This window comes from Columba livia, chromosome 3 (genome assembly GCF_036013475.1).
Source record: "Columba livia isolate bColLiv1 breed racing homer chromosome 3, bColLiv1.pat.W.v2, whole genome shotgun sequence".
NCBI classification, from domain to species: domain Eukaryota; kingdom Metazoa; phylum Chordata; class Aves; order Columbiformes; family Columbidae; genus Columba; species Columba livia.
In genome coordinates, this window is record NC_088604.1 from 49,772,505 (window position 1) to 49,916,683 (window position 144,179).

The 144,179-nt window shown below is 38.2% G+C and overlaps 1 long non-coding RNA gene across 2 annotated transcripts; it reads left to right on the forward strand.

Moving 5' to 3' along the window:
• Positions 1 to 2,187: 2,187 nt before the first annotated feature.
• On the forward strand, positions 2,188 to 118,680 carry LOC135579034 (uncharacterized). 2 transcript variants are annotated; one of them, XR_010471298.1, is made up of 4 exons: positions 2,188 to 2,487; positions 41,584 to 41,704; positions 92,726 to 92,951; positions 110,298 to 118,680. It is a non-coding gene; the product is annotated as an uncharacterized LOC135579034 (long non-coding RNA). The 2 variants fall into 2 exon arrangements; XR_010471297.1 differs by lacking the exon at positions 110,298 to 118,680 and having other exon boundaries at positions 92,726 to 97,671.
• Positions 118,681 to 144,179: the final 25,499 nt, after the last annotated feature.

Below are 144,179 nucleotides of genomic sequence, written 5' to 3' on the forward strand. Positions count from 1 at the left end.
CATAAATCAGTTCTGACACAACACTGCCTGAAGCTTAGGAGCTATGAATGCAACAAGCTTGAGCCTTCTTCTGGACACCCCAGAGCAGGAACCCCAAGCAACGGTGATTCTGTGCCGTGCTGACTGAGCTGGGCTGTCTGTGGAGTGCAGAGCAATGATCTTCTGGGATGTGAAGCTGGGCTGGGAGTAGCAGAGCAGTATCGGGTTGATGCTAATGAGCCTCCTCTGCCCTGGCAGCAGGCCAAGCTCTATGCTGTGCTGTTTTGCACAGTGGAGGCAAGATTTTATTGGCGCTCTTGAAGCCAATAGGAAAACACACATATAAATTAGCTGAGTAAGAGACTTTCCGGGGTTGTAATTATATGAGAGGTAAAGCTTTCAAGCAGCTGCAATGCAATCACATCATAAGCAGGGCAAATTAGGATGTCATAAATATCAGTGTAAGTTACCTGCTGGGCTCCTGGTTATATCCATCTGACCCCATGAATGTGCAGGTAAATTTGATCCACTCTTTAGAAAAGTAGTAAAATAAATTAGACCTCAATCAGCTCTGACTAGGATGAATCTAATTGGTCTTTATTTTACATACATAATGGAGAAAAGATAAATGAAATATTTCTATAATCTTGGCCTTGTCCTTGATGACAGAAAAAATAATCTAAGTCTCATACTTCATCAACTGTTTGACAGCCACACAAACCTGGAATAATTACACTGTCTTTAGCCAAATTATTTCAGATTTATTTCAAATTAGCTGTGAACACAGATTTGATTCACATTAATAAATCGTTGAACTAAGGATTATTTTGCTATACACAAAGCTGTCTGCACTATCTATATTGTGAAAATAGTGCGCTGGGCAGTAACTTCAGGTGAATTCCCTGTTGTAAAGGCTAACATGCTGCCCTGTCAAAAATATTTACAGCAGTATTGCAAATATGTTTGCCTTTCTAGCCATGTGCACTCTCTGCTTTGTCCTCCAGCTCTTTTCTTACAATATGATTATTTTCTCCTGTTTCTGATGTTGCTGTCATTTTGTTTTTAATTGTTTTCATAGCTGTTGGAACAAAACTATGTCAACTCCGAAGCCCAATGTATTTAGTTCACTGCATTAAAATAGATTTTTTTGTGTATCATTAGCACCTGGCTTCATTTTGTCAGCTTGTTACAGTGTTAGCATCACTTTGCAGCTGGCTTCACAATGCAGCTGAATCCAAAGCTTAGAGTCAGTAATTTAACATAGGACTATAGTGATGGCAGCTGGATGGCAGGCAGCTCCCCTTGCTGGGTGCATGTTGAGAACCCGTGTGCATGCTGAAGTTGTTCTGTGGGCATTCTCCCCTTTGCTATAAATACTTACACTCTGTTACTGTATTCACTGAGATTTGTGTTTGTGTTTTTCCTGGTTTTGCCTGTATCCCAAAGATACAGGAGTTGGAGTCCTTAGGGTTTGAGTCTCCTTACACCAGCCTGGGCATTAGTAGTTATTTAACTTCTGTCAAGCTTTGTGGACAATCCCACGTATTTGCTCAGTCTTAGGGCTGCTATATCTTTAACCCTTTCTCTGGACAATATAGCCATATTTTTTGCTCAGAGACATTTTTTCAAATTATCTATGTCTTCATCTCTCATAGAAGCTAAAATTACACATCCCATCATCCTAGTAGGAATCTCATAGATTTTCTGAGTTCCAGAGTTTCTAGCTGTACTATTATCAATTTCTTTTTTTTTTTTATCTTGTGAATAATATTTATCTTGTTTAAAATGAAATGCACAAGAACTTAGTATATCAGCAACAGCTTCACTCTCTCTAATGCTGTCCTGAGAATTGTTTCATTAGACATCCCTCTGGCAAAATCTTCCCTGTAATACATGTTCCTGAAAATACATTTTACTCCCTTGTCATCCTTTTCCTCTCAATATGATAGTGAAAACAAGAAAGCAAAAATCCCTTTGCAAAACAGTGCAACAACTATAATACAAAATAGCCCATGTTTCTTATCTCATCATTACCTCTCATGGTCAGCTCTGTGTTTAGAATTAAGACTTTCTTTCACTTCTATTTTGCTGTAATACACATGCAGATTCCCCAGGAATCAGTCTCTGCAGGTTTGTTTGCTCTGGTTCTGCTGTGTTTACACTTTTAATCCCTTCAGTGTGAGTCACCCTAGTCTAACTGTTCATATCACGTTTGAGATATTGCAGGTACTTTCACGCTGGGCAACAGCAGAGGACATCATGTTTATAAATATTTACTCTTTATTAAAAGGTGTTTCAGCAAATGTTTGTAGCACTGTACACAGCCTGACTTCAGGGATCCTTCTTAAAAGCAGACCCCTGCTGCAACCTGTGTTCTCTTTTGAGTACTATAGATGTTGTAAGATGCAGCTAGAATTCAGCCAAATGGAAAGCTTTCTGGGAAGGAATGCCAATATATAAAAGAGGAGAGAAAGTGAGAAGAATTAGACATAAAGGCTCCAGGTTAAGGTAAGTACTATTCATACTTGCAGAGTTAGCCCACTCAATATTATAACTGGACTATGGATTTTACTTAGGAATTGCTGTATTTGTCTTGGGAAATGGAAATGCTTTCATGGTATTTAGATGTTCTAATGTTTGCATGCAAGTTTCTGTAAGATCAGAGAAGGTATCAAAGAAACCATAGTCAATGTTTGGTTATTGTATTTCTAAACATCTTTTGCGATTGTAGCTTACCTAATGATTTAATTGAAAAGTCACTGCTAGGTAAGTTATAGTTTCTGTAGATACTGCAAATTCCCTGCTGTCCTTATATGGGAGGCTATTCATGCTATTGTTCCCTGTAAAAGCACATAAGAAACAGAAGGCACTGACATGGGAAATGCATCTTTTTTTTCTTGCATTCTTTTTATAGATTGTGATGTGGAAATTAAATAGATAGTTGTATCATTGATTACTGCTGCAAAAACTGAATTTGAGAAACTTTGTGCTGGTCAACTCTCCCCCAAAATGGGAGCAGCTTTGGAGTTGCTACAACAACAACAAATTTGATCTATGGTCCTATGACCATGATCAAAGTTTCAAAACACAATATCTCTGTACAGGGAGCCCTTGAACCTGTGTCCAAGGCTCAGTCATCAGAGCCTGAATGTGCTAATGCCACAGTCTCTGTATAAGAGAGGGAAATTCTTAATCGACCAGGGCCAAACCTGAGAAAATATATCAAAGGTGAAGCCTTTAGAGATTTTCTCTTTCTAGCTTCTCTGGAAACTGCCTTACAGGAAGATCAATAGCCTCTAGGTTCTCATTTTCAGGAGGAGGAATGATCTCTGATGCAGCGTCTTGCATGTCACTAGCAGACTAAAACAGTCTATGGCTTTGAAAATTCCCTTAGCCTTGTGGCCTGACTTCTGCATATTGTAAGCATTTCTGTCTTCCAGTTCGTTGTCAAAATGTTTCTCATGATGCATAATTTTTTTCTGAGTTGGGCTGTGTAAATGAGAGTTATAAAGCGAACTGCTCTAAAGAACAGATTTGTCAGTCTCTGAAGTTCCCCATCATAATAATCTCTTTGCTGGCTCAGACATGGTGGCAGAATTGCTCTGTGATTGCTCCTACAGCCTAACGATATGTCTGATCTGCTTGTCTGACTGTGTCTTATCACCTTGTGGGGAACAGCTGAGGGCTTAGTCATAAATAATTTATCAGCAGTCCTGGTTAACCGGGGAAGTCCCAGTTTACTGGAGGTTAAGAAAAGTGATATTCCAGTCTACAGAAAGGTCCGGAAGGAGGATGCAGGGAACTATGGGCCTGTCAGTCTGACCTCAGTGCTGAGGGAAGTTATGGAGCAGATCATCTCACGTGCTATCAGAAAGCCCATACAAGACAATCAGGTGATCAGGCCCAGTTGGCCTGGGTTTATGAAAGGCAGGTCCTGCTTGAACAGCCTGATCTCCTTGTGTGACAAGGTGACCTGCTTAGAGGATGAGGGAAAGGCTGTGGATGTTGTCTACCTAGACTTAAATAAAGCCTTTGACACTGTTTTCCACAGCATTCTCCTGGAGAAGCTGGCAGCTCATGGCTTGGATGGATGAATACTTTTCTGGGTAAAGAACTGTCTGATGGCTATGCCCAAAGAGTTGTGGTGAATGGAGTCAAATCCAGTTGGTGGCCTGTCACGAGTGGTGCTCCCCAGGGCTCAGTATTGGGGCCAGTTCTGTTTAATCTCTTTATCAATGGTCTGGATGGAGGGATTGAGTATATTCTCATTGGGAGTGTTGATCTGGTTGAGGGTAAAAAGGCTCTATATAGGGATCTGGACCAGCTGGATTGATGGGCTGAGGCCAGTTGTATGAGTTTTAACAAGGCCAAGTGCTGGCTCCTGCACTTTGGTCTTAACAACCCCAGACAGTGCTACAGGCTCGGGGAAGAGTGGCTGGAAAGCTGCCTGGTGGAAAAGGATTTCGGGGTGTCGGCTGACAGCTGGATGAGCATGAGCCAGCAGTGTGTCCAGGTGGTCAAGAAGGCCAAGAGCATCCTGACTTCTATCAGAACTAGTGTAGCTAGCAGGAGTAAGGAAGTGATTGTCCCCTGTACTCAGTACTAGTGAGGCTGCATTTGAATACTGTGTTCAGTTTTGGGCCCCTCGCTACAAGAAAGACATTGAGGTATGGGAGCATGTTCACGGACAATGAAGTTGGTAAAGGGTCTGGAGCACAAGTCTTATAAGGATGTAAACTGATGTTGTTTAGCCTGGAGAAAAGGAGTCTGAGGGGAGACCTTATCACTCTCTACAACTACCTGAAAGGAAGTTGTAGCGAGGTGGGTGTTGGTCTCTTGTCCCAGGTAACAAGTGATACAATGAGAGAAAATAGCCTCAAGTTACTCCAGAGGAGGTTTAGGCTGGGTATCAGGGAAAATTTCTTCATTAAAAGGGCTGTCAAGCATTGGAACAGGCTGCCCAGGCAAGTAATTGAGTCACCATCCCTGGAGGTGTTTAAAAGACATTTAGATGTGGCACTTAGGGACATGGTTTAGTGGTGGACTTGCCAGTGTTAGATTTAGAGTTGGACTCAATTATCTTAAAAGTTTTTTCCAACCTAAATGATTCTGTGATTCTATGATTCTATAAATCCTGCTCTGGTTCAGATCCAGGTCTCCCTCAGGACAGGACAGGAACCACCAGCAGAACCTCATCCTCTGTAGAGCGAAGGGATTGTGGACTCCTGTGTACACTTCTGAGATTCCCAGAAAAACTGAAAGCATCCTATTAAGGCACTCCAGAGACCCAAAAGTGGTGGGATTGGCTTCAGTTGTTGTAGTTGACGGCTGTGACCAGACAGTCCCCAAGCACTTCCTGAGCCACCAGAGGAATTTAGCAAATGCCTAATTAAATGTGTCTATAGCCTTCTTTCTGTATGTTTATTTAGATTACTGAAATACTCTCTGTGATCATAACTGGTAACTGTTACATTATGGTTTCAGATAATATAATGAAAGAAATCAACGGTTCAATTGTTTGTATATATTGTAATTAAATTTAGTGTGTGGATGACATCAATGGCTATGAACAAGTCTCCTGCGGTTACCATAGAAACAAAATTTCCTCAAGTAGCACAGCAGAGTGTGATGTTGAGTGGGGAGTTCTAACATTTAATTTTTAAATTAAACTGTACAGATAACCAGCAGGAAACAACACAACCACTAATTTAGTATTAAAATAATGATGATCTCTCTTTTTCTGTATTGAACATTACCTCAGCAATAACTGACCTAGCAGCTCACAAGATCTATGTTGTGAGTTCTCAAGGCTGCAAAGATGAAGGGTAACAAATCCTTTTCATACTTGCAAAGCAGCTTATAGATAGATACCTGTGAGAAAGAGACCAGCTTCCTACATAGCAGTACATTAACACTGCACATTTTGACATGGGCTTATTTCCATATTAAAAAAAAGTTTAATATGTTAGTAGCCAAAGTATTTTCAATTAACACCAAAATATATTCTGTAATTCAATATGAAGTATTTCTGAAAGCTGATGTTAAAGCATATATCATGTGAATGACAATTACTTTCAGGGCAAATGGAAGCTGCTTAGTGGATCACCATGGTAACTGTGATTATAGTATATACTTGACTACAGCATTAGTTTTCAAAATCTGATGTACAGGGTGGCTTGAAGAATTATTGCATAATCATTTATTCTTTTAATGAGGAAATAAAATTGATTGGTTTGGCACCTTTCCAGCACTGTATTGAGCTTTTGCACTGTATCAGATATGTTACCAAAAATTTATACCAGGAATCTTTATCTGAATTCAGAATCTTGAAGAACTGAAAGCAAATGTCATGGAGGAGTTTTTCTTTCTCCTGAGTTCTTCTAGGGAGTCTCTACTCCTTTAATCACAAATATAAGATGTGATTAATGTAAGAATAAATCTGGAGAGGATTACATCACACAGAACTACCTTTCTTTTTTTTTTCAGATCTGGCTTTTTTTCCCCTGTGATGGGAATTCTTTCAAGAATGTTATTCAATTCAGAACTTAATCATGCAGTCCTTATTCTTTCTAATAGCTATATTAGCCATTGTCCATGTTTATTTACTTCTGGGACTTAAATGCATCCTCAAAATGAAGTCTGTATAAGGGGGCAGGAGGTAATTTGCTGTCCCAGAAACACTGCAGGGGCTGAGTTGTCACCAAATGATGACTTGGAGTTCTTCCTTCATGTGACAAGTAGGTAGGAACAACTTTTTCTCAGGTATAGACTCACATTTGAATGCAAAATAACCTCTAAACCTCTGTAATACAGCAGGATGTTGACAGCCATAGAGTGAAAATTCAGTCTTGCTCAAACTGTTTAATGTTTATAGAAAAAACAGTGGGTGGAAGACAAACTGTAAGTTAAATAGGGAAGTCTAAGCTGCAAACACTGCTTTATGGGGATACTGTCCTTCACTGTAGCTGCTCTGCACAAGAAGAACTTGCTTGTTAGGAAATTGATCCCACCATGAGGAGGCATCCTCTAATTAAATAGTTGCAGGAACCATATTGTTTATTTCTCTGATCCTTTTGGTGGTGAGGAGAGAACATTTCCTCCAAGACAACCATCTGACTTTTACATCGTTGCATATCCCCCTTAAAAGCGTACATTTGCAATCAATCATCCCTTCCCTCTGAAACCCCCAAGGAGACAGCTAGCTGCTGTACTGTCTTCAGTTCACTTATGAGCAACCTGATTTTACAATATATCACACACCTTAAGCTCCCACACAATGCAGGCTCCTGCGCCTGGGAAGGCAGATAACCCAACAAAGATGTGGGCTGGGGAGCAGCTCTGTGGGAGGGACTGGTGCCCTGGAGCTCCACGAGCCACGCAGGAGCCAGCAGTGCCCAGGTAGCAGAAGCACAGCCCATCATTCAAGGGGCTGACTGCTTAGCCATCCTAGTCTTCAACGAGTACCCAGGCTCTCACCTCAGAAACCAGAGCATGTTATTGTTATATACCATATAAGATTTACTGCTTTATTGTCTGAGCTAAGCATTTTGATGGCTAGCTTCCTCTTAAAGTTGCCTAGGATTAATAAATTAGGCCTGTGCCTACAGGCCATGACTAGCAGGCATGCATGTCCTGACAAGCGTTGCTGAGCTGCAGAGAAGAAGTGCAGCCACTTCCACAGGGGCCCTGCCAGATCCAGCAGTTCCCTGGGAAGTGAAAGCCGAGGTACCATCCTCCTCAGTATGTGGCCAGGCCGGAGGGGATGCTGACAAGAGGAGGATAATGAGACAAAGAGAAAGTGCTCTTTGTCACACAGTTTTTGATTACAAGAAGCAATCATGTGGCTTCTGAGGAAACAAGTGTGAGGCAACATGAGGGGACATGTCACTAGTGCTTGCTACGAGCTCCAGGCAGCATCTGAGACATAGCCAATAAAAAGAAGCGGCTGCAATACTTCAGTGTATGAAGAGAGCTTTTAAACTTCAAAGTGGTTTAGGAAAACACAAATTAAAAAGTAATATCACTTTTGCAAACCCTATCCCTTTCTTTTGTTATTTGACCAGCTCTAAGACAAATTTTAATTTTGACAAATGGAAGAAAAACAATTTTATAGAAGATTTCACATTCTTTCCACATATTCAAACAGATCTAAGGTTACATAAAATTTTTACTTTAAGGAATGAAGTTTAGTTCAAGGAGAATAAAGAATGTGAAAATCAGGATTCCAGAATAAATCAAAATATAGGTGTGTTCAAACTGAAGTTCTCTCCTTTTATATTTTTAAAAACACCACACTTGAGTCAGAATTTCGTTTCAACTCCCTATACTATTTATCTCAGAGGAATAACAATGAAGTACTTACCATGAATTTTAATTAGTAGTTGTTGAAAGAAATTGTACAGGTGCAGTCAGAATGCTATTTCTATATCATTGGCAATGCTTGCATTTAAATATCTTCTCCAAATTATCTCTCTTCCATTACACTGGGGACTGAAAAAGCACTCAGAAGGAAGGACAGGTGGCAGTCATCATTAGAAAGTGAATCAGGTGAAGTCATTGCAAGATTCTTATTCATACCCTCCTGTTGGTGCCTTGCACATTCTGTTATGGGTTTCAGCTGATTTGCAGATGGGCTGGCTTTGTCTCATTCAGAAATCACACCTGATCCAGCTCTCATTCACCTTTGAGACCTTGAGAAGCTTTTTTTTGCAGCTTCTTACGTAGCTAGAGAGGGGAAATGTGCATAGCAGTGAATTCCGTCCAGGAAAAACACTCTGAAGCGTAAGTTTTGGTACAGACTTGGTTCATCTGAGGCTGCTAAGCTTGTTGAGACAGCATAGTGGGTTTGTCATCAATAATGATTCAGGGAAAAGAAAGAAGTAGCACATGGGAAAGCATTGATTGCCAGATGTTTGTGTCTTACAGAGGTCAGCAAAGCCTGGGACAGGGGTGGAGGGGAAAAGATAATCTCGCAAACAGGGAAGGTCTGTCTGGTTTGCAAGGCCATTTCTGCCAGCCTCCTTTAAGGGCAATCAAAAGGTCCCCAGTACACTCTGAAGCACACCCAGTCTATAAATGAGTGGAAGGAGAACAAAGGATAGAGTGACTATCTGAACTTCTGACTCTTTGACCATTGTACATATTTTGAGGCATTTCAAGAATTCCTTTGGCTGATAATGAATGTCTGAAGATATGGACAGTATGCTGAACACAGTACTGTGAGTTGTAGGAAATTTAATAAGTCAAATAAAATTGTTGCTAGTCTTTCAAGAAATGTAAGCAAAATTCAGTTTTGAAAAAGAATTTAACTTTATTATTTTTTTATCTCCTTTTAACAATATTATTGGTAGGCAGAAATATCTAATAATCTTTGGACATTATAAAAAGATAAACTGGGCCTTCTAATTATGTCTGAAATAATTAAATAGTACAAAATATATTAAAAACCCATGGAATAATAATGTAAATCTTGATTCTTGAGCAAGCAACAAAGAAACTACTCTTGTTGATGTATCAATAATCCCTATTTTGTGCTGCTGCAGTTTAAAATGTCAAATGTGTATGAATGACACCATTTATATTACAGGGCTCATCTATTTCAGTCCTTCCAAACAAGTTTAAAACAAGGTTTTCATCACTTTAAATAGCTCTGTATTTCATAACTCCTCTGCTACATTCAATTGCCCACTCTTTAATCAGAAATTTAGTGCTGTTTTTGGTCACTTCCAGTGTTCACTCAGTTCTTGTACTGCTCTTCCTTTAGTGTACATAAAGGCAGAGATGCCTGTAATTCCCACTCCTGTGTATCTACGGGCATTGCTTTCTGTGTGCTGTAGAACTGAATTTCTTCTTGAAGAAAAAATATTAATATATTTTTTGATTGCTACCATTAAATTATGCTTTTTAAATTTTCTTGGTGAAACAGATTTTTTTTTTTTGGCTTGTCCTGTTAAAAATGTCTGAAGATAGATACTACAGCAGAAGATTTTTTTTTTTTTTTTTTTAATTTATATAATGAATTATCATGTTGCTTTTTATAACTGCTTTGTTTTATTGCATTTTAAAAGATTAAACTATGATCTGGCACTGAATGCTCCTGTAATATGTGTCTGATCCAGGCTAAGGTCTTTCTATCTCATGCCTGAAGACATTCACCTCTTCAGTTTGCTTCCTATAAGTAATATATTTAAGGATCATGTGACTTATTCAGTGTCTAGAGACAACTGTTTTACCAGCTACTTATTTGAAGATTGAATTTTAAAAGACGATAGATAAGAATACTAAAGACTTTCATTGTAAGTCATCTTCTTCAGATAATCATGGCAAGAACTGAGAGTATATGGTTCAGGAATACTCAGATTTGAATTGAGTTTCCTTTGCATAATTCTATGATCTTTTTCATTTCTGACAAAAAGTATTCTAGATAATGGCCCATCTAATAGCAGGCTCTAATAATTGACAATAATGACTACAATATTTTCTGAAAGTATCTGACTAAGAAAATTTTAAGTTAAGAATTAAGACTGTCTAGTAAGGCAGAAAACCTGCAAGATGACCCAAATGGGGTCACCTAATCAAATCAGATTAGATTCAAAATCTGTAGTTTTTGTTATAGAATTTTGACAGCTGAAGCCTTAAACCAATAAAAATATATTTAGCAGAAAATTTCAGAAAGGGGAATGTTTTTAAACTGACTGCATGGTAGATACCTCCTAAATTGAAGAGGAGGTAAAATACAATAAGCAAATCACAGAATCACAGAATCGACTGGGTTGGAAAAGACCTCAGAGATCATTGAGTCCAACCCTTGGTCCAACTCTAGTCCGTTTACTAGATCATGGCACTAAGTGCCATGTCCAATCTCAGTTTAAAAACCTCCGGGGACTGTGAGTCCACTACCTCCCTGGGCAGGCCATTCCAATGCCTGACCACTCTCTCTGTAAAGAATTTCTTTCTAATATCCAGCCTAAATTTCCCCTGGTAGAGTTTAAGCCCATGCCCCCTTGTCCTGTTGCTAACTGCCTGGGAGAAGAGACCAATCCCCACCTGGCTATAACTTCCCTTCAGGTAGTTATAGAGAGTGATGAGGTCACCTCTAAGCCTCCTCTTCTCCAGACTAAACAACCTCAGCTCCCTCAGCCTCTCCTCATAGGTCTTACGTTCAAGTCCCTTCACCAGTCGTGTTGCTCTTCTCTGGACCCGCTCCAGCACTTCAATGTCTTTCCTGAACTGAGGGGCCCAGAACTGAACACAATACTCCAGGTGTGGCCTCACCAATGCAGAGTACAGGGGAAGGATCACTTCCCTTGTCCTGCTGACCACGCTATTCTTGATACAGGACAGGATACCGTTGGCCTTCTTGGCCACCTGGGCACACTGTTGGCTCATGTTGAGCTTTCTGTCAATTAGTACCCCCAGGTCCCTTTCTGTCTGACTGCTCTCCAGCCACTCTGCGCCCAGCCTGTAGCGCTGCAGGGGGTTGTTGTGACCAAAGTGCAGCACCCGGCATTTGGCCTTATTGAACTTCATCCCATTGGAGTCAGCCCATTTTTCCAGTCTATCCAGATCCCTCTGCAGAGCCCTCCTGCCTTCCAGCAGGTCGACACTCCCTCCCAACTTGGTGTCATCAGCAAATTTGCTGATGATGGTCTCAATCCCCTCATCTAAATCATCAATAAAGATGTTAAACAGGACTGGACCCAACACTGACCCCTGAGGAACACCACTAGTGACTGGCCGCCAGCTGGATGCAGCCCCATTCACCAGCACTCTCTGGGCCCGGCCCTCCAGCCAGTTCTTAACCCAGCGTAGAGTACACTTGTCCAAGCCATGGGCTACCAGCTTTTGCAAGAGTATATTATGGGAGACAGTGTCAAAGGCCTTGCTGAAGTCCAGATAGACCACGTCCACGGCCTTCCCCTCATCCACCAGCTGGGTCACCTGATCATAGAAGGAGATCAGGTTGGTCAGACAGGACCTGCCCCTCCTAAACCCATGCTGGCTGGGTCTGATCCCTTGTCCATCCTGAAGGTGCTGTGTGATTCCATTCAGGATGATCTGCTCCATAACCCTGCCAGGCACCGAGGTCAGGCTGACAGGCCTGTAGTTGCCAGGGTCAGCTCTGCAGCCCTTTTTGTGGACTGGGGTAACATTGGCCAATTTCCAATCACATGGGACCTCCTCAGTGAGCCAGGACTGTTGGAAGATGATGGAGAGCGGCTTGGCAAGTTCTTCTGCTAGCTCCCTCATCACCCTAGGATGGATCTCATCTGGTCCCATAGACTTGTGAGGATCCAGATGGCTCAGTAAATCACCAACTATTTCCTCCTGGAATACAAGGGGCCTGTTTGTCTTCCTATCTCTGTCAACCACCTCCAGAGATGAGTTGTCCTGAGGGCCACCTGTCTTACTGGTAAAAACTGAGGCAAAGTAGGTATTAAGTACCTCAGCTTTCTCCTCATCTTTGTTAACTATATTTCCCTCAGAGTCCAACAGAGAATGGAGGTTTTTCTTGGCCCTCCTTTTGTTATTAACATATTTGAAGAAGGACTTTTTATTATCCCTGACAGAACTGGCCAAGCTAACTTCAAATTGCACTTTTGTTTCCCTGATCTTTTTTCTGCATGATCTAGCTATTTCCATAAATTCTTCATAAGTAGCCAGCCCTTTTTTCCACAGTCGGTAAAGTCTCTTTTTATTTCTGATTTCATTCAGAATCTCCCTGTTTAGCCAAGCTGGTTGTCTTCCCCGCCGGCTAGCCTTTCGGCACACTGGTATAGCCTGTTCCTGTGCACTCAAAACCACCTGCTTGAAGCATGTCCAACGCTCCTGGGCCCCCTTGTTTTTAAGCATTGTTTCCCAGGGTATGCTCTGAACTAGACTTCTGAATAGGCAAAAATCTGCCCTCCGGAAGTCCAGCGTAGAGGTTTTGTTAATGGTTCTCCCTGCATCTCTGAGTATTGAAAACTCTGTTATTTCATGGTCGCTATGCCCCAGGCGGCCTCCAACCACTACACCTCCCACCAGCCCTTCTCTGTTTGTAAACAGTAGGTCTAGCGGGGTCTTGCCCCTGGTGGGCTCATTTACCAGCTGATGAAGGAAATTGTCCTCTATACACTCTAGGAACTTCCTAGACTGCCTCTTCTGTGCAGTATTGAGCTCCCAGCAGATATCCGACAGGTTAAAGTCACCCACAAGAACAAGGGCCATCGATTTTGAGACATCTGCCAGCTGCTTGTAGAATAATTCATCTCCTTCATCGTCCTGGTTGGGCGGTCTATAACAGACACCCACGAGGATGTCAGCCTTGTTGGACTTCCCCCTGATTCTGGTCCACAGGCACTCAACCTTGTCACTGCTGACCTCAAGTTTAACAGAGTTGAGTGACTCTCTAACGTATAAAGCCACCTCTCCACCTCTCCTACCCTGCCTGTCTTTTCTGAAGAGCTTGTAGCCACACATAGCAGCACTCCAGTCATATGAGTCATCCCACCATGTTTTTGTGATGGCAACTATCTCATAGCTTTCCTGCTGCACGATGGCTTCCAGCTCCTCTTGTTTGTTGCCCATACTGCGTGCATTAGTGTACATGCACTTCAAGTGGGCTGCTGATTTCACTCTTAATTCGGGCTTTCCATCCTTAGGCTGATGACTATAGATAATTCACTCTGCAGTTCTCCTTAATTTGTGAAAAGAATACAGCTTTTGGATTGAAATTAAACATGTTTGCTTTCAACAGAGCACCAGACTAGCCAACTAATCTTTTTTAAGAAAAATCACCGACATCCATTTTTCTCTCAGATCTTCAGCAAATCTCTGGGGACATGTTTTTCACATAAAAACCTACATGAAGTGCTGCATACAAGATGCAATATAATATGACAGATGTCTATGAGGAAAATGCTAATGAAATATGATTTTGTCATGGACAGTGAAAACCTGGACATCAACTGCAGTGCCAGAATAGATGCTGGTGTCCAGTGGACAGAATGAGTGGATAAGCATCTGAAATGCAATATAATAACAAAGAGGGGCAGTCAAACTTTGGTTTATATATGCAAAGAGATTCTTAAATTCTTAAATATGCAAATTCATTCTTAAAATGAATTCATAAACGCTAAGTTTCTCTAGGCAGGATTTTTCTGTCTAGTGTTTAGATATCTAGTTTAAACTAGTTTAAACTAATAATCTATTCCTTCTCTGTGCTTCAGTGAGAGAATAGGTGTTTTAAAGTGTAGGTGTCTTACAAGCCTATTGAAATATCCTTTTCTCAAAACTGGAGAAGACCAGAAAATTAACATAATCTGTGCCCTTACCTGTCTGAATGTCTAAAATTAAAATTAAACTCGTTTTTGAATTTGTGTGTCTCCAGGCTCAAGCCTGGGATAGTATGGTCAGCCACTGTGAACCTGAATTTACCTTCATATTTGGAAAAGTCACCTTATTTAGGCACCTAGATGTAGATGTAAACACTCATGTTTGAGTATTTAGCATTTGGAAATGTGACAATTTATCTGTGCACTTCTTCAGCTTTACTAAGCAAATCCTATCATCTCCTGCATCTTCAGGGTACGTCTCCATTCCACAAGGAGCTGTCAAGGTGGCAGCTGAAGTATTTTACTTAAGGGCAGTATTTTATGTATATAACTTCCATTGTTGTCGAGTTTTCTCACAAGCGTAGCTTCCTAGATGCAGTTTTCTATGTAGTTTCATAGAGTCAATAGCAAGGCAGAGATCCTGGACAAAACAGAAATTAATCCTGGCCTTTTATTCTAAAGGAAATTCCTGATATTTTTTTTAACTTCCTGATCTTTTCTTTAAAATGTATTAAGTTCTGCAATTTCTGTTCTCCATTGTGTATCTGAAGATAGATCAATGGTTGACTAATACATAAAATTAGGTCTTAACATATATATGGCATACTAAAGAATAATACTTTTTTAAAAAAGACCTCGAAATGCAGTTCTGAGCAGCAGAAAAATGTTTGTACCATTTCTAGACTAACATGAGGCTAGTAGTTAGTATTTTAAGCTTAGCTATGTCAAGGATCAGTCTTAGGTGTGATATTGTTTGCCTAATATTTCAGTGAAAATTGACACCAACACTAAAATGAGAAGAGGCTTAATAAGCAGAAAAACTGTGTGTATCACTTAGAATTCCAATTTATAGAAAGAGAAATAATTTATTATTGTCAAAAAAGACATGTCTTCATGTCATCCTGATTTACCCTAAATGTTTATTTCTTTAAAATATGCTCTGTGGATCCCATGCATCTCATCAGAAATACTCAAATTCAGTGATAATGTGGATCATTTCTTCATAACTGAATTGTTAGTCAGCACCCTTCATTACCTCCGTATGATTTCAGATGATCTGGAAACAATATCAGCAAAGGAAATAATGAAAATGATTCAACAGATTGCATAGACAGGACTGCACCACTGAGCTGTTGCTGACCTATAGCTAAACCCAACTAGTATACTCAATTTTACTCTGTCAGAAGAAAATGTAGCTAAAAGTCACTGAGTGAAAACATAGTTCAGTATCAGGACTGTGAATTTTAATACTGTGACACAGAAGGGCCATAGTTGGAACTATTACTGCAAGAATATTTGGGCAAAGTAATACAATCTATTGACATATTTCAGCAGTATTTTTTCAGCTGGCCTGGTAAGTCTTCTGATTTTGCACATGTGGCAGTTTGACCAGATGTGACTACATTGCTATACACAATTATGTCTTTGTTGTCTTCAAAATTGCAACTTATCATTACATCATTTCTTTTGTAAAGCCAATGTAGATATGCTTACAGATTGTTTATGATCCGTGTCATTGTATAGATTTTATGTGACAAAACACAGCCTGGACCTACATAGTTTTCTGCAGAATAATTACCAGTTGGCATAACAGAATGAGTGGTGGGAGGCCATCAAACAGCTCGTCCAAGCCTTCCACCCATCTGTCCACTTGCTGTTTGTGGAACGTGTAGTTTTTATCTGTAATGATTAAATAGTTTTCTGTATATGAGATTTTCATTTTTCCCAAGCAATGTTTGTATGCAGCATTTAGTGTTCATTTAGTGTTCATTTCCCAGTGTGGTAACCTTCTGTCTAACTTCTGTCTAACTTGTTGGAAAAAAAAAAAAAAAAGATATTTGCCAGCTCTTTTTGTCCTAATTTCTATCTTCAGTGCACTATCCTTCCCTAAAAGCGACTGTGGTTTATATATGTAGGATTTTTTTTTTTTTTAATCTCAAGAGAAAAATGTTGGGTTAAACATTTTTAAGAGAATCCTGCTTTGTCTGCATTGCTAATAATTTAGCTGAGTAACAACAATTTTAATAGTACTTTCAGGAAATTTTTTAAAGAAGTTTATTTCATTAGTAACAGGTGACTCAAGAATTAACCCCTGAGAGGAAAATGTATTTAAACTGTTAGACATGTGGTAATGGGATACATTAAAAACAGAGTAACATGTATCAGTGTCTTTCTCTGACAGATGTATCTCCAGCTGGTTTTGAAAAATGTCAACCTACTTGAGTATTTATCTACTTTTAGAAAGGAGCTTCCTTTTTTCTTTCAAAAGTACAACTTTAAATGTATAGGTACAACAAATTATTCTTGTCTTGGTGGACACAGAAAGTATTTATTCCCTTCTAATTTGTACTCCTCCTTGTAATTTTTGATAACAGTTGTCCTTTAGTCATCTTAAAAACAACCCTACTCCTTTCAGTCCTGCATCATAGTTTGCTTTGTAGACTTTGGACTCTTCCTTTTCTCCATGTAGTCTCTTAAACTCGTTCAGGTCTTCCTTGAAGTGTGGTGCTTCAAACTGGATGATGTATTTCAGAGAAGAGCTGTCTGAGAATACTGTTCAAGACCCGAAAGGATTACTGCAATGACCTAGATTTCTCCATCACCAGCTCCTTCCAGAGCACCATTGTGTTATGTCAGCATCTGTGTGGTGACATGCTGGCTTATGAAAGCCTGGCTGAACTTAAGCTGAAGATGAGAGATTGGCAGCTCATATACAGTGGCACCAAACAGTGAACTGAGATATGAAATACCTACAAGCCAACAGTACTAAGACACCATCTCTACCTACAGAACTGAAAGTAATCGAGGTCTCTGCAAAAAAAATGGTTGTCACAGGGGTAAAAAGGACAGCAAAATTTCACCTGTCTCACTGTTTTTGAGGCTGCAGGAAGCAAATATTGCAGTCCTTTCCCCTTTTTTTACCTGTGCTTGCTATAGACTCTGGTAAATTTATAGATTTCCTGGTACAGGAAAGTATATTTACATGCACAGATATGATAACACACTTAAGAGAGCAGTTTTTATTAGGCATAATTCTTACATAGTCTACATAGGATAAAGATGGATTTGGCATCATGAAAGCCTGTAAAATTAGCATGAAATGAACAAAATATAGATGCTTTATTTCTAATCATCTCAGTAATTGTAAGCTAATGAGAGCCTATGAAAAGGAGGGGGGTGGGGGGGAGGGAAAGAAAAAAAGCAAAAAACCACCCAGACTCCTTTGGTGGGTGAGAAAATAGCATTACTTGGTGAAGTTTTCTGGTACAGTAAGTAGGAAAGAATTTTTACAGATAATTCCTTGACTGAGGTTTCCTGGCTGACTTACAGATAGAAGGTGACACATGCAGCTAGGATTTGCCTTTTAGTCTTAGTATGAAAGTAGAGCTCCTCCCAAATTCCACATGGCACTGCTGAAAGCTTCTGGGACTTAGGTCCAGCTCTACTATTGTGGGGGGGCATAATTTTGTGCTAGTAGGTGCATACTGACTGTTCACTTTAATTTTTCATTACATCTGACCAATTGTTGGTGATACTGTAATATACAGTGAAATTATACTTGAATGCTTAATTTGAGCTTTATATTGAAGTTTACAGCAGAGAGAAGCTACACATGACTCAGGCATTCTTGATCAAATAAATCAGTAAAACAAAAAGTAGCTTGTCTTTCATTCTGTGAGCAAGCTCTTCTGGGATTTAAAGGTTCTTTGTCTTATCTGACACTTCAACAAGGCGAATCATTTAGTGAATTAAAGAAAGCATGCATTTCCCTTGCAGATTACTTTTAAGTAATGAAGTCAGTGTTTGGGCAAAACAATCAGCTTCACTTAGTGGTGCTTTGAAATCAAGTCTCTAAGAAGAAGCTGAGTGATTTCTGCATGACTACGTTCCATGTCATCATCTGGTATGAAAAATGCATTATACTCTGACTTCCTTCCTCTTTAAGCAAACCCAATTTCCAACACCTGTGATCTGAATAAACTGTACACAGACTGTCGTAAAAGATTTCAACTGTAAAAGGGTTATGGATTTTTAGAACGGCATTTTGAAGTCTGATATACCCAAGTTACCCAAAGGGAGCATGCAAGGCCAGCAAGCTGTAGGAAGGAAATCTCTCTGCCCATGTTATACAAGTAACAGTGAGTAAAAATGCTGCTTTGTGAGGCAAGGCAGTGAACCAGAGAAGAAAGTGGTCCTAGGCAGGGCTAGCATCTTTGCCCAGCTGAAAGGAAGCCTGGTCTGGAGGCATGGTGACAGCTTTGCTGTCATTCTTATCCCAGGCTGGCAGTAGGTGAGCAGTCACCTCCTCCAAAGAGACACTGGAGTGTGAGAGATACCTACAGGTCACTTCTCTCAATAGTGAAGAAAAACCATTTGCTTGGTTTGACGTTGAGCTGCCTCATGTCCAGGCACTGTGTGATTCTCACATTAACTCACTTGGGCTGGGAACAATATTAAAAAGGAAGGAAATATGACTTCTTGTTTGCTGTCCAGATCTTCCTATTATACAGAATTTTTCAATTGCATGCCTACTTTCAGTCAGCTAGGTTCTAAGAATTTTTTTTTCATTACTAAGTGATTCAGAAAACACGTTCTTATCTAAATATTATTATAATCTAGAAGGTGGCACTACTAACCTCTGTGTATGTCTAACTCAGGATAGAATTAGGGACAAAACCAAAGAGGCAAAGCAGAAATAGAAGCTAAAATAGAAAGCAAAGTGTTCAGTTCTTAAAAAAAAAGTGCTTGCACACTGATAAGAAATTTCTAATAAAAAAAATCAGGCTCATGAAGGAAAGTTCTATGAGTAGATGTATTCTAACATGCAAATCGAAAATGTCCAAAAGCACAGAAATACTTTCAAAAATGTATTCTACTTGACAACCTTTTATGTTGTGTGAGCATTTGCTTTACATTTCTCTTATTACTAGCAGTAACTGTCAGACTGCCATTTATTGGAGATTACTAGCTGCTCATGATCAGTTCACCAGGCTTGTCTGATCAGTGGTTTGGCTGGACAACCTATTCACTTCAAAGAGTTTACTTTAGATCAAAAGGTCATCACCTGTTAAGGGAGAAATTTTGTTTCTTAAATTTATAGCAAAGGACTACCAGCAACATTAAGCTTGACAATCATGAGTATTTCAGATTCTTAGACATTTTAAGTGTGGCAAAGCTAGATAACTAGGTAATAAAACTTTTATTTCTGTCAGTAAAGTAGGAAAAATGTCTTAGGCTTCCTTTACACAAACCAAAAGGACCCAAGAGACCTTGAATGTAATACAGTCTCAGCTTGGGAGGAAATGTGCTGTACCCTAACTATGGCTCATAAAGAAGATTTTATTTCCACGACTTTGCAATCTGGTTGCTTAATAGAAATCTTGTACGTGGAATTAATTTTACTCAGTAAAATTCTTTAAATGATTGTTATGCAAAATATTCTAGTTTGCAAACAACAAATGAAGAATTAGATGAGCATTTATGATTTATTGTTTGATAATTTCTACATATCTACTGTGTATATATATATATATATATATATTTTTTTTTTTAAACTATGACTGTTTGCTTACATTTCCATACAAAGTGTTGGACAAATACAGTGGCCTCAGCAAACTTTTACTAAGCTAACAATATTGTACATTTCATGATCGGGGTTATTACTCTTTTGAGATTGGATATTTTCAATATTAGACTGCAAAAGTTTTAAGGAAAACTTAATGCACTGGTCTTTCACATCACTATGTGTTTCTAGCCATCAGAACACCTCTAATGTTCACCTTTTTTCTCTTCTTTTTAATCTGTCCAGTAATTCATGATAATGTTATGTATGGATCTCTGAGTGTTATGAAAACTTGAAATCATTATTTTCTATCAGTGAGGAAAGAATAGGTGTCTTGGTGCTGCAGGACAATTAGCTAAGATTTTAATTATCAGCTGATTAAAATTAACATGCCTTTAACAGTAATAGAAGTGCTGATCGAATTTTGTTAAAAATCCAGTTATTTGAATTGTGTATAAATTATAAGGATGGTTTGAAAGTTGTTGTAGTGATTTTACAAACCAGAGTGGCATCTTACACTTATCATTAAATAGTTTTTCTGCTTTTGAATGTTCTTCATGGTCTGTATTTTTAGCATGAATCTCCAAAATGTCCACTGACATTTCATTCTGTAAACCAGAATTATTTAATCAATTTCATTAGTTAATTAAACTAAACATATCACTTCAAGAAGAGAAAATGGATGTGTTTTCTGCATTTTTGCTGCTTTCAATTGCAGCAAATATTTGAGCAGTACCCTGTTCAGGAATACTAGTAAATTAATTCCAGAGTATACTCCACCAATGCCATTGTTATTTCCAGAACTAAAATTTGATTCCCTCTCATTGCTGGTGTGCTGACTTTTTCAGATATTGTACATGCTCAACTTACCCATTACACTGTAGGCAGAATGACACATCTTTCCAATCTCCTTCTATACCTGCCAACAATAAACCCTGCATACCCTGTAATTCCTTTCCTCTCACAGATCGAGACAAGCTTCAGAAACTGAATGTCTTATGGCCTCTGGAGCTTGTCATGTTCAAAACAGGCAGTATATCTGAAATAACACCAACAGGGCAATATTCCTTTCAAATTGGAGTAGACATTGCTTATTTTAAGATATGAATACCTGTGTGAAAGGAACAGCTACCTTCTGTTCATGCAACAATCTGGTAGTTGGAACTCATGCTAGAATCAAGAGTATGGTGTTTCAATGTTCTCGCTGTGAAGGAATTAAGTGTTTTGAAGTGAAAAATAAGAAGGAGAATCCAAGGGACACTAAATCAGTCAGTCTCACTTCGATAGCCAGCAGGACACCAGGACACACTGTACAGAACACATTTATAACTACTTAGAAGATAATGAGGCAATAAATAAATAAATCAATGAACAAACCAACTGACCAGCAGGTGCAGATTTGGCAAGCATTTCACAAGACTGGATCACAATTAAAAATGGTCTTGACAAATGGGAAGAATAATCAGAAAACAGCAGTGGGTCAGAGAACAAAGAACAGTTAGTTTAATGCTGATGAAGAAAGGCAAAGCTTGTTCTGTCATGTATTGCTAGGAATTTATTAAAGGAGGTGGTGGAATTGATTAGTCAATGTGACACTTCGAAAGCTTCACTTGGGTACTGCTTCCTGGAAGTGCTACCACTGCAGGTTGAAGATGATCTACAGAATAGTAGTGAGAATGAGAAGAGCTCTGGATAAAACAATTTAGAAGGACTAACTGAATTAATTAGTTTTTCTAAAGTCTAGGAAACAGAAGTCTAAATAATAAGGGGGAGATGTGGTAACAGTTGTCTACTGTGTAAAAAGTAATAATGAATAGGGTAGTAGATGTATTTCTTCTCTGTTGACAGAGGAACAAGCAGTAACTGTCAGCCAGGAAGAGTTAGCTAAGGTGACACCTGTAAGAGTTATGAAACTTCATTGGAAGCTTATGGAGTTTCCTTCCTAGAAGTGCTGCAAAACAGGTTAAACAAACTTCTGTCAGAGATATTTGTTCCTACAAGCTTGACATCCCTATGGTCTGTATGTTGCTGAAAAGGTTGTGGATTGCACGTGGAGAAGAGTTCCAGCACTGTAACTCCATCAGGTCTTGTAGTTAGCAGTGAGTGACTCTGATACTGGATGAACGTCTGTCTGGTGTATTTCTGTTAAGAATGCATAGGCCTTCTTAACAGAAATGCATTCACCTTTTTCCTTTTTGTGTAAAATACTGTCTGCAGTTTTAAAAGGGTATTCCTTCATTGTATCTTGACCTTAACATGCTGGGAGTCTGTGATTTCCAGATTCTTTTTTCTTAGTTCTTTATGTGATTTCTTCCTTTCCAAGTTTCTCTGAATTACTCTAATTAAATGGAAAGAAAATAAATTTAGGCTGAAGGATCCTGAACAGAAGGAAAAGGTGTCCTCATCCGTCAGATAAAAACATTCCTTGTAAACTGTGAACACTATCGCTAAGTTCAAATAAGTCTTAATTTACTCACGAGCTCAGAAAAGGCAAATGTAGATTGTCTTTTCAGAAGCACATACTTGCATGTTGACAGTGGAGAAGATCACATCTTGTATATTTTGCTATTGTTCACAAAAGGTTTTGACTATTTATCACAACAGATGAGCAAAGGCTCCCATATTTCTGCCAGATATTACCTTGAAGACGTATGTGTATAGTTTGCGCCATATTTATTGCATGAGAACTTTACACATGTATAATTTGTATGATATGTTCTAAGTCTGTTTGATTTACTGCACTGGCAAGAGGTACAGGTGCAGGAAAACTTGCATATCTGTGGGTGTAGGAACTAATTATGTAAGTACTACCTTGTGAACAAAACAAATTCAACCTCATTGAGACATATCATGTTTGTTTCCTTGGTGCAGAGCGTTGGTACCTCCCATCAGTGATGGAGTTCATGAATAAGTCATAGACACTTTTTTGGACATACCCAAGTACTGATATCATAGACAGGGTCAGTGGATGAGCAGAAAGATATCCTATACAGGTATCTGTCAAATAGTACATCATATGACTGTTTTTTTGTAGTAATAATTTTGCCTTCCTGGTCCACCATAAATCTGTGTCTGTAGGTTATTTACAAGTCACAGCTGGAACTAATATCCTGTTATTTAAGAGTAATAAGCAAAACAGGAAAATCGGGGAATGAGTGAACATCATTTGAAGTGAGTGAATTCACAACTCTGCCTATAGCAGACCTTCTGCTTAGGGGAGCATGTTTAAGTTCTGTTGAAGAAACTTCCCAAGATAAAAAAGCTTGGTCTTCAAACACATGTGTAGTATAATAAAAACTAACTGGAAAACACTCAGTGATGTTATTTGCACAAAGAAATCCACTGATCTTGTAAATTAACCTATGTGGAAATGAATGAGAATTCTCCCCATAACTCTCCATAGCCAATACACCTATGTGAACTAGACTGTTGAACAATTTTCTGCTGGGATATGGAACCACTGTGTTCAGAAGCCTGTGCTTGTGACCACACACAGTTCAACATCTCTGCTTACTATAATTAGCAGTTTCCAGCATCCACTGTACCAGCTTGTGATCTGCAACCATTTGAAAATATGTACATATCATTAGCAAAACTCTTTCAACTCCCCTGCAACTCTTAGTTCCTTTCAAGTGGAAAGTACCAGATGAGACTTTGTTTCCATTCATTAACTTAAAAAGGTATATACATCTCCCCAAGATGAGAAGATTTTGCCTTATTTATTTGTCAAATTAAAAACAGTGGGTTTGGGGTACAAGCAAAGCATAAGGGTTTTAAAAATAATGAGATAGATGTCCCAAATTGCTGAAGTGTGAGAGTCTTCTGTACTAAAAAACTTGCAATTTCTTCAAACACACGTGATAGAATAGGCAGACAGTGCTTTCAAAGCTTTTCCTTAGCAACTACAGATGTTCCTGAAATAATTTGATCAAGTAATCAACAGTGCACAGCTTTCAAGTGATGACTTTTGTAGAAGACAGAAACAAATGAATGTTTTGTGCTGCAGTGTAGCCTCCAGATTTCAAAACAGGAAGGCAGGAAGATCCAGCTGAAGTGCAGACTAAACTGCAGCGAAGACAGAAAACTTTCATAATCACAAACACTGAATTGTGTATCCATGTGTAGGGGGGCGTCCTCCAGTTTGTTATAAGTAATGAACAAATATTGGCATTATGTAAATGAGATGTAGTCACTATCACTGAACATACGTCAGGCCAACCAGCATCTCCCAACCTGTGTGTGACTTTTATGGTTGAACTGTGGTTCTAAGAACATAAGCAAACAAAATACTGAATAAATACAACTTCTGCACTAGTTGAACTGGACTCTGGTACATGAATGTAAGGCAATAGTTATTGCCTCTTGTTGTTTTCTGCTATTAGTCAAAAAAAAAAAGTACTGGGAAGTACAGAAGTCTGTTAATACTGTTAATACTTATTTTCATCTGTCCAAATCTTTCTAGACAAGAAAATAGTTTTAATTGCTGCATTTCATTAAGTTTAATAATACTGAATAAACTATATATTTAGAAATATCACACAAAAAGCAAGTGAACATTAAAAATAATTTGATGCTCTAATAAGACTAATAGGGCATACAGAGATTCCTTAGAGAATCACTTTATACAGTGCCTGTACAAAAACAATATATACATATACTTATTTTTCATCTTTCTGACCCTCTACTTGTCTATTTCATTTTTGTTACGTTCCACAAATAATGCTGCAACTATTAAGGTTGTTTGTGCTTTTATTCAAAACTTAAATTCATGTCAACTTTGTTTTAATTTAACCAACCATTGGTGTCCCATTTTCCTATTAAATTCAGAGTCTTCAGGTCAGATTTTCCAAATATATTTTAGTTGAATTTTGAAAGAAAGGTAAGTGGTCATGAAAACTTCCCAATGTTCAGTCTTCAGAACCTATATTGAAATCGAGATTCGTGTCAAATGAACAGAAGAAAATTCCAGTTGATGGGAACCTTTTTAGTAACATTATAATGGCAAGATGTAGAGATAAACATTTTGGAGCAGGCCTCACCATTTCGAGATTCTGAGGCTGAAAAGGTGAAATATAATCCACACAACTGAAAACCTTTTACAAATGAAGAAAAATGACAAAGAAATTTGCTATACAGAGAAGGATTAAACTATGGCATTTTGCTATATTCAACATTTGATACAGGAAATTAAATGGATGTAAATATTTGTTACCATTTTCTGTTTGCTTTTAAACATACCCTCCATGGCAGTGAATATTACAAATACTTCTCATAAGCCTTTTTTCTGGTTTAACTCTTCATGTTTCAAACAGTACTGAAGGAATCTCCATCTGTGGCAAGAGCCATGGAAATCAAGTTGAAAGTAAGATGTAATGATAAAATTCAATTGCTGGAGACACCTGTCACTAACCAGATAGAGACTGTCCATCCCATTTCAGAGATTTGACTTAACTCCCTACAGGAGCATTAGTTTTGGAATACTAAGGAAGTTGCAGGTCTCCTTTGAAACTCTTACCATGTCTTAAGCTCAAAAGGACCCCAGGTTTTTTTCTGTGTTTCCTGACTTGGTGTTCAGTCTTTCCATATCCTTGAGTGATAGGTGAGTGAGGTTTAATGAAAATTGCCTGAGGGGTTTGTGAAGGCATCTCATTAAAAACTTCCAAATTTATTGAATGAACTACCTTTTTTTGACATGATTTAAAGACCTAACCCTTGTTTAAAAAACAAAGAACAAACAAACCAACCCAAAACCAAACCAATGCTTTTTATATAGCAAGGTTTATAGCAGTGCTTTTTAGGAGTTTTCTTTCTTGTATGCTTCTTTTGAGTGAGGAAAAAAAAAAAAAAAGAGCAGGGGTCAGCTAATATTTTAGTTAGAGAGCCTCAAGTATGAAGCCACATTTCCGATTTTCATTGAAGTTGTATAATTTAGAACAATCTTTGGATAAGACAAAAGGAAACTTTTAACTTTGAACTTGATAGATTTTGCTGAACAACTAGTTTTCTTCAGGCTGAATTCTGTTGTGAAAAAACAATTCAGTCAATAATTTTCCTGCTTATTGATGCTTTCCTGTGAGAAATTAAAGAGAAAGATTACATACCCCCCCAAAAAAAAATAATGATCACTTGTTGCATAAAAAGCACTTCTCTCTTAAAATAAAGCAATACCAGTTACTTTAGATGAACAGGATGGGGGGAGCTGTCAATACTGAGAGTTTAGAGCAGTTAGACACTATATGTTTTATTACTCTTGCTTCTAAACCATGAAATGTTGGCTGAAGTATTTAGCAGTGATTAGATTGTTTGCAGTATCTGCAAAGGTAAGACCTCCCATCTCATGTGAAGTAAACCAATCCTTTCTTGAGCACTAATATTGTTTATGTAACTCAAAAAAAACCCTTCAGTTCCAGAGATGATGTGTGACAACAGAGACAGTCTTTTAGTGTAACTATTCTTTGTTTGAATCTAGAACTATTTTGAGGTGTCGTGATTGAACTCCAGCTGACAGCTAAACACTACTTGGCTGCTTGCTTACTAACCCCCTGGTGGGATGGGGAAGAGCATCACAGAATCACAGAAACACAGAATGTTAAGGATTGTAAGGGACCTTGAAAGATCATCTAGTCCTATCTCTCTGCCGGAGCAGGAACACCTAGATGAGGTTACAGAGGAAGGCGTCCAGGTGGATTTTGAATGTCTCCAGAGAGGGATACTCCACCACCTCCCTGGGCAGCCTGTTCCAGTGCTCTGTCACCTTCACTGCGAAGAAGTTTCTTCTCATATTTAAGTGGAATCTCCTGTGTTCCAGTTTGCACCCATTGCCCAATTATCATTGGTTGTCACTGAGAAGAGCCTGGCTGCACCTTCATGATGCTCATCTTTTGCATATTTATAAGCATTAATGAGGTCACCCCTCAATCTCCTTTTCTCCAAGCTAAAGAGACCGAGTTCCCTCAGCCTTTCCTCGTAAGGGAGATGCTCCACTCCCTTAGTCATCTTCGTGGCTCTGTGCTGGACTCTCTCAAGCAAGAAGAATCAGAAGTGTAAAAGTAAGAAAACTTGTGGGCTGAGATAAAGATAGTTTAATAGGTAAAGCAAAAGCTGTGCCCACAAGCAACACAAACCAAGGAATTCGTTCACTACTTCCCATGTGCAGGCAGGTGTTCAGCCATCTCCAGGAAAGCCGGGTTCCATCACGTGTAACAGTTACTTGAGAAGACAAAAGCCACCACTCTGAATGTCAGCCCCATCCTTCTTCTTCCCCCAGCTTTATATACTGAGCATGACATCATATGGTGTGGAATATCTCTTTGGTCAGTTAGGGACAGCTGTTCCAGCTGTGTCCTCTCTCAGCTCTTTGTGCAGATCCAGCTCACTCACTGGTGGGGTTGTCTGAGAAGCAGAAAAGACCTTGACTCTGTGTAAAGCCTGCTCAGTAGTAATTAAAACACCCCTGTATTATCAACACCGTTTCCAGCAAAAAGACAAAACGTAGCTACTATGAAGAAATTTAACTCTATCCTAGCCAAAACCACCACAGGAGACAATAAGGCTGTTGTGGTGTTTGTTTTTTTGCTTTGTTTTGTTTGTTTTTTGCTTTCTGTGTTGTTTTTTTTTTTTGTGTGTGTGTGTGTTTTTGTTGTTGTTGTTGTTGTTGTTTTTCTTCCCTGAATATCAAGGAAAAAATGACAGATTTGGCTCTAAAATGTCTATTTTGTCTGAACAAGCCAACATTTAAGTCCAAACAGGCTTAACTAATTTATATAGACTTAGTTCTTACTTGAGATGTTTCTTAAAACAGGATGGAGACTTTTTAGATTGGGAGCCTTCATTTAGAAGAGGATAGAAGCCCTTTTCAAGATTGATGTAGTGTAGAGCCATGGATGTAACAATAGTATTACGACTAAGATGTATTTTCTTTTCCTTTCAGCTTTTGTACACAGACAAAGTAGTCTCTTGTGATAGTGAAGTGGTGAAGCCACCACTACTCTAGTAGGTTTTGTATCAGAGCTTCTAAAACCCTCGTAGACAGCTTCATATTCAAAAAAAAATTAAAGTGAACATCCTTTGCTCCTGTCAGTGGGACTAACAAGAATGAGAATTATTACAAACAAAAGCATATTTCTACAGTGTGTTTGATAACAAATGAAAATATGAACCTGGTAGATGATATTTTCTATTTTAATTTCAAGCAGCATTTTCAGATTACTGTAGTGAAGAATACATTTCTGCTTGCAGGCCTGGGGCACTGCCTAAGCCCGTTCCTTGCTGAACATTTCTTATACTTTTCTAATTTGTTGCTCTGCTGCATATTACCTTGGAAACTCAAGAGAAGCTTTTACATTGCTATAGAAACAAATCAATATATATATATATCTACATTTTATTTATAGACCAGGTAGTGCAAAGGCTAAAACACATGTCTGCATTGGCAGAACATGATATACAGTAGGGTTTTTTTTTAATGTCTTTTTAATTAATAGAAATATTAGGTAATGCTGAAATAAATGTCTGTTTTGTTCTGCTGCGAGAGATAAGGAAACTGTTCTCACTTTCAGTTGTGTTGTTTTAATTCACAGGTTTTGAAGCCAGTCTTTCAAGGATTATAACAGTAGTCTAAGATTAGCATTGACTTAGGTTTGGCAAGTGCTTTAATTGGTATTGTACCAAACCTAAATTATATGCTCCTCTAAATTGCAAGAATGTAACTCTGTTTTGCTACAAATATTGGAGCATTACTATTTTTATCAGACAACAAAAAGAGCCTTTCAACCTCCATTAAACTACAAGCCTGTGTGGCCTTGTTCTTTGCTACCATCTTTCTGTGCCAGTATTGCTACCAAAATAATTTATGCTCATTTGACTCATGAAAGCCCCACAAAACCTCTCCTGAGATTTACAAAGACCTTATTCAAACTATAGAGCTTTAATCCCTGTTTAAACTATGCAGCAAAAGGCTACATTTTTTACTTTATCTTTTACTTTTTTTTGTTTTCTCTGACTCATCTCTCTATATAAAGTAATAAAGAAAATAAACCGTCTAATACAAAATTCTTCTCTATGTCACTATACACACCTCTGTATAACTACAGAATCGTGCATGAAGACCTGGCTTTGACTTATGCCAAATCCACTTTACAGTGAAGTGGCAATTTGCTTTTTCTCAATAGCTTTTTTTTTTTACTTGTGACCAAGTGGAATTTCAAATGATTGTAGAAAAATACACATTGACCATCTTATAATTCCTATTCAAGTAACCTCAGTGATGTGGGAATGTTAAACTAAAGTAGTAATGTATCGATTTATAATTAATAAGTAATTCAGCCTACCTTTTAATTGGTCTTAAATTCATACACTGAAAGGCTGAAAATAGTGGTCATAGTATTCAGCCCTATCGCTCCATTTCTGCCCTTGTATCCACACAGATGGATCCCAGGTCTTCTGTGAAGCTCTGCTGGCTTGAAGAAACAAAGGTAGAAGTCACTGGGGCATCAGATAAGTTTCAGGGTCTGTCCGAAGGAATATAATTACATATACAATATACAGCAGTTTTTGTCTTACCTCAAGCTGAAACTTGGTTTATACATAGGCCTCTGACGTAAGACATAACATGTAAGGCAGACACAGAGATTAATGTCAGTCAGGTCAAGCTGGCAGAATATTTTCTAATGAAACATTTTCCCCATATCAGTCTGTTTACATGGAAACTTTCAATTTTATCGGCACTCCACTTTTTGATGGTGGAAAACTGCTCCATTGAAAATGCTTTGAGCCCCATACCATAATTTGTTGTTAAACCGAAGCCTAGACTGAAAGAGGAAAACAATATGGATGTGTATGGACATAAGTATTTTATTACAGGGATTACTGTACTTGCCCCTGTAATAGCCAGAAGCAAATATGAGTTGCATCTGTTAGGAATCTGTCAGCTTTCAAAACATTTGCGAAAAGAAGCACATGTTGGCATTATCCAGATATAGGGCCATTTCAGGAGTAAATAAAGTGATAAATGGTCAAGCAGATGGTGCTTCCTATCCCATTAGTCCTGCTGGAGCCCAGAAGTTATGGAAGAGATGAGTGCATTGCCCATGTATTATACTAGACATACCTGTTCCAGAAAATTCACCTATGGGATTATAGAAGGAATTATCCTCAAAGTTTGGGAAACAAGGAACAGAAATCACTGAGAACTCTGTATCAGGTCTGAGGAAATGGAATCCACATAACAGAAGTCCATAGTGAGTTGTTCAGCTTCTCCTTCCTTCACTTTGTGCTCCTGCTCACATTTTGCATCATCTAACAGTTTCATTTTCCTAACTCATTTAGTTAATGCTTTCGTAAGCACCAGACTTGATCACCCATGGAAAGATGCAGTTGTTTGTCTCTGGCATTTGCTGGATCAAAGTTAAAGCAGATGTATCCCAAATCAGTGGAAAAAGATTAAAACATTCCCAGTTTCCCATTCTGTAAGCATATGCTCCATTTCAGAAAAAATAAGTCTCTCTATTGAAGCTGCTGAACTGCTCACCTGGACAAGTTCTCAGGAGTAGGGTTTCTGTTATTCACTCGGAATATATTCTCTTGGGAATGAGTGTAAGTTTATATGACTCAAATTTAATGTGAAATTGTGACTTAATATTAGTCTAATACTTATAATTATCTTTCACTACTTGGTTTTCCTGTGTGTTTTCTGTTTTCATGGAATTTCCTTAGACTTTCCAAAGGTTAATCTTTTTTTCTTATGTTCTTGCTGCTGGCTGTCAGAGGAAAAGGAAAAGAATTACTGAAATTACCCCTGGCAAAGATCTATGGTATGAAATGTCATTTGTCAGTCACAAACAAACAGGGGCATTTTATTTCCAGTGACCCTTAAAACTAAAACACAACACTCCTGGATGTATAAGACACATCCTCCCAAATACTGAAATTCCTCTAATCAGATAAATTTAATTCAGTGATGGTGATGTGAGATGCTTAGTGGTATTGGCTATTATCAGATAGACAAAAGGAGAGATGAAAATAAGCCAGCAATACTTTTAGGATCTGCCTTTTTTCTGATCCCTTGATTGCATGTAATTTACTTTGATTTTCAGTCTTAGTTAATTTGTGTTCATTTGCTGTGTAAAGTGGTTAGTTATGTCTCTGTTTGGCTTGCTATATTTGTCTTTCTCTGGGTGGTCTTTATTTATAGGGTAGTTTGTTCTGTGATCTTCATCTCATTTAGTTGTCTTGTGAAGTGTGATTTGATATTTAGGGCTACAAAGTCTTTGACGAGCTCTCTTTTTTTTTTTTTTTTTTCTCCCCATCTAAGGAACATGGGGTGACAAATTATATTCTTCTACTTGCATTTTCCTAGCAAACAGGATTTCCTGACAGTGTTTACTTCCGTCATTTAAGTGGCTAGATATAGTGAAGTTCAATCACTCATCTTGTAAAAGGTGTTAGTATGAATGAAAGAAAGATGTGATCCTGCATACTGAGGTTGTCTAAAACTTGTGGGTCTTCCCAGATGGGGTTTTAGTTTGGCTGGGCCTTGAGTATAGCCACATATGGAAAGTACATTGATGGATAATTCCTGTGAATTACACATCAGTAAAAGAGATCAGAATGTTAAAAATGGGAAAAGTCCTACTGCCTAGCGCAGGTTAAACTATTAATGTATCTTACTTGTTGTTTTCCTGCAGGCAAGGGTCAAATAGTTCCACTTAAAATGAAGAGCACAAGTCTTTTATTGTCAGTATGTTTTAGAGAGAACTAAATGTCAGATGACTGGGCAAATCCATGCAGCCTTCTCATCAGATTGCTGTCAAACAGAGAGTTTGAAACATGTCTTTGACATGTGTCCACAGCAATGGCTCCCTGCATGTTTTATGTGGAAAGTGGCAATGAAGTACTAAATGTATTCTTTATTACGGAAAAAAAAAAAATCACATACTTCCATTTTTTGTCTTTCTATGCACTGGAAATAAAAACCCAAGAAATCGGAACATGAAAGCTTCGATGAAAGCCTGACTATCCTGTTCTTAGCTATCAAAATATCTGAAATGCCATTTTAGAAGTAGACAGAGAAAACTATAAAATTTGAGCAAATATTAAGAAATTAAAACTGATGTTGTAGCCAAAAATAACAGATGCTTCTCTCTTATAGAATGGTCTTTTTAGGGGTTATTTGAAAACAGTAATACCGTGAAATGATATGCAACCTGAAGTGAGTTGGAGTAATATAAAAAAATACAAGCAATAATATGACAAAGTGACTATAAAAGAAACAGTCATGCTGGAAGAATCAAGCACAAAAGAGCAAAAACGTAATATTATTTCAGTGTATAACTGTGAACATAGTATTTGTTATAGTAGAAATAACAAGATACAATAAGGATCTGTGATTTTCAAGGTGATATAGAGTCTTTACATAAAAAAAATCTTTCACAACCACTTTCTTGTGCCTTGTTTTTCTCACAAACTGAAACAGTCTGACACTGAATTTTTTGCATTAGAGCTGTTGCTTCAGGTCACATACTGCGTCTTAATTGATGCAGCATGGCACAGTAGGGCTCATTTTCAGCACAGCTTGCAGGAGAGTTTAACAACTTAGAAGACTATTAATGGGAGTCCTGCCCCCTATCCCTGCTCAGTGTATGCTGAAGATTTGCCCTAGTGTCAGGACATATTTGCAACAGTAACAAAAGCCTTTTAGAAAAAAGCAGTGTTTTGTGTAGTCTTGGAGGGCAAAGGTGGGGGGTGAGTGGGAGAGGAAAGGAGAAAGTTTCTATTTGTAAAGGTCAAATCTGAGGTATTTTTGAACTCCATAGTGTTGTAGATAATCAGGTGAGACAACTCTTGTGTCCACTGATGATTCAGCCTGACCTGTGTCTGCTTGAATAAGAAGTAGGAACTGCGTGTCTGGCATGACATCAATGTATTGTTCTTATTTTTGCACACAGGGACCTTAGTGAACAATGTTTCACTGTAAGACAAGTTCTACTCTGCCAGAAGTCTGAAAAACAGCTATCTTATGGCAGGACTAGTTGATTAGCAATGGAAAAGTATCCTTCAGGAGCTGGTAGGAAGACATGAAGAATTTGACCTAAGACGTAATTCAGGTTGAGACTGTAGTACAAAAAGTACCTCATAAAGTCTGGAGAAAATATATTTATGGGACAGTGAGCGACAACATTCATATGAACAAACAAGTCTTTGGTGGTCTAAGGCAGGAGTGTTGGACACAGACACACCCAAAGTATTGCTGATAGTCACTGGAATGTGTAAGCCAGACAATATTTTTCATTGAGGATCAAGCTCACTAGTATTTTACCTCTGTATTCACTTCTTTCAATTGTTATTAAACCAGAACTAGAGAGCCTAGTAGAGTAACTCATGTAGCTGATTTGTATTATCATTGGCCAAGAAAACCCAAAAAGAGACTATTTTTCATCTCTGGCTCCCCCTCCTTTTTTCCCCCTTATCTTGGGGGTTTGTACATTTGTATTATATAACTTGTATGGCATGTTCCTTTATTCTCTGATTTGTACTCTGACAGGGGCAAATCAAACAAAGAACTATCCTCACCATCAAAGCAATTGCAGAGATCATCTGTACTATGTTTGATCATCATTTCTACTCCTGTCCTCTACCAACATCAAGTGCTCAGATGGAGTCACATTGGGGACAAAATGACATGGAAATTGGATGTCAGTCATCCAATGGGCTTTAATGATCTCTAAGGAAGAACTGAAATTTTTGTGTTGTTGTAAGGAAGAGTGTTGAACTGGCATGTTTACTGGAAAATAAAAAAGAACCATGGCACAGAAACATCCCTACAGTACAGCTACCAGAGAAACTAACAGAGGGTCAGAAGATGCCCTTATTTTTAAGCTGAACGAACCTTTTGATTACAGAATTTGGCACCAAGTCTGTGTCTTGTCACATGTCACTAAGAAATTTGCTGTACCTGAAACATTAACTTTTTTTTTCTTTTTTCCTGAATCTCTGAAGCATAGTTTTATTCTAATTTCTGTCAGAAAATATAATATTTGCCTTGTATTAAGTATGGGAAACTGCCATAATTTTTATTTCATCATGCAAACTCCTGTCATAGCTGGACATCTTTATTGTCCCTGCTTACCTGAGGGTTCTATCACACACTGGTAGCTTAAAGAATGTGACTTAAACCCATATAAAATTGGAAAGAAAATTAATCAAGTGCATTGGGCAGGCTACACAACTGACATGCATCCACTTGCTACTCTAAGGTTCTTTCTCTTCTTCTCCACCTCTCTGAAATTGCCATGATGGAATCCTATTTCATGTGAAAACTTAAGGTTCAACTGCTTGTTTTGCCTTTTGCTCACACCAAGCCTTTATTTTATTTTATTTTATTTTATTTTATTTTATTTTATTTTATTTTATTTTAATTTTTATTTCGGGGGGAGGGGGGCACCTGGAACCTAGAATCTCTAAATGTTTCTTATTTTTCAGTACTTTATCCAGGGACTTTTGGCCTTCAAAGCTTTCACACCATTGTAGCCTTAAAAGTGCAAGTGCCCGAAGCTTCTGTGTAAACACAAACAGAGCTGACTCCTGCACCAATCTTTCTTACACTGCCTCAAGAAAAAATCTTTTAGTCCCAGTCTGTTCCCCTGCCAGCATGGCTGCAAAAAGAATTGCATGACATTTTTTTCAGTTAGGTATTTTTTACTGAAAAGATACAGATGTGTACAGATTTCTGAAGAGACAGATGTTTATAGTTGAAGCAGCTCCAAATACTGGATGCTTTTTTAAAAGCTGAGCTACTTTATACCAGCAGGTGTGTTGTTATGTCCTAAAAGAAGCTTTTCAACTTTTTCTTCAAATTATTTTAGTTCTGCTCAACTGTTGATTGAAAATAGGAGCCCATGTAGATCAAGCGAAAAGGTTAAATAACCCAAAGCTCAGCCCCTCTTTCCAGATGTTGCCGGCTGGTCTCCAACATTCTTTCTGCTTATTCATTTCTCCGAAAATCCCTCCTCAAATCCCTTCCCTTTCAACCTAACTGCAGAGCTCCAAGTGGGACAGAGTAGGCAGTATGCCTTTTGTTTTGCTTGGAAAACCATCACACCACTGCTTCTTTGAAGAAATGGCTGCGTTATAACTGACAGTTTTCAGGTTTCAGTGGAATGCTGCACCTTTGCACTCTGGCAGGCCCAAGAACAAGGGTCTTTGCATGAGGAAGGAGTCGCACCTCAGTGTTGTGCCCATGGTTGCTGATGTTGTCACAGACATGATGAACTCCTGCTCTCAGGTATGGGCTGAGTGGAGTGCCTTCTCTTCCACTTCTGATTTATTGACTGGTCACTGATATGAAACACATCTCTGGTACCCCTGGCACCCCTCAGGTCTCACAAATCTACTTCATCTACAAGCTGAAAGAGGATCTGGCACTGCTGGATGCCACAGAGCACCAGAGCACTCTCCCTATACTCACTGACAACTCCAGTCCAAGTTTAATATTGACTGTTTTATTTGCTGCATTTTTTTCCTCACATTTCTTTCAGTTATTTTGTGGTTATGCACAGTAAATGGAAACTGCTGTGTGCAGAGAGCTCTGTTTTGCTATCAGTTAAATATACATAGCTTGGCTGGCTTCTGAAAGAAGCCAGAAGTGGTGGCAGTGATTAACTTTGTGCTGGAAAATTTTCCTTTCCCTCAGGGAAGTGTGCAGTGAAATACGTTGGTATGCATCCATGCATTCACCATGTAACTCGCTGCTGCAAGTCAGTTCTTGCTGCCTCTGACTGCTCACAGCAGCTTACCCAGGTGGTTCAGCACGGTCTGTCAGCTACAGGAGACGTGCATATGTCTCTGAAACTACCTTCCCTTTTTGATATAAATATCAAATCAGAGTCACCCATCTTTAAGATGTCTAAAAACTCCAGATCCTAAATATGAAAGACCTAGAATTCCAGTTTGGAGATAAACTTTCTTCAAGTTGGAGCAGCTGTGAGATGGGCACAAGTAGCAAATGCAAATGTGAAGCCTGAATGCCAGTTTTTTCTCAGACACTTTGTGAGTCCCTGAACTGTGCTGTAGTTTGTCATCTGTCATACTAAAACTGTCTAACCCCGACAGCTTTCTCTTCATTTTCTCTCTGGCCTTGCTCCCACTCTGTTACAGCCAAAGGCAGGATTACACTGCATCACAGTTATTGTTCAATTTAACTAGTACTAGGGGTGAAACATTAGCATTGCAGAATAAAAATCCATTAGTTCCCTCACTTTCTCTGTCTCTGTGTTTCATTAGGGATCCAAAGAGTTAAAGATCCATGAGAGAAAACTGGATCTGGTGCTTCTTTGGGGGAAAACAACAGGCTAGAGAAGCTGTTTGAAGGTGATGGGCTATTCTCTTTGCCAGTGGAATGGGAGAAGAAAAATGGCTCCTGGGCCCATATGAAACCCATTGCACTAAGTAGAGATTTTTGTTTCCACCAAAGGCATTTAATCATGTCTGAAATGCCTGTCTAAAGGGATATGTAGTCCTGAGATTATTTCTGTAAATTCCTGCAATAGTAAAAATGGCTCCTATCCAGAACTGTAGGTCTCTATGATATAAATCACACAACAATATGATATGACAGCTAATCTACCAACAAAACTGACCCTTTTCTGAAACAGACAACGCAAGCCCAATCTTACTCCATGGAGCCTCAAACACCTTAAGACTTGCCTCTTTGTATCGTTATTCAGCAGGAGTGAGTAAAATTGTGTCTTACATAGCTCTAAATAATTATATGCTTCAACACAGAAAAAGATTCACCCTAGATTTGGACTTGTATGGTATATAGTGAGTCTCTGTCTGTGACAGTGCCTAGATGTTATGATAATGTGAATTATTGAATGAGAGGAGGATCAGCTAATGTAGTTAACATCAGTACATGAATTTAAACAAATCTCACCATTTCAGAAATTCAAAGGAGTGTTTCAGTTCTCCAGTATGTAACCTGATGCCAGACATCAGTCTTGCCCATTGGATATAATAAGTGAACAGTCTTCTGAAACCACTCTGTGGAGCATTTAATCAGACAACAGGACACCAGATAAAAGCAGGAAGGGCTGAACTCCCACAACTTCTTCCATCATCATTTGATACAAGCTGCCAAGACTGATTTACTTCAAAATGTGTGAAGTTTGCTTTTGGCCTAAGAGATGTTGGTTTTCATAATGTCACCCTGAAAACTGTTGACAGAACTAGCAGAAACTGATCCACTTGTCCCACAAAATTCAGTGAGGAGCATTCCAACACACATTCCATGGTGTCCTTGGTTGACATTCAAGAAGACTCATTTCTAAGGGTTATGAATACCAGTTAGCCTGGATGTTGCAGCTCTTAACAGTCAGAGTAGTAATCAATCATAAAAACTTTATTAAAATGTGTATGAAAATTCTGCAGACAAAATTATGTGCAATTGTGAACAAAATACAAAATATCTCTAACAGAAATAATAAAGACTGATAAAGGCATTATGACATTTTACATTGAAACATCATCATTTAATGCAATCTGGTTAGACTGGAGCTGAAGGTTTCTTTTGCTTATCTGTATGTTGTTAAATACTGAACACGTCTCTCACCTGAATTTGTAAGGAGCAATTCTCATTTCTTGTTATGTTAAAGCTGCTTGACCTCAGGAAACAGAAGCTGTAATTATGACCTCTTCATTTATTTGTTTTATAACTTACCCAAAGAAACGATGAAGAGACAGTCTGATGAGAGAGACATCTCAGCACATCACTGGAGTGGTAATATGAGAGCTACCAGGAGTTCGGCACTTGAGCTGAGCCACCATTCACAGTGGATTAAAGCTGTTCCTAAGCAGCCAGTAACAGAATTCTCTCAAGAGAGGAATCTGTGGTATACAACCACCTGATGCAGCTGAAGATGGGTAAGCAAGCCTTGGCCAGAAGATGCACAGCAGATGCAAACCCACATCTGGGATGCAGACAGGGCCTGGGAGCCTGAGGCTGAGAATGCTGCTTGGCATACCATTTTGTGATCCTGATGAAGCTTAAATGTAATTGACTCCAAATATTTCAAGATAATACTACTTCCTGGGCATTCAAATACATGGTGAAATATGTCCACATTCTGTCAAGGCATGTAGGGCACGTAACCTGGAGGTGCTCTCGCAGGACTGAACGATGGACTAAGCACAGGATTTTGGTCCTATTGCAGGGAAAATCTGTGAACTTTACAGTAGACAATGAATTTAAAATTGATTTAGGATCAAACGTTTTGTCAGCTCCTCCAAGGTGTGTACTCTAACCACTGACATGCAGTTAGACACTGCTGGTATCACACTTCTCTAATGTTAGTCATGTGGTGGTCAAACTGCAATAAGGGCAGAAGCCTTTGCCCAACCTAGTCAATATTTTGTGCTTTCTTAGAGATCAGAACTGATGTCCTGCACCACTGTTCAAATTGGATATACAGGCCTCAGACCTGATGAGTTTTAAGTATGGCTGCACTATAAAGTGGGTAGAGAGAATGATAGACTATTTGTAAATTAATACCTTTATAGAAGTAATAAAAATGCCAGTCAGTTCACATTTATTTGCTTATTCATTTGTTTACACTGTGACCCATCCTGGTCACAAGGCCTAAATAATATGCCCTGCAAAAAAGGATTTAAATATGTCTTGGACATTATGTCTTCTCATCTCAGTTTTAGACTTGAAAAAAACCTTTCATACTTTTCTATTTAAGCACATCGCTTTTGGAAATTGGTAAACGTTCTCGTATTTTAGTTTTGCTTAATTACAATATAACTGAAAAAGACATCTAACTGACTTGTACATTTTTCTAATATACTAATGGTAACAGAATTCAAATTAATATTTTTTTCTTTTCTTTTTATTTTTAAAAATATGTCATTTTTACCATAAAAAGTAGCTTTCAAAGCTTATTTTTAAGGAAGAAACAAACAAACAAACCCAGTTAACATTTTTTATGATGTCAAATATTTTTGCTATTAGTTTGTGATGAATTCTAAAGCCAGGTCCAAAGATTTCTAGATTCTGTCTGATTTGTGTGCATCTTTATGTGTGTGTTTTCTTTTTAACACTGAGCCTTGGTAAGTGAGCAGGTATTTAATTCCAAATAGCAAAATACTCCCTCTGCTCACGAGTCTTCTCATTTGAAGCTGGCAGTGGTTTTATCAGGTTTTGCTTGTGCTCTGTACACTCTGGGAACTGATTAAAATTTCACCTAGATGAGATGTTTGCATGCAGTGCACTGCAACAATAAAAGCAACAGGGAAGGGTAATGGGTCTCAGATTTCCTGCTTGTTGGAGCCTGAGCTACAGCGGGGGCTAGGGGATGGGCATTACAGTATGTCTCCCAAATATCAGGGGTTGTGTTACTACTTAAACTGCCACTCTGGTAGGAGCAATGTCCTTTTCTGCTGTCTGGAAGGTGTTAAAGAAATAAAAGCAGATATGAAGACTTTCTTCAACATATGGCAGCATATACTTTTTTTTTTGCAAACCACATTCCGAGGTAGGTGCTGTCAATGTGCAAAGCATTTATGTATCTCTTCCTACCACCAGCTCATCTGTCTTTTAACCCCGTGGGGCATTAAATGAAAAATCCCTGTTGCGGGAAGGTTAAGGGTAAGCTTTTGTAGTATAAAAGGCAGGAAATTCAGAGTCCATTGTAACTTCGTAATAAGTTCTTTCGTTATGACCCAAGGGCAGCAAAGTATCTAAGCACAAACTTAGATTCAGTCTTAAAGTTAGGTCCCTTGTTTAAGCAGACTGTTGGAACAGGGACCACATGATCATCTGGGTCAATTAGTGTCTTTGTAAAAGCACCAGGGTAATACTTATCTTGAAATATATTTCAGAAGGACTTGCTAAAAACAAATTATGAGAATGCATTGCTATTGACCATAGGCTCTAAATGTCCTTTGGATATTGCTTTCTAGTGCTATCCATAATTGCTGTCACCTTCTGGACAACTGCTAAGACATAGTCATAAGAATGAGTCACAGAAAACCCCAAGTGACTGGAAAGTCAGTGGAAAAATTGAATTTTGTTTGACAGGTGAGATTTGGGGTTGAGGGACTAGTGGTTGAAGTGGTCACATTTCATTGCAAGAATATAGCAAGTATCTATAAACAATGCCTCTTAACATTGGCACAAATACAGTACAGACCTGAAAGACAAGAAAAAACTGTAAGAATGCTACAAGTTATCTCCACAATGATGATGAAATCAAACATAGTTCTCAATCAGAAAAAGTACCTATAGGGCCCTGGAATTATTTATATGTCATCTTCATTGATATAATATGTCACAGAAGATATGTTATAATTTCACAGAAATGAAATATTTTGTTTCACTAAAAGTTGAATATAATTATTGTAAATGTTAAAAGCTTTTGTTTTTTTTGAGGGAAAATTCTACTTTTGTATTTTCTCCCTCCACCCCTTTTATGAATTGGGGAAACCTAGGGAAAAAATACAATTATTATTTCTTCCTCGGCACAGTCAGTCAATATTCTGAGCATCATAGGCTGTATCCATTATAAGATGACAATGATGAGATATGTCAGGTATTTCTCGGGTGAAATCCAGGTTATTAACCAGAAATGTGCACAAGTGCTTGTTTCACTCAGCACAGAGGAAAAATGTCAACAACAAAGCACTTTCTTTGTCCAAATATCCAACTTTCCTCAGGTAAAGTATTGGGTCCATTTAGGTCTCAGATTCTGGTTTCTCCTGGACCTATTCAGCATTGACAGTTGGGTGTACTCCTGCCTGGTAATTACTCTTGTTGTCTCTTACAGCAGCACAACCACATGCTGCTCCAAACACAAACCCTTTTGCTCCCCAGGGAAAGCATCTACTCTGAGAGATTTAGCTTTCCAGACATCAGTGTGACCTTGGGCCAAGGACAATAGCTGCCTTCTTCTCTAGTGATCCTTCTCTATGCAAGGAAAATATTTGAATGATGTGGGCTTTTTTTTTTTTTTTTAACATGTCAAGGTACTTTAAATAAATCTGTCATTACATCAATGAATACCCATTTGAAAACAGTCCCTGTAATCTTTCACTATAGTAAAATGCAAATAATGTTTTCCTTTGCATCCTAACACTTATTCACTGCATCCTTACTAGTACGGATTTGTGAAAGTTAAAAATGTTCCCCCACAAAAATAATGAAATAAAAATGTAAACCAATTTATTATTTTAAGAAGATTTAGAAAGAAAATAAACAAGTTTTCAGCTTTGTTGCAAAAAGTTTTGAAACTTTCTGGAAAATCCATGATTTCGAAGTTTTATTCTTTCAGAATTTAAAAAAAAAGTTTATATTTTAACTGAAATCACCTTCTCGTTTTCAAAATGTGTGTTAATAAAAGTATGAAAAAGAAAGCCACAGAGAAATTCTGACTGTGAGTAGATAAATATACTTTTTATTAAAGAACAGTCTCTTCTGGAACTCACTTCTTCAAAAAATTCCTGGAAAGTGTTATTGTTTGCCCAGTTCTGAAAGTGGACTAGCTTTTCATTTAGAGAGCAATTTTGCAGTGTGCTTAGACTTAGAGTAGATCAAGTCTTCAGAGAAAACAGTGAGCAGACCTGTAATCATTAAGCTGTCAAACCAAAATAAATATCCCTTTAATAGAAGGTTTTTAAATTTAGATATACTCTTCTCCACATATAGTTACTTTTTACTGACTTTTTTTTTTCCAGATAGAAAGTGCAGTTCTCTATGTGGGCAGCTTCCAAAGAGGACTGAGGAGGAAAAAGGTTATTTGAACAAGCCTGAAAAATGGATTTTAGTTGAATTTTTTGCACTGGACATCTCTGTTGGGTAAGTCCTTGATACAATACTCTGTGCTTTGTTTTTGAGTACACAGTGTGCATGTGTGCATGTTATGTATGCTGATAGACTTCTCATAGCATATGATACCACCTTTCAAAAACAACTAGAAGCTTCCTTCCCTAGAAAACACCTAGCATTGAGTTTTATGATTTGTTGGTCATTATGGCTGCTCATAACTCATGGTTTTCAAAGGCTAGTCAATACAAAGCTAACATAAAAATACTTATTTCATTTGCATTGGAATTGCTTTCATTTGTGAAACACACAAAAAATAAACTACTGTTCTTTCTGGCAAGAGAGTCTATGAAATAGGAAAAGGGTATACTAAGCAGAAGATCTGTGTTCTGAGGATGCATGGACAATGTAAAGGCCAAGAAGTAGCACCAAGACTTGATTTTCTGTCCATGGGCTTAAGCTATCCAGGAGATCAGCAAGTAAAGCATCTTTTAGCCTGTAAAAGGTAGTAGACATCATCACCTTGTTCTTCAGACTCTTTGGGAAGTTTTCACATGGAATCACATTTGGTTTAATGGGAAAGTGAATTAAAATATGAAACATTTAACTTTGTCATGGTATGCCTTTCATGATCTCTAATACTAATAACAGTCTTGGTTATGGATGTTTCTGTTGATAACTGACACCTGAGTGTTAACTAAGTAGCAGTTTAACACTCAGAATTTGTTTTATCATTTAAGCAGGCCTGCAACGTAACCTTCATGTGGATACCAAGACAAGGAAAAACCAGCTGACTTTCTTAGTGTGTTTAGAAACTTATCTTTGTTATATGACCTCAGCAGGTTTCAGATTGATCTCTTTCATGAAGTGTAAACTATGACCTTTGTAATTAGTTTTTATTAGTCTTCTGATAAAAGGAATGTGGAAATCTCAAATGCAAAAGGAGTTACAAAGGTTACTTTCTAAAGGACAAGATCTGTTTTTCCTGATGTTGTGGAAAGCTCCGCTGTTGCATGACTGATAACAGAGTAGAGAAAAAGGAACTATCTTTCTTCTTTCTTTCCTGCTAAATTGAGGATCCAAGTCTGTATTAAAAAGAAATCTGACTGTGATGAGGCAAAGCAATTGTTTAGTGCAGACTTTACAGGGGTAAGTCATCAGCAAACACAAGTTTTCTTCATTGACCTTGATATTCAGCAGGGCATAACAAACCTACTAGAAAGTCTGTAGAATGCTGATTAGAGAAACACATTTATAACAGCATTCATAATTTTAGATGCTATGAAACTCTGCAAGCCAGAGGCACCTTTAAGGTAAAATGCTATGTTTTTATGAATTCATTGATTTCACTTTTTTTTTTCTTTTTCCTTTTTCTTTTTGTGAAGGAAGACATAGTGCAATTAAATCTTGTGGTTCTTCTTCAACACAGTGCTTGTTTGATATGATTTTCAATGCTTCATTGTCAAATTATTTTCCAAGAAGGCATTGCTTTACATGGCATTCCTTGTCTTGGACAAATCAGATGAACTTGTTGAAGAGACATTGCCTCATGTATTGAAGAAATGTGGGATTGGTGACTTGGTTATACAGCAGTGCCTGCAAAACCAACTGGGTCTGGAGCACAGCAGTGTGATCCAGAGTGTCCTCTTGAAGGTCTGAGGTGCCCCCATGTGACATGACCCAGATATGAAGTGAAACCAGGAGCATTGCCCTGATAGTTTAGACAGGTAGTGCTGTTAAAACATACAGACCACAGGGATTCGTTAAAAGAGGCATAATTTTTAATTCATCATGGAGGCTTCTTGGTGGCCTTGCCTGCTCTCCTCAGCAGTTGTCTTCTTTCAAAATCTAGGTTCTTGAGGGCAGAGGTTTTCTCCCTCTCAGGGTCAGTACCTTCCAGTGGTCCCATTGCACACAAAAATGCAAGCTTCAACATAAAATAAATCTTTAGACGAAATGACTGTTCCTCCATTCTGCTGTTTTCATGGCATGTTTGTATGTGCTTAGCACTGAGAAAGGATGGTATCAGCTATGGAAGAAACTATATATTGTTGTGCAATAGCCAGTGATTTCCATGAGCGGTCATTTATTATCTATTTTAAATGCGGAGAGGAAGGATTTACTGCAAAGATTTAACCTGGTAGGGACTTTTTAATAAGATAGCAAAATTGGTGTCTGTGTGACTTAAACAGAATCCTCATATCATCAGCAATCATTCCCTCTATAAGGCTATTACTTTTTCTAATATATGGAAGTCATTTACTATATGAAAGGTTGCATATGTTGTTGTAGGGAACATGAGGAATTACAATATTGCAACTGGATGGGGAAAGTTCTGATGTTATTTGAGGGACTGAGTTTATTTTTTAAATTATTTTTAAAGAACCCTACATAATAATATATCGCTTCAGAGGTCCATCACTCCCTGTTCCTTGTATTGTGGTCCCACAGGCATGGGTTGAACTAGATGAGCTCACAGGTATTTTCTCTTGCACACATTTCTGCAGTGGAAGAGTAAGGAATTCACCAGGGGATGAGAGCATTTTAGCCTCTGCCTATTTTCTTCTTATTTACACTGAGAGTCCATGCAGTACACGTTTAGTATATAACAGCCACATCTCCTCACAAATATCCAAAGTGAAAATTGCATGTGATTTATTGTTCATTATGCATGTTTTCAATACAGTAAATGACATATTGACTTCAGGCTTCAAAAATATGATTCTAAGTTTGGATGTTCAATAGCAATATCTTCCAGGTGGTTTGGATAGAGAATGGCTCAAAACACCCCTAAGGATATTTTGTTTTGAAAATGTTTATTTTCTGCTGATGAATACTAATGCTAAAATAGAACTCTTTTTTTTTTGAGGCTATTTCTTACTATTTTCAGGAATGTGTGGTTATTATAAATTAAGGCTGTCAGTTTTTCCTTATGTATGTGGATAGCATTCATATTAGATGCTTATTACAAACATTGTGTTATTTTTTTTCTGAATATTTAGAGGAACAAATGGTTCTCTGTTGTATATTAGTGCACCTCTACTAAGTGATATGAAAACTACCCTTGTCAGAAGAAATACCAGTAGTATTCTGCTTTTGTGTCCAGTTATTGTGTACATACAAATAACTTGTGATCCACCCAGCTAAATAATATGCAACTACAGTGTAGTATTTATCAATGTTTATGGGTATAAAATGTGCCAGGATCCACGACTGGAAAAAAATCCCTAAATATTCTTTCTAGACTTATGACCTCTAGTCCAGCAGATAGAGATCTTAGAGTCAACAATATTTTGCTCCTTGGTGGCTCTGATAATGTGTCACTTTAGTACATCACACATGAGATCAACACAGAAGACCATAGCAGTGCTGAGAGGCAGCTCTCAAATCTTGCTCAGTGTTCTGCTAACAAAACTGCTATCCTTGCTGTCTGAAAAACTTATTTTTACATGAAAAAACTATCAATTCACTCTTAGGGTTACTTTATAAGAAACCCATCAGTTCACTTCGAGTCCTTCAGTCTCCGTAAGCGATAATTTTTGCCAGTTTATTCTATTTGTGATGACAGAAGCCATTTGTCTCTCTATACTTTGCATGTCTTCAAATGAGTTCTTACATGTTAAGGAAATGTTTCCCCTTCTGAACCTTAATGCACAGCTGCCATTTTGATAGAAATTATAACACTTTCCCTTAAGAGTTCCTTTTGAAGTTGAAAATATCTGTTTTAATGGGCTGCTTGTTTCTAGCTAGAAGCACAGTTGAAATGTTTCATATTTCTCCAAGCTGTAAGTATTAAATAATTGATAGTTGGGAACAAATTCCCAAGCTGCAGTTTAGTCACTAACATCTCAAGCTGCCGTTTGTATTGGCCAGATTGCTGAAGCACAGCTTTTTATTTAATCAGGACATAATATATTATTTCCAGAACAATTGCAATCTTTCTCCTTCTCGTGAGACCCTTATCCCAGAGGCTTGCCTGCTTAATGGCTGAGATGTGGTACACATGAGAAAAATCTGCCATAGGTTGACCTCTGGAAAGGAGGAAAGCATTTTTATTTTGTTGGCTTTCCTGTTTAGGATTCTTTGGCCTGATGTTGGCCTCTTGTTGACGAGAGGCCCTCTTTGTGTGCAGCGAGAGAGCTCCCACCCTTCTGCAGCTCAGACCTTGCATGTCCCATCAGGGTGGAGTGCTCCGAGCTGTAACAATATGAGTTTGCTGGCGCCCTGTGGGTCACTGTTTTCTTTGGAGGCAGATGGTTATTGTAGTTTCCAATACAGCAATGGAGTCCCTCACTGAACAGCGTGACCCTGCCTGTTGAACCTTCCAAAATATTGTCAAAAATATTTTTTGTTGTTGCTGATACTGCAGAAAGACATGAAGTGTGTTGCTGGGGAAATGCAATGAAATAACAGCAGGACACATATCAGTAGTAACTCATACCTCAAAAGTTTCAGAACTCAAAACAGGCAAAATTTGGACACTTAAGCTGACCCAATTCATTTAAGCTTTGTCTGAATTCTTACAATGCCTCAAAAGATTTCTTGAGAGATTTCTCATACTTACTGCACCAAAATTCAATAAAAGCAGTCATTATAGGATCTTGCCTAGAATCCAAAATTTCTAAGAAGCACAAATTTGAAAATATTTTTTTAAAGCAATTTGCTTTTGTTTTGTATATTTACCTTGTTTTGTTTCAAGTGCAAGAGTGTCAGCCTTGGTTGAAAAGGATATTTTAGTTGTGTGTCTAGGAAAAGGTATCCATTCTTCTATATATTACATATAAAAGGGAGTAATTTATATGTAGAAGATTGGAATTACCTGTATTTTTATCGGATTAGAAAAACAGTTGCAACACTGGAATAATCTAATTGCAACGGGCTGTGGAAATAAGGGAAACACATCCAGCAGTGAATCCCTTGAAAATCCTTGCCAGGGAGCTTCATGTATTTAGTATGTGTTGTGAATTAACCAATGTACACAAGGGCCCCTTAATTTGCTGATAAGGAAGTGAGTGTTGCAGCCAATTCACTCTTGAGAGCTGTAGGAGGATCTTTGGCCTCTAAGAAAGATGTATGTCCTATTCTTGCTGACAGTGGGAAACACCAAGGATGTATGAAATAGAAGATCTGTCAGGAAACCGTGTGCACTCAGAGAGCTCTAACAATAGTATGATGCCAGCACGGATATTCATGTGAAACATCACAACAAGGTAATAATACAAGGACGTAAACCTAAGATACACTGAATGAATTTAAATTTGATCTCCACAGAATATGACACCCCTATGTTTTAATCTGTTAAGCTCACATGTCTTTAGGATCAGCACAAAGTCTTTCAAAGCGTATGCTTCATATCTGCTAAATAAGGAATCAGCAGTTGATATATCATAGGAATCCTTGCTCAGGAGTTCATGCCAAAGTTACCTTAGCAAGCTCGAGAAATAATCATTTACCTAATTCAAATAACACAGACACACAGACATAAATTTTCTCCTGTATTATGTTTTGATGCACTAGGTAAAAAGAAAAAAAAAAGAAAAAAAAAAAGAAAAAAAAAGAGAGAGACGTGCATTACTTGACACAACCTAGGAACACATGGGATGGATTACCCTGGTGTGGGTTGCTAGAGGGCACAAATGGCTCTTAAAAGGAAAAGATTTATTGGACAGTGTTGTCTCTATTTCAGCAGCAATGTTGGCTGAAATCTGTAAACGCTTCTTGTGACTGGGAGAAATTTGAAATCCTATGCACCCACTCTGAAAAAACAGGCATGTGATGGGGAACATGCTTATTTTGGTGTGTTGAATTCTGGTGGAATGATGTTCCTAAACAGACCAAGTGGAAAAAGAAAAGGCTTTCTCTGACAGGGGGGAAAAGAAGTCAATTGAAGATAGAGTAGATCATCAGTTCTTGCTTGTTTATTTTAGCCTGTCATGATAAAGCTGTACCAGTCACACATCTTTATGATTTACAAAGCCTTTGGTTCCACATACCTCAATACCCTTGGATCAGCAAACGGTCTTCCTGCTTCACCAAAGGAAATAGATGGTTACTCAAAGGAGTATTCTAAGCATAGCAGGACATTTCTGTAAAAGACTGTACTTTCTTGCAAAAAAGTATGACCATCTGTGTATTTAAGCCTCCTGGGGTGGAAACATGGAAAGCCACTTCTCATGGCTGGCTAATGCTGATGTCAGAATTGCAGATGACTTCTCTTGTCTCACTCAGGTGACTTTCATAACTTTCCATACCCTTTGCAGAAGTGGATGCTGTGCTTAGCTGTTTTCATGCATAGACTTTGCCTAGGAATCCTTCATCTGCTGCATCAGGAGATGACTTGGTGCCTACCTTTTTTCACATTCTGCTTTGGAACATGACTGGTCACCACAGATAAGGAAAGTTTAGAGCAGTGGTCAGTGAGGGGAAGGAATTACGAGGTGAATGGAGAAAAGGGCTGTTCTCTTTCTCATTCACCTCAAGAGTGTGATTGGAGGTACGTGACACCTACTGACCTTCATCTGCATAATGCGAGTGGGAAGGAACAAAAATATTTTCTTTCTTTTCAGAAGCCCAGAAGCCTTCCAACTCTTGCCAACTCAGACCAATGCTTGACATAAGGCAAGAAATTTTCTTTTCCCTGAAGCTCAAAACAAGCAGCAGTTAGAAGGGATATGACTGAGTTCTCCATTCTCCTGACATCCCATGCTAACTCCTTCCAGCCACAGTCAGGCCTGTGTTTTGGTACTAGGAGAGAAGGATGTTGTTGCATCCGCAGGTGCTGCTGCTGCTGGGAAAACAAACAACATCCCACTGTGGACTGCAGATGTTTGCTTCCCCCACCTCCCCTGGGCATCCTACTTTGAAAATGTTGGGGTAGGCTGTAGTTTTCTGCCAATACTTTGTCAGATGCTTCAGTATCCTTGGGACAGGAACATACTGCCGACATGCAAGATGATGTGTTATTTATAAGTTTGCCTTTGTCCCATTAATCTAAAAATACTTAGATAATGTGACAGAGGTTTGCATGGTTCGCCAACACACTTGGCTGAAACAAAAGTATCTGCTGGAGAGAACTGAGAACAGAGCCCTGGGAAGGACTTTTTCACTGTGTTCAATTAGTTGAATCCCATAAAATATTTTATTCTAATACTGTTACAGAAATCCAGTATTTGAATTCTAAAGAAGCCTTTGATTTTGGGGTTAGTTTGTGGCATTCTGTTTCTTCCCATGGGTAGACAAACATTTTATTCTGCTGTGTGGGAGCAGCCTGGGAGAAAAACATCTACCTACAAGAGACAATTTCCATTTCACAATCACTTTAGTCTCAAGGTTGCTTTCTTGCAACTCACATATTACTCAGCACCTGTCCCATTGTGGAGTCTGGTTTTGACATAAGAGAAGAAGTCCTAGGTAAAAAATAGGAGGCTATGGGAAATACTGGGAGTGTGAGGCACCTGGATCCATCCTGTATTCATCAGCCTTTACTACAGCTTTGTGTACTGCACAGCACTGCCTGCCCATGTTCTTTTCAGGATTTCTGAGATACATATAGAGAAGTTTACTGTGTAACTAAAGTGGTGTGTTAAGCCACTCTAAGTTTATTCAAAATGGTTCAGGGTTACTGAGTATTTGTTGTGCCATGGATCTCAACATGAGTTGTTGCTGTTTGTCAGAACTACTGCCAGATGTCCAGAAATCTCTGTTGGATGGCCAAGTACAAGGGAAGGGGAAAACGGAGGAGTTCATTCCTCAATTCCCAAAGTGCTGGCTGTCATGGGAGACTGCAAAATACAAAGAGAAGGGAATGTCACGTCTGTTTGCACTGTTAAGTATGTTACACTACCCAAACCACTTTGCATCATCCTCTTATAGGCCTTATCAGGTTTGAAAAGATATTTCCTGGAAATCCTACTAAACCAATGTTTTTAACAGCACAGAGCTGATAGAAGCAGTATTTTAAACCAAGCAAAACTTGGGGCCTCAGCCCTGTGGCCTTGCCACTGACACAAGCACATGGCTTTGATACAATAATGGATGCCATATGTTGTTTCTTAGAAATGTCATGCAGTTTGAGTAGGAGAATAATTTTCTAATCCAAGAAAGCTCACGGGGAACAAAAAAGTCAACAAAAAGCTCCTTAAGAAAACAGTAACAGCTCCTTACCACTAAACCCTGCACTTACTTCGTATTTTATTGAAAAATACTTGCAAAAGACATTATCTGGTGACCAAAATCTGTAACTTCCTGAGTCAAGATTCTGACTGCATAAGATCTCTATCCATTTCTGCTTTTTGCATGACAGTTCTGCAGAGTAAATGGATTAACATATTATATGGGTCTTTACAGCTGTTACTAGGTTTGTGAATGATCAAAGTACAGCATCGACATTTGTTTAAGTTGATAATTATATTAATTATATTAAGTTGATAATTCAATATTGGGTTCAAAAATATGGCCTGGATGTAGAATCCAAAGTGTTTTGTTTTTCTCATAAAATGCTTTTCAGGTAAAAAACATTTTATGAGAAGAAAAACACCCATGGTATGGAGCCAGTAGATCATAGGATTATGGCCATTTTGAACTGAAACATTTGGTCATTCTTAACATCAGTATGATTAGTGCTACACAAACATTAGACAACAGAACAACCTTGGATATTAGACTAAAACCCAGCAAATGAAAAACTGTCATCATTCTTTTCCTAAAACCAATAAAATATTTCTGATCTCCTTAGAATTAAAACAGTCTTGAAATGACATTTTTTCTCTACAAAACTTTCTGTTTCTTCATTTTCAAACTTTGTCTCTTTTTTTTGAACTCTATCCAAGATCTCTCGCATCTCCCTCCTACACCTTATGCTCACCTTAGAAAGCAGGGATATCTTTTTGTCTTTTTATACATCCATAGGAGTTCTTCGTTGTAAACAGCAGGGCTTGAAAACTCTCCCAAGACAAAATAAAGTGCTTAGCTTTTGATGGTTGGGGAACTTCTTGCTCAGATAGTGGTGTAGGAGATGTAGCCACAAATTCCTAAAAGCTCTTTTCAGCTAAACATATAGTGATTTTCATGGGGATTACTCAGAAATCAAGGATTAAGATGTTGGTAAATGAGATCATTCTTCAAGATGGAGAAAGCAGTGGAGATAAAGTGATACCAGCAGATACTGGAGGACTTTTCTCTTTAGTGAGAGAATTTACTGCTTAAGATCTGGTGTATGTTTTTGTGTCAATATGTACTATGTGAATGGGAAAAAAAGTTATTTTTAACATGTACGTCTGGGTCTGACTACAGAAAACTGCATATTACTTACAGAAAGCACGAAAGATTTGAGAGTAAAACAGGGAATGCTTGCCCAGTTCCCTAATCACATAACTTGTACCAAAAAATAACATATGCAAGAGAGTATAGAATGAGTTGTAGAGGAAGACAGCTAATTATTTAGAGATGGCAGCAAATGTCTTATTAAGGCCTTGTTTTGTCTTGATTTTCACATATTAGTTTGCCCATTATGTATATATATAGAAACATATGGGAAAGTTACTGCTTGAGGCAGATGGGTCGTGTTCCTCTGGGACACTATGCATGCAGAGCATACACTTTCAGATCATCTAAGACTGCAGCAAACATCCTGGATGTGTTTGAAAAGAATTGCCTCCTCTAGTGCTTTTGCCCGAGTGATTCTGTTATGTATGAGATTATATCTTCATGATGTCTGCAATCAGGCCATTCTTATTTGATTGTCTTCATAATAAATGGCATATGCATATGCATTTTTAATATAGGCCTAGTGTAGTGGAGGACTATATTGTTTTCACACCAGCTGGGGGTTGCCTCTCTGCAGATCTGTTTCCGAACTGTGTTTTGAAGACTATAGTTCTGATGTAAATACTAGTTTCATACTAAAGACAAAGCAGGTACATTTACCGTTAGAAACTTAGTGTACTTGTTTTTTCCTTATGGGTGAGGAAAATATAAATAGTTGGTGAGAAGCAAGTTATAATAGTAAGAAAGGAATTTTTTTTCAAGTTGTTTCTTAGTGACACAGAAAAGATAGAAAAATATGTGGCAACAAGGCAGTTAGGAAGAATCAGGAGGTGCATATGAGAATAAAGCAACATTAACTACCACCTTAAGAGTAGACAATAAGTCAGAGGACTGCTGCACACCATTGACTCTCCAGAAGCAACTTTTAATTGACTATATTAAAATTATGACACATAATTTAATGCTGGTAATATTTCAAAAGTTGTCCCACTATGTGAGATCTTGATTCCCTCTAAGTGGATAACACCTTACATTTTTCTTTATATGAAAAGGCAGCATGTCTTCTTTATACTGTCCTACATGCCTGTTAGTGTATTTGTTCAGTTCTCATTCAGAGGAAAAAGTCTTGATGCCTGAATCACCATCAGGTGGAATTAGTTTGATTATGTCCCATTCATGTGTTATCTGGGTACGTTCCTTGACAGGATCATAGAATTTGTTACAAATGGTAGGAGAGTCTGAGGTTATGCCTCTCAGATTATGTATGGGTATTAGAATAAATGTTTTCACCTCAAATATGTTTAAAAGCCATTAACCCTCATATAAATTAGGGAGAACTTCTGCATGTTCTAGCTCCAGGGGAAAAGTTGACTATTCACATTTACATGGTTTGGAGCATCAGTCTTGAAAATCCTGCTCTGAAATAGGTGGTGCAAAACACAAGAAAGCGTGTTGTGTTTCACTGCTGAATGGTCACTGGTTAATGGTTTGCTGCTGCTTCTGCACTGCTAGTTTGGTTATTAAGCCTTGTGACAAGTTTCTGACAGGACTTCCGTGAATTGGACTTTAGAAAACATTTATGAGCACAGCTGTGAGTGTTGTGTCCCAGCAGATTCTAACCATGTATGCATTTTAGAGACTATAAGTGACAAAATAAAATAGCCAGGATTATAAAAAAATTGAGTGGAAGGGACCTTAGGAGGTTTATCAATTTAGTGATGCCACTAAAAAGTTATACTAAGAAGAAAATGTTAAAAAGCTAAAGGTAAAATTTTGGCAGATACATGGATTAAAGGTTGCTTCACTGGAAAAAGTTTGTTTCCTAACTGATTTATCACTTGATTTGAAAGCAACTTGGGGCTGTGGATCTCTGATGGAATCTGACCACTACCTGGCTTTGTCTATGTTCATAGAGGATCAAAGGATAACAGAACTAGGAAAGGATCCCAAGAGGCCTCCAGCTGAACATCTTGCTAAAGCAAGGTTAGTTGTGAGATCAGACCAGGTCTGAGGTGAGACCAGCAGATCGAAACAATGCTTTGCACAGTCAGATTTGGAAAACCTCCAAGGACAGAAAACCTCTCTGGGCAATCTGCTTTCCTCAGAGCAAAATGATTTTTCTGATATCTACTCTGACTCTCTCTCAGATGTCTCCCTGTAGTGGGGACAGCTTTTAGACTCCTACAAAGCCATCTTTCCCCAGCATGATTTAGGCCATGTCCCTCAGCCTCTCCTGGCAAGTCAGCTGCTCCAGCCCAAATCAGCTTGGGAGCCCCTGCTTAACTCATGCCAGTTCATCAATATCTGTTCTATATTGAAAGACCAAAAATGGGATGCGATGTGCTGGATGTGTCTTAAGAAATACTGAGTAGAGGGGAATAATCCTCATGTTAAATCTTTTGTATGTTCAGGTTCTTCATCTGGAGATTGGTTTAGTTTTGATATTTAAGCAGTTTTGTGCCTACTCTGAATTCCGGTGTTTCAACAATTTAGCCATGTCTTCTACATATTGACATTCTCATTAACTGTGCACAAATGGCCCTTCTGAATAATGGAAGTCACATTGTGTGGTTTCTTTGGCTGAAATTTAGAAAGTGTTATTTTAGATTTCTTTTTAAAGAATGAAAAAGATATATTGCCTCTTTTTTTTATAGTTGCTCCATTCAGTAATTAGCTAGCCAAAATGTCTACTGCCTGTATATGAAAGCTATGAGATCAGAATTTGAAGATGTTATGCAGAATTTATTTGTAAAGCTGATTTTGCTTAGTTTAATTTTAGAGACATACTTTAATTCCATTAAATGAGCTCAAAAGACAAATATTTGAAGTATCTTAATGGATTTCTAACTAATTATATGTTAATTGAAATCTTATTTCTGCCAGTAGATGCAAGTTGTAACATGAGATAGTTCATTTTCTGTCAAAAATATTATTTTCTAACACATTAACATCAGAAGACACTATCTTTTTGTTTGATTTCTTCTTATTACACATTACTTCCATTAGGAAATTAAGCAGTTGGGCATGAACTAACTTAGATAATATAAGAACAGATCTGTACTCCAGTTGAAAGTCGTATGTTATTGAAACATGGTTGCTTTAGAGCTTGGAAATTCCTAGTATCTTACATGCTAAAAAAGAAAAAAAAAGACAATAATAAAATAATTTAGCATTCATGAAATCTGCTTGATTGACAGTTCTGACAAATTAAATCTTTCTTTTGTCAAAGGAGAGATAGTTATTGCATGCAAAGTAACAAGATAAATTTTTACACATTATCTGTCAATTTGCTTCAAACCTCACCTTGAGGAGGAAAAAATAGTTCTGTTTCTATGCCATCCTGTCCAGCAGAAAACAGAAGCTAATTTTGCTGACAATTTTCATAATCCACTACGAGAGAGTCCTTTAGCTAAGAATGATAGAAGAATTGATTTTTTCACTTCAGTGGCTAAAATGACAAATGTTTGGTACGTAATAGAAATAAAATATTTTAGTTGTTTTATTCAAAAGGATTTTTTTTAACCTCAGAAAACTAAACCAAAATAAAACTACAAACAAACAAACATAACAAAATTATATTATCTTTTGAAAGTGGTAATTGCAGCCAATGAAGATTCACATTCATAATGTCTATCACCTCTGCAGCAGTTTTAGCCAGTTCACCTATTGAGAGACATACATTCAGATTTGCCTCTGCAAAAACTGAGGCCACGTATTCAGGAAAGTTTTCCATTTCTTCCAGTGGCTCAGCAAGTTAGTAGGTTGGAATTCAATTTCCCATGATATTTCAGTAATTTTACCCTTGAGAGTCACTGACTGTAACTCATGGAAACAGTCCATATAAGGAGACACAGAGAAACACACCTTAGTGTTCTCCACACCATGGCACTGGCAATAGAAATCACTAGGAGGAGAAAATAATCTGAGAATAATACTCTGCAGCCAGAGTTAAGACCTGAGTTTAGGCTCTGAGCCTTTGAAAGATGGATCTAACCACAATGCTGTTGGGTAAATAAATCTGTCTATGGTGGCAGTATCTGTGAATGAAGCCCTTCATTTGCTCAGATTTTATTCCAAATGAGTTAAAATAAAATGTTTCTGAATTGCTGACTCAGTTTATCTCAGAAGGACTGGAGCGTCACAATTTTCATTTTGGCTGCTACTGCTAGGTGAAGCTGCATAATTTTGACACCTGTGGGTAGCTTTTTTTTCCAAAAACTTTTGGGGAAAAATTCTACATTGTTTCATTTCTACCATTAATGTTTTACTGTCTAAATTTGAGGAGAAGAAGGTATGAGAAATGTCTTGAGTCATATGCCTCAAGTACTTCTGTTGTTTGAGATTTGTAGGCAGAAACTGCAACCAGACACTGCAGCCTCTGATACTGCTTGTTAAAAGAAGGATACGGAGACACTCTGAGTTCCTATACACAAGCACTGCAAGAACTGGATAAATTAATCTGAATGGAAAGTGTCACTCACCTCTGGAAATATCTCCTACTTTGAACATCTAGCCTCAAATGTCAGAAGTTACAAATTAACAGTGTGAGTTAGTCAAGTCTGGGTTTACTTCAGGAGTTTAAGCAGTTGTCAGCCATTGGCTCTGTACTACAGAAATCAATGACTCTCTAGAGAGTAATGCACCTGCTCTTTTCAGAAAAATCCTGTGTATTTGGAGAAACTTATACCCAATATGACCTATAACAGAAAAATGCACCGTTTAATTGCAAATGAGAGAGTTAACATCATTGACGTAATTTTTTTATACATGTTATATACACTATCTATAGGGTTTAATGACAGAACATCTATGAATAGCACATTTGGATGTCTACTTATCAATATTGTTTGCATCTTGAGGTTGGTATATTATGTTTGTTTATATAATTTTTGCCACTTAAGAGCTAATCAAGGGCAATGACACAAAGAATGTAATGCTTATGTCTCTGGGGAAAATCTTTGATGAATATCTGTAATGTGATTCCCACAACAGATATGAACTTGATTTGTGCACTTATATTTCACAAGCAACACTTTCATAACATTTCTAAAAAAATGACCTTTAAAATAGCATGTTAAAATTACACATAATTAATTTTATTTATTTTTCTCCAATACCTGTGAAAACTCACTTTGCAGGAGAATTCTGGTTAATTTGCTTAGACAAGGCATTCAGCAGAAGTCTGAACCCCAAAAGAAGGTTATCTTTGAAATTCTGACTTCCATGGTCTTCCCATTCTTCCTGAATGTTCTGTTTTTTTTAACTGGAAGTCTTTCTTAAAACTTCAGTTTCCAGAAGGATGTGAATAGGTGATGTCATAGCTCTTATGCTAAAAAAAGAAACAAAAATGTAAAAATATATAAAATAAGAAAAAAAGGAACAAAAACACCTACGTGGTTTTCAACCATCTGCATTTTCTGGTAGATTCACAGGCTGTCTTGTGGTATGGTAGTGATGGCAGATGGGGCATATTATATTTTCTCATAAAAGAATTTTTGCATGTCTGACTTAGGTTAAGTGTGACACGGCTGTGTCTTGGACCACTCAACACTTTCCCTGGTGGCTCGTGCCTGCATGTGAGCATCTGCATAGGTGTGTGTGTAAAGTGTATTCTGGGGAAAGACAACTTTCCCAGTATTTGTTGTATTGTGTTTAGGGGAGGTGCACCAGAGTGATGGGGTTTAGAGTTCCTGACTGCTACTTTGACCAGGTGTTAGTAGCATCTAACAATGTAAAACCAAAAATCAGCATGTATGCATGTGTGCCTGTGTCTGGACTATGAGTTACTGTGTGAATAAGTACTTCTATGTCTAGCGCAGTGGGATAGATGTGATTGCTAACATACTACTTCTTTGGTGCTTCTAAATGGGCAGTTTCGGTGTCCCTACCTCGGTGTACTGGGTGTTTTGAAAGCTTCTCCTGGAGCATGCCCAGTCCATATCTGACAGTTTTGGGCATCCAGTCAACCTTTGTGCGTCCTGCTCCATGAAGCAGTCATTCCTTCTTTGCTGTTGAAACACTAATCATTGAGAATACTAAACCCACCACCTTTTGCTAAAATCCTATCCCATGAGGTTGTTAAAAAGTGACCTGAAAGTACTCTTAAGGCTGCAGTAAAATAATAAAAAATGTTGGAAAACTTCTGTTCTCCTGGTATTTTTAAGACTTCTAATGTTTCTGCCTGTCTCATACCTGCCTGCCTCTGCGGGGTGTTTATGGTTAGCTAGTAATAATTATATGGAATGTGCCTTGCAGAATCGCTAGAATCACTGTCTGCAAACCTCTGCTGAAGGTCAGCTGCATGAGAATTTTGACAAAGATCTATTTGCTGCCAGTGACTAGGTAGATAGCACGGTTTGCTTGTTTGCTTTTGATAGTTTGCTTGGTTTTCTTTTTTATTGATACTCTCCCTCTATTTTCTCCTTAATATTTTGTTTCATCATCTGTGTCCTGCAGAACACGTGTAGTGATTGACGATACAGCAACGTAATAGTATAAAGCAGTCCTGATCAGTGTGGCTGTTTGACCACGGCTGTTTGACCTCATGACCATAGTCCTGAGCTATCTTGACCATTATTAAGTGGAGACTTGATGACCTTAAACACTGCTTAGTCCCCTTCTGAGTTTCTGGCTGCCCAGAACTGGTGTAAGCTATGGAAGGGCTACCAAAATGCAAAGATAAACAGAAAATGGTAATTTAAACAGCCTGGTTGGATAGAATTTATCCTAGAATTTTAGCAGATTGATGTTTTTTGGAGTCTGGACACTGACCTGCACAGCTGTACTCTCCTCATAGTTCTACCATGCCTCTCTCTACATACTCTGAAAAGTGAATTTCTGGAGAGGAGCTTTCAAATTTGAATTTGGCCAGAGTTGCCACAGTGTTTTGCAAAAACACTTCATCTGTTTTACCTTGTTTCCTCACTGAGGTTGATTTTCATTCTGTAGAGGAAGCCTACAATTGGCTTTGAGTGAAAATGCAATTTATTCCTATTTAAAATAGGTGATCATAAAATCAGTCTATAAGCAGCTGCAGTAGTTTCCAATGTCATCACTCCTCTAGCTCCTCTTCTCTAGACTTTTGTTCCAGCTGAACATGGTAGAAGATTGTAGCAGTGCTTCTCAGGGAAAGACTCAAATTTGACCAGAAATGATTTAGATTTTCTTGGCTGACTTTTCACTGAGATGAATGAGCAGGAATGGCTCTGCTCCAAGTATGATAACCTTCTGCAGGAAGGTAAGAAGTAATATGAAACACCAGAAAACTCGTAACTTCTTACAGTGCTCCAGCTATATCCTCAAATCATGCCTGCTTCTGACCTTACAAGTCTTTTCACCTTGCCAAAATGTTGTCAAGGGAATTTAGGATTTGTGTTGGGGCAGGTACACACAGCTGTGCATAAGCTTTATTTATGGTCTGACCCAGCTGAGAATCAGGGTCTGTGCTGGGTGTCCACAGGGAGTCCAGGTTACATAGTTGGCAAGTGCCATCTGCCTTGAGAGCTTTTGAATTTCATTCTTGGCACAATGCCTTGCATAACCACTGTCACTAGATGAAAACAACATAAACACAACCTTGTGCTGTTCCCCCAGTGCTGTGAGATTTCTCAGAGATTTCTTGCTTGCTCAGTACTTGCATACAGAAAGCCTGTGAGTGGATGTTTTGTTATAGTTCAGTTGCCTAATCTAAACAGCCTTCAAAGTTCCTCTTTAAGGTTTTTAAAATCTTACAAAGGGAAAAATATTTTTATGGGAATTAATTGGTGTGTTGTTCATGATTTAAGTATAAAACTATATTTATATTCTATAAATGAGGAAATCTGAGAAGACAGGAAGATGTATGTGGTGTTACTACTAATCACACAAAGCTATGCCCTTCCCTTCTCACTTTCCCTCTCTCTTATATTCAAGTTACTGAAACCGGTGACAATTTTAAAATTTTATAAGTTTCAAAATTGCAACTAATTTGTATTTCTGAGAGTGGAAAAGCACACGTCAAAGCTCAAAACAGTTTTCTCATTGAGGATGGGAGGTAGAATGTAGGATGTAACTTAGAAATAAACTGTAGAAGTCATCCCTTTCCAGGTGAGACTAGACAGATTTGTGGTACTTTGTATGTGGAGGACTTTGACAGTGTGTCACCACAACTATTTACGCTGCCATGTGCTGTCATTTGGGAGGTGACAGGAGTTATACTATTAGCAGAGCCTCGAAACGATTAAGGCATTGCGGTAATAGATACAGACCCCAGCTGCAGTCAAGATCAAATGGAAGATAAATGGGCTTCTGTTATGCTCAGCCCATTTTCCAGGAAGCACGCTCTGCTCAAGTTTGATGTGCACTTTGATGAGAGGGCAGTTATTGTTTCTTCTGCAGAATATGTGAGTACATACCATATGTCTGTCTCAGACTTCCAGGGAGAAGAAAAGATCCAGCACAATGCTTCCAGGTGGCCTGGGCCTGGTGTCCCCAAGGGGGATTTGCAGTGTACTAGCTTTGCTCTTTCTGAAGGGCAGATAACAGAATAATGTCTTCTATGAAAATGCTTTTGTGGACACGTACAAACAGCCAAATGCAATGTTAACATTTAATAGCTTGTAGAAAAAAAAAAAAAAAAATCTATTACTTCTTAGAAGCAAAGCTGACTTGTTAATTTTATATGTAAGGTTGAACAAATGAGCAAAAGTAGTCCCATCTTGATTCTTAGTGAAAGGCTGATAAATAAAATTAATAAATGATGATTTTGGAAGAAGGATGCTGGTTTGCCTTGTAACATGTTTTACCTCTTTAACAGTCCATATTTAAATCTAGTTTTCTGAGTAATAGGTAATCTTTTCAACAATGAGTACAAATCTGTAAATCAGGCTTTGATTTTCACACTTCAGCCTTTGTATAATTTAAAATTAATAAAATAATATATCCCAAGACTTTCATCTTCTATTAAAAAAATGCCTAATTTGAAAGGAAAACACAACACTTTTAGTAATATTCTGGAATTTCTATCTGTCATCTTTGAAGCACATGCTGGATCACCACAGGCTGATAAAAATAAGACACCTGTTGCCTGCTACACAAATGGAAAGTTCAGCTCACAAAGCTATTATGCATAATTTACGTAGGTGTTCCACAAAACCTGTTTGGGAATAACATAGAGAAGAAATTAATTGCATGCTTTTAATATTCATTAAACCTTTTTTCCCTCTGAGCATATGTTACAACTTCAACAGTATTAATACATTTCTAAAACTGCATAAAAATAAGAACAGCTGGATGAGGACCACATATCATTGCAATAGGACAGTAAAAGAACACTGCCTCTGGGTCAGCCCAGCTTCAGGCTATGGGCTTATATGTGGCAGAGAGGATGAGGCGGTTGCAACTGACCCACTTTCTGCATACAACCTGGTTAGCAAGGTACAAAAGGAATATTGCTGCAAGACTAGCAATACTTCCAAAAGACAAGTTGGCTGGAAGAACAGTCTTGTACTTCAGGTTCAATATCTGAGTCTGATAAAAGCTTCCTAGATAAACTTATGCAAGCCATTTAATCTGTTTGTGCCTTAGTTCGCAATCTGAATTATGAAGATAACGATATTTTCTTCCTCTCAGACTTTATCTGTCTGAAAACTCTTTGAAGCAATGGGCATCTCTATCTAGTAATTGGCTATTATTAGTGATAAATTTATATGCAGTGATATTAAGAAAAACAGGAAGAAAATGTGGGTTGGATTTAGAACTAAAAAGACATCAACATTTTTGCTTTGCAAACACATCAAAATATTTTTACTTCTGAATCCAGACATAAAGTTTTAAGATGGAATAGTTTTACAGACAAACTGCCAGGTGTTGAATAATTTCAGCATTATGATACGCTATGGAACTATATTATTTCAAGGATTTTGAAGTTTGGTTGCCCTCCTTGTAAGGCCAGATTGTGCATCCTGTGATGCTCTGGTAGTCCCATGACTCCCATAAGGGACTGTCTATCTGAGCAGAGAAACAATTTTGCATCATAGGATTTGGCTTCCTTTGACAGAGCTTGCTCAACAGAGCAGAACAGAGGAAACCTGAATTACAGTTCTCGCTATCTGGCAGCTCCTTCAGTGAACACTGTTCTGCCCTAAGCAATGACTGAATAAGGCTGGATGTTGTAAAAGTTTGCAACTGTGTAGTTAATAGAGACTATAACAGAGCACTTGTACTCAAGCTTCCAGATTAAGGTTATGCATAATCTACCTGTGGCATTCCCTGACTTTTAAAAAAAAGTATTTACTACCTTAATATTTTCAGAGGAATCTTTATTTTTTATGTCAGTACTTCTGCTTTTCAGAGAAAAGAAAAAAACAAACACACCATTACAAGGCTTTAGTTTTTAATCCTTTCCTGGAAAAAGCTGATTTATTTCTATAACATTCATTAAAGAATACCTCCTTCTAGGACTGTGTTCTTTAAATTCTTTGATCTTTAGAAAATTAGGAAAATAGAATCACTTTCATACTAGTAACCAAAGTTATTTATAAACAATTAATTCACAATCCATCATATGCTGAAAATGGCGAAACTCTTTTTTTGATCCTATTGTGGCCATGTAGGTATTCCCTCTTACATATCGTTATTACATCTCACATGATGTTTATGTTTCCAAATCTTTTCCTGTAATTTTGGTGCCTTACGGTAAAATGAACTGAATAAAATGTGAAATCAGTCTACATTCTTCTGACTCAAAGACATGAAGTTTATAAAGTAAGAAATATTATGAGATTTGTGAAACACTGATGAACGCTCACAATATTATACAGAAAATATATCTGCAGGATATTATTTAGCTTGTGCTAGACATTCCTAACTTTAGGACAGGAGTTAGTTTTTTGATCTTTGCATGAAACTTGCCCATTTAATGGAGACCTGATCTGAATGGAGGCTTAATCGGATTTGGAAAAGAAAAATGATTAATCACACTTGTGAATGGTGGAATGGTGCTGTTCTGCATTTCTGATACATTAGCTTGAAAAGTTATAATGACTTCAGAGATCTCTCTATTTTCTTTACTTATTGACCAATTTACTACCTAAGAAATTTTCAAATGAAAACAAGTATGAGGAGATTTTGATGGAATCCCTAGTTTCAATCATACACAGCTAAATTCTTCAGGTGGCCCTGAACTGCTCGGGCTTAATTCGCTGAAAAACAAGTTGCACTTTTGTCTGAGCCAAACCTTTCATAAACAGAAAGTGAGGTCTAAATGATTTACTCAGTTTCTTAGAAGGTGCCAGCAGCAATGCATCTAATGATTTCCACATTCCAGCAAATATGCACAACCAGTTTCCTACTGGGGTATAGGTAGGAGATCCTTTTCTCCTTTATCTCTACCAGCTAATTTTGGCTGGTAATAGAAGTGACCTTCACTTCCAATTGAGAACAGATGCAAAGGACTCAGTAGTATGCATGGCTGGTTGATGCTTATTAAAAATGTAGAAAACTTTCAGAAGCCTACTTAAACTTGACCTTGGTATGCTTCATCTGAATACTGAAACCTCGGTGACTCCAAAACAATAAGCAATATCACATTGAGCTTACAGGAGAATTTGTTTGATTTTTTTAGCTGAATATAAAATACTAGAAAGTTCAGAAACAGGTCCAGTTCTAACAGGCTTGCCAAAATACAAAGAAACATATTTATCTAAATTAGTCTTCCTGAAAAAAAAAAAAAAAAGAAAAAGTCTTTTATGGTAAAGACCCATATTTCTTGTTTACAGTCATGCTGGAGATAAAGGATTGCAAGCATTCCCATAATTAGTTATTTCTGGACATGACAAGAGCCAGAAAAAAATGGTAATAGTGGAAAACATCTTTTTGAGCAGTTTCAAAATAATATGTGCAAATATCTTGATGTTTAAACAGCACTGTTCCAACAACTATGCTCAGAAACAGTGCCTCAGTCACACTTTCAGGTCTTAATTCCTTGACAGTTTCTGCCTTCACCCTAGAGGGCTCTAATCTAATGTCCTGTATCAGACTATTTGCTTTTCCTTTGTTTGAAGGGATGCAAATCCTCTGTCAGAATCTATCACTTTATTGTAGAAAATATCTGAGTCTGAGTATGTAAGCCACACATACTTGTCCTATTTGTCTAAGCAGAAAATGCTGACAACATCTTCTTTTTCACAACAGTCAGGGGAAAAAAAAAACAACACAACAACATTAAGCTGATGGAGTACTTCAACTTATCTCTGGACTGCAGATGTAGTTTATTTGGATATTCTTGGAGTGCCAAGTGTGTGACATTATCTGAATTCTGGGAGGAAACCATTTCTTCTCTATTACTTCTCACTCTTACAGTATTTTGTAAAACACCTGTGACAAACTGCTGCAGTGAAGCAGTGAGGCTGTGAAGGCAGTTTCCCTTTCTATCAGAGCAGATCATGACAATCATAGACCACAGAGCAGCCCAGGCAAGAAGGGACCTTGAAAGATCTATAACCTTTCATGGGAAAGGGAACCTATATGATTTTATTTAGCAGCCTGTCCAACTGTATCCCAAAAAACTCCAGAGGTAGAACTCTACCACATCCATGGAGAGGTTTCTCCAATGAATGATTATTCTTACAATCTGCAAGAAGTGTCTTTCTTACATGAAGATGAAACTTCACTCAGTGAAATTTTTACCTATTGCCCCTTCTCCATGTAGTTCCCTGTGAGGAGAAAGCCTCTACCCGCTTTGTAGCTGGCTGCTGCAATGAGGTGTCCCTTGAACCTTCTCTTAATGGAGAAAAGACCTAAATTATTCAGTCTTTCACATCGGGCAGGTTCTCCATACCTTTTGGTCATCAGATCTTAGTCAAATAAATAGATTTACCAGACCTGGAATGTTTGCCTTCCTTGTTCCATAGTAATAAAATACAATGAGCTCAAATTAGAAATTTAGGGAAAAAATCTATGTAACAAGCAGAAAAGGTCTATAGTTCTGTAATTTAATGTAATGGCATTAAATATAATGTATATGATTTAAAAAGAATTCCTTAGTTGGTCACTTTATATTTTAGTTAGCTATACATTGTCATCATGTGGACCATCATCAGGTCAAAGCAGGAAATTCAATGCATACTGCAAACATTTCACCAAGTACCTTAATGACTGGAGAATAAAAAATAATTTGACTAATATACATTTGTTTTTATGAAATATAGGTGAATACATGAAAAGGACTGCAGACATTTCACCCCTGTATGCCATCCAGCTCTCTTGCTTTGACGTGGAGATGTTACTGACCAGGTAGTGCGAGGAAGAGAGTGGGTGGGAGAAGGAACTATCTGAAATTTGTGTTGGACAACTTAGCAAATACCCTATGACTGAATTTCTGCTAGTGTGTTTAATTCATGTTGCTTTGGAAGTGCTTTCTATTGAAAACAAAAGCACCACTGCAGCCAGTGTAATCCCATTAGCCTGAAAGGTTTCTGATGCTGGAGCTGTCAAAAATATGTTTCAAGTGTGTTTCAGCTTGAGAAGCAACTGGAACAAATAAGAAAATATGCCTGAACATGGAGGTACCCTCTGATTTCAGTTTAAGATGAGGTACCACTTTATTAAAGAACTTATTCGGAGACATTCTGAGCTTGTTGGATTGAAAACTGTAGTCCTAAAATTGGATGAGCAATCCATAACAGAATTTAGTGAATACTGCATCCAAAACAAAATATCAGGAGCTAAGTACATACGGCAGCTCCCAAGAACATGTCATACAGGCAGATGCTGTGTGAAAGAAGATATATTCTTTGACTTGGCAGCTGGGGATTGTGTTGTTTGTCAGATGAGGAAGAAATATAAGAAACATTATGTGGTATTAGCACTTACGCATCCTTTTTGCAAAAAACTCTAGAGGAACACTCCCATACACACAGATTTAATAGTATCCAAAGCTAGGGAAGTAAACATGAATGTGAGATGAAATACATAGCCTAATTTTCTGAAGTCACCCAGAAGCTCAGTTGGATGTCTGTATTTATTTACCCTCCAATCCATCTGCTTCTGGATAGTCAGTGTCTCCCTGCACAGAAAGATCTAGCAATATCTATGTTCTGCTGGGCTGCCTGTTGGCAAAATACTAGTTCAGGAAACACCACAATTATTTGACATAGTAATAAGCATGGGAAATGAGGATGGAATGAACCTGTGATCAATCTAGTCATGAACTGTATAGTAACGATTGAAATTAATCACAGTGCAGGGAGCAGAGAAGAAGGAGGAGATAACACCTGTGAATGTAAAGGATAAGAAATGAGGAAAAATTCTTTTAAGATATGCTGATTTAATTCTTAGAAGTCACTGATGCTAAATATTGTTTGTGTAGAAATTATAAAGTAATCAATATCAGCACTCCATGGCAAGAGCTGTGCAGTAGATGAGGTTTGCAGGGACTCTCTTCTACCCTGGCTTAAGGAGAGAAGCCAGAGAGTGGTAGTCAATGGTGCGGAGTCTAGTTGGAGGCCAGTATCTAGTGGAGTGCCTCAGGGGTCAGTACTGGGGCCAATATTATTCAATATATTCATTAACGATTTAGACGAGGCAGTAGAGTGTACTTTCAGCAAGCTTGCTGATGACACTAAGCTGGGAGGAGTGGCTGACACACCAGAATGTTGTGCTGCCATCCAGCGGGATCTGAACAGACTAGAGAGTTGGGTGGGGAATAACCTGATGAAATTTAACAAGGGAAAGTGTAGAGTCCTGCATCTGGGCAGGAACAACCCCAGGTTCCAGTATAGGCTGGGGAATGACCTATTACAAAGCAGTGTAGGGGAAAGGGACCTGGGGGTCCTGGTGGACAACAGGATGACCATGAGCCAGCACTGTGCCCTTGTGGCCAGAGAGGCCAATGGCATCCTGGGGTGTATTAGGAGGGGGGTGGTTAGTAGATCGAGAGAGGTTCTCCTTCCCCTCTACTCTGCCCTGGTGAGACCCTGTCTGGAGTATTGTGTCCAGTTCTGGGCTTCTCAGTTCAAGAAGGACAGGGAACTGCTGGAGAGAGTCCAGCGTAGGGCAACAAAGATGATTAAGGGAGTGGAGCATCTCCCTTACGAAGAAAGGCTGAGGGGGCTGGGGGGACCTTATTAATGTCTATAAGTATATAAAAGGTGAGTGCCATGAGGATGGAGCCAGGCTCTTCTCGGTGGCAAACAATGATAGGACAAGGGGTAATGGGATCAAGCTGGAACACAAGAGGTTCCACTTAAATTTGAGAAGAAACTTCTCAGTGAGGGTGACCAGAGCGCTGGAACAGGCTGCCCAGGGAGGTTGTGGAGTCTCCTTCTCTGGAGACATTCAAAACCACCTGGACATGTTCCTGTGTGACCTCATCTAGGCGTTCCTGCTCTGGCAGGGGGATTGGACTAGATGATCTTCTGAGGTCCCTTCCAAGCCCAAACATACTGTGATACTGTGATACCCTGTCCTTGTAGATCTGTGGTTTGTGTGCATTGTGGAACATGTTGTGCCTTGCTCTCAACACACCAGTCAATATCAGCTGAGGACACCAGGGCATATGACCCTCATGATATTCTTATGCCTTTCATTCAAGATGGAAACCTTAACTCTCTGGGGCTTATATTTCTGTTTAGTATTATGGCTATTTTTTTTTTCCCTTCTACCTTCATCTCAGGCACAAAGCCAGGTCTACTCCTACAGAAAAGAAACAGTCCTAAAGGTGTTCACTAGCTCTCTTTACTGGCTTTTGTTAGCTTTTTTCAGGCACACGAGCAAGCAGAAATCTCCTGTGCAAATCTTCCACTGATGCAGCATCTTTGAGGTCTGTGAACCAGCACTGTCTGGTGACAGGGATGCCACAGGCAGCATTGGGCACCATCAGGCCACACCCACTCCTCAAGTCTCCTCCTTTTCCGTGTGCCACCTTCATGATTTGGTGATTACCAGCAAACATTTTAACAGTTACTAGTCTTAAACTTCACTTTCTGATGTCAGTCAAAGAAGAGTCATATGTATTTATTTCCTTAGTTATTAGTCATGTTGGGAATGTAAAATGTTTCATGCTTAGTTAAGAAACCATGCAATGATTCTGAATGGGGTGCTAACATTTTGAATGCTGTCTATGAAAGTTGGCCTTCTTAAAAATAGTCTTTCTGTCCTTAAATTTATTTTCAAGAATAGCTTGAGGCTTTCAAACATAAGTGCTTCAGGACTAGCATGTATGGTAGTTCACAGTCAATCAAGCAGCTTTTAAGAAGATGAAGGCTCAGCCTGAGATGCGAGTTTTACAGTTCATCAGGTGGAAGGCTGTGATGTCTCAGCTAATAAACATTTTTCTGTTCTCCATGTAATCAGAATGACCAGGGACTGCACAGACCACTGGCTTCATAAAAATGTTCCCTCTGTCATGGAGCAGTTTTCAACTTGTGTGAGTAAGGTTTGTGAAAAATTAAAAATTACTGCACGCTCCCAGTGATATTTGCTTGTGCAAATGGACCTTATCCGGTTAAAAGTAATGGCATGAGCTATTAGTGGCCAGTCTCCAGTATTGAATCATCCTTCATACAGCAAAATGAAGCAATAAGTTATTCAACAAAATTAAAATCTTAATAAAATAAGTCCGTATGGCCAAAAAGTAGTTTGGTAGATCACACTTTTTTTAAGAGACTCTAGAAGGACACTTCATCTGTGTGATGGTGTGTCCTTTTCAAACATGCCTATGCTGAAGATCATTATATTACAGTAAAAAACATGCTGTACATGGTTTATTTTGGGATGATGCTCTTAACAACAGTTTCAGTACAGCTTCCTGAGGCTTAGTATCCCCCTTATTTCTGTTCTTGCTAATCTCTGAATTTGGGGTACATGGATAAAAATGAAATGAAAATCTTATGTGCTTTAGTCTGTGCACATTTACACAGATATTGTCTTCCCATAGCTTTTCTTGCAGCCATTCTGTAGCTGAAACAGCTTTTGTCTGAAAGAAGTGATAGGGCTTGACCTATGTAAAATCTGAGTCAGGTTAACAATCCTTAGGTTCTGTGTTGCAAGTACATGATGTATTACAGGCTGAGCTAGGATCTCACAAAAAATCTTTAACCTCTGCAGAATGAAAAAAAAAAAAAAAAAAAGTAAAGAAAAAAAAGAAAAAGGTGTAACTGATTCAAGAAAAAAAGCATACTTCACTGGTGTGGTGTTTTAGCAACTGTATTTGATAATTAGCAATAGATCTGTCATTTCTGTAGTGTTATGTCCTGTCTTTATCTGAACTAATGCTCAAAGAGGGTAAGAAGTGCTTCTATCTTAAAGACTATATAGTCTTATATTTCCTGAAACTCTAACACTGGAAGATGGATCTTTTAACCAATGAAATGCAATTTACTATATCCTTGTGACACCACTGATGAATGACACTGCACAGACAAAACATGACAGATCAAGAAAGCCATTGTGTTCCTTCAATCCTTCTTTCTCTTCTCTAATCTTATTGCTTCCAGTTCTGATTCTTCCCTAGCCAGGATTTCTTCTGCTTTGTCTGTGACACTCTTTGGATACCTATGAATGTGGATCATATTGTGTTTGATCTTATCTAGAAGAGTGGTATGTATTTAGGATTTCATTTTCAAATTTGATACATGAAGATCATGAAACCCTTCCTCTGCAGAAACCAATAGGACTGCTGTGACACAAAGCCAGCATAACAGAGCAAATATAAGATCTTTGTTTTTTATCCTGTCTTCTTAGGAAAAAAACTTCAGAAAGGTTAAGGACAGCTCTGTCCAGACAAAGAATTCTCAGAAAAGGAATCAGTGGTCCCAAACTACAAAGAATATTTACTGTAAAATCACAAAGCACATTCAGATTTCAGGGAATGAACAAATGCCTGTCATTAAGTTTATTTCAGTATAAGGGAGGTTTATTTGTTTGACCATTATGATGAAGACCAAAAGTAAAGTATTCCTTAAAAGTGTTTGTTGTTTCCTATCAAACCCTCTGATCCTTTCTATCCAAATTATACAAGTTCTAGTTTTACATATTTCAAGCCAGACTCTGATCTTAGTCACACTGCTTCAAATAGGATGTAACTAGACTATCCTTTCCTGAAACATCTGTGTTATCGAACACTGACTTCTTCACAAGGATTGCTTTCAGAAAAGTGCCAAACACAAGTGTGATTTCATCAACTAGGAATTTCTCTTTGTTGGCAGCTTTGGCCCTAACACAGCTGAGCAGAGCTGGGCATCGTGTAAAGAGCGACACTGTTTTGTAACAGGCATAGCTTCTTTTAAGGACACCTCCCCAAGCAGCCTGACACATTCCCTCAGCAAACTGTGACAGCAAACAGGATCCTCCTTCAGATATTGTCTGTGATGTGATTCAATGTTTGATGGTTTCTGGTGGTCACTGGTGGACTTAATCACAGATATCCTACCTTGTATGGCCAAACAATTGCCACTGATATTTCTCTAACAGAAGAGTTTAAATTTCTGATTCAAGTTTACTGGCTTATAATGAATGGATTTGCTTTAATTCTTGAGGGTTTAGAGGATTTTCATTTTGCTTTATTCCCATCTACTACATTTCTCTCAGACAGAGTGAAATTTTTTTCTTATCTTAATGACACACTTTAACAACCTAAGCACCATTATTATGTTTTTGCATGCCAACAATTGATACAAAGTGCTTCTTAGATTTTGTCCCCTTTTTTGTATTAGGTAGGTTTCTTCTGCGTGACCTTGGTAGAAAGGAGCCTACTCCCTACCAAGAGTAGAGAACAGATTACAGTGATTGTCGTTAATTACTATGGTACTGCAAAAAGGTTAGCCAGGCTTTACTCTTTAAAAAGATGAGCTTTTTTGGGGGGGGAGTAATATAATTGGCTTTGTGCCGTTGTCTCTTTTGTGGTGTAAATTTGTATTTATTTAATCAAAATTACTCTTCTCAAATTTCAAGCATAAACAAATAAGATCTCTATCTGAGGTGTCACCAGGAATTATAGAAAGATTTGCAGTACTGTACCTCAGGACTGCCTACAAAAAAAACCGATTTAAGCATTAAGGCTGCTGGCAGTGTTTGTGATACCTAAATTAGGTACTGTTGCCCATGCTGCATGGACAGGTCTACCCAGTGCTCATTGTCAGCATGATGTCTGGCACCATTTCATGGAAAACCAGCCAGGCAGGCCTCCTTCCCCAGCAAACATCACCTGGGGGCTTTAAATGAGAGGAGTCAACATGAGCTGGCTTGTGGGTTGGGCTGGGAGCTGGGAGTGTGATGGGCTACAGCTACTCAGTGTTATCAAGAATGAGTCACTTCTGGGCTATTGTGGAAGGAAAATGTTTATTGTCTGGGGAAGGATCATACCAAAGGTCTACATGTAGAATTCAAGTGCCTGAATACAGCAGGCACTTTTACTAATATAGGCATGGACTTCCACAGCCTGAGTTGCATAATCAAAAGCTGCCAAGAAAAAAATGGCAGTCATAATCTCTTCTATGCTCATCCAGGACATGACATCCTATCCACGCCTTGGGACTACCCTGGCTGACACCCAACTTTACTCTCCACTCTTTGATTGATCCCTTTCAAATTACACTGGCAAAAAATTCCTTGTATTGCATAGAGCAGGACTCAGCCCTTTGTTGCTGGAAAAAAAATAAAAAAGAGATATCTCTTAGAAAAGAGATAATGAAATGATTTTGCTTTTCTGGTTTTCACTGGCTCAGGCTAGTTCTCTCATCTAGTTGAATGTTCCGGGGAAAAGTAGTATGACTTGGGAGAGATAGAATGTGAATGATATGCCACTGTTGGAGAACCAAGTTTAGAGAGTTTAGAGGTATAACAGCAAGTTCCCAGGTGCAATGAATGTTAACAACTCTTAAATAGGGGAATATTTTTAGATTGTTTGTGCTAGTAGGTATTTTTAAGTAGGAGTTTATGTTATTGTCTCTTCTTATTTTAGTAATGACTGTCACAGTCCCAGTAAAATCTTAGTCAGAAAATTTCATAGTGTCACTTCAGGCTAAAATAAAATAATTTTCCCAAATAGAGCTTTTTTTTTTTTACAGCAGAATACATACAATTGGCTATTCAACCGAATTCTATTGACTCTATAGATGCCAGTATTAATGTTTCTTTTTTTTATGATCTCCTCCTTTTCATTTTAATATGATTCTGCTTTTCCTTTTTTGTACTGTGCATATCCTATTTTGTTCCACTGATAAAATTTTGTAAAAAATCCTTCACAAGGGTAATACTGTCTATTCAGTCATCACAGACACAGTTTTGAGTTTTGTTCTTTGAGCTTTGGCTAGCTTATGTGCACACTCCTACACTTCCAGTGATTACTTCCAATGCCAGCTGGGATACCTATTGGTGAATTCAGAGCTGATTTAACTGAACAAGGCAGTTGCTCCAATTAACCTACTCTATGTTTCAGGAGATTTCATTTCTTTTTCATTAAGGAAACAAGAAGTGGAGAGACAGACTTTCTTTAGCCAAATTGCTCCATCCTTCTCCCCATGGGGAAAAAAAAAAGTCAATTTGGTGAACAAAGAGCGATCATTACTGGACATCTGCAGCTAATAACTTGGACACAACAGAAATTTGAGTGTTGGAAGCTTAACAGTTCATTGTAGGTTTTATTTGCATATACAATGGTCCTTCTCAACAGACTGAAAAACATTTCCTTTAGCTGGTTGTGGTGGAAATTGCTGGTTCTCTACAAACAAATATGCTAAATAATTAATGAATCATGAAGGTGCTCAGTTTAAATGCCAGCTTTCAAAATCAATATACTTTTTTTCCATAGAAGGTAGGGAGTTGCAATATATTTTTCAGAAATTGGGATACCTCAAATTCAAGTCTTCACTCCATGTGGTTCAAAGCAGTGATGTAATCTTGTGTTTTTGTATCCCAGCTGATAGCCTCAGCTGTTATTGAATAGCTTTGGGAAAAGGAGAGTGACATTGGTCAAGCTATTTTCTAAGAGCATGTCTCCCTGTAAGGATATTTAGTATTAGAAAGTCAGAAGGGAAAATGACTTCACAGACAGATGGTTAAGGTAACTGTGGCCTTCTGTCTTAGCTCCCATTAACTAATGAATTCATACTCCATGCTGATAGAGCAACTCTATTTTTTTTAGATATAAGGACTCATGTCATCCATGATGCCTGCAACAAATAGACTGTTTTATTACAATAATAAAATAGTCTCCAACACTCTATTTCAGTAGCTTCTTCTTTCAAGGGAGAAGCACGCATTGGAGGATGTATTCTATGTTTTCCATCCACTGCTTTGGCTTATAATCTCCCACCTATGGCACATCCTCATTTCAAGAGGTCTTCTCTGTCATGATCTCAAAAATATTCACACCAGAAGTGAAGTCTTCTGTGGTTGAGTATGGTGCTTCTGACATATCTGGACACTACAATACAGCAAATGAGCTCAATGTCTGTGTGCTTGATGCATGTAGCAGGGGGAAAGGCCCTTTATGACATCTTTTGGGAGAAAACATGCCTGTTGCAAAAACTGAGAAAACATGCCCTGAGACAGAGTGCTGCACTGTAATACTAAAACCTCAGAGATGGGCAGCTGCCATCATTGGTGATGCAGAGTGGGGGTTCCTGCTGGCCAGCTGGTTTGAAGTGCTGCCTGTGCTCTGATGCCAGCCCATCTCTGCCACCTCCCTGGGAGACCGTGCTGGGTTGAGCCAAGGGGGTCATCTGTAATTAACAGGCAGGGTACAACGTATTGCCATGTCTCTCACAATGGCTGAGAAAGAGGAAAGAGGCAGTTTAAATTTCACTAAAGCCAGGGTGGTGTCAGGAGAGTTTTAATCAGATGGCAGGCTCTCCTGATTACATATTTCAGTGTCAGCTCCTAGGCGCAGACATGATGATATTCTGGGCTCTCCCTGAGGTAAGTCTGGGGTCTCTCAAAATACGAAATATGAATATGGGAAGAAGTAATCTTTTCCTTGCCAGATCAGAAGCACCAAAAACATGAACTTTGAACATGTTCCTGTGTTCTGAGAATTTATTTATTTCTTTATTTTCTCCCTGTAAATATGTAATTAGTGCCACTGCTGTGTTTAGGACTCAGTAGGGTAGGTGAATCTCTGTGATAGGAAGCTAACAAAAACACAGGGGCTAAACCCTGTTCTAAAATAGATGGTAACACAGTGACCCATCAAAACACATCCTCTTTGGAAAACACAGGACACTTAGGCTTAAATGAAATGTTAGGGTGTAAGTGAAGCAGACTGGCTCCACTGACACATGAAATGACTCACTCATGGAAAATCATTCACTGTCATTTTTTAAGGGTCTGCACCTTAAATTTTCTGTCCCTTTGCAAACCCCTAGAACCAAAGGCACCATTCTGCAGTGTTCACAAATGGCTGGTAAGAAGTCAAGTTACAATTGTATTTGCACTTAGTTTAAAATTAAAATTAAATTGAAATAATGTTCTGCCTCCTCACTGTCCCTTATCTCCTCTTGGTCTCATTGCATATCACTTGCTGTAGGAGTCCCATTGCAGTGAAACGAGAGTCATATTGAGATTAGCTTAATATATACAGCAATATGGTTATAGAGAGACATAACTTGAGAGATAACTTTTCCCACAGTTGTACTACTTCCTGAGATCTGCTCTGTTCCAAAGTGATGTGTCAGAAAGAAATGCGACATTATTGCCTGGCTGTGTGACAGTCTGAAATAATTTTATGTACTTCTGTGAGAGTCCATGTGTAACACTTCATCGTCTAAACAAAGTGCTGACATTAGAACAGCCATGTGGTATTTTCAGACTATATGGACTTAAAAACAACTCAGTGCACAGAAACATATTTACAGAGATAACATGTTGTCCAGTTTGAGGTATTCAAATGCAGGCGCAGTGAGCATCTGCAAAATGAAGTCGTAATACTCCCATACCTTATTGAACAGCTGTGGCAGAATAAAACCGTAGTTTTTATCGGCTTGATTTCTGGGCTGCAATATACCTTTTCTTGAGTCTTGGATGTACTCAACAAAGAATGCTCCCATGAATGGAATTTACATATGAACACCTAGAAATAAAATAGATATCTTAAAATGCCATTGTCTTGAGTAAGTTGGGGTGGGTATACCTACCATGATTAGATGTGTGGGGCTCTGCAGAAATGTAGCTGTAGCCTTCCTTTCATTTTGCATAGTGCTGTGGAGGCTGGCCTCCCTGCACTGAAGGACAGATGCAGTAAAAATATACATTCATAATAACTTATCTGTGTAATATTTCAGAAGATGCCCTCCAAAATTAGGCAAGATGGTGCAATAAATCTAATTAGATCGAAACAGTGTGGATGATGATAGATGGTATGAAACTTCGGAAGAAATATCATTGTTAAGTGGAAGTTCTCGCAGCTGAATATTATGCACAAGAATTGGTTAGAAATTTCCAGAAGAAAATATTTCCTTGTTGGGAAAGGTTGTTCTGTGGAACCTGTGTGGCAGAATGCACACCCCCCCCTTTCCCTCTCTCCCCCTCCCTCCTTCCTCATGGAAGGAGGCTGCTTGAGGCTAATAGCTTCTTTTCTTTGGCCTCAGGAGCCCCCTGGCCAGGGCCGTTAGGAGAAGGGAGTGCTGAGGCGCCAGGGAGCCGCTGGGCACCTGCAGCCAGTGTGGGGAATGTTTGGAGGCTTCAGGAGCACCCCACAGCCAGTGTGGGGGTGTAGAGAAGCTTCTGGAATGCCTACAGTCAGATCTGATCAGTCTATAAATGGGATTCTTGTCGAGACTCTGCCCTCTTGTCATGGATCTCTTGGAGCACGAGTGAGATGCTGCCGCTGAGAACCCCCCTCCCCAGGATGGAGACTCTGCTTGCCTTGCCGCCACGCGTCTAAGTAAAATTCCTCCCTGCAGGATTGCAAGTGTATCTACTTTCCGTGCACATATGCACGTGTACTTTCTGTGCTCAACACGAGCACTTGTATAAATTAATCCTCACAGAATCGCGAGTGTATTTTCCTCCCGTGCTTCCACATAAGCACGTGTAACTTTCCGTGCACATTTGCATGCATATTTTCTGTGCTCGATATGAGCACGTGTAAAATTAATCCTCGCATAATCGTGAGTGTATTTTCCTCCCATGCTTCCACATAAGCAGGTGTAATATTCCATGCACATTTGCATGTGTATTTCTCCTCACAGGATTGCAAGTGTACACTTTCCATACTCAATACGCGTACGTGTATCTCTTTACAATAATCCCACACCATGTTCAGGCAAGTGTGTACTCCTCCCGGACTCAGGGGCGGCTCCGGCATTGTTTTTGGTGAAGCCATATGTATGGACACTGTAGACTTCCTGTTGCTGCCCCGTAATAATTTTCCTCAACTGATATCCAAACCTGTATTCAAGTCCCTTTTGGAGTGCTAAAACCCTCTTTCTCACCAGTTTAATACAAGTTGTTTTGGATCCTGTTGTCCTTTAAACTAACCTTGGGGTGCCTCTGTGACAACCTGCTTGCAATGCTCCCCAGAAAGGACTGCCTCAATTAGCTTTGGGATGAAGTGCTGTGATCTGAAACATTTTAAAAACAGAAATTACTGCTCTTATCTCTCCAGTTTGTTTTCTGGAACACCAGAAATGTTCCATGACTCTTCTTCTTCTAGATCTTAGTCATTGGCTGCCAAGTTTTTCCCTCTCAAACTGTTATAAATCTTCTTCGAGACTTCTGTAAAGGACTTAGGATGGACTAAACTAAGGCTGACAAAATTTTGAGGATGATTTTATTATCAGGTGCCTGGGAAATAAAACAAGAGATGAAAATCAGTATTGATACAGTTGGAGTTAGGTGCGTGGGAAGAAAACACCAGAATTTTTCATACTTAATGCTTGACTTTTTCCAGTTGGAAGAATGAGTTAGGAGTCACTGTGATCAGCTCTGTGCTCAGCACCAGCCAGAGAGGCCAACAGAAGGGTAGGAACTACTCAGGAAGGAAAAAGAAACATTCTAAACCAGATAAAAATTGATACATACTCTGTGCCACAAAGTGTTGTATCTGTGGCTATCTTGCAGAATCAGCATTGGAACAGGGAGAAGTACAGGGTAGGGAGGCAAAGGAGTCCAATGACTTCCATAAGGGGAGAGAGAAATACACCAGTATGGGAAAAAGTTGTCGGAGAGAGAGATTATAGCAAAAAACAACACTGTAAACCAGAAGTGGTATTTACTGCTTTTCATAACAAAGCAACTAAGAATACCAAACTAAATTACAAGATCTGAGACAGACAAAAATACTTTTGTTTGTCAGATTTTCAGGACTGCATAAATGTACTGATAACTTATTGCACAGAATACTGTGGAGGTAAAAAGTAGGAAAATAAGGTTAAAGAAGGCTGGACAGAGTCACAGGAGCTAACTGGTCACTGTTGAGCACAATGGTTCAGATATATACTCTCCCTTAAGTTACAGTAAGATAAGACTCCTTAAATAGCTGCCATAAGAGAGAGTATATAAACTTAAATTGACATTTATCTATTATTCCTTTCCTACCTGATGTAAAACAGATTATAAGAATCTTTTTATGTGCTCTAGATATCCACATTTTCACCTTCAATACACGGTAGCAATGCCTGTGTAAAAAATGCCTTAAGCCGTTACTGTTAGCTGCTCAATAAAGCGCCTTTGTTTGTACGGTTGAAGGTAAGACACTTGCAGCAATGCCCTAACTAAACATGTTTAACGTCCAATTGTACATGCGAGTAACTGTGACTACCTGTGGGATGGGTGATTGTGATTTGCAGGTCTGCACTCATGAAAGCTCCATGTTCAGTGGGGATTCACCCACAAGTGTGGCTGCTGCCTCCTGTCTCCTGTCAGGACTGAAGTGTTGTACGGGCAGCTGGGCAAGAACACTTTGTTTCTGGAATCTCCATCTCCCATGGAATATAGCAAGAGCTGTTATTCTTAAGAGGAATGAGTCTTCGAAACCCACATTACAGGAATAAACTTCCTTCAATTTTTGTCCCAGTGTCCCAGTAAATCTTAGTGTCATATTCCTGTAAATTGCTCAGAATAATATGGTATTGGGAGTCTTTATGATTTTACAGAACAATAAAAGCAGATCAAGAACTCTTCTTGGCCATTCTGATAGGACCATGTTCATCTAGAAAACAGAGGGGAAAAAGGCTGTGCATTGTCACTGAAAAAGCTAAAAATCTGAAAAAAAAAAAAGGAAATTAGTTGCCAAGAGTTGAAGAATTTTATGAAGGTGGTATAGGTACTATGGTTGTTGTATTTCAGTTACTGTATTTCAGTTACTGTTTTTTTTTTTTTTTTTTTTTTTTTTTTAGGAACTTTGGAATGACAATTAATTTATGGCAAGATATAATAGGACATTTAATCAATTCAGGAGTTCAACCTGAAATGAAATTTACCCCACTAAAACATGCTTTCCAAAATATAGCTGAAGAAAATGAAGTAGCCTTTAACCAATTTCAAAGCAATTCAGTCTGAATATGTTGTTGTATTGCTCCCTTGGAGTCTTAAACTGTGTTCAGAGTGAATGGCCCTGAAATTACAAAAATTGATTCAGTTCAATTCACATGCTCAGAAAATTCATTCAGTCAAAACACTTCTCCGTGTTATTTCCTGTAATAAAAGGTCTGGGTCTAGAATATAGCTGTTAAAGAATAAAATAAGTTTGCATTGACTTTTTGAACATGGAAAAGTAAATTACTCATTATACTGTAAATATGTGGCTGAATATTGTCTAGTTAATGTGTTGAACACGCTTGCCCTATCCGACTGAAATTCAGGGCACCTTTGCATCTTGTCCTTTAACTTTGCATAAGGTTTCATTAATATATGAAGATTAGCATGCAGTAAGCTTGGGGTTCCTTTATGATTATTACTTTACCTCTCTCTGTGGCTATTTGTAGCAGATCTGAGATACGTACAAGGTTGCTACCCCATTGCAAAGTGAAGCTGAACTCTTTTGCACTTAGCAGACAGTACTGTGTGCCCACGCATCAGCTCATTAAGGAGTTTTGTGTAGACTCCAGGTACAGATCTTCTTCCCTGAACACTGTTTTCCACACATATCTAAACCTTAAAGCATGGAAAAGACGCACAAGGGGATAGTACATTTAACAAAAATAATGAATGGAAAATACTGATTAGGGAATGGATGAACTCCTGCCCTCTAATCAGAGATAACACTGTTTACAAGTCCTGCCACTAACAGTCACTGCATTATAAAGTGGAAAGAAAGTTAAGAAAGTACCAAGCAGTTTATAGCTTTTGACCATCAAACAGTTTTTTAAGTATAAGGTATTTTTTTTCAAGCCAAGCAGCTCTGTGATTGCCTTGACAGGCAATTGCAGGAGAAAGACTCTCAAATGACATTATAAGCCTGAATTATTCAGAAAAAAACTTCCTGCAACAGAAGAAGTGTATTCTGCATTCCTCTATTCTGCATCATAGCCTGTGCTGAAACAAGGAATAAAGTACTGAAATACTGCAGGGAGGGGAAGCCAGAAACCTGGAGTCTTTTCTTTGCAACACACTGTAGATCTTATTCCTAATGGAAAGAATGAAGATTTACACCTAGAGCTGGTGTCTGTAACACACTAGAGAGGAAATACTAAGTTTCAGTGCTGCTTTGGAGACCAGCTATGTGTTTTGTTTGAAGGAGACACTAGATGAAACCCTGTCTTTGAAATGAGAACCCAGGATGACTTTATTGCTCCATTTTGGGTATTAATCTACCACTAGGTTACAGATCCAGGGTGTTTCCTCCTTACTCTCTAGGTTCCTGAACCTTGTGTTCCTTTCTGCACAGTTACCCAGCTTTCACTGGAGTGGTGGAGAAACTACCAAATAGCCAGCTGGTAAAGATTATCTCCAGGAAGATAGAATATGTCTATTTAAATTACTTTAGGCTCTAGAAAGCTTGCATCTCAGGTTGCTCCCAATTTCTAGCATGTGTTCCAGCTACTAAGGTCTGTGCAAAATGAGTCTTTTTCTTCTCACTATATTTTTAAGCAAAGTCAGTCCAAACCTAGTGAGGCTCAGAAGGTCTCTGTGGAGATTTTAAGCTTGGATTATAGCCAACACCCTATGAAGAAGAAAGCAAGAATAAGTGTTTGTGTTTAGATGTCCTGTAACTGGGAAGACCCAGCTAATTTTAGGTGCCTATCAGGTCAGGCTGTGGGTGAGAGAAGGTGTGTGAGTCGTGCTGATGCACAGCTGATTGCAGCTGTGATAAAACTGTTGACACATATTTTTTAAAGCTTTCAGAATTTTTGTTTAAAATTAAATCCTGGATGCTGAAAGAACTTAGCATTTTTTTTTTTTTTTTTAGTTTTAATTTTCATCTATAAATATGTACTTATTTGTCAAAACCAGAGAGAAATAGAAAGGATATGGGAGATATGGAAGTGATAAGGAGATGTGAAATCCTTGCAATCATGCTGAAAAGCAACACTTTAGTTGCCTGTTGTTAAATAAAGAGGAAACCATTCTAATGTTGAAATATACTGAAATATGAAATAATCCTGCTAAGAAACTAGTGGCAGAAGCTTCTCTTGGGAGTTTTAAAAGCAATCTGAAAAAATGGTAGAAATATAATGTTAGCCACTGCACTTAACAAGGTGAGCAGAGTAAGTGACCTAATTAAGCAAATAGACATGACAGGTTATGCATTATGATTCAAAATTACATGCTTTGGTGCCTTTAAATGTGAACTAGGGTGCACAAAGTTGTTAAACGCTGAGGTGTGCCATCACCAGGCTTTACAACCCTTAATGCCCTCAGATTATGTTTCTAAAATATTCATTTCCAAAGGTAAAACATCAACTATTAGAAAGAAAAACATTCCCAGATGAAGCAACCCCCTTTTTATTTTTTTTTTAATGTGCTGTAAGATCATATCAAGGGAAATTGTCTAGACAGGGTTTATTGTTACTAATTCTTGATGACAATAATAATTAACGTTCTTAACAAAAGTGTGGTGAATGCAAACATTTCAACTTTAAGGTTGAAATTGAAATGCATGGGGGAGGAAGGGCTGCTTAGGAGGGAGGACTTACATCCTTGTTAAGTCCTCTTGCTACCATTCCCTCCAAGTACCACTCTCTGAAGGCAGGCAGCATTGGGGAAGTAGTACAAAGAAGATGGTGCTATTTGCAAGCTTAAGACTCAGAATTTTCTTAATGAGTTTCAGGAGTGTTTTTTATTTTCCCATTGTCAAATGTTCCCCCCACCTGCCAACATGGTTGTCAGCTGCCTGACACAAAAAGTGGGTTAATGCCAGAGGTGCCTCTCAAGAGCTTTGCAATATGAAAATACTTGTGCATTGCTACTTCGAGCAAGAAGAGTGATAACATTTCCTAGTGACATCTTCACTATGTTGTACATTTCTAAGTGCTTTATCAACAATTATTTCCAAAAGTGAAATTAGTCCAGGCCCTAGGAAAATCAAGGGAAAAGCTAATGATGACTCTTGTCAGAAAGTGAGTGTTTATTATTACTTCTCACTGGCCACGGCCAACTCTTACACAGCTATTTCAGCATTTCCAGTAGGTACCACCAGGGACCACTGAGTCTGCTCAGTTCCCTATGGGCCTTTCATCTCCCTGAAACCAAATGAAATTGGAAGCATGCAGCACTTACTTTAATTGCCTGGTAACTTTAAAGTCTGTGTCCCAAAGGCCAGCCTCACACAGGCCCACTTGTGTGAACAAACCTGACAAATTACCTGTGTTTTTGAAAGGTTTAAATCTAATTACATTTTCGTTTACTTTATTATTTAAGTAGATTTAGTATCCCTGGGACGCTCTATGGCACCTTGTATTTTTTTTAATAGGTGACTTTCAAAACTCTCTTATACTCCTTAATTGGGCTATTTCACTCCTGACAAAACATTTGCAATTACAAGGAAATGTTTTTTTTCATTTTCTAAAAATGTTACTACAATGAGAATGGACAGGGAGTACACAAGGGTTTCGGAAGGATTTTAAGACTCTTTATGTTGAACGAGAAACTAATGAAGTTCAAATGGCATTTTACATGTGTAAAAGACAAACCTGGAGTGTAGTTATTGTTCTTTAAAAGGAAAATTATTCAGATTCAATTTCCACCTTAAAGTATCAAAGGCTGATTAAACAACAACAACAACAAAAAAACAACAAAAAAACCCCCAACAAAAAACACCTGGTAGTTGTTCTTTTTTCTTTATTTATGTAGTTGTGCCTGACAGAAACAAATCCATGAAATATATAAGTAGAGCATCGAAAATTCATCATTATTTATTCAGAAGGCTGGTTGGTCAAACTCCATTTGTATTTCTTCCACACAGAGAAAAAGGGTGGTATACCACCAGTCAATTCCCGCCACATTCTATTGATGTTAATTCTCCTGCTTATTCCCTTTTCAATGTCAGCATTGCTTCCATTATGTCACTTGAAACCAAACATTTTCTTAAAATCTGTGTTACATTTCCTCCTATGACCTCACCATACATCCACCCAAATATCTTATCCAAAATTTAAGTGAGATTATCATCTGGTGACTTCATTACGAGCTTGACCTTATCTTTCAACATCTCTGTTGGATATAGTGTTGGCTGAAGCTGTGTTTTCATCATCCATTTGACTGGGTGGTGCTGATTTAATTTTTTTCTTTAACAGTTATATTTTACTGCAAGTCTCTGCACATGTTATATGACTGCAATGGTTGCCATTTGTATTCAGTCATCCATAAAGCACATATTCCCCTGACCTCATGGTTAGGTAAATAATTTTATTCTCTCATAGATATAAGTACCCTCTAAATGTCTCATATAAGGTGTTTAGGAATATTGAATAGTGTAACAAGGAAAGTATTTTTGAAAATATTTGTATGGGAATTCTCAGAGCTGGGAGACAAAGAACCACACTGCTCTCAACAAACAGTTGATTTCTAGACAGGCTATTATCACAAAGGTTACCAAAGAGAAGGGATAGGAGGAAAATGTAGAGACTCCTTCTTGTAAAACAATGAAAAAAAAGTGTGTTATTACTCAATAAAAAGATTAGGACTTAGAGATCCCCCCCAAAATTAATATTTGAAAAAAATTAGTTATCATTTTATCTTCTTTTTAATGTGTTAAAAAGTGTTAATTCTGGTAAGATAAATGCATAAGATATCAAATTATACATCTGTATGGAACTATAAGGTTTTGGTGAAAGGCTCTGCTCTTGCATATGAATGGTAATGGAGCACTTCTCTTTGCAGGGATCAGTCATTAGTCCATTCCATTCAGTTTTGGGGCAAAAGATGCCCTTGTCTGGGCATGCCCAAGGAATATTGGTATTCCCCCAGCAGAAGGAAGTAAGCAATAGTTTGGGGAAGGAATTTTGAAACCACATCTCATTGAAAGCTCTCAGTGAGAAATCTGAAAGAACAGAAGAAGGAGCTGGAATTGCATTTCAACTCATCCTAAAGAAAATTTTTGAGCACAAAAAGGAATATATTAATAAATCAGCAAATATAGCCTTCTCTGAGGCAAGTTAAGGATTTGCACAGAATGAGGCTGACAAGGTCCTGAGAATTCTAATCAGCTTGTCAGCTGATTTCCTTACAGGGTAAGGGGAACCTTTGGAGCTTTTCTAAGTACTAGACTTCTCTTTCTAAAGATTTTTCAGTTATTTTATTTGTATTTGGTATTTTTCTTTAATCTTAACCTAGCTTGCACTAAAGATATAAGCAAAAATTCAAAAGCCTTTCATTCCTTGCAATAGGAATCCTTATAAGTAGGTTAAGACTGTATTCCTCAGATGAACAGAACTGTATCATCTCATGTTGTCCAGCTTTCAAATGATATGGAATATTTCAAGTATAACAGAATGTGGCTCTGTACAGACCAGTTTGGGAGGTGGTAATTCAGCTCTTCGTTGACAACAAATGTTTGTCAGGACTCTTATTTGGAAATTTTTCTGGTCTTGCAGTAAAACAGTGGTGAGGGTGCCTCAACCATGTGAAACCAAAGGAAGTATGAAACCAAATTAATCTGGAAAATATAATGTAATTTACAAGGCCAAATTTTCTATGTGTGGAAAAGGGATTTGCACAGTGCCAAAAAAGTATCCCAGTGGCAGAGTAGATCACATCATACACAAAATACCTTTGTGGTTCTCAGTTTCCACTCGCTGTGACAAAAGGTTTTCTGCAAAATATATAGGATGCCATGGAGACTGAGTGAGATAAAGCCCTTAATCCCTGCTTTGCTAGTGGTGAAAGAACAGATCTCCAGAGCCAGAGGGTATGGGATGTTTGACAAGCACAAAGCTGGGGACTGTGGTGCGTAAAGGGATGAAAAGCTGCTTGTCTGTGACAGCCCAGCTTCTCCTCATAATTATAACACAGGACGTTAATTTTATGAACTTCAAAAGTATGGGCTTTGGAGACTGTTTATGACATTACAAAAACCAGCCAACCAACCAATCAAACAAAAACCCAACCAAACACAAAAATAAGCCAAAACCAGAAACAACAAAAAACAGTGAATGGTTTTACGCCTAAGCTAGAATAAAGTTAGCTTAGTTAGCAACCCAAGACACGATCTGTAACCTCCAGAGTAACTACACAGCTGTAGGAAAGTGTGAACCCTCTATCTCCTATGCACTTGGCTTAAAATACTAAGACTACTCCAATAATCTTGGACAGTGTTCGCTTTTATTTTTCTTTTCTTCTGCTTCTCATTTCATACACTTCTAACGCCCTATGCTTCTTGTGATGAAGTGTGTGACTGAACACCAACAATTTTAGTGTTAGAGTTGTATTATCAACCATTGTCTCTTGATGGATTAAGCAGGTCATAGATTACTGGTCTATATCTGTACAGCAAGGATCAATCAGGTGGGTGTGTTAGCTGAAGTGCAGTGTCTCACATACTGCTGTCAGTCCTACCTGGTGCTTGCCTGGAGTGGTGAACTCTCAAGAGATCACACTATTTCTCTGTGGTCATTGATATGTTCTAACTGCAGGGGGTGCTAACCAGCATGTGTCAAATCAAGGGAATGAAGGGAAAAGCTCCTTTCTAAGTTTAACATCCACAGAGTTTCTCCCCAGATGATCCCAGGCAGAGATTCGGTCATTGCTCTTCTTGCCTAAGGGTACACTGGGGGCACTGTGTCACTCAGGCTTGTTCATAATTCAGGATAACCCAGCCCCCGAGTCAGAACAATAGAGATCTGGCTGAATTAACCAATTTTTCTTGCCTCAGTCTGTACCTTTGCCAAATTTTCTGAATTGTATTTTCACATATTCCTGGTGGATATCTTATTAAATCTGCAAAAGAGGACAACAAATACCAGATGTAGATCATTTATGTTTTAGTGCAGTGTATTTCTTGGTGACTATAAATTCACTTCTCATTGAACTCAAAGAGTTATTGACTTCCCTTTACTTCTTGTAAGATATTTCAGTTTCTCTCTCAGGAGAGATAACTTGATGGTAATGCTAAAAGACAAAATAAAGTAATTATGTTTTCAACACAGATATTAACTTAGAGATGGTGTCTTAGGGGGCTAACACATTACTTGCAATTTTACTTTGAAATGACATTGTAATTGGCTACTATTAATCTGCTTCATTTGTAAGGTATGTGTACTAAATAAGTGATACAAATAGTTGTTCCTATTGATAAACAATTACCAATAAAGTTCAAACTCAAAACTGATGAGACTGCTTTTTAGACAGCGCACCAATTAATCTGGAAGAAACTGATTCCCAAAGGAACCTCTGCAGTCATTAAATAGTATCTACTTACCATGGAATTTACTCTTCAGGGCAATTCATCTCTTACAAACATCTGCTTTGACTCAGAGTACACACCTCTCATGCACAAGCTAGAGAAGTATTTCTCTGTCTTTACATTATTAGGTCTTGGTTTAAAGTCAACAAAAAGATGCCCACTGATTTAGCAGGCTTTGCATTAAGTCCCCGGCTACTGTGCTAAACAGCAGGAGAAACTGCACCTTATCGGTCCTGTGCTATGTCTGCAATATGATCATGCAAACTGTACGTCATGTTCATGCTGCTTCTTACATCTCGATAGGGCTCAGGGTAAAAGAAAGCTCAGCTGTGCTGCATAATGGAAAACTGTGGATCAAACAAGTACATCAGGGTCTGTTACATATGGTGCAGAAATACCACCACAAGGAATCCTGTTTCAGTGCTGGGCTGGCAAGACTCAGTCTATTCTCCAGTGCTCTTGATTGTGGATTCAAGCTTGTACACAGATAAAACTTGGATCCAGCAGAGTCAATTACCTGAAGCTCTGTGGGAAAGTAGGTGTTGTATTCCTGGGTCTTTTCCATCTCCAGAAGCAGTACAGCTGTGTTCATGATGTGCTTCATGTAATACTAAACACCCCGCTGGACATGAGGCTTTGTATCCCTAGCATGGATGATCAACAGAGCACATTACCTGCTCACAGATAAATAAGAGGTGGTTCTATTTGCCAGACACAGATCTGTGTTTCTAATGGACGTGGCAGGTAAACTTGAAGTTATATATAGGATTTTAAGACCATAAACTCCATAGGATGCTTATTGACTTCTTTACTGTCAACAGAAACTCTGGGGGAAAAATAAAACAAAGCAAAACAGCAATAAAACAACCAAACAAAACCAGGTCCAACACAAATAGGCAAAAAAAAAAAAAAAAAAAAAAAAAAAAAGTGCAATATCTTAAAATTCTAAAAGGCTTTTGTTTTACTTCCATTACATTATTACACATTGAAAACAATTAGAGTTTTGGTGGTTTATAGCATCTTTTTGAGTACTTAGTTACATTGCTGTAAGACCTGAACCAAACTGTCAGAGATCATGAACTATAGATAAATCAATAAATAAACATAATGCTCTATTGAGACTGAACGCTGTGGAAAAACTGAAGTATCTTGTTAAATACAAACAAGATAAGTCTCAAAGAAAGAGAAAGAAAAAGTTAAGGAGTGTTTGTTTACAGTTGAAGATATTCAGGTCAGTCCATCCGTCCAAGCTATGGATGCATTTTAACATGTTGATCTGTTGAACTGCAGGCATTTGGAGTCAGTGAAGATAATTCTGAGGATTTTTTATACTGATACTAAGATAATAATTAATTTTAAAATGCTGGCTACAGGAAAATCTTTTTGTCTTTAAAAGTATCACTCATTCTAGCATTGTACTTTGTACAAATGTGTTTAAAACAAATGCCTAAATGTCAAAAGGCCTTAGACAGGGACTTTGAGTAGAAATTTTATGTGGGTCTCTTGAATCTACCTGGAAATCTGAAGTGCCAGGAGCCTCTTAGGATTCAGCTCAACTTGGATATTGAAAAATTGGTTGACTGAATAAGAAGAAACAATATTTGAATACTTTCATATATTCCATTTAAGATTGGATAATAATTCTTTCCAGGGTAATATTAATGACAAAACTTGGCCTCTCGATATAGACTCTCAATATAATTGCAGTATAGATCGGTGAATCTCCATTTCTGTTACTAGACCTGCACATTTTTACAATATCTGGAGGTCTGGCTCAGCTACACACATTTATGCACACAAGTAACCTTTTCACGTTAATATCCTCCTGAAGCCCACGGGATAACACTTGAATAAAGAAAGGCATGTTTATGCATCTATGGGGTCATGCCTAATTCCCACCACATCTTTATTTTTGAATATGTTACGGATTCAAAGGTCACTGTTAAAAATTCCTGTGTATTGTAAGGCTGTATTCAGGAAAGGGTTTGTTGTAAACTCCTCTGTATCTCAGGGGATTACATCCCTTCTAAGGAAACAGAAAACTGTAGTGGACAGCAGCCAATAATTTGCATAGTGCAAAACTGAAACCAAAATTGCTTTTCTGACATGAAGCAAGAAAGAAAGGGTTGACAGGGAATGTTTGCCTAATCCAAACACACTGGCAGCTACTTTGGTATTTTTATTTTGGGTTGTGGATCCAAAGCATAATCCTATTTTCATTGGCAGTGAAAATCTTAACCAGCCTAGATAATTCTTGGCTTGGATTACACTACCAAAATTTCAGCCATTTGCCACTTAACTCAAGCAGCTGCAATTCCTTTTAGAGAGAATTACCTGCAGATAGATTGATGACACTGATCTGTTCCAAGTCTGTTTATTTCATTATTAGACCATTTAACTTTTTTTTCTTATCCGTGATACTGATTTTTATTACAATTTGTACACTTTCCAAGAAATGTAGCAAATTATCTACAACTTGTAACAAATGGAAGCTTGCAAGCCTTATTAGAAATCATTCAGAAGGAAGTAGAAATACAATATTTGTTTCTTTCACACTTTGAAAATACACAGCTAGACAGTATAAATCACAGATACTTTTCTTACCTGTTTCACTCTAACTTAGACAGATTCAGAAAGTTCTGAACCTTGGGTGAAAGGGCAAGAAGCAGCTAGTTCAGACCAGCTTGTGTATATTCATGAGGTGGGATTGCTGGCAATGATTTTCCAAAGTAAAATGGTAGAGACACAAGGGGGATGTGATTTGGTGTAGTGTGTCACTTGCCTGGGATTTGGTATGAGAAATCAAAGGAAGAGCTTTCTCGTTTGCCTTCCAAACCAGGTCATCAACAGGGTAAGCTGAGTCAGATGGAGTAATAAATGTGTTATTATTATTGTTGTTGTTGTTATTGTTACTATTATTATTATTTCTATCTTTGTTAAGGTATTATTGCTATTTTTATTGTGAAGATGGCAAAATTCTCAGGTAGGATACATAAATAACAAAGAAATAACAGATCAGCCATTAGTCAGGAAAGCAAACAAATGAACAAAACCAACCAACTAAAACCAAACCAAACCAAACAACAAAACAAAAAACAACAAGCAAACAAACACAAAGAAACAAAAAACACTAAACCAAACCAAACCTCACTAATTTTTCTGTTTGATGACACTTGCTTTGACTGTAAAAGGTAGAGTTGTGGCTGTTTTAATTTCCTGATAGAGTATTTCTTTGCTCTGTCTGTATGCCCAGGATTTTATGCGCTCAACTAAATTTCTCCTTTACTGTGTCTGGAGTCTGGTAACCAAAGAAGAGGAAAATAAAGGGTGGGAAGTTACTTATCTTGGTTGTTCTGCACATCTGAAAGTGGTTTGATATTCTGTTCCACATTGATGGGATGAATAAACTTTTACCTTTGTCAAAGAATTTTTAGTTTTGAGATATCTGCTTTAACAAATTAGGTGTTTGGGAGAACGTTGGCTTAGGTTAAATCGCTCACATCCAGAACACAGCCTGAATAATTTTCCTCGAATTTCCAGCTTGGTATAACTTGTTATGAAGATGTCAGTAGTTCACCTTTTTCTCCTTTTAAAATGGTGACATGATGAATGACCAGAACCCGATCTCTGCACTGATTAGTACCAACAGGTTTATATTGACCAGCCCTACATGCAAGAAATTTTAAAAATGTCACTATTTCAGCATTCTTTTTGGAGAGTCTTTGTACCAGCCCTTTGCTCCTCAAGCAAAAGGATTATCCGTGTTGTTACTAAGCACAAAACACCAAATTAACAACAAAACACATGCAGTTCAACACACTGAAAAGGAAAAAAAAAAAAAAAAGGTAATAGTGAAGGACTCAAACTGATTTATGTATGTTTATCTTCAGTATCCAGGTATTATCTATTAATCCAATGTTTGCTGTGCCCTATGTTTATCGTGCATCCTGTGTAGCTGCAGAGATGAGAAGAGGGCCTGGAAAGCAGGGAATGTAACTGCTTACCCCAGTCAGCAACCCTACCTGAGAGTGATAACACAAAAGAAGGACTGATCCTAATGGGAAACTACAGGATTTCTCTGGTGACGTTTCTCATGAGGTGAAAGAAGCAGCACAATTATTTACATAGGTATGCTGCCAGGGAATTCCCAGAAGTGGTGAGATCTGGGAACTCCTAGCAAAGGCCAATATTTAAGCTGCAGAACAGAATTTATTTCCCTTTGCTCCTCCTTGTTTCCACCTGGTTTTAAGTATGTTTTGATCTCCACACCTGCTGTAACTGTAAGCAGAAATTTATTTTCAGTTCCTAACAGAAGCAAGAAAAGAGCGTTAACCATTACTCTTACAAACTTTTAATGAGATGAAACAAATAATACCTTAGTCTACCCAGAGATTTATTCATGTGGTTTTTGCATTCATTAAATTAAAAAATCAGAAGTAATTCCAGTCTGAGAAAATGAACTTGTGCCTTCACTAAAACTGAAAAGAAAGATTCTAACTTGCAATTGCAATACTGACATTGCCCAAGAAACCTGGGCAAATGCAGAAATGTAGGAATACAGTTTTTAACTCAGTTGTAATGAGCTTGCTTACGTCTGTGGCATTCAACTCTGTACGAAGAAACATTGCTGTTTTGCTTCGTTCATGTACACATATCATATAACTGAGTTGTGGCGAGGAGGAAGCAGTGCTGTCTTCCTTTAGGTTATGTGATTTGTAGAGGGGAAGTGTTGTTCCTGATTTTTTGTTGTAGTTGTGTCTGCATAAGAGGGATATACCTCACTGATGATTAAATATTTTAGTAGAAATCTGTTGAAGAAGATGTATTCGAGTTATTCAAGTAGAAAAAACGCTTGCAGAAATATTGTATTCTGCATCTTAACTGTAATTTTCGGAAAGCTTTCAAAATGTTTACACATATAATAGATTAGTGAGAAAATTTCTCAGCAGTCATTACTGCTGTACCAATATTCTATGAAAAAAAAGGACATTTACTGTTTTATGTTTTTTTCCTTTTCAGTCTCTTTAATGTACAGTGAACCATCTAGTGAATTTGTGCCTCTGTTAGTGTAATATTCCCTCTTCCATTATAATATGCTCTGCAAAAGACAGAATACAAATAACGTGATAAGAAACATTTACTCTTAATTTTAGTCCATTTTTCCCTTCCTATTCAGGATAGTAAAACACAGGCTACCAACTAATGTATCTTATTTCTGAGCTTACAATAAGGGATGATGAAGAGATGGAGGGGCTGGGACCTGTCCATTTAGATAGTTTAAATTACAGTTTAATGGGCTAACTCTACACTAACCTAATTTTATATTCTTTATCCTCAGCTCTGTATTACTGATCCTTCTCCCATGTGGATTCTCTTGCCATTCAATATTCAGAAAGTGCTCCTCTGCTTTATCTTTTAGAGGTTGAATGACATTCATAACCTCTCCATAAGAAGCTGACCTCCTCTGGCTTCTGATTCCTCTTCCCCATGCAACCACCAGACACCGATAAGCATAAAAAGGCCCGAAAAATGATACCCCAGCTGTGGTGTGGGAGTGTTTGTTGGACTGTGTCAGACTTTGCCAGACCAGTCATGGAAATTCCCTTCACACTGGATCCCTTAAAACTGCACTGAGCAAAAGTACTAATGAAGAAAATTTGAAGAATATCATGTAAGCTTATCCTGGCATAGGTACATAAGACTGGACCTAAGAGATATCCTTAATGAAAGATGCATAATTGGTATGTTTTAAATAGGAGTCTTGGATCTAGCACTGTTTCTAGCCCTTTTCCCTCAGCCTCCTTAGCAGTGGCCCAGCTGCAGGTATCCCCAGCCCCATGTCAACACTGCTATTAACCACTTTTTCAAATGAATTGAGAATATTTGGGTGCTTTCCTTCCATTAAAATAAATTAAAAAAAAAAAATAATAATAAAATTCTAATGTAACTTCATGAAAATATAAGATGTTAGTTTGCAAAGCTACTGGCTTTTAAAATGCTCTGCCCAGGATGCACCCACTGTTAGACTTTCAGATGAGCTATCTAAAATAGGAGCTTAATCCTTTTAGATGTTTTTCCCAACGGAGTTATCAGCTTTTCCAACTTTGAGGATCAGCTTGTTATGGAAAAGATCATTAAAGTTGCCTCACTTATGTTTTCTAAGAATGAAAGTTCAGGTTCCCTACAGAGTGACACTAAAACCATCAAATTTCTTACAAATTGCCTCACAGTCTTTCTGCTTCTGAATATCTCAACTGTTGAATCTTTAAAAAAATGAAATAAGATGGTTCCTAATTAAATAAAATGGAAACCAGTTATTTTCTTTTCCTTTCCAAATCATTGAATAATAAGTTCACATTTCTATCCTATGTTTTATATTTCTTCAGACTGCTTCTCTTTCCTCTGAGAACTGGCGTTGTCCTATGGTTAATAATTCCCTGGTAACTACACTCACAAAAAATTGCAAGACACCAAAATATATAGTGCTTTCACTTTTTTATTTTTTCTGAGTTATTTTAGTTCAAAAGAAACCTTTCTGATTGCAATACTTTTATTTTTATGTGCATGTATTTTAGCTTCTTGTAATGGCTGGGGAATTTAATTTTAAAATTTCTGTTGGAGTTAATGAAAGAGGTATCATAACAGAAATATGCTGTATGGTTTTATGCCCATACCCTGACCTGGAGTTTCATATTAAGCTACTGGCAAGTGAGAGGTGATTTTTTCCTTGCTGGATATTGTACCTCCCCTGAAAAGAAGGATGTATTTGACTCATGCAGGTCAAATTTACTCCCAGTGTAGCCTCACTGAAATCAGAGGAATTGTGTTAGAAGTGCAGTGTTTGCTGTATGAGTTTTATATTGGTTGTGTATAGCCTCTGTCCTTCACTTGGGAGGCTTTCTGAGATTCATTAAGTTTTCAGAGCCTGTTTTATGTCAAATGTTCATTTTGTCTTAGAGGTTGATTTAATTTAATATTCTCTACAGCATACAAAGCAATAGTTCAATTTGAACAAAACCTTAGGTCATTCCACAGTGAATCACTTACAAGTGGTTAATGGAAAGTGATGTAAGATAGAGAAAGAAATACAGCAAAACGAAAATACCTCTGAATGCTCAAGAAAGGAACAAATTAGTAAAGCAAGTCAGAATAATAAGAGATGAAAGCACTAAGAATGATTCATCTAGCTGTTTAGCCAGTTTTATACTGACATAATGCAAATGCCTTGATGGAGTTGTGTTAGTGTAGCTGGTATCCCGAGCCAGCAGTTTCATTGCAATTTAGTGGAGGAAATAAACCCCAAGTATTATATTGTATTTATATTATATTTATATTTATATATTATATTTATATATTATATTTATATTTATATTATATTTTTTTTTCTGATGTGCAATACGTGAACAAATGCACTATTACAGAGTTGTTATTCTGCTTAAGACAGTTGTAAAACCAAATTAAATATCTCTTTGAAATAAGCATCTATTCACAAAAGTTATTTTAGCCAAATATCAGTTGGCTATTTCAAATCTTTTGCTTGTTCATTACTTAAGAAACAGCAAGCAAATCCCACCCTTTCAAGCCTTGTTAAATCTTTCTTTCAGAGAACGTATGTAAATACAGCTCATTTTATATTCCAGAGGGTTTCAGCAAGGATTTTTCAAGGTACATGTTATTTCCCTCCTCTCAGTCTTGAGGATTCAAGAGTACAACCATTGATTTCAAAATGCACTAACTGCTTGTAGCCAACACAGAGATGTTAAAATAATACAGATTTTATTTTCTTCATCTCTGTTTTGTGACACTATTTTGGGGGGGGGGGGGGGGCGGAGCGCGGTGGTGGTGGGTGTCACACGTAAGGAATTTTGCTCTTGGGGAAAAAGAAAAAGGAACAGAGATGAAAAACAGACTTGTAATTGACTAACAGCTTTGTATGAACATTAATGTTTGAATGGAGTCTAAAGGCTGAGACCTGAAATGTTGCTGGGCCTTAAATAAGAAATACATTTTTTATTTGTTTTTCCTCTCAGCTACGGTGATGGAGAGACGTAATGCAGTAAGTGCCTTCTGTTGTACCATCCATGACCTCAATGGAGAGGGAGAAAATGGACTTTTGCTGTCAGCTTCTCATCCTGTCACAGATTTGAGTTTTACTCCGACATTACTTCCAGTCTAATTGCATTTGAACCAGCACTCTTGCTGTGCTAGTGTCAGCCAGCATAACTGGAGGCCTATGTAACAGCTAGTATTTACAGAGTAAGTATAATTGCTTACTAAGCCCTAGAAGCATCAGCCTTTTGAACTTCCTAATTTTCATTAAAATACAGGTTTCTTTCCACTTGCCTATGGAGGCAATATAGACGAGGTATTTATGTGCCCTAAGTGGAAGCTGCCTGCACTGCAAAATGACCCCAAGGAAGCAAAAAAACTTTCTGTATTTAATGTAAGTTTAAATTAAAAACAGAACCTTGCGGTCAGATGTAAAAACTCATGCATAGGTTTAGCAGCAAAATATTGATACATGAAAACGACTGATGTCTGTATATTTACACCTTAAACTCTCAGAACTGTTTATGTTTGCATAGCTTAGGGGATGTTCTTTTAATTCCCTGTTTCTTTCAATGGGGGTAAATGCAGCACTCAATGTGTAAAGTTTTGTGTTTGTGCCATTACAAAGCAAGGTATCTAGATCTGTTTGTTTGCCTTTGCATATTTGCCTGGTTTTCTTCAATTTAAGACAGCACTTGGCATTTCAGAATGAAAACCTGCAAGTCACCCTTCTTGGTATTCTGTTAACACCTGAAACCACAAATAAGCTAGACCTGCAATAGTCTGGGGCAGAGTTTTATTGCTCCATTGTCAGGATAATCTATATACAATAAAGTAGATATATGACTTTCATATCTCTAAAATGATGCCTGGAGCAAGCTGCAGTATTGATACTTTCAGGCTCAGTGTTGCATGGTTCCAAGTGCATCTTTAAGGATGATCAGCAACCTCAGCTTGGGGCTTGTGTACCCATGAGAACTGAAAGTGTAGAACATTTTGCGGCAGCAAGCTTTGCATTATGCATACACATTACTCTCCCAAGTTAAGGAAAGACAGTGTGTGGGTTACAGCATAAAGCTGTGTATATGCTGACCTCAGTGCTCTCTTTCTAGTCATTTTTATGTAAGAAATCAAAGCAAGCTATCTTCAATATGCAAATTGTCTCATTTTCACAATGCAACCTTTCCCTTCCCACTCCAACAACAGCTTAACAAAAGGCTCTAAACCAGCAGGACATCCACAGCTATGCATTGATTCACATATGTACTGATTCAAGTCTCTTTTCAATTAAGATAATTTAAAAAAGAAACTGGTCTGTAGAGCTTTACCATTCAGAATTCTATTTCATAAGAGAAAAAATGAGCCAATGCAGGAATCACTTCCTGAAATCCTCTCCTCATAGAGTCCTCTGGCTTCCCTGTAATTCACATTCTCTGGAATTCCCCACCTTCCCCCTCAAAATAAAGCTTATTTTCTGCATTTTAAGCTTTAATGTAAGATATTTCCAAATAGTATCCCTCCCTTGTCTGGATGCTCAGATGGAAGTTTTCAATTATTAAAGAGTATGAATTAATTATTTCTAGGTTTCTGGTAGGTCATGCTTTTCTCTGTCTTTGAGTTTATATTTTTTTTCCTAGTAAGGACTCTATTTTTGTCCTGGTGCAACATTGAACCCATCGGCAGCACATAGTAATGCACACAGGACTGTGTGAGCCCTGAACCTCAAAGGGAGTGCTAGGTGAACACAGCTATGATTTCTCCAATTATATGGTAAAGTGGCTCCGGGCTTCTATATTTTTTTTCTCTGAAACTCTAGACAGAAAATGGCTGTGTGCAATGCAAAGCATGTGTGCTATAAGACCCCTTAAGTTCTGGATGCATCAGACTTTCAGCACATGAGCAGATAAGTTTTCCAGCTTGTACACTGAATCCTACAAATCCAGCTCTGCAGCGTATGGATAGCAGAATGGGCAGTCCCAGAGGATTCATTTTCACATGGCAAAGTCTGATATGCATGGGGCTCGCTGTGTGTGAGTCCATTTTCCTGCACATCAAGCCGTCAGGTCAGATCCACTGACAGAATTTCTGCAATCCCTCACAAAAGCCAGCATCAAGCTAGTAGAGAGAGGCTCTTCCCTGCAGCTGACACAGAAAATGTGCTCCAGGCTTCTGCAAATGGCATCCTCAGAGACAAACACGTTCCCCTTCCCCACAGGCCTGGATGGCCCTACCTTGTGGAGGTCACACACTTCAGCTAAGTGGAGACATGGAAAACACAGAACAATTTGGTTTCAGGCAATACCTCCAATATGGCTTGGCACTCGGGGATGTGAAAGACCCCTTGTGCATCCTGAAGTAGGTACGAAGCATGACCCCAATGTGGAGCCTTGCCCATCACTGTTCAGCAGTTTCATTAACCACAGGCTTCTTTTGCATGGCAGCATCTGTGTGGGACTCTGCAGCTTCCTCAGTTTCCCCAGGAGTCCCAGATGTGGTGGCTTAGGGCAGGACTGGTCCTGAAGTTTTGCTCCTGACTTAATGAACACAATTCTCCCCCCAATGAAAACAGTATGATGCCATATGGATGCCAAGGCATTGCTCTTCACCTTCTAAAACATCTATGAATGTTACAAAAACTTGTAGCACTACATTTTTAATGTGCATCACATCTGTGCATTTCTAGAATGATCCTCCTATACCAACAACAGCTGAAACACCTCATTCTTTACAGCTGCCAAAACCTTTTACATACATCACATTAGTCAATACAGAAGGAATTGGTTATTTCTATAAAGAAAATGCCACCAAATCCTTTTTCAAATATCTAAAATATTTTTGGCAAATCACATTTTTATAATCCTTATACAGCTGTTTCATACTGAAACAAAACATAATACTGTACATGATTAATGGCCCAGAACCTCCCCTTTGATTTTATTAGCTCCTTTTCACAGACAGATGAAACTTAGCATGAAAAAAAAAGCAAATAATTGTGACATAAATCCATATTTTTGTATGCAGTCAGCTTGTTATGCACCACATTGGCAGTATCAACAGCTCCAAAGCTGGTGCAGCTAAAATAGTGCAAGACCATACCACAAGGGCATAGCATGGAGACACTCAAAAGCTGAGGTAAAAGGAGAAGTGGAAAAATACGTGGTGTTTTATGGAACTACAGGGGGCTGGTTTCTCTCCCGGTACTGACTGGCCAGTGGTGAGGGCCTGGGGTGGCTGCAGGTGTCTGACTACCCCTCTAATTCTGCCATGAAAACATCTGCGAGGTGTGATCTGCAGGGCTGGTGTGGCTGAATGTAGGAATGGTCAACCCTGACTAGAGAAGACTGTACCTCGTTCATTTTGCTGAAGTGAAACATGTGTCGCCAGCAAGACTCGGAAGGTTGATTCTTCTTTCTGCCCTTTACAGTCCAGCCACCAGTGATCACTCCAGCGCAGCTTGTATTTTTTTTCCCCTTTTTATTTTCTCTCTTCTTTCTTCTGTGGTTTATTTTTACCCAATGGATCAAATCACATTGTTTTGTACTGTTCCAGAATACTCACAAACACAGCAAGTAGATTTACTCTAGACTTACACCAGTAGGAACAGTGCCAGAATCTGGCCTGTTTTCTTTGTGAACACCCTGAACACTTCCATTCTACGCCCTCCCAGCTGGGTGGCATCAGAGCCTGGCAAATGAGAGACACTATTTTAATGTCTCATTCAAACCGCAGTGGCAAATAATAGTTGCTTTCAGAACAGGAAAAGCACACAGTGCAATATTCCTATTTTATAAGCTATATTAAAAAATCTCTTCATGTTTATTGTAATAATTATTTGTGTTACTGCAGACATTGCATTTAAAAGTTTACTGTTAATCAGTGCTGTATTTAGAGCATTTTTGTATGTGTGCATATGTCTGTGAATTTTAATATGCTAAAGAACCTACTCAGTAAGGTGTAAAACATGATTTGGAAAATAAGTTTTTAGAGTACTTCAATAAAATAACATATATAAATAATATGCTTAAAACATTACTTAAAAGGCTGCCAAATCAAGCATTAAAATGTTTCTTTTGCATGAATATCCTTAGTATAAAACAAATGCATTATATTTTTTCTGAAATTGGGCCTAAAATTGTCAATTTTCCTTTAAATGGCAAGAGGTATGCATTAATACTAAGGCTGGAATTGCAGTCCCTGCTCTGAGATAGAAGAACACTGCATACTACAAGGTATAAGAAAATAACTCTTTAATATGGAAAATGACATACCTTATTCTCAGCTTTATTCCCACACATAGGATTTGGGGTGATTTAAAAAAAAAACCCACTCAAAAATATAATCAGCCAAAGTACTGTGTGAGAACATGGAAATTTGTCAGAGAAACAAGCAAACAGATGCACACTGTTATACTCAAGTGTTGGGCAACATTAATAATATGATTTTTCAAATTTCATATAAACAAAAATAATGACACAATTGGTTAAATGGTTTTGAAATTAAAGAAAAATAAAATTATCAACTTCCCCTTTGAGGTTTAACGTGTGGGGAGGTATGCTCCTTCACATTTGGCCTCCAAGCATTGGAATGATTTATGATGCCTGAGCTATTGGAACAGAAAACAAACTCAGAGAGGGATGGTGAATAAGGTTAGGAAGGAGCCTAAGTCTTGTTGAGCACATGCATTAAAGAAAAGAGCCCTTCCTTTCCTGCTACAGAGGGAAAATAGATACAAATAACTGCTGGCTGAGGGCTCTAGCAACCACAGCTTGGGATATTCAGCCCAGTTGCCTTCACAGGAGATCTGTGTGAAGAAAAATTCATTTTCTACCTCGGGATAAAACTGTTTTAAGAGTCAGATCAGGAACTTTTGCATTAATCCTTTCTTTTTGCAAATTATTAAAGCACTGTGCACAGCGTGTATCTGGATTGCTGGCAATCTTACCACATGCTGGGTCAAGTACACAAGGTCTATGGAAACTCGCTGAAAAAATCCTTAAGAAAGCCTGATGCCCCAACGACGGGCAGAACTTGTGCCAGGCAGAGCTGCTGCAGGAAACAGGTGAGGTCTGTGCCCTCCTCATATTCCTGCTTTGCTGGTGGCACTGCTAATTATGCGACTGGCCTCCCTTTATGTTTGGGCATGTTGAGATTAAGAAACAGACCCAGAAGCACACAGGATCTCCAGGAAGAAAAGAGTTGACCGAGGTCTCTTCCCAGAACCGCTTGCGGTCTTTTATGAGGCAAACAAATGCAGGAGCTCCCAGGCCAGTCTAAGAGGATGTGAATTATGGTTGCTATAAATACAGCACAGCTCTGGAGTTTAGTGTTTTTATTCTTTTCATCTTTATCTTGGAGAACAAGGAGCTCGGGAAGTGCATACCCTGTCCCTGTCCTATGTGGTCCCAGACACCTGACTGGAGGAAGAGTCTCCATATGGAGCAGAGAGAGCTCTGAGGTGCAGGTTGGGGGGAGAAAGGTTGCAGAGTCAGAAATGCCCTTTGTCCACATAAGAGCAGAAAGATCAACTAGCTGTGAAACTGCTCTTTCGGCAGACCATGCCTTCTTTTCCGTAAAGATGGTGCTTTCTCACAGACATCAGGACACTGCCTGCTGTTTGATGCCAAGCATTCAACCAAGAGCTTATCTTTTTTGGTGGGTGAAAGATGTCCTAAGGAAGCATGCATAACATCTAGTTTGTCTTATAATGGTGTCTAAGCCCTTGACAAAATGGTACAGCTTCCTACTGGAGGCTTCCTCTAGATGTTTTTCTTCGGGCTGAAATTATTATTCTGCCACAGGAAGAAGAGGCTTTGACTCCCTTCCCATAAAAATTCCACCCACTCTAATAGGAAAAAAGAAACATTTATTCTTCCTGTTTCTGGTCCTCATCTAGACTTGAACAATCTTGTAATATGTTTATCCTGGAAAACAGGAAAATACATGTATTTTCCCTGTACTGCAGAAGGAGAATGAAGGCACAAGTGGACTAAACATCACACACTGAGTGGAACCCAGCCCAGTGGCCCCAGGGTTGACACTGCGGTTCATGAACCTGAGTGAGGAGCTGTGCTCAAGCTGCTGCAGAGCAGCGAGGGAACAATGCTCTTACAGCCAAATACCTATGCGATGAGTGTCTGTGTGTAGACCTAAAGCTTCTGCTCTCACCATCAAAACAGTTTCAGCTTGGGAGTCCCTCAGCTGGATAAAGAATCCAGGTGACGTATGGCTGCAGAACTCCTTTAATACCAGGTGTAGCAGAGCCCTGATTGTCTGTAGGTCAAGCACAGACCATGGAACATGCTCCCTGGAAGATGAAGGAGGGAGAGTTGTGCAGGGAATGAGCTCATTCCTTCTCCGCTTCATGAAGGACTCTGTCTCCCTTCTCTCTTCCCAGCAAAGCAGGGCTGGGCTGTATACACTCAAATCTGCCTCTTCTCCTTTCCATACAGAAGCATTGCTCTCCCCTGCTTACCTGTCTCCCCTCACTCCACCTGGCAAGCAGAGGACAGGGTTGGAAGTGGCGGCTCCTGCTGCAGAGATTTTTGAGGAGGGTTGCTCCTTTCGTGATGGGGACATGTCGAGAAGGAGGTGGCTGCCAAGGCAGGGGAAGAGGGATGTGGAGACAGATGGCTGTGTACACAGGGAGCACTGCCTGTGTGGGGAACAGCATGTGGGAGGTTGTACAACTCAGAGCTGCTCCTTCTCAAACAGTCCAGGCTGGAAGGCTGGATTACTCCTGTGGGCACTTACACAATGATAACAATCTTCATCCCTGTAATGATTATGTCAGTATGGGGTGGCCACACAACCACTGACCTCCCGACGTGCTGTATCTCTTCTATCTACCCTTTGGTTTTGATTTGGGATTTTTCTGGATGCAGCACTCCTTTCTGATTATCCTGGAAACAGTTGGGGGATTTGTAACTAATGTATGGTAGGTTTGGCTGGGAAAATTCTGTTTAACAAAAATGTTGAGGTTTGGAAACTCATTTTTGTTCTGTGTTGGAATAAAATCAAAGTCTTCCAAAAACTGTTTTGGAAACTGAGCAGAGCAATCCATTAGGGACCCACTGGGAGGTAAGAGGTCCTCAATTGGAGCTGAGCACAACATGATTATGGGTCTGAGTCTCTCCTCCCCTAAAAGTGGGCCCTAGGCAGGGACTATTTGGAGGTGCTGCTCCTTTGTTCTGGCTCAGACTAGAAATTCCATTCTGGACCTCATTACAGAAACCAATATATTTTCATTAGAAAAATTTCATTGAAATGTGTTTGTATTTTCTTTTAGAAAACCCCAGGTCAACCTGAAATGGAGGCCATGCCTTAGAAATTAAGCACACAGGCTCTCAGCATTCATTTCATTTTTCTTCTAAGAATGTATTAGGCCACATCGCTTCACTTGGTGTTTATTTTTTTTACTTTTTAAAATGTTTCATTTACAAAATAACAATATAAATCAAAAACACAGCAAGTGAACTTCTGTGGGAAATAGCCTGGCTTGCCTCTCAGTCACTACTTGCCAGCTTCACTTCAGAAAATCATCTGACCCTGGAGCTGCCTTCAGAAATGTACTGAAGGGATTCCAAGGCATGTACAAGATTAGTAAAATCATTTCAGGAGCAACAACAACACAGCTCTCCACCTCAGGGCCTGGTCAGGCTGGCGGGATGAGCCAAAAGCAATCTTGTGAAATTCAAGGAGGACAAATGCAAACTCATGGACACCTGCAAGGGTGTGGGCTGGCGACAGTAGGGCTCGGGGTGGCCAGGCTCTTCAGGAGGTGCTAGGGCCATGGACTGCCCGTGAGCTGTGTGTGATCCAGCAATACCCGGTCACCAGGATCACACAGTCTGACCATTGAGAGATGAGATGATTATCCTCATCCGCTCTGCACTCATGAGAAATGAGGATATAGTACCTGGCTTTGGGCTCCTCTCAATCCAAATTGTGGGCAAACTGATGTGACTTCATTGAGGTGCCCCGAAGATGGTGAAGGCTGGAGGAGTTGCCCTGTGAGGAGAGGCTGAGGGACAAGACTGGCTTGCAGACATGGTGCTGGGGGCTTGACAGCAGCCCCCAGTACCTGGGGGAGATGATTGAGAAGGAGGGGCCAGGCTTCTCTCAGCAATGTCAGCAATGAAACAAGAGCTCTGATTTCGTGTTATGCAGCCCATTCTACCTTTTTTTTTTTATTTTTTAATTTCTGATAGAACTGCATTGATGATTGTGTGACTTGTTAGAGAGTTTCATTTTGACAGTCCTAAAAAGAAAAAGCCCCTTTATGTGGATGGAAGGACAGGGCATTTAATCTCTCCATGAAGGGAAGAACACTGCTTGGGGAGAAGCAGGAGGCATGGTTTCTAACCTGGACCCCTAGCTTTTGAAGCCATCCCACAATGGAGGACATAAATCTATACTGCATTTTTTGAAAGGTTGGGGAAAGTTTTACATACACTCCACTGGAGACCCAAGAGAAATACCCAGAGCCAGTGTTTTGTTTAAAACTGCAGGAAGATCTCACACACCCATACCTCCTCACTCACCACTACTTCAGTCTGTCTGTTAATAACATGGCCCTAGAGATTGAATAGATCTGTAAAGTCATCTCATCCATCTCCTAATTCAGAATTGTGACCTATAACAAGTAACTTCAAATGCTTTGGGCAGCCAAGTCTGAACGTACTCCTGCTTTCCAATTTCTTGAAATACTGGTCCCCAACAGATGTCACTGTTTAGTTAATGGCACATGGAGAAAATTTCTTTACGGGATATCACTGTTAAGAGAGACATTTTAGGTTGCACTATCTTGCATCTTGAACTGGTAAGAAGACATAAAGGGTACATACTCCTTTCAGGGTGAATAAGGATTTTCTTCCATTTGCTTTGTTTTGTTTTGTTTTTACTTGAAGTATACATAACAGGTATTTATGACATGATCCTAGTCTTCATGTAATAACATCAATTTGTACTAAATTTCTCAATCTTTGATTGGATCAATCTCTTTGAAAATGGATCTGCTGTAGATGAATTTACAGCATGAGCCTTTTTTACCCATCCAGTGGAAAGTGGTTTTATTTCAATATCAATTATGTACAATCTAAACCAGGTCTGATACATACATGCAGGTTGAAGACCACTTGGCCCGTTACGGGGTATTAGTGACATTTATTCCTCTTTTCACAGAAGGCCTTTGTCATAATATCACCTCTAATCCTATTTTCCGTGTCTACCAGGAAATATATTAATACTCGCTTCTTAAAGAAATGTTTCAGCTTCTTCTTGATGTTGCCCCAGGCTTATTTTCAACCATGTGTAGCTGAGGCTGAAAACATGCTCAGCATTTGGAAGAGGAGAGCTTGGGGGGTACAGTGAGAAATGTTTCTAGCTGAGAGGAAATCTGCCTGCAAGTCTCTGCTGAAAATTTCAGCCCCCCAAAGTGGTGGGGCTTACTGAACTAGGGTTTTGTTTCAGCCCTAGAAAATGACAGGAATCTTTTCTGCAAATTATGTGCAGATGTGGGGCTGGGTATCACACATCACCCACATTCTTAGCTGTTTGCATGTCAGATTTCATTCACAGACCGTATCCAATTTGCAAATTGCACTCCGTTTCTTCTTCAGTTGCAGCAACAGAGGCAACCGTGGCCAAATCCCTCTTGCTCCCTGGCTGATGGGAGGAGACCCTATTTGGGAAAAAAGGTGTTTGCTTTCCCTTTAGTGTCCCCTCAGGAGGGAGGAACGAGCACAGGAGTAGGGGCTGAGGCAGAGAGCACCCAGTCATGTGGGCACATAACATCCCTTTGTGATGTGTGTCCTACCCCACTGCCCCAGGGCTGGCATCACAGGGGGTTCTCACACATTATGGGGCTGGACATAGGGCCAGAAGGACAGTGGCCATGCACCCTTGCCAGCCATGCCCCGACCTAAACCCCACACCATGCCATGTCATTCACCTGCTCTCCTGTACACTGTGTGGCAGCCTGTGATATACCGTGAAGCTGGAAGATGATGCAAACCCCTGCTTTCTTGAGGCTAGCTGTTTTGTAACTGTATTTGGGGTATGTTTTCGCACACACACGGTGTGCAGAGTATTGGGGAAGGTGCTGCTATCTACCAGCAAAGCATTCCACTTATCCCATGGAGGACTGCACTGTTTCAGTTTATCTTATATAGAGAACATTTTTGTTGTCTGCAATGGATAGAGAAGGGCCCTGGGGGGATTAATAAAGCTCATGCCGAGAAGTTTTAACTTAGACATGCATAAGGAATAAGTTAATTTTTAATACATTTTTTAAGAAACACTTTTTTGGCTTGAAACCATCATGCCTGGTATGTTTATAAAGGCACCCGTAGCATTCTCCAGTTAAGAGTCTGTCAGTGTTTCCACTGTAAACCCTCTTTCAGAGGTTTATATTATAATTCCAATATAAAATTCAATCCAGGCAAGAAAAAACTGGCATCGGTCTTAGCCCGGGAGTGATGTTTTCTTTAATGATTTTTTTTTAATTCAAGTTTTCTCCTATCAACATTTGATTAATGTTAATTAATAAGAACACTTTCATCTTTAATCATTGTTAAAACAGTATCCTGATGAGTTACTTGGGGTACAAATGAACTGTTTTTCACACTTGCACAGCTTAAAAACATTTCCAAAGCTCTAGTTTGAATCTTGTAAGCTGTGAGCTAATTTTCTGCAGTGCTGTACTGTAGCATTTAAGAGAAAATATTGCCCAAGTGGGAATTGTAATGACCAAGTCCCACTGAAGCTCTCTATCTATTATCTATCTATCTATCTATCTATCTATCTATCTATCTATCTATCTATCTATCTATCTATCTATCTATCTATCTATCCCCCCAGAAGTGCTGCTGAGCATTTGGCAGTTTGGATTCCCAGCCCTGCTGCACAGCTGTTGCAGTCCCACTGGCAGATGATACATGGTGAAGACTCAGTGGTGAAGTTCATATCAGAGCAAAAAGCGTGCTTAATTGACATAATTGAGAAAGAGGGATTGACCATCGCACACACCAACACTCCCCTTGTACATTTTTTTCCCTGTCTCTTAAACACCCACACTCACAAGGCCTCCATGGGAAGTGAAGGGCTCCAAATCACATCCACTTATTATTTTTTAAATTAATATTAGTTTTAAATAAAAAGCTTTATAGTTCAATATCTGTTCAGGAAAGCAGAAAAATCCGGTGTTAGCCTAATGATGCAGGTTCACCCTTATCAGCTTCTTTGTTCCTCTAGGCTTTACAAAAGAGTCTCTCAGCATTGGGTGACATTGTATACCATATGCATTGCCTGCAGTACCTCAGCACAACAGGGCAGATTAAGGACAGAGTTTCTGCCTACCCTTTGAAGATTTATATCAGACCTTTTAACCTTCTCTGAAAACAGTTTGGTGATTTAATTCTTTTTATGATACTCAACATCAGCTTTTATACTTCCGCAAACACTGTGTAGCTCTCATGCCTTAAACAGTCATAAATTCAGCCAGTATTCTCCATATTGGAGCAAAGCATGACAGAAAGCATGGGATTCAACAATTTGTGAACTTTCCTTCCTGCCAATTGGGGTTCACAAAACTTGTTGAGTTTGTAAACTTTTCTCTCTCCTCTAATCCTCTTTTCACCCCAATTTAAACAAACAAATATGTTTGGGGTTTTTTTGTGTGTTTTGCATTATAACTGGGAAAACATGACAGAAATTCAAGACTGAGACATATGGAGACCATATACAGTGCAATATATCTGTGGTCCACTAGTCCTTTGCCTCTTTCACTGGGCTAAATACTGCACATGTTGAGAGTTTTGAGACAGCCGCCCTAGAAGACACATCCGTAATATGATATTGAGCTTTCCAGCTTTTACTCACTGAATAAAGTCTACCTAGCTGTTTTCTGGGTCTTCTATTGTCGTTTCCACATACCTTACAACTATGAATGGCTGCATTACATGCTACATTACTGAGAAGTGCTTTTATGGCCACAGAGATGAATCAGACAGAGATGAAATGCCTTGGTGAAAGTCACACAGGAAATTTGTGACAGAGCCAAGAATTTCCTGAAAGCCAACCTGCTGGTTTTAATTATTGTTTTTCTAATTCTTCTTCAGTGGTATTCAAAGTCGAGGTGAAGCTTATATTGAGTATTCACCTCTCTATATATACTCATTGAGAGAAGCTCTGTAGACCTTTCTCTAAAGAGCATCTCTATGTAGGGAAAGAATACAAAGGGCAGGAGAAAGGACTCATTAGCTGCACCCCACACACGTGTCAGAAACTAAAACACAGAGCCAGTAATGATATTTGCTCCAGGCCACACAGGAAGTTTGCAGCAAAGACAAGGAATTTAATCTACATCCCCGAATCCCAGTCTTGTGTTTTCAACATCTTCCCTAGCCAGTTCATATTTCATGTGATATGCAGTCTATACTGTATGGCCTTGGAAAGATATGGGTATTTTTTACTCTCTTTTCCTCTCTGAAATAATGTAATCCAGGAACATTTTCACTGAACTTTTGAACCTTTGATGTTTAAGTAGGTTTGAAATTAGGCAAACTGTGTTTCCATGTTGTTAATTAGAATCACTCTGCCTGGATCTTTTAGGAACGTCCACATGGTTAACTTCAAACTATCATGTCAGCCCAACAGAAAAAAAAAATCAGGTCCCATTAAACGTGTTAAACATTTTAACTGTGCAAAATGGGAAATGAGGTAGATCTTTTGAAAACTGAATCAAAATAAAGACAGGCATCTGTGTGTATACTTCCTCTCGCCTGGGTTGAAGGTCATTATTTTGAACTAATAGCTGACCCCTTTGGCCTCTGGAAGGCCATTTAGCTTAATGGCCTGAGCTAATTTGCTGTGCTACAGGGTTGGCTGATCTTTATTTTAATCTCCTGCACCTTCTCTTGCTCTTGTGGGGAAAGCAACTGCTCTGATTTAATCCAGTTGGCACCAAATTGCCTAGGGGAGGGAACAGGCAAGCTGCTATAAGACAGGACTGTACAGTAATTTACTGAGGCTTGACTGTCCTGGAAAAAACAAAAAAAAAGGAAAGGCATATGCATACAAGTGCACACACATACATGTGCACACAGTGTAAGAGTGGGAAAGCAGGAGAGTAAAGCTGGTTAGGAGGAAAAAAAGTGCAAAACTGTGAAAAACAAAGACACACTTTCACACACTTTCACAGCAAATCTACATTTCTAACCCAATTTTCCTTCCTTTGAGCCACTTTGAAAGAATAACACCTAAATGAATTGCTTCCAGGAAACAGATATAACTTCACTAGTACTATTTCTCGTAAAATCAAGTATCTATTTGAAAAGCAAAATTCCTTTGCCAAGCACACGTGCCTGTGTCTTTCCACCATTACTGAAGAGGCTGTCATGAGTGACTAGTTTAAAAATCAGCTAAAATAGAAAGCAAACACATAAAGAGCATCAGCCGCTACAGACATATTCTCATAGGTGAGGTAAGGTCTCATGGGATGCTGCTTGCACAGCCTTTGTCCAGACACAGGGGGTTCTGTCTCCTTGAAACCTTTCTTAGGGTCGTCATCCCAGGGATTATGGAGGAGAGTCTGACCTGGGGAGGAGCAGGGTTGCTTTGGTAGGTTATGGGGCTCCACTGCCAGCACAGCTGGGGCTCCAGGAATGCTGGGCCAAGAGGGAGACAGGCTCTTGTCCCCTCTACATCCTCAACATTTTTCACCTGCTCAAAACAGTGGTATGTCACAGAGAATTTGCTTTCTGTTTCAGCTGAGATTATTTTGACTTTGCTCCTGCCTTTGCTGATCCCCATCTTCTGCACACATCCTGTGCAGGGCAAAATGAAAGGGGGAGACACAATGGAAAAGTGTCTAGTCAGCAGCAAAATGAAGATTTTACAGTATGCGAGAGCTGGCATGTCAAGGAGAAAAGCTGCTTTACGTATCTGTGGCTTTGTATCTGCAGTCACACATGCATGAAATACCCCAGAAATGTGCACAGCATGACCAGCTATGACGAATTACAGGTCCTCATTCCTCCCTTTACCCACAAATTTTCCACACTCTGCTGATCTTGCTGATATCCTGTCATGCTGTGGTTGGCTGTTTGGGGAGGCTTGGATGCTCAGCTTCATATCTGTGCTATGCAGAAATATGCAGAAGTAACAGGGCCTCAGAGCTGTGCATTGGTGGTTTTCCTCACCTGTGCCTATTGCAGCTGTCAGTCAGCAGTGCTACTCGCTGGGGCTTCAGTCCCTTCTACACCTGAGACTTCTGAACATAGGTGGTGAAAGTCCTGGACATCTCTGACCCTGTCACCTGAGTCTAGCTCGCACCAGACCATTCAGTCCTGCCAGCAAAGTCAATGGAAATACAGTTTGTCTCCACGGCTTAGTCCTGAGTCTGGGGCTGCCCCTGTTAATGATGTATGGGATGTCTTGACTAGGTTACCTACAACAAACAGTAGCTTTGCATTCGGAAGTGGAATGGAGAGCTATCAGCTAATATGCTCAAGTCTCTGGATTCTTAAATATATCGAAATTATGCTCTTGTACTTATAGGAAAAAAAAAAAGAAAAAAACACAATAATTAATTTTTGTTACATTTCTGGCCCCCACCAACCATTGAGGCCTCTTGGACTTGCTGTGATTGATGCTCAAAATCACAGCTGCACAGGGGAAGGAGTGCTGGTCCAGTGGTCCTGGTGCACTGCATGCCTCCACCACCTGTAGGGAGGAGTATCCTCATGGCGTGGCTCGAAGTGACGGCCCAGACTCAACTGAGTGGACCCCAGTTCCCAAGCAGCTTTGCTGTGCATGAGAAATCCTTCACTATCTTTGTAGGGCACCTTCCCACCCACCTGGGACTATCAGACCCAGGATCTTGATTGTTCGGCAGAGTGTGTGCACCTCAGGGGTATTAGACACACCTCTAATCTTTCTGTCTGTGTCAGCCTGAAAATTTGCATTATTGCCCTCTATGTTTTAACCTACCAAATGGAAAACTAATTTAAAAAGCTGTTTCTGGCAGCAAATTGGTCAAAAGAAAACAATTAAAAATCAAGAGCTAAAAATTATCTGTCTGAAACAGCACACATCTTGCATGGTTTTGCCATGAGTGCCGCAGGGTTACCATGGTTTTCTTTCCTTTTATTTTTTTTTCTTTTTAAATCCCTTTCTAAGACCTTCAGGCTTCTAATGCTTTGGGTTATAATGTTCCCACAGAAGCTTGCCATGGTAGTGAGTACCCTAGTCAAATAAAAGGCCTCCTGCAGGTGGTGCTACAATGCTGCAAGTATTTTTAATTAGAATAGGCACAAAAAATGTCCTCATTATAATTTTCCCTCACATTACAACAAACGAAAACCTCTGTGTTTGAGTAGCTCGTTATAGGCAGCAAAGTTCAAACCAGCTTCAAATGAAGATGTACGTGTAAAGCATGTTGGAGATCTGGACTTAACTCACTCTTTTGGTAACACAACTCTACTTTTCCAACATAGATAGCAATTACTTGTATATTAAGAAAACCATTTATTCTCACCTTGCAAATTCTGGAGAAAATTGTGGTCTTATTCCCCATTGCCCAATGATTTGTGCAGTGAAATATTATGGTGCAAAATGAGGACAAAGTAGCTGTAAGATGTCATGTATCAGGTTAGTATTTTACACTCACATCAGCAGTACTAATGTCCAATCAACAGACAAAGGGTTGTATTTTTTGTTTGCTTGTCTGTTTTTTGTTTCTTTGTTTTCTCTGTTGTTTGTTTGTTTGTTTTTGTTGTTTTAAATAATAATAACCTGTCTACTAATGAAAACATCTTCATAGCTCATGAATCTCTGATTTTAAGCAGAATGGACAAAATAATTTTGCTTTGCCAGCCTAACCCTGTGGGTCTCCTCTGCATAGGCACAGCCAGGACCCATATCTCTTTGCCTTTGAATGGCATTTGTTGGCCCAAGAAAATGAGTGCATTATGTATGAAACAAAATTAACCTATAGAGCAAAGTACTGCAGCTTAAAACCTTCATCATTTAAATGGTCTTTAAAAGAAGACTGTTATTCTTCTGATTTTCTTCTCTTTATGGGGGTGTTTTGTTGTTTTGTTTTGTTTTTATTGCTTCTTATCTGATGACATTTTTTCCCCCTCCTTTATTGGTCTCTTTTTTTTGTTTTGTTTTGTTTTGTTTCTATTTATTGATTTCCTTGTTATTGTGAAAGGTATAAGGAAATATAAGGAAAATTGAAAAAGCCAAAACTTTTGGAGAAAAAAGGGAAACCAATGACATTTTCTGATTAAACATGATAAATTGTTTTCGAGTATCCTTTGCTTTTGCTTCTGCTTCCAGTTTTCATTGTTATCCCAAATGTGTTTATAAGGCATTATTTTCTTTTTTGCATGAAAGTAGGTTTGTTTGTTTGCTAGTCAAACACTATTGCAATCCAGGTTGCCTTGTACTTAAGATGACCTGGCATGGCATCATGTGAACTTCCCCTGCTTGCACTTGCTCAGGGAAAGAAGCAATTAAGCCATCAACACAAATGCGTCTAGGGCTGTCAGATCAGAAAATAAATGAAAGCTGAATGATGATATAGTACAACACTTCCACAAGACACAGCTTCAATTAAATTAAAAATGCAATAACAATAATTAAAATATATGAGATGTGGCTCTCAGCTAAGCTTGAATCTTAGACTTTGCTTTGATTTAATATTTTTTTCTTCCTTAAGTACAGCACCTGAAATTTCCCAGGGAATTTATAGGGAAGGGCATAGATTTAGAGACAGTAATATCCTACTCTTCAGTGAAAGTCAGTGCAGTTACAATATTTATTTACTCTTAGTTCTCTCATTCACAGAGAGGTACAATGTGTCTGGATTAGTATGGCTATCAGCTGTTCAATGACAAATTGTTTTTTTATAATTAAAGAAGAGGTTGCTGCTTGTAAATGGAAAGCCTATTAGCACCCATCAGTTGAGCTGATAGGATATTGTGTTAAATGAATCCATTTCCTTGCACTGTGTTATTATGATCACATACATATTTCTTATTTACTGTAATATTACACACAACAGTTTTTTGTTTTGTTAGGTTTTTTTTGTAAGGTGAAACCTTCTGTGTGGATACTGTTTTAAAGTACTGAAAACAGTCCCTATCACAAACCAGCCATTTTTTCTTGAAAAATCAGAAAGAAAAAGGGAACATGTAGAAATTTTGTGATGTTTCCTTGAAAAGGTGCAGTCTTCAGCTGAAGTCCATAATGAAAATAAGTGAGAACAGGAAGGTTTAGTGGCTGTATATGCACACTTTCCCTGCCTCTTGGGAAGAAAACTTTGCCTTAGAGGGTTAACAGTTACATTTTTGGACGCACTAACCTTGGGGACTATCCATATGGATATTATTTATGGCCTTCTTTAAACACATCAGTGTGTCCTTGGAGGTACAGGAATGACACTGGCCTGGACTTAGCACTCCAAAGGTTACTGCAGACAGCAGCAGATCTCCCTGGAGGATCCTTGATCTAAGACTGATATATTTTATGATTCTTTGCCTTGCTTAGGCCTGGAGCTCTGGATGGGTTGGACCACAGATGCAAGATTAGAGAAGGACACCTGGTTTGCAGAGCCTAAGAGGTTTATATGGTACCTTGTACTTAGCTGTTTGGTGCTACAGAGACTGAAGAGATTGATGAGCAACAGCAGCAGCAGAGATTTAGGTACGCAGGAGACTCCACTGACAGGAACATAAAGACTTGAGGCCCACTGGCAACAGGAGTTTGGATGAAGACAGTGTTGAGTTCAGACACCTCATGTGGTACCATTAGAGGAAATTGTCTTTTTGTGGATTTTTTTTCTGCAGTATGTACAATTCCTCTCCATAGCTATTTTTATCACTGCCATGCATATGTCATCATAGTGCTGATATGAAGGCCAACCAGACAATGGTTGTAAAACTCTCAGGGAATTATTATCATCATCATCACCATCACTACTTTGTAGAAACATAATGCTCTTCCAAAATAAAATCTCTGCTTTTGGATTTCTTAGTATACTAGAATGATGGAGTGAATTTCAGTGACTGGAAAATAAACTGCTGTATCTTTAACTGTAAAAGGAAATGGTTGTGCTGTCTCCTTGCTAGTCCTCATCATTTAATGGCTGTACCCATTTTGAATGGAAAAAGTGATGCTGACATAACAGACACCTACCTAAAATCATGAGAAAAAAAAAAAACATAAAGCAACCCACAACAATCAGTGAGGCAGAAAGAGCAACACATTAATTATATCAAAGAATCACAGGCTTTTTGTATTTACTGAAGAATTTCCCATGGCCTGTTGACGTAAACCTGGAGCAGCTAAGAGAGAAACCTTTTCTATATTAGTACTCTGCTCAACTGCTGATAGAAAGCCTCATGTAATTGCTTTCCATATAAAAGGAAGCAGAACTCCTTTTTCATTTGAAACAGTCATCAACTTTGTTTAATGTAACCTCATTGCAAGATTAACATGGGCAAGAAGCCTATAGATTGAATTGAGAGACTTTTGGTCATAACCAGATTGTCTTGTCTAAGGGGAAAGACCCAGGAACAAAGAAGCAGAAGTCTCAGCTGTGTTTCTCCTTTATTACTCCACTTCACCTGGAAAGCTCTTGCCTCTATTCCCTGTGAAAAGTCATGATCCACCCTACCTTTCACAATAACCCTGAAAAGATTTTCACAGTGTATCCTGAGAGTAACTTCGTTAAATATGTGAGTTAACTGCATGAAGTCTCCTCATTGACCAGTTCCTTGTTAACTTGTACAGGGCATAAGCAGAACATGAGGCCTTGGAAACAACTAAATAACTCTGCTAAATATAACTGTTGATAATTAGAAAACATCTTATCTTAATGTTGAAATTGTCCACATATAAACGAAACTGACTATAGACTAGAGGAAGATATTAACTGAGTGAACTGGCTCTTCAGCTTCACACATTTCTTGGCATACATAGTAATACTGAGAAAAAAGTCAAGACAGAGTAGAAGAAAATACAGTGTTTCGCTTATGGTCAGATACTCATCTCAATTGCCCTGGCCGTATATAAACTTCATATTAATTCTTGGGTGAAGTGGTGGGTTGAATGTCTTGCACAAAACCACAGTTATTGCTTGTTCTGGATAGAAGTTTATAGCTACGTTGTCTGAAAGAAAAAAACAACCTACAAACATGATTATTTTCCTACAGTGCAGAGAATGCAGAGAATATTTTTTTCTTGTTTCCATACACATTAGATGCCCCCACCTCCTAGGTGTTTTTTGTAAAGAATGTCTTTAGTTTGCAAATTGCACTTCAAAGGTATGGTAGCAAGAATACAGATTTTACTCTTCATTATGTCTTAAACACCTTTGAATGTAAGGAAAAAATATACCTGGACAGAAGGTAATTCCAGGGCTGAAAAAGGACGAATAGTTACTCTCATTACTTTTATTTATTTATTTTTTAATTGTAATCATCTTGGGTAAAATAATGCTGACTGAGTTATTTCAGTAGTGGCAAAATGCCTAATTTATTAAAATACTTATCTCAGAAATAAACGTTTATATTCTACTCTACATTGAATTCTCTTTCTAAATGAAAATTTCAGAACAGAAATCATATAAAAACATGAGGGTTTTTTACAGGTTGAAAGAAAAATAAAAAGCAAAAAAAGTGTAAGATTTAAATTTGTAGACCTAAATTCTATGAAGAGATTGAGTCTTGGTCAAGCCACATTTTCCAGTGTGGAAAATTTGGCTATGTGTGTCCAATTGACTGTGTTTCCAGCAAGTGTAAGTGCACAGGAGGCAGAAACAACCATGCCATTTTGAAGGCTGCTTTTATGAACATTTCTGTCCACATATGAGGAACAGTCAGCAGAAGGCCAAAGCCAAAATAAGCCAGCTGAATGCCTGGGTCTGTCCTACCTAATGACCACCCTTTTCATTTCTGCTGGAGTGGAAGTACTGTAGTTTCCATTATGCATTTGTTTCCTTTATATTGTTTTCCTCCAAAGCTGTAAAAAAAATTGCATCATCAGAATACTTTTTTCTTAAGTAATCACATGATGCCCTAAGAATAAATAAAATTTGTTATAACTGTTTAGCATTTTCTTTTGAGATTTTTCTGTGTAGTAGAAAAGAAATCACTAGTAGCTAAAGAAATCAGTTTGAAATCTGACACACAAGGCTGGCATATTTTCAATGTTTTATTTGCTATTTCTTTGCAGTAATATTTAGCTGCTGATGATGGCTTTGCACTGTTCTGAGCTTTGGATGTGCAGAAATGGTTCCAAATAATATGTCTCAGAGATATGAAGGCAGAAAGGCTTTTTAAAGGGAACTTCACGGTTGTTTTTTTTTTTTCACTGTGAAATTTCATGTAGGAGTGTTGCTTTTTTTAAGTTCTCTAGCATGTGATGGGGACTGGTAGAGCAGCAGATACAAACTTCAGCATATTCTGGGAGCTGACAAAAATATTTAATTAGATGTGTATTTTTTGCAGATAAATATTTAGCCTATGATTAATGTGTCGATCTCACAAAATACTTTGACCTTTAATAAACAAACAAACAAACAAACAAACACCGAAACCAGAAAATTTAAATCCGGCAAAGCTGATTAAATCCAGAAACATTAACATAGTCATCGTGTCTTCTGCTCCATTTTTCTTTGCTGTCTGGCTGCTAAAGTCACCATATCTCCTGGTTGTCCCTGTGACTAGAGTGTTTGGCAGTTTTTCAGCAGAATGAGAGATGAGAACATGTTGGTCGATCTTCCTGGGAGGACGGAGGGAATAGAGAGCACTTGTGGTATAATTGCTGCAAGGCATTTGCCTTGCAACACAAACTTCCAACTCTGAACGTGGCAGGAAAGGTTCCAGCCCGTGGTTTTCATATGTCAGGGAAAGAAAATGTGCAGACTAATTGACAAGCAGGTAAATCAGAATAACAGGCTGTAATACTGGTGTATTTTTTTCTGCACTGACAAAGGTTATTCAACTTACATCACATTTGCCTAGCCTACCTATAAATAAAACTATGCTTATGTCTGTAATAATTTTTTATAAATGCTGAGCTCTTAGTGGCAAATACATGAGTTTTTAGGAAACAGCATTGCTGTGCAAAATGTCACCTGTGAAGGAAAGAAACAAACCCAAGGAGCCAAAGAAAGAACAGGAAGACCTGTATGCAAATTGTACTTGTACATGTGCCTGCACAAACATATACTTGTATGTGTATCTTCATTCCAGATATTGCACAATATATATGTAGACTCAATCTGAGGAGTTATTCTTTCCAGGCTGCTAATTATATAGAGACCAGTAGGCAGCTCTCACAGGGTGAGTAGTTTCATCCTAAAGCAGAAGTCTAAGATAACCTGATAAATTCCGCATTCCTCTCTCTCTCTTCCCAGTAATTTCTAGCTTTCTCTTCTACAACCTGTAAGAGTTTTATTATCTTTCTGATTAGTTTAGGGAAAGCAGACCCCAGAGCTGCCATGTTCCATACCAATGGAGCTCAGAAGGAATATCTCAGGGATGCGACTCCTTTTCACAATGTAGACTAGGACAAAGCCATATTAAGCTTTGTGGAATACACTTTAATATATACAGCCTTTTTGCAGAAAATTTTCTCCTACTGTTCCTAAAAATCAAACTGAATGAACTGCCTAATGGGAACACTGCAAAATCTGGATTTTTTTTTTTAATATTTAAATATTTTGCTCTTATCAAACTGTTTTCTTGCAGCCTTTAAGATGATCAACTGAGAGCCATTTTCCAAACCAGAAACTAACTTAGAAATATCCAGAACATAAGCCTGTTTTATTTTCTGAGTGTTTAGAGGTGACATGACAGTCTCCAGTAATCCACCAGATAACATTACATATACTGTTGGAGAAGCACTCAGATAATGCAGGAGCTGATCTGAAACAGTCCCAAATTAGATTCAACTCAATTTAAAATTTTAGCAGAATTCAGTTTATTTCAAGCAACTTTTTCATTAATATGTTTGTCTGCATTTTCATTTCCCAGTCGTGAACAGAGGTTGAAGTCCAGAAAAGCTATTATTTTGATTGCTGAGAGAGATCTCAAAAAGGACATGAGAAAATTTGTTCTCTTAAAAATTTCAACACTCTGAACAGATTCATGTAGTTTTCAAGACGGGTGCTTATCCTAATCTAGCTAGACAACTGGAGATTTGCTTTGAGTTGAAAATTATTTGCTTTAAGTCTTAAAATCTGTACCTGACAAAGTTTCGAGCAGTAGTTTTTTTTTCCTCTGTTGGACCAATAATTTATGATACTTTTTTTTTGTTTGCTATGTGTCCCCCTAAAATCGATCCACACTGGGATTTTTTTGCATACTACTAATTTTTCAGCATATATTGCCTCAATGAGAGCAATACTTGTACACAGTGTGTTGCAGTTGCATGATGCATATTCTACCCTTGCTCTGTGTATGTAACTGCTGCTGTTGCCAAGTATTGCTCACTGAACTTGAGGGGAAGAAGCCACCTACAGAGCTCAGGTCAGGAGAATTATTACCTGCCAAAAGTTTAAGGCCTTCATTTCCAGAAGCGACTTTTAATTTCTGATTGCAGTTCCAGTGAATGTCACAGGTATAAGCAATAAGTAGTAAAAGTAGTGTGCCTTCATGTGTAGTAAGTGAGAAATTGTCTCCTTTTCAGTAAGGACAGTGTTCAGCTGGTGCCAGTATTTCTAGTCTACATCTGTGTTAATAAATTCAAAGTGCTATGGCCCAGCCTTTATGCTGTCTAACTACTAGCACCATTTTGGCCTAAGACAACTGGTACTCTCCCAGGGATATCCCAGAGAGAGCTCAGAAGTTAGTACAGAGCATGGACTATTCCTAGCAAATAATCTGGATGTGTCCACCTTGTCTTGGAAGGTGGTAGTCTTTAAAAGCATGGACTTGGGCCAGCGTTCACATAACCAAATCCAGAGAATGGTCTCCAATACAATGTCCTTTAGTGGAGTAGATGCTGCTTTAAACTTTATATTGCCTGTGGTTATACAAAGGAGTTAATAATGATGAAGCAAAATAGAATACTGAACCTAAATTAAGGTACCTTTGAGACTATAAGTTTTTGGTGACAAAAATGGAGACAGGGATTGTTACCTTGAATTCTTACTTTCCATTCCTCTCTTGCTATAATTAGAAACAGAAGAAGACTTGCAAATCACAATACTTAACCCACAATGAGGTCTCTGATGGGTTCTGGTTTAATCATACAAGAGCCTTTTGGCAAGGTTCGTTTTGAAAGAAATCAGGAAGCCAACCCAAAACCTTATTGGGGGGTATTTCTGCCCTTGCTATGATGTGGTCTCATCATGTCACTCAGGAATGAGGCACTTGCTGTTACATTAAACACAAAAATAACACAGGAAATTGATTTATGTTGGCACAGTTTTCCTATTTTAAATTATGTACCTGAAACCCAAACCAGAACTGTAGTGAAAATACAGTTCAGAGCTCAGATTTCGTGGGCTCACATGTCAGAGAACTTGGCATTTGTTCCAGATGGTCCATCTGCCTTTGATTACTATTTTCTGGTGAATAAAATGAAGAGGGTACATACATTCATTGCTACATTGGAAGAAGATAAAATAATGCCAAGGGGTTTATAAAACAAATAATGAAAGTCGCCACAGAGGGAGAACAAATATTAGAAGAAAAGTACATCTCCTTTCAGAACAGATCCTTAAAAACCCCCTTTATCTACTGATGCTTGTGTTGGTATTTGGAACCATGAGAAAGAATGCATGGAGACACCCCTCACGTTGGTAAGAGATTCTACCCACTGTGTAGCCAGTGCAATCATTTGCAAATACGGACTGAAGTGAAAAACATTTTTCAGTTTTTGAGAATGTCCTTTATCTGAAGTAATATAAAAATACCCTGTAGCAAAAAGGCAACTGAAAGTCAGAGGGCATCTTACCTATGAGGGTGTCAAGATATAATTTTCTAATGAGTGTCTGCCAAACCATAGTGTATCAGTGGAAGTGTTTTTGAGATAGGAAGAATTTGGTTAACTTTCTGATTATCATTAGTTTTTTTCCCTCATACTTTTGCACTTTGGGCTGTAGCCAGAACCTGAAAAGGAAATACCTCTGTACCCTGAGAGCAACTACTTGTGAAGAATTCCTGGCTTGACCTTAAACAGGAATTGTCTGGAATTACAGGAAAGACTTTTTACAAGATTTCCCTCCTAGCTTTGCAAATTCAAGCCATTCAGAGGGTTCGGGTGCTTATCAGTAGCTCTGGGAAGCATTTAAGGCTTGCCCAGTTTATAGCTAATAGGGAGAGGTCCTTGCAAACAGCAAAGAATAGTGCCATTTTCTCTGAAAGTTATTCGTTTCCTGACTATGGGCCAGGTTGGAACAGTATAGAGACAACAGTAAAAACTGTGTATGTGCAGAATATTTTAATTTTCAACCTTGATATGTTTAGCATGATCATTTAGTGCTACTGTAGCCATGGAAAAGGACTAAGGAAGGTAAATGTGTGCATTTTATTCCATTAATATTAGCTCTTTAAATCTCTAAAAATCTCAAGCGGACCCTTCGCTGTGGTGCATGCAGGAGGTATTACCTCTCTGTAGCCAAACAATCTTAAAGCAGCTCTTTGTTATTAAAAGGTTTACTTAGCAAAGCTTTCTGAAAAAAAAACAAACAGGTAAACATCTTTGTGAAGAAGAACTTTCCAAATCCATGATTAAAACTGTTCCTGCCCTGAGCAAATAAGAGAAAATGTAAGATGCTTGTGTCAGATGCTGACACGATTGAAAACATTGTGTAAGTGCCAGTCAGTAAGCACTCTGACCCTAGAAGAATCAGTGGTATGCTGTGGTCTGTCTCCATTGGTAACTTCAAGCCTATTCAGAAGTTTCCGAAGCCTCTGCATGCTCCTACGGCCAGAGCCTCCTGTTCAGTTTACCTGTAGCACTGCTCTTTGTTGCTGGATATGTACTACAAATTTGTTCTGAGGAGGGCGGTAGCCATGTGACAAGATTGCTGGATGAAGACTTCGGCCACTTCATCTGAACTCCAGAGTGAGAAACTGATATAGGGTGTCCCAGTCAAAATCACTTTCCCTGTTCATTTCCATGAGTGAAGACTTGTGATTGCTTGGGTGTGTTTCCAACTATTTTTCAGTATTTCAGCAGTGTCCCAAATTCAGCTTTTTGGGGAATGCTTTTATAACACAATGACAAGAGAGAGAAGGTCTGCTCCTGATCAGAGCTTTTCTTTACTACAATATAATAGTTTTGTATCAATGAGATCACTAACTCTTCTTGATATTTTATGGTTGATAACTAGTGAAGCAAACGTGTGTGTATTATTGTTACGCTGAAGAGCTGTTTATTTGAATTTCAGTATTATTGAAAAACTCAGATACAGTTTAAGATCTAAAAGCCAAACTAAAATATTCAATGATTTTTCATCAATTTACCAGCTTCCTAATAGTGACTATCTGCAGTTCCTCTTCAGATCTATCTGGAGGTTCTTTTTTTATTATGATGATTTTGATTATGATTATTATTAACTAACCGCAATAGTCGTTATTCTTACCTACTCAGTTAAGCGTGAAGTGTGTCCACAGGAGTGTCTTTTGCTCCAGACAGCTTACAATCCAGTTATCTCATGTTCTAAGGAGTCTAGCATAATTTAATCATGGAGTAAGACAGTGCTAAACATGACTTTATTCAAACTCATTTAATATAAAAATTGAATCTTTAATCTCAACACAGGAAACAAAACGTTTTTGCATGAAAGTTAGACTAACTTAAGCTGATTTCACCAATTCAGTTTCACCAATGGGTTATACTTGTAATGCTACATAGGCCTAAACTGGAGGCAATGTTGACTTTTAAAGATTGGTCTAAAAGTTTAGGCTCCCCACAGGCATCACACTTGTCTCTAAACCCCACAAGAGTTTGTTTCTGTCTCCGTAATCTTGGCTCCCCTGAGACATTGTCCCCATTTTCTGAGACCTCAGATCCTTCTGATATCCTTCGTCTTTTTCTTGTTGGCCTGTCAAGTTCCCACAGGCTTCTGTGGAAGGTGCATCCCACCACATGGGCTCAGACACACTGAGTTGTTCTTCCTCAATGACAAGAGTCAGAGTGATGAAAGTACAATGGATGTACAGGGACATTGCACTAGACAAAAAAACCTCCCATCATTTAGTGCTCTGCCTAAATAGAGTCTCAAGTGGTAATAAACTAAACCACATTTTGCATAGATTAATTTGACATAAATAGGATCTCAGCACCTATACATGACAACATAGTATGAGCCAATGCTAACACTGTGTGGCTCTATCACTGACAAATTAATACTCCTAAAAGTGAAAGAATAACAGGTATAGATTTACCAAAAGATAAAAAGGACTTTCCTTTTCACTTTTCCCTGTTTCTCATTGTAGTGAGCTGGTTGTGACATGAGGGGAGACTTGAGCTGGGCTGTAAGGATCCCTGAGTACATAGCACGTCTCTCTGTCTCTCACACTCAGTCTGAAAGAAACACACTGTAAAAAACATGCAGTTTTTTATAATGTATTAACCTTATGTTAATCTCATAAATGTATATATAATCTAAACTACTGAAAGTGGACAACTTCAGGAACTGTTTCTTTAAATATTGACCTATATTATGATGTGAAAAATTCTTCCGCAAGTGGTAGCTGACAGCACAACCACTAGCATGCTTCTCTTAACGTTTTTCTTGCTTTGTTATTTAAGCATTCTGTCTCCTACCCACTGAAGAGAAGTATTTTTAAACACACATTCAGAGCCGAATCCAGAACTTATGTACAATCAACGACTGAATATATTTTCATTAATTCACTAGTAATTTTTTCTCAATGTTTTATATTTTTAAAGCAAAATCTATGAATAGTGGGCATTTGTTCAGTTTAGAATCCTGAGCAAGGCAATTTAAATATTTATTTGTGTGTGTGAAAAAACGTAATGTCTTACTTATTTCATGTGACTTTGTATCTTCATAGGCTCCAAATTTTTCTTCAGGAAACTATGTGTTATATCTTTCTTTTGACTTACCAAAACCATATATTCATATAGATTTGATTAAATTATGTCCAAGAAATCATTTTACACCTAATAACTCAACTACATATGAGTTAACTATTTAATTCTATGTAGATTAAAAATATTTAATTTGTTGCAAGGCAGACTGATCATCAACCAAATTATGATTTATACAACTAATTGAACCGTACAGTCTCTGAGTAAAGCCTAAAAAAACGCAACATCTTTTCCAGCCCATAAAACATAACGCATTGTATGAATCTTGATTTTGTGCCACAAAAATATGGAACAGACACCCATGCTTGCAATTGAAATAGTGAGAAACTCTTCATCCTTTTAAATCTCCTAGTGTACTTAAAAGCATACTTCAGTCTTTTATTTTGTTTTGTTTCAAATTTGTAGCTCTTCTTTCTTGGAAATACAGATGTAGTATAGAAATGAGTGTTTTTTTTTTTCCTGTGACATTAATTGGAATTTTGTGTTTCTGTGTCTGCTGAAAGGGCCATTCAGAAGAGCTGGGCTTTGGTAAAGATCTTCCTCATGAAAACCAAATCCATCTCATACATAACTGAGGGCATTGGTTGTATGCATGCTTGAACAGGATTGTGAGTCCAGGAGAGAACTGACCTGTCATTCAATTGAATGCTTCTCCAAATTGGAGAAGGATGCAAGTGTATGATGAGAGGACATCCTTCATCAAGTAGCAGAGCTCTTGGGAGAGGGGTGGTGGAAGGAAAAGGTCTCTGATGGGAGAAACGCTGCTGTAAATTGTTGAGAAGACTCTAGTATGAAAGAAAGAAACAAACAAAAAAGCTATGCAGATGAGGATCATGTAATCCTTTCTATGGACTAAGATACCTTGGATTTGGTACAGAGGATATAAGTGGCTGCAGATCACTGTGGCTATGAATGATGTTGAAGCTATGAGGTCACTGGCAGAGCCCCAAGAAGGGAAGGCCAGCTTTCCTCTTGGAGCCAACACTTTCCAGCTCCTTCAATTTAATTCTTGAGTAAAGATTTCTACAGGCTGATATAGCACACACTGATGGCCAACAGAGAGCTGCTCCAGGGCTGCGAACCAGGAGCAAGCTGCCTATGAAGGGGTGGTCATTGTGTTATACTTGCAGTCCCTGCAGGGGTTTCCTCTGAAGAACATTGATGATAGCCTGGATGTCTTTAGGAATCCAGCAGTACAGTTCTGGCATGCATATAAGAGATGTTCCATCCGGTATCTCTGTTCTGGAAAGAAACACTTGTCAGGCATGCCTCCATTTTTCTTCTGATTTACAAGGACAATAATATTGCCAATTATTGCCCCTCACATATGGGCTTTTTCCTTTTTTTTTCTTTTTTTGTTTATAACTTCTGAATGGTATTTGTTAAGTGCTTGAATTAATACAATTTAGAATAATGCTACTTGTTTATATGTGCATTATATATATTGTGTATTATCTAACAGTATTTTCTAAGTACCTCATCATTGACATGGGTAAGTAATACTACTGGTGCCAATGACTGCTCTGGACCTGTGCTGGTGACTAATACTTTAGACCAGTGAGTGTTCCACAGATTAAGAACTATTGTAGTATATTATGTAACATATGTAATATTTTATTTTACCGTGTTGTAATTAAAATTTCTTCTTCAGTTATATTTAAAAGGAAGTGAGCTGTGGAAACAATATAGTTAATGAAATGTATTAGTCAGAAGAAAAAGCTCAGATTGCATATTCTTTAGATATATACTATTTTTATTTTGCCCGCATGATCAAACACAGATCCTTGTCCATAGACTTCAAGTAAACATGGCTATTCTTACTTTCCTCCCATTCTCCTTCGTGGCTTCATAGAATGACAGAATGATGAGACCATTCCATATCATCCCACTCACTGTAAAATTAATCCAGTAATTTCAGTAAAGGAATATTTTTTTTCCCTACTGGCTGATCCTCTGTTATGAAATTTAACCACTTGGGTGTGCAGGGAGAACATCTCAGTTTTCCAGTCCAAAAATATGTACTTTTGTGCCAGAGTCAACAGGAAAAGACGACGTACAGCATTCAACCGACTTAGTTTCATATTTCCCTCATGCCCAAACAACCAGAAAGCAGCAGGACCAAAAATATTTAATAAATTTCTTCCTAGGTGGTGCAGACAGTGAGACAGGATGTTTGGATCTTTGGCCAGTCCCTGTAGGAATATTACAACACAGCGAAATTTTGTGCACACCACGCACTTTTATGAGGGATGTTTAACTGGACAACACATTAGTGAGTGTATTTTAGGGAACTGTCCTGATCTGCCATGCAGTTGGACTACTTGATGTAAAAGGCATTTACACTTTCTAATCTTATTGTTGGATCAATTCTTATTGTGTGGTTCAGTGGCCGCACAGGTGGTGGATCTGTTCACCACACTTTTCAATTGCTGTAAGTATGAATTAGCTTATCCTGATCTCTTCCATTCTTTTCAATGTGAGAATAATAATTGCTGCAATAACAGAAGTTAATAACATTTCTTAGCAAGTCAGAGAAGAAATTTAGTAGAGATAGAAGACACCAGTGGATGTCATGTGCAGATGTTGACCTGTGTATTCGTGTCAACAATTTCAGTTCCACATCTGGAGGAAACCTGAAAAAAAACAGCTCAGCTTCTTCGTCTGTGCCATATGCATGTGGTTAATAGAATTTTCAACAATATTTCTTTTTTGTAATCAGAAGCTAAACAATACTCATTGACCTACTTATTTTTTATACTTTAAATAGACTTTGCTGTAGTTATTATTAATGTTCATGTTCCACTAGGCATCTTTTTCTACCAGGCATTCTGCAATCACCAGGTAAAAACAAATCCTACACCAAAGAACTTATGATCTAAGTGGTAAAGATGAAACCAGAGATACAGTGACTTTTCCAAGGTTCACCCAATAAGTAGTGGACAGAAATAGAAATGAAACTGAGTCTTCTTGACTCTAGGTCTCCCTCTTTTTTTCCTAAAGCATGCCATTTTTATTGGAAATACTCCTTGGAATCTGATTTATTTTGATAGAAAAATAAATGTGGCCTATTATATTATTATTTTGTATTGTTCATTCAGGTGAGTCAAGGTAATACGTTCTTCAGTTGGTCAAGCAGTTAATTTTTGAGAAGTCCTTTACATTAGAAACAAAATCTAAAAAGATTTTGCCTGACATAAAAGCCTTATTTATTCAATTTAGAAATATATGACAAATTGAAGGAAGACTGTGTGTGAGGAAGGCTAAATTCCCAGAACTTGAAGCACATTTGAGGAAAATAAACTCTTTTTTCATTCACAAATTCTCATCAATTTCAGATTATAAAATATATTGGCTATAGTTGTTATGTATCTTCAGTCACTTTCACTATTTCTGTGTAGAGTCATCAACATATTTTCTGTACAGATTGCTTCAAAGTATCATAGTAGACAGTCCAGTTGTGTGTGGATTTTACTGCTCAACAAAAGTGTATTACGTAAGAACATTAGAAAATGTTCCATGATTCTTTTGACCTATCTCTCACAAATTGCACAATCTGTCTTCACCATCTGCTGAGTCTGGAGTAGAAGTTAGTCATGTAAGCTGTCTTCCTGGTCAACTACAACTAAGGTCCTCCAAGTAATGTGTTGCCTGAGTTCTCTCCACTGACTACAGAGAGGATAAGATGATTATCTTAATCTAGATGGCAACTTGTAATTAGCTAAACCTAGGTGTGATTAATTTTTCCACACAATAAGGTAATGTCTTAACAACAGTTAGAAGAAATAAATGCAGCTCAGTTACAGTATAGTAATGTATGATAATTCTTCATTCTTTAATTCTTCCATGATGGCTTCAGTTTTGCTATGGTGTGTGGCATTCTTCCATGTACTTTAAAATTTCAAAATACCACAATTTGTACTCTAATTATTTAAATATGCTGAAAGGGCTTATTTTGATGAATTACAGCTTAAGCTTCCTCCAAAAGGTCTGCTGAATCAGGACCTCTATTCTTATCTGCAAAAGAAGTCTGTGTCTTCACAGAAATTTACTCCTCCTGCTTTTCCTCTTTCTGTGCTTAATTTCTGTGGATATTGTAGTGAATGAGTTTATTGATCACAGTTTTTGCAACACTGAATCTTAGGGAACACTAATGGAAAACTGATTTTGGTTTTGTTAAGGTATTTCTGTAGAAGGAAATCTGGGTTCTAAACTCTGTGGCCAAAAGCTGAGGAGCAAAAATAATGTTGTGTGAGTTCTGTCTCCAGCCAGAAATATCAGATTTCATATATCTGGAAGGACCTGCTGGAATACAATTGACAGACTGCAGAGTATTTGCAGAAAATAGGCAGCAGTTTTGAATGACTAATGTGCATAAGAAAATTGCAAACTCCTTATAAAAAATCCTCAGACAGGAATAAGCAGAATATTTGTCAAATGACTTATTGATTCAAAGACTTCTATCCATTTCCACTGTTTCATATTTGAAGGGCAAGTGAGGACTGAAAATATTCCTTCTGAATTAAATGCCACCCATGTGTTGCAGGACTACATTAAATTTGAAAGCCATCAGTGACTGCAACCAAAGTTAAATGACGATCTCCTTTTTACACAATTAAAAACAGGTGAAACCTCGGGTCTTGAGAGTATGTGGAATAAAGTAAATTATGTATGGGTGACTGATGTTGGAATGCTATGGTCTCAATTTTGAATAGCATATGGAAGATTTATGAAGAGTTATGTGCAATGGGAAGTGACTATACTGTTTTACTGCTGAGGACAAACTAAGAAGTTAGTATTGTAATCCACAGGTGCTCAAAGACCATAACCTAGTTCCCCAGAAATCTTGTGATTGGTTTGAATGTCAAGAAACATTTCAGGCCAATACGAAATATCACAAGAATTGTGATAACATCTCAGAAGCTGGCAACATGAAGTGTAAATTGAACCCAGTTTTTCTTCAGTAACAAAAACTCTTTTACATTTTTATATTGAAAAACAAACCATATAGGCTAGTAGGTTCTTTCATTTAACTTGAGTTAAAAAAAAAAAGTAATTTTTCACTGACTATATAAGTCTACTAATGTTAACGCTTTTACAGTAAATTCCCATTACTTATTTTTGAGAGGTTTTTTTCTAATAATTTATTTTCCCTGTTCTGTCATGGAAATAACTGTCTCCATGAGCTTTTTTATGCTAAGATTTATTTGGTTTCAGAGCAGTTCAAACAGCTGAAAGTTTTTATTTTCCATGATTACTTGCCTGAACTAAAAATTGTTGTGAAAGCCTGTGGAAGTAGAGCAAAACCTGGCCCATATGTCATATGGATCCTTCTTTGTTTCTCCTGCATGATTTGCTAGACAAAATGCTGCTGACATCAACAACATAAGACCCTTGTGACTTTGTCACTATTGAACAGTCAGCAGTGGGAACTATAGAGAGAAATGGAAACATGAACGCACACACATCGATAACTAATGCTTTTCCTCTATCAGCAGTTGCATGCATTAGAAGCCACTATAATAGACCAGCTCCAAGGAGTGTGGTGTCTCTCAAATCATGACAGTACTGTCATAATCACAGTAAAGAGGCATTAATTGCTTTTCATATATTGTTTTCTTCTTTAAACTCTCACATCTATAGCAAGTGCTAGATCCAGAAGGAGACAGTGAAGATAAGGTAGTTCCTCACATCAAAGCCACCATAAATGTATTAGATAGAATCAGAATACAATGCAAAAACACATGAGAATTTATCTTGTTTTTTGTAGACAGAAGTTTTCTTATGTTGCAAGGATAGACTATTTTGCTAAATACAAACCATGAAATACTCAGAAAAAATAAGCTAGTTGCTGTCAAACTAGTGGAAAGTTATCCATTGATTCACTGACCAAAATGATAAAAAGAAACACATTAGGGGTCACTATGGACTGAAAGCTTTTTCAGTATCACCAGTGAAATGCAAAACTCTCAAAAATCACTTCAATGCATTTCAAAAAGTAAAATGTTTCTTCATATTAGGTTTTCTATGGACTATAATGAAAACTTGTTAAACGTTGAAAAGAAAAAACATTTAAAAACAGAGATAATGGAAAGACTTTATTTGGAAAAATTTTGAAGTGAAATATTTAATATTTTCAACTTTTTTTTTCTTAGGTTTATTTTCCTTCCTTCCTTCCTTCCTCCCTTCCTTCCTTCCTTCCTTCCTTCCTTCCTTCCTTCCTTCCTTCCTTCCTTCCTTCCTTCCTTCCTTCCTTCCTTCCTTCCTTTCTTCCTTCCCTCCTTCCTTGCTTCCTTTTTTCCCCTTATTCAACAAGTATTTGACAGCCATTTTGGTCAACCAATGCATATTTAGACTATAAAGAAACATAGTAATGAGGTGGGTTTGTCAGATTTATTTATATGCTGGGTCTCACCTTTTTAATTCTCAGTGGAATCAGGAGTCACACATCAATTCAGTCAGTGAAAAAAAAGAGTTAAATACTACAAAAGTATAAAGCCTGTACTTTGGCGGATAAAGATACAACTCCTTTTATTACTGCAGTAGTCATTTGGGTCACTGAATGTGACCCAATATATGTGATAAGCAACCTACTGTTTCAAGCAGAGTCATGTCATTTGCTCTTAGGTAATGCATGAAATGGTTAGGTAAGCATTCAACAGTGTAAACGAATGCTAAGGGTACAGTGAATTTAACAAAACCAAAAAAAATCATCCAAAGATTTGTGCCAGCACTATGTTATTCATTTTCCTGCCATTATATTTTTTGAGATCATGATTCTAGACTTTATATATTATTACTTTAATTGGCTATTGCAGTTTCTACGTCTCTTGCCATTTTCAAACTTTTGATTATGTTCTACTGAATGTGCTAAGGAATAATGACTGATTAAGCAAGAGAATAAATCTTCTTTGGCAGAATTATTTAGCTATGTTTAGTGGTGAAGTAGACCTGAGATGGATCAAATTGCAGATCTGCTGGATTTCCGTCATAACTGCTACAGTTTCTTGCAGTACTGTGGTCCTGGCACCATTTCCAGTCTACTCAGTACTCAAAAAGCATAGACTTTCTTGATTTATTAGCAAAAAAAAGAAGAGCTATAATGTCATCTGGAAAGCTCATAGTCAGAAGCAGTAAGGGAAGTTGAAGAGGGTGATTATTAAAAGGGCTGTATGTAAGTAGCAGCTCTCCCACATGCCTATCAGTATATGAATTGAGGTTTGGATCAGGTCTACACAGTTTGATAAAAGTCATACTAGCTTTGTCAGCAAAGTCTGATCTTCTGCAGTAAATGGAATATAATAATTTCATAGGGAAAAAGGAACAAAATTTTCTTGTACTACCTAAAAGACTGTGTTGCAAGGCAGAAGGAAAATAAGACTATTTTTTTTCATTACTTTATGCATTTAGTTATGTTGTATTTATAGTGTAATAGAACACTTTTGTTAAGCATCAACATTATTTGCCATAAGCAAAGGGTGTCAGCTTTGTGAAAAAAATATACTTCCTTGGTTATATTAGCAAATTAGGAACAAGAGGATACTATGAAGAATCTACATTAATGATTTCAATTTACTAATTTTTTAGTATTTTTTCTTTACAGTCATGGACTGATCTTTTCATTTCCCTGAAGCTTGGTTTAGCTACATTATCAAGTAATTATCAGTCAGTCACACACTCTGTAAGGAAAAATAATATATGGTTTTCAATCACGTCTTGAACTTTTAAGCACAGTCTTTTCATTAGGCTCAATACAAGTTATTACCTCCCTATAACAAACCTGGAGCTCTTATATTCCTGAACTAACAAACACTTTGATTTTTCTACAAGATTTAAATTCCACTGTTTACAGCAGTATGTTACAAGTGAAGGAGAAGATGAAGACTAGTGTACACAATATATAAAATGTGGAGTTATGAAAATTGAGTTTTTACCTTGATTTGATTAATAATGAACAGCTTATTGGTCAGGAAATTGCCTTGTGTCTATGTATTCATTTTTTTTCATTTCACCTTTCAGGTGCCTCAGTTATTTCAATTATAAATGTATGTAAGTCTGTATAATGGCACTCTCAACAGGTGTTGAAAAGATCTGCTACAAGATATTTTAATATTACAAATCTAAGCACTGTCATAGGAAGTGTCAATAGCTGTGTCAGTCTGTGACCCAAAAGTTCTGAAACGAAAAGACAATTTAAGGACTATCTAGCTGAAATCATACATACACTCAAAGTTACATGATAAGTTACTACACTTGGAAACCTGATATAAAACTTCTTAGTTCATATAGGACCTATTTATATGTCTTTGAGGTAGTTTGGGGATTGGTTTGGATGTATTCCACCAGTGTTCCTGAAGATCCAGTGAGTGCTGGTAAATGAGCTGAAGACTTCCAACACTCTTCAGGTGAAAGGACTTGGAATTTTTCCAAAATTTGGTGTCCAGTTATGTACAGTTAGATGAGTCCAATGCTCAGATTCATAAGACCCACAGAGGCAACTGGCTGCTGTGGGAGGGTGTTGTCCTGTGGTAGCAGGACACTAAGTGATGCTTTTTATATTTTGGGTAGTACAGAGAAAGGATGGATTAATTGTGAAAAAACAAAATGTATTATTTAATCTTGTTCCAAAGATGAGAACACAGCCTGTCCTGTATTCACACAACCAAAACAGGAAAAGAATTTTGGGATAATCTTTCACATTGCATTTATTCAACTGTTCATACTTTACTGGCATTTAATCACTTTGGAATTAATTATTCTTTTTTTTTTTTCTTTACGTCTATTTTTATACTGGTCTAAGGCATAAGCATTCTTTTTAAAGTCAGAATATCTTGGCAGGAAGGATATCAACTGAAACCTTTACATTAGTCTCATTGCCATACTGAATGTATGCAATTAGTCATCTTCCCAACTTATAGGCATTTCATTCTGAGCCTAGCTCTCAATAAAATTATCAATGTAAACTAATACGTAGTGATACTGTACAAACCTTTTCTCACAGAGTACAACAATACCAAGCTTGACAGTATTAACATTTTTTTTCAGCTACTGAACCGAAACTGACCATGAATGGTGTGAGTTACAGAAAGCCATTTGCTTTTGAGAACAGATTTCCAGGATACAGAAAATGCAATTTTATGATTTAAACAACACGTTCATAATTTTCCATGCTTAATTTGTTTTTAAATAACTTGTTCATAAATTTCTATGCTTAATTTGTACACAGTTATAATAAATCTGTAAGAGCTTCCTAAACATGATCAGTTAGATATCATTCAGTAATTTGAATAAAAAAATTTCATTGTCACTTGGATTTTCCCCATCTGTTTTTCTACAAGTGTCTTCTTCCTAATGTAGTTTGGCATTTGGTATTTTAGTAGAGTTTGGGTCTTATCCTGTCCAGAAAATCTAACATTTTTTCTTTTCTAAAAACTTTTCTCTGTTTCTTTTCAAAACCTGTGTTTCCTGTACAGCAGATTAGATGAAACTTTAGATGAATCTGGAGGTTATGATAACTGCCCATCTTTCAAGATAACTGCAAAAGCTCTTAAGCTCCTGTGTGGAATAAATAGCCGGAACAGTAAGAGTCACTGCCCAAAGCACATTTTTTTTCTGAAAAATTGGTTAGAATTCAGATATATGGTGTGAGTTATTAGTTCCCTGAATGCACAACTGGGGAACTGAGTGTCAGATGACAGGAGTGTTTCTGTACAGAGTAACAGACTTGCTAAAGAACTAAGAAAGCACAAGAAATACAATGAGAAGTATTTCTGTGCATCTAACTGAAAAATAAAAAAACCCCACACATTTAGGTAATATTTTTACTGTTAAAATTACACGTGCTATTATAAGGCATAGTACCGCAGGCAAATAAAGCACTGTTGGTCTTAGGGCTCTATTGTATTTAGGAACTGAAATTTTATGTATGATGCTTCTATTCAGGATGTAACAGAGGAATGCAAGAGAAATATCTGACTCAGTCATTAATTTTTTCCCCAATGAAAAACAAAAATATCAAAAACCTGAATACTTGCTACCACTATGTGCTGTACCACATATTTACCTTCCTTCTATCTCCAGAAATAAACGAGAAAAAACATATAGATTTCCTCCTTAAGAAAAGGAGAGAGACTTGATTAACAAGAAAAGGCAAGGCAGATGTTTTGTATGTCCAACAGTGAAAGAGAATTGTACTTACTTCTGCTCCCTTATCAGACATTAGGCTCTAAACAGAATGTGAGCATCAGGTAGGCTGAAACTGCTTTTAGCCCAAATACAAATATCATATTTGGTACTAAAGGAAAACAGTTTTGCGTAGTCTTTCTGACTGTGAACTCAGCCATACAGGAAAAACCGTGAACACTTCATCTGAAACCAGTTTTTTGCTCCAAAAGCTCAATGAAAAGAATGTTGATATTTTTTTTCTTTTTTTTTTTTTTTTCTTCTCTGAAGGAATTCTAAAGATTCTGCAGCTGTGCAGTTTGGGCTCAAAGGGAAGCCCAGGGGCTAGGATCAACCTCAGATCATCTCTTTATGCAGTTTTAATACTTAAAACTAGAAAAAATGAACAAGAGGGTGTATGCATTGGCCTACACAGTACAGCAAATACCTTTGAATTCTTGTAGGTTAGAGGTCACTATACTTGGGTGGGAAGGGGAAAGAAACCAAAAAAAGCTTTGTTTCTCTCATGTCCCATCTAATCCAAATGGTTTGATTCTTCCTCTGCAGCAGCATTTGGTACCTGTCTATTCAAGACCTCATCTGAAAGAATTATGAGACAGAAGGAAACAATGTAACATTCATTTTCTGCTTAAAGAACTGGATTAATCAGTGATGGCTTACAGATTTCATGGGGAACACCAACAGGTTTACAACCTGGCCTGATGATAGCTGTTGTCCTGGCATTGATTAAAGTTTTCATACAGGCGGTCAGAGAAAGATTATGTTATATAAATCCTCCTTTCACAACTGTTTGTCAGGGCTAGCTGGAAGGTTACAGATGCTCTTTACACCATTAATTGCCTTGGGAGAGCACTCGGCCTGTGCATGTCTAAACAACCAATCCAGCAGCACAATGCAGATCATGTTTCTCCTGCTTACTGGTTTTTGAGCAGCTCTTGTGAGAAAAGGTAACAAAAGCTAGCCCTAAAATTTTCTCACATATGTCCTTTCTTACAAGATTCCTTCCTGTACAGATTCTTTACAGTAAAGCCATTAATATTCATCCACTCTATAGTGCCACTACAATAAGATTAAACATTTCAAGCATCAAAAAAGATGCAGGTAAGAGAGATATGTCCTTTGAAAATACATGCACTAACCAAGAGTCACTGATAATTAATTAACCCATAATTGTATCCTGATGTCAGGTCTATCAACATGAATACAGAGTTGCTTCATTAATGTCAATAACATTTATTCTTATTAACACTTCCCTAAATAGACTCAGTAGCTGGTCTTTTCTATTTATAATTTCTATTCACAGATTTATGAAATGCATTTGCTTCATAGCTGCCAAAGCTGTAAAGAATTCTCCAAGTAATATGCAAAAGATAATTATATTAAATGGATTAAATTCCATTTATATGTTGAAAGATATATGAAATTTATACTACATGTCTCTTTCAGTTGCATTATCACTTTATCAAACATCCTCATAAATATGAAATATAATAATAATAATAATAATAATAATAATAATAATAATAATAATAATAATAATAGCTGACAATGATGATAATTACTAATCCTTACTAAAAGACTGACCTTTGAAACCTAAAAGTTGTCTTGAGGACCTGAATTCAGACTGACCTTGTTTCCCAAATGGTGTCATTGATTTGAATATGGATGGGATAATCAAACCAAAACAATCCCCTGAATCAACTTTCTACTTAGGAATTTTGCACTGTGTCATAGCTAAAGATAACATTAACCCTTAAGAAGTACTGCTAGGCTTTCCTTTTGGTCAAACGACCAAGTAAAACACTGGAACTGAAGCCCATGTAGAAGAAGCATGACTTGTTCCAGATGTTTAAACCCTGGGAGAATTTGTTAACTTGAATTGTCACAGTAAAGGGTAAGGGAGAATAATCTATGAGGTAGATGTAATCTAAATCATTATAAGAACTTTATAAATAAGGTCAGCACCTTGCATGACCCTCAGATCTTTGTAGGAAATCAGTGAAGTTCTTGGCAAATATGTTTTTATTAGTTAGCACTGCCAAACAATCTGGTGTCCATTAGCAACCAATACTGGTTAATTAAACATATGTAAATTGAGGGGGAAAAAGATACGATAAAGTGATACAAAAAAGTAAAACAGAAATAGTCCAATATTTTCTGTCTATTGTTCATTATGGTGGAGGGCTTTTATGAATAATCCAATTGCTCTGGGTCTTTTTTGACAGACCAGTTCCTGGGTAGCAAGACTCAATTTTCTTCTTGCTTTTCCTGCTTTAAACATTCAGAACTTCAAAAATATGTGATGATTTATTTCAGTTACCTTTAAGGTTCTTTATTTTCAATATGAAGAAGGAAGATTGGATATATTTTTTTTTCTCTTTTGCAGGTGTCATGTGTAGCATGATACTTAAGCAGGGGTAGAAGTTTTTTTATGCAATGCTACTAAGCATTTGAAGAGGCAAAGCAGATAACGTAAGTAACATGTCAGCTAATCTGGGCATATTTCTAGCCAGATATGATGGAATTCAAAGAACTATAATAACCTTTATGTACTACGCAGCATCAGGATCATGAACTAAAGCAGGTGAGCTTGAACCTCAGCAGAGAGCATCCTTGAGGAGGAGACCTGGCTCTGAGATCTACTGCAGACACCTAAGTAACTTCAAAGCAGCAGATATTTCCCCATGGCACTGAAATCACATTCTCACACCGTTTCAAGTACTCTAAAATAAGTGAATAAATAGTAAAATAAAAGAATAATCTGCTTTAAGCTGGCACAAGCACCTATGTTGTGTTAAAGTTTTGCCAAGCAAAGTGGGAAAAAAAGTAAGGAGAGACACTTAAATCCTGCTTTGGTGACAGAGAGGCTGTGGGAAGAATTTGGGAAATGAAATCCATGTGAGTGGTCCATTTGAGGTTACTTTACTTTTTCTTGATGGCCCTCCCTGGCAACCTTGCAGAGTCCCTGGTGCCTAGCACAATATTCACACCCATGCTCCACTATGATTCAGGGGTGACCTGGACAGGTCCCAGCAGTACTCCCATCTGATAGAGCAGATACCCACTGAAAGGGTCCTGCAGTCCAAGTGCCTCTCAGTGAAAACCCTGGCAAGCATCCCCGCTGCTGCCTGCTCACATAACATCAGCCGTGTGACCAATGTAGCAGGAGAGCGGAGTGGATGTCTGCCTCAGGAGCTGGAGGGGATGATGCCATTGGAGAGGAGAGTCAGAGGAGGCCTCGGGCTTCTGTGTTACAGTGTAAAAGGAGTAACAAAAGGAGCATCTGCAATATCTTCTCAAAGAGCATCCACTGCTCTCTTTGCTTCCTGCTCCAACATCTTGGGAAAGTTATGGGGCAGCTCTGAGTCCACATGCACCATCTGCCCATTTGTTTCCGCAGGGCTGAGCTACAAATGGCTTCACTCTCTGAAACGCTTCTTGTGGGAAATGTTCATTGCCAATGACTTCCTAAGAGGCTTGTATGTTTTTTGCTGCTTCCTAGGATCTTTCATCTATAGATAGACCCCTCTAGGTCTTTTAACAGTGATGCCCCGAAAACTGGAAGTACATAAGGGTCTTCCTTGTGTTTCACCTTTAGTCTGTGAGTTAGCAACTGACTGTACAGGGAACAGGTATGTTCAGTGAAAACCGGGTGCAGTTCAGTAAAATATCACTATATACCAACAACATTTCTAAAATCTTGTAAAAGCTCTGCATGATTTTCCATGTTTCTAAAGCTTATCTTTGCCATAGTTTGCATGTAACCCATGGAAGAAGAAATCAACAATGAATGAAAAATGCATGTGACAGATGAAAATTTCCTTCTGGATAAGAATTCCTTTAGGAAACAGTGCAGCCATTTGAAACAAAGTGTACACACAGACACAGAAATGTGCTGCCAGTTATTGAGGACTGTACTCTTACTGGTACCAAATACCTCTTGCTGGGTTGCTCATTTCTGCTGACTGAGCAACTGGCAAATAGTCAAAGCTGCCTACCAAAGAAAAGCCTCTCTCAGTTTCAACTACATTTCAAATCCAGCCTCATACTAGCTTCACATTGAGCTTGGGTTCTGGAAGACTCAGGGTGTAAACAACATTTTTTCAGAGTGTGTGCTTCTTTCTGAAACATTTAAGTGTTTCTGTAGACATAAACTGAGAATGATACAGCTTGGCCAAATTTGATTCTTTTTGTCTTGCTGTGCATGCTAGCATGTGCTTTGATACCTCTCTTTCAAGATAAGACAGTTCTAATTAAATTTCATTCTAATGTGAAACTATGAAGCAAAAACACTTGGTTGTTTCACTGACTTTTTTCTGTAGACTATTGAAAGAGGGTGGTTGTCATCTTGATTTCCTTGTCCATCCCAGCCGCCTCCATCTCCTTCACTGCCTCCTATTGCTGTTACCATTTGCTGTGAACATTCATGTCCAAGCAACAACCAGGAAAAAATAAGAGGATGTTTAAGTACTTTATCTGTCACTGGAAAATCATGAATGCTGAGAGACAGTATATGAACTCCTAGAATGTCTCTCCTCTTGCTTTGTTTTCTGCATGTATTACTCGGTGATGCATGGCAGCTGCTAGAGAGATCAGTCTCTATGGTTGGGCTTTATCTGAGCTTAGAACTCAAAATAAAGGTCAGGAGCCATGACCCTAGGTAGAATAAACTAAATAGAAAGACATAAAGAAACCCTGCCATATGAACTCTTAACCTGAGGGAAAAAATCACTTTGCATTCATCTTTGGACAGAGGTTAAACTGAGTTTGGAGACACGATGTTTAAGCTCCACTCAGAATAAGTTAATATGTCTGCAAAACTGATTAAATGAGAAATAATAATGTAGTCATCTTAGATGTTTTTATCAGGCTTTAAAATTAGCATACCCCTAAAACACAGCAGCTCTCACCACTTGTTTTTTATCTTTCCCTTCATCTGACTCAGTAAGATGGCCCAGAATAATTTCTCACTGGAAAGACATCTTTGCAAATAAAAAGCTAGAATGAGATTACACAAAACATTAACATTCACCAGGATGTACAACTGTTTTTAGATGGAAAAGAAATTTCATAGTCCCAAGGCTTGATACTTTGTGTTTTCTTAGAGATTTTTTTTTTAAAAAAATCACTTTTTAGAAGTATTAAAAAAATAGCTTCATTAGAGACATAAAAAAAAAAATAGACAAAAAGAGAAAGACATTGATAAATGGGTAGAAAATCTTGTTACGTTACAGAAAAAGGTTCTGTTTCAGATTTACCCCAGCAGTTCTTCCTACAAAGCAAAGCATTCCTAAAGGAGTTAAGGGAACTTAACACTGTTAACAAATTAGTGAACACTGATTCTGAGTTAAGACATTTGCCTTTTAATAAATAACCCTCCTTAGACTTGCTTCCTTTTCCATGCTGCTTTCCTGCTTATTACATTATCTTAAATGAGAGTGAGAAGTAGGTTCAGTGTATGGTTTTAGATACAAAACTTCCTGAATAAATTGCTTTATTGTGGGATCAGTGAGTTTTATGGTATCTGATTTGCTATTAATTATTATGGTAAATATATATGGAAAATAAATAAAAATCTGTCACTTATAGTATATGAGAGTATCCTACATCCTTCATTAATATATTAAGATGCAGGAAAGAGTCCTTGGCAAAATATGATGAATGTTTTTTGCTTGTTTCTCAAATTATATTAATTCTCTTGTTTTCAGTAAATTTACTGGGCTGTGAAAATCATGTGAAATCATACAATAATCCTGCTGCACAGTATGTTTTGAACACATTTTCTGAGTTCAGATTTCCTTGTGGGATTCAGTTGCTCTGTTGGTCTTGTACTAGTATATAAGTATAGCAATATTTGAAGAAAACGTCTGCTTTCCAAATGTCTGTATATTTGTATATTAAGCTCATGTTATCATAGAAATAACAGGAATTTGTGATCAGTAATAGCAATAATATAGATTTTATATTTAGCATGTTATGCTTAAGAACTGAGAGTAGTTTGGAAAAGGGGATAAATATGATTTCCCCATTAACATGAAGTAGCAGTAGCAAATGGGAAAAGACAATACGTTTGTGTCTAGATCTTCCCAAGGTTTTTTATATCAGGCAAGATTTCTACCAAAAAAATTGTGTCATGAGCACCTGTCTTCTTATACACACATATATTATGTATGCCCCAGGTTTGGCAGACAATGTTTTTCAGGTTTTGTATGGGGTTGTATGGGAATCAAAACCAGAGACATAAGTATTAAAAGGAGACACAGTCAATTTTAAATATCCAAAAGATATCGCATGAGATGCATATCTGGCATGTAACAAACTCTGGAACTGTATGTATGGAGGATGGGGAAACTCACTGCCATCCAGCTCTATTTCTCACATCAAGTCCTGAGCTCTAACAAACAAGCAGTATAATCTAAAGTAATGAGAAGGTTATTTCATAGCTAGAAAGAATGAGGTGACATAAACTTGTGTGGAGAAATAACACATTGTGTCAGAGCAAATAGTGGAGTTGGGAAAAATACACACATTTTTGTGGAACAAGCCTTCCCTGCTTTAAAATGTGACACATACGAACATAATTGTACCTGAACCTGGATAGCTTAATTTCCAAACTAAAATGTTACACATATGTCCAGGCTTTAAATTTTTTAGTACTATGCACATGTATGTGTATCATTTGTTTTTCTGACTAAATCACGGGTCTTGGACTTAGATAATCTGGGCTTTGCATCTTCCTGACATTTTATCATACTTCTCATTAGAAGACAAGTGAAGAATGTATGTTACTCCTCTTCCTATTAAAGTTACTTTGCAAATTAAATTCAGAAGGCAATTCCCAACACCCCTGTCCCCTCCCCTCCCCCCCCCTCCCCCACTTTATTAGAACTGCCTTGGCTCCAAGGTTAAAATTCCTGACTGTTTTGAATTTGGAAGGCTTCCCATGGTAATCATATTCTGTATCAGAGTGTGGTCTGTGTGCTCTGCATTGCCTTATTTAGATCCACCAGGCAGCACTGACTAGCTGAAACCAGTTTAACTTTCAGCAGGAGAAGAGTAACAGGAGCCCGGCGCTGGTCTTGAATAAACCAGCAGGAACTCAGTGAGAAGCTCTTCCCAGATAAGTAGAAGCACTGTCTTATGGAGAGCTCGTCTCTGCTGAAAGACTGGAGATACATTGTTTTAGCGAACTCGCCTCAAGCTGTTGAAATCATTTGAGGGAACAGCTTCGGGGTTTATGATTCTCCTAAATCTCTTTGATTTCAAAATATATGGAAAGTTTTATTTGTATCATGATTATTTCTATTCAGCCTTTATCCCTACCACATGCATGATCTCTGCAGGAGTGGCTTTGTGTGTGTCCGCGGGTATTCTCTTAGGAAGATGTGGAGCTTTCAGACTAGGACTTTATAACTTTTTTTTTTCTCTATTGCTGCTTTGCTGTAGGTATAGAACTAGCTTCAATAGAGCATCATTCACAATTCATAATTAAAAATAATTTTTTAAAAAGTTTAATTTGCCTGGCGACAGGAGCAGTCAAGTTTGTGCTCTTTCGCTTCAGCTCTGAAGAAAGCTTCCCTCCCCACAGAGCAAGATAATTCTGGTATTTTATAATAATAAAATTTTCCTACCTTTCATGTAGCCTCTCTTTTCACTGTCTACTTATGCTACAACACCTTGTATCTCTGTTACTTCCATGCCCACTTTCTCTCAGTGCAAAGTTCAAGACTGAGGACAGCAGCACCTGTGAGAGGTTGCTGCTGAATCCTGGCGCACAGCTGCAGGGGAGAGTGGCTGGGCTGACCAGCCTTTCAATATTTGGGATAGCAGTTAATCATCTGAAATGACTAGCACAAAGCTGTTGCTTAGACTCTAATTCTTCCTGAGTGCATGCCGTGTGCATTTAACTCTTTCTTTAATAGTAAAATTGGCATCCTAACTTAAGAAGGATTGATTTTTTGCTTTACACCTGCTGATGGAAAACATTTTTGAGAGGTAGGCATACAGGAGGGAGGAATAATCAGGCTCCTACCACACTGAAGGGAGCAGTATGATAACTAGCCCTGTCATGGTACTCTTTGGCCACTACTGACTGCCTGCCTATCACATTAGATAGATATTGGATAGGACAGTAGATGATTTAGTTTAGGGTGCTTGATAGCTATTCTTTGAAAAAGGACCTGTTCTGAGATTGCTTGGTACACGTGACCCACCTGAAAATATACAGATTTAGTATCAATAAGCTATACATTTTGGAGGTGGTTGCAGTCTGATGGATCACTTTACCAGCTCAGCCTCTGCATGGCATACCATCCTGCCTCTTAAAGAAAAAGGTGAAGGACAAGAAAGAAAAATATATTCCTTTGCTTTTGCCTGTTGACATGGGTTTAATATGTCAATGGAATTACCTGCATTTTTAAAAATTGTGTCCAGTTTTCTAACCACCTCTCTCTTCATCCCTTTCTCAGGATGAAAGATAAGTACGAGGCTTGGTTGCAAGTTGGTCTTCACAACACTTAGAAAAAAACTAATACCTTTTGGAGTTTTGTGATTAAAATCCAAGGTGTCCCATGCAAAACTTATCTAGTTGTGAGTTGTTCAGAGCTGGGACAGGACAGGATCTCAGATAAGGTTTCTGTGATGCAAATGTGCCTGAGGCTGAATTAGATACTTGATTCTCACACTGTTGTACCAAACCCACTTTTCACAGGCTGTGTAACCCTAAATTATACAGCTGTATGAGAAGAGGCTCTGTCTGCAGAGCTGTGTGTGATGCCTCTTGCCTGGGTCTGACACGCTGCTTACATGCTGGGACTGGCTTTTGCAGGTTGTTTGCATTTATACTTCTCTGCTCCTTAGTGATCCCTGAGAAGAGCTGATGACAATCAAGCAGTACAGTTCCACTGATGAAGCAGAAAGTTTATCTCTCTCCTGTGCCCATGGGGGTTTAGTTTTCTACCTGCCTGTAAGGAGAATTTGCTAATGTGCATGGTCTTGGTGACTGTGACTTCAGGGCCGAGGAGATCTGAACCTCCCCTTTTATTGAAATTATTCTATTTTCTGATGTTATTGAGACAAATAAAGGTGGAATTCTTTCCAAAATGCTTATCTAGGAAATTTATGGAGGAAGAGAGAAGAGGGAAAGGACAGATCATCTCAGTTTGTGGCCCGTGGACTGTTCCTAACAAAATGGGATGATGAGATCGCGTTATCTGTTTATACCTGTCTATTAATAGATATAATATCTATCTATAAATATAGGTATTTGCATCTGTATCATTTAGCAACACTGTTATAATACAATATAATATCATATAAATTGTACATATAGATATCATATTGTCTATTCATAAGGATCTTTTGGCCAAGTTTATGTTGAATTAGAAATAACAGAAGACCTCTCAAAGACAACTTCTAACAAATTCCATAAAAAAAAGTGTCTGAGCAGAAGACAGAGACCCAAATCAGTTTCTGACTGGTGGAAAAGTCAGGCAGAAGTCAGGCTTGCTTTGATAAAAGTGGCTAGCTGGCTTCCTGGCCAGCACATACATAATGCATGTATTACACACCACTTTATCTTGCCTGGTGGGGCTGAAAGGGGCAAGGAGCTTTGGGGACATGGGTGAGAGATAAGAACATTTGAGAATTCTATTAGTTCCACTGTTCAGAAGGTAACTTATAATTTATAATAATACAATAACTCTATAAAATACTGTCTGATTTCATTCTATCGTGTATCAGCTTCTTGTCTTTTAATAGTTAAGTACATAGACTGGGAAAAGCTGAAGTGCTCTCACATGAAGTACTCAGGTTGTAGACCTCTATTTCAGGTGTTTTCCCTCCCTTGACTGTATGAGGAACTTCAGGTCCTGAGAAATAGCAACCCTCAACCTCAACTTTAAACTTGAAACAGATTTAAAATAGTGTGAATAATACCCTTGACTTAATGTAAACTTGTAAAGTTTTTATCTAACTTCCCAGGGCAATACAGGTTGTCCTGATCTTTCTGAGATCAGTGAAAGAAAATGTTTAACAGTGGGAGCCATGGAGTCACAAGTACAGATTTCATAGCCAGGAGTCAACATTAGCATCTGACAGCGTTCCTGTGTCTGTGAAAATCATTGAATAAATCATTAACAGTAAGGTCTTCATAGACATAAGCATCACCAGTATAACAGATCCATGCTAGCTGAACATTTACAGGGACTTCCAGCTTCTGTCCTGAAGAATTTCTTTCCTGTTCAAGGATAACATATAATACTGGGAACACTAAAGGAAGATTACTTTGCCATATCCACTTGTTATTTCTTTTGTATAGATAAGCCAGATTTCATCTGCAAGAGCTGTCAGACCAGCACTATTTATGGAGCTATATTCACCATAAAACTGAAAAAAAAAAAAAAGTTGAGGAAAAAAAGGTTTTTGCCAAATACAGTATGTACAGGAAAACCTGGACACGTATTATAGGGTGGAAATGAACTTTAAAGTGTGGTAGGGATACATGGATATTATAGGCCATTTACACTATGGAAAAAATGAAAGTAGCTGATCATGCCCTAAGCAGAAGATATGAAAACCAGATGGCTCTTAAAACTGAGTGGAAATCCACAGCATGTGTAACAAGGGCAAATAGTGAACTATGGAAACAAGAGTCATTGCAAAGCTTAATTAGCTCTGTTATATTTGATCCAAGATAAAACATTCTGACAATCCTGTGGTGAGGCCTTTGTCTTGTAAAGTAACATCCCTCCTTGTTTTTACTGCAAAGGTTACAGCCAAAGAGTTGTACTGAATACAGTAATATCATAAGAAACCTACAAAAAGGAAAAACTCTGGCCCAGCTGCAGACAAGACATTTTGCAAAGAAGTAGAAATAAAACTAACTAACCGATGTATAAAAATAAAGGCTGTGCCAACAGCAATTGAAGTTTGTCAGGTTTACCATCCACATATGCTCCCAAACATGTAAGCATTGTTCAGAAAACTCTCACGGGGTGCAAAATAATTTCAAGCACATAGCTGTAACTGGAAACACTGGAATGAACAATATATTGGTGACATTGGGATGATAACACTGAGATGAGATTTGAAAGATATTTGCATAAAACTGAAATACACAGTTAACAGAACATTTTTTCAGATTATAATTCTTGTGTTAACACTTAGCTACCCTTTTCATAATTTACAATTGAATTTGACTGAATACTTTAATCTTATTATTCAGAATGGGGTTTTGCTGTCAATATGTTTTTCCTATCTTTAGGCTCTGCTTCATATATGTAGCTAGAAATTTCTGGAATAGAGCTCAAATGTTTTGTTATCCCATGCAGTTTTGTACCATCATTTAATAGCCCTTTTTCTCTGTGTTATCAGTTTATTTAGATTACTTATTAGCACTCATACAGATAAATAACTGCAGAGGTTGCAAAGTCATACATCCCAAGTTAAGGAAGGGCAGAATGAAGGTTGTCTCTTGGGGAAACTTGGGCATCCTCCTGTGGACCTGCATTTTTACAGCCAAATTTTTTTTTAATATTATTTTTTCTATAGGACCTTTGCCTCAGCTGCTGCCCAATGTGGCTGGGTCCCACTTAACAAGAAGCTGTTCACTGTTCTATTTCTGCCTTCTTGTCAGTGTCGAGTCCAACACTGAGTTTCTGAGTGCTTTTAAAATTCTGCTTTTGAGGCAGAATTAATGATTTCTTCTCTTTTTTTATGTTACTCATCACTGAATATCTGAGTGCTTCATGAACAGCAATTACTTTATTTTCACAAAAACACTACTCAAAAGGGAAGATTCTTCTTATATATGTATTTTAGAGGAGATAGACAGTGGGGAATTAATGTCAAAACTACTGTCTTGATTATTCATGTCCAGCCTGAGACTCAGAAGTCCTTCATTTTTTTCCTTTGCATTATTAGCACTGTGTAACACTCTGTAAATTAATTTCTACAAATCAGAATCAAGCTGTCAGCTGGGATAACCAGAAAATGAGGTACACATCATTTAGTGAAACTTTTTAAAGAGAAGATTCAGTGACTCAAGTCGGTACTGTACAGGGATCCCTGGTACTTCGTAATCATGCCACCTATCTTCAAGAGGGCTGACGTGAGACGGAGCACAGAGCAGAGGAGATTCTCTTTCCTGATGGCTCTGACTCAATTCATTGAGCAGACAGCTGTCATAGTTTTAAAACATTACTATTCACAGTGGTTGATTACTGCCCTGCTTCTGGATGGTACTACCAGAACTGTCATACTAGGCTTTATCATAGAGCTTCAGCTTCCTCTCCTTTATTCTACCAGGCTGACGTATTTGCACAAGTCCACCTTATTTGGCCCAGTCAATCTGAGTTAGCATTCTAGTAATGTGTTGATAGACTTCTAAGCTTGACTTACAAGTGTAATTATTAAGAAGTTATTCTGAACCACAGAATAATTAAAACAAAGCAAAACAAAACAAAAAACCCTAATCAGTGCCTTATGATTGCATTCCACTGTTGATAGCTGGTTTCCAAGAGGTTTCCAAGAATGTTTTACAAAAATGCTAAAGTTCAAATGCTTACATATAGAATTCAGCATTATAATCATAGAATAAGTCAGTCAGTCAGTACGGAATTTAAAAGATACATTTAAATTATTTAAATCTGGCATTGTTCCTTCTGTATCTTGCTGTAATAGTTTTAACAGTGACTCCAGTTATTCAGCCTTTGGTTTGTTCCAAGTTTTTCAGCCAAGTAAGCTGGTATGCCTGTATCCACACTGTAATTTGGGAGAAGAGAGCTGGGTCTAGCTTGCTACCCTGCAGCCACTTTGGATTCCACCATGACAGGCCCTCTATGCGTGAACCAATGCATCTGTACCGCAATGACCTGTGATCTGTTGCTGGATTATAGGCTAATCATTTTCTACATGCCTCATCTGAGAATATAATTGCTGTAACCAGTATCCTTAGTGTTTAATAAAGCATATATTAAGTAAACACTGGGTGTATTAACCTTCACATTCTTCTGCACTTCCCACCAATGAAATGGGTTTGTTTGCCAAAGATCTGAGCTGAGCTACAAGGTAAGTGTTTTGAGAAGTGTTTTGAGATCTGTTCCTGAGCTGCAAGGTGTTTTGAGAAATGTTTTCTCATGACTGCCTTGAGCCATCAGAGACCCTCACTCTAGGAGACACAGTCTTACATGTATTGGTCGACACTCAGTCCACTCACTAAGCCTGGTAAGTTCTGGAGACTTCCTCTGAGTTTCCAGGCTCTTGAAATTCATACTGAGTTGACCAGTGAATGTGAGCTTTCCATCTAGCTGTAAGGAGTAGTCTCTTCTCACATCCTTGTAGACTGGAGTGTTTGGGGTCACCTATGCTTGGGAGCCTCCTGACACTTAGCTACTGTTTCTCCTGATCTGTGGGAAGCAGAGTAACAGTAGAGTATGACTTAGGTCTTGATATAGTCTAACTTGAATTTTTAAAACATAATCTGATCTTGTTTCCAAATTCAGATATACCAGTCTGGTCCATGCCTGATGACATAACTTTCTACTGTTGCCCAGTATTTATTTTGGCAGGGTGCACATGAGACCTGTCCTTTCCAACAACAAGCAATAACCTTTGTGGTTTATTTTTCTTTTTTTTTCTTTCCTCCAAAGCCACAGTAAGACCCTGTCCAGAGCACATAACCAGCTACCGGAGAGATTTTGTAGTAAAAAGAGGGCTTCGTGACTGCCATGGTAGTGAAAAAAGAGTTGACATAGGGACATTCAGGGATGAGGTGTGGTACAATGGGATGCTTTAGGAGGACAGCGGTTTGCAGGACATTCTGAGGGGAGTCAGAATGGGAAGCACTAGTGACACCGGTTCTTGGACCATACTGTTAAACATGTGTACTCTCTCTACGTGCTCCAGCCTCCCTCTCCAGCCATTTGATTAGTCCCTGGCTGTAGCAGTGGTGCTTCAGTCACTCCCAATAGAAGCAGCTGCTGAAATTACACCTCCAATTACACCGTTCTTGGCTGCTGCTTTCTTTGTCATGACAAATGCATTACACTTGATGTACCTGTAGAAAAAAATCTCTTGAGACTAATGTCTCAAAATCTCTTGTCTCTTGCTGGTGGATGGGAGTCTCCCATCCGTGATTCTTGATGTTACCATTATGCTGCTGACTCTGTGATATTG